Source organism: Chenopodium album, chromosome 11, assembly GCF_948465745.1.
Source record: "Chenopodium album chromosome 11, dcCheAlbu1.1, whole genome shotgun sequence".
NCBI lineage: Eukaryota > Viridiplantae > Streptophyta > Magnoliopsida > Caryophyllales > Amaranthaceae > Chenopodium > Chenopodium album.
The window spans coordinates 46,328,883-46,473,061 of NC_137844.1; the positions used below are offsets into that span (position 1 = coordinate 46,328,883).

At 36.1% G+C, this 144,179-nt stretch overlaps 9 protein-coding genes and 1 long non-coding RNA gene across 19 annotated transcripts; 3 read left to right on the forward strand and 7 right to left on the reverse strand.

Annotated features, from left to right (window-relative positions):
- Positions 1–34,094: 34,094 nt before the first annotated feature.
- Positions 34,095–38,240, forward strand: LOC145567621 (ferritin, chloroplastic-like). Its single transcript, XM_081626945.1, has 8 exons — positions 34,095–34,491; positions 36,513–36,596; positions 36,740–36,800; positions 36,928–37,015; positions 37,160–37,221; positions 37,545–37,610; positions 37,719–37,782; positions 37,929–38,240. The coding sequence occupies exons 1-8, from the start codon at positions 34,193–34,195 to the stop codon at positions 37,961–37,963; spliced, it is 759 nt and encodes a 252-aa protein (XP_081483071.1). The 5' UTR covers positions 34,095–34,192; the 3' UTR covers positions 37,964–38,240.
- Positions 38,241–42,220: 3,980 nt separating this feature from the next.
- On the reverse strand, positions 42,221–43,301 carry LOC145568969 (uncharacterized). 2 transcript variants are annotated; one of them, XM_081628344.1, is made up of 3 exons: positions 43,011–43,301; positions 42,790–42,819; positions 42,221–42,655 (listed from the first exon to the last, which is right to left on the reverse strand). In XM_081628344.1, exons 1-3 carry the CDS (start codon positions 43,123–43,125, stop codon positions 42,483–42,485), a joined length of 318 nt encoding a protein of 105 aa, XP_081484470.1. In that variant the 5' UTR covers positions 43,126–43,301; the 3' UTR covers positions 42,221–42,482. The 2 variants fall into 2 exon arrangements, with proteins under 2 accessions (XP_081484470.1, XP_081484471.1); XM_081628345.1 differs by having other exon boundaries at positions 42,790–42,816; positions 43,011–43,292.
- Positions 43,302–46,395: 3,094 nt separating this feature from the next.
- Positions 46,396–49,329, reverse strand: LOC145567622 (small ribosomal subunit protein eS4x). Its single transcript, XM_081626946.1, has 5 exons — positions 49,174–49,329; positions 48,017–48,094; positions 47,751–47,931; positions 47,255–47,352; positions 46,396–46,992 (listed from the first exon to the last, which is right to left on the reverse strand). The coding sequence occupies exons 1-5, from the start codon at positions 49,174–49,176 to the stop codon at positions 46,561–46,563; spliced, it is 792 nt and encodes a 263-aa protein (XP_081483072.1). The 5' UTR covers positions 49,177–49,329; the 3' UTR covers positions 46,396–46,560.
- Positions 49,330–53,860: 4,531 nt separating this feature from the next.
- LOC145567624 (uncharacterized) lies at positions 53,861–55,278 on the reverse strand. The gene is made up of 2 exons (XM_081626948.1): positions 54,752–55,278; positions 53,861–54,090 (listed from the first exon to the last, which is right to left on the reverse strand). Exons 1-2 carry the CDS (start codon positions 55,260–55,262, stop codon positions 54,029–54,031), a joined length of 573 nt encoding a protein of 190 aa, XP_081483074.1. The 5' UTR covers positions 55,263–55,278; the 3' UTR covers positions 53,861–54,028.
- Positions 55,279–56,199: 921 nt separating this feature from the next.
- LOC145567623 (protein TIC 56, chloroplastic-like) lies at positions 56,200–65,305 on the reverse strand. Its single transcript, XM_081626947.1, has 6 exons — positions 64,476–65,305; positions 63,035–63,232; positions 59,580–59,862; positions 59,094–59,256; positions 56,528–56,731; positions 56,200–56,419 (listed from the first exon to the last, which is right to left on the reverse strand). Exons 1-5 carry the CDS (start codon positions 65,164–65,166, stop codon positions 56,531–56,533), a joined length of 1,536 nt encoding a protein of 511 aa, XP_081483073.1. The 5' UTR covers positions 65,167–65,305; the 3' UTR covers positions 56,200–56,419; positions 56,528–56,530.
- A 14,874-nt stretch (positions 65,306–80,179) lies between these two features.
- On the forward strand, positions 80,180–84,411 carry LOC145568972 (kinetochore protein SPC24 homolog). Its single transcript, XM_081628347.1, has 5 exons — positions 80,180–80,579; positions 82,316–82,457; positions 82,543–82,644; positions 83,898–83,971; positions 84,164–84,411. The coding sequence occupies exons 1-5, from the start codon at positions 80,402–80,404 to the stop codon at positions 84,268–84,270; spliced, it is 603 nt and encodes a 200-aa protein (XP_081484473.1). The 5' UTR covers positions 80,180–80,401; the 3' UTR covers positions 84,271–84,411.
- A 189-nt stretch (positions 84,412–84,600) lies between these two features.
- LOC145568971 (gamma-interferon-responsive lysosomal thiol protein-like) lies at positions 84,601–86,506 on the reverse strand. The gene is made up of 5 exons (XM_081628346.1): positions 86,155–86,506; positions 85,863–85,928; positions 85,284–85,424; positions 85,100–85,192; positions 84,601–85,022 (listed from the first exon to the last, which is right to left on the reverse strand). The coding sequence occupies exons 1-5, from the start codon at positions 86,437–86,439 to the stop codon at positions 84,813–84,815; spliced, it is 795 nt and encodes a 264-aa protein (XP_081484472.1). The 5' UTR covers positions 86,440–86,506; the 3' UTR covers positions 84,601–84,812.
- Positions 86,507–88,711: 2,205 nt separating this feature from the next.
- On the reverse strand, positions 88,712–94,096 carry LOC145567626 (uncharacterized). 9 transcript variants are annotated; one of them, XR_014095714.1, is made up of 8 exons: positions 93,803–94,096; positions 92,029–92,138; positions 91,523–91,542; positions 91,358–91,430; positions 90,395–90,485; positions 90,245–90,290; positions 89,926–89,986; positions 88,712–89,135 (listed from the first exon to the last, which is right to left on the reverse strand). It is a non-coding gene; the product is annotated as an uncharacterized LOC145567626 (long non-coding RNA). The 9 variants fall into 9 exon arrangements; XR_014095712.1 differs by having other exon boundaries at positions 91,358–91,542; XR_014095718.1 differs by lacking the exons at positions 91,358–91,430; positions 91,523–91,542 and having other exon boundaries at positions 88,712–89,094; positions 90,395–90,473.
- Positions 94,097–95,258: 1,162 nt separating this feature from the next.
- LOC145567627 (ubiquitin-activating enzyme E1 1-like) lies at positions 95,259–105,367 on the forward strand. Its single transcript, XM_081626950.1, has 7 exons — positions 95,259–95,393; positions 96,011–96,404; positions 97,653–97,870; positions 100,555–101,349; positions 102,168–103,036; positions 103,127–103,559; positions 104,617–105,367. Exons 2-7 carry the CDS (start codon positions 96,029–96,031, stop codon positions 105,211–105,213), a joined length of 3,288 nt encoding a protein of 1,095 aa, XP_081483076.1. The 5' UTR covers positions 95,259–95,393; positions 96,011–96,028; the 3' UTR covers positions 105,214–105,367.
- Positions 105,368–110,894: 5,527 nt separating this feature from the next.
- On the reverse strand, positions 110,895–115,370 carry LOC145568973 (importin subunit beta-1-like). The gene is made up of 3 exons (XM_081628348.1): positions 115,175–115,370; positions 111,386–113,802; positions 110,895–111,292 (listed from the first exon to the last, which is right to left on the reverse strand). The coding sequence occupies exons 2-3, from the start codon at positions 113,788–113,790 to the stop codon at positions 111,094–111,096; spliced, it is 2,604 nt and encodes an 867-aa protein (XP_081484474.1). The 5' UTR covers positions 113,791–113,802; positions 115,175–115,370; the 3' UTR covers positions 110,895–111,093.
- Positions 115,371–144,179: the final 28,809 nt, after the last annotated feature.

Here is a 144,179-nt window from a genome sequence, read left to right on the forward strand (position 1 = left end):
ATTGTTGTTAGCTTAGATATGAACCTACTTATATATTGCAACCGGCCAATAAATCCTCGAATTTGCTTCTCGGTTTTGGGCGTTGACATGATTGCTTTAATCTTGGTTGGGTCTATCTCTATTCCTCTAGAGCTTATGACGTATCCCAAGAGTTTTCCCGAGGTTACTCCAAAAGTACACTTGTATGGATTCAGCCTCATGTTGTATTTTCTTAGCCTCTCGAAGAATTTTCTTAAGGCCTCTTGATGTCCTGGACGATCTCTAGATTTCACAATCATGTCGTCCATGTATACTTTGACTTCTTTGTGCATCATGTCATGGAGTAGGGCAGTTGCTGCTCGTTGGTAAGTGGCACCCGCGTTTTTCAACCCGAATGGCATTACCGTGTAACAGTAAGTACCCCAAGGTGTTATAAATGTTGTTTTCTCCATGTCTTCTTCGGCCATGAGGATCTGATTGTACCCTGCGTATCCATCCATAAATGAGAGAAGTGCGTGATTCGCTGTATTATCTACCAAAATATCGATGTGTGGTAAAGGGAAGTCGTCCTTTGGACTTGCCTTATTTAGATCTCGATAGTCGACACACATTCGAACCCTACCATCCTTTTTTGGAACTGGGACTACATTTGCAACCCATTCGGGGTATTTGGATACCCTGATAAAACCTGCAGTTATTTGCTTTTGTACTTCTTCTTTTATTTTAAGAGCTACGTCGGGTTTCATTCGACGCAACTTTTGTTTTACAGGTTTCATTCCTGGGATTAGTGGTATAGTGTGTTGAACTATTTCTCTATTAATGCCTGGCATATCTTCATATGACCATGCGAATACATCGATGAATTCTTTAAGTAGATTAATTAAATCGGTTCTTTCATCTTTGTTTAACGTGAGTCCGATTTTAACTTCTCTTTTGATGGTTGGTTCTTTTGAGATATCAACCGTTTCAGTGTCCTCAATTATTGGTGTTTTATTTTCAAGTGTTTCCATTGCTTTAATGATTTCTTTGTCATTTTCATCGTTAGTTAAGCAATACTCGTCATCTGGAGCTAAAGTGAAACACGAGGAATATGGGGAAGAAGACATATTATTAAACTCAGAAATCATTACATCGAATAAAGAAATGTCCGTTGGGACTTGATTACTAACTATCCTAGGAGTAGGTGATAAAATAGAAGAATTAGAGGGAGGTGCTACAACTAGAGACTTAGAGGACTCGATGAGGGAAGACTCAGACTCTGACTCTGACTCAGACGATTCTTCGAACATTGGCCCTTGTCCTGTAGTTATTGAGATCTTCATTCCGTTTGCAGTAGTCACTTTCACTGTCTTGCGCCATCCTCGCACTAAGTCCTCTGCTGGAGTGATGAGCTTGGAGGGATCAAAGTTCTCGCTTTGTAGGACTGTTTGAATGAGTGAAGAGTTATCCTCTATGTATCTTGGCTCATTCTTTTCTTGCCCAAAGAGAAGTCCCATGACGTTAAAGTCAAAGCATGGGGGTGCTTTTTCTTTATGTATGGGAGTTGGAATCTCGTCTAGAAAGCAACAATCCAGAAATATTTCGAACCCAGGTTGTCTTATGCCGTTTAAAACGAAGGGTTCTGGAAATTCGTAACATGGATAATCTTCTCCCTCTCTTATGAATTGTCCATTTAAGGTAAGAGGGTATTGATCCATTGGGATTGCTTTCTTTTGTGCGCGAGCATTTCTACATGCTTTGGATTTTTCCTGGGCTCGCTTTAGATCTTCGAGAGTTGGTTCGAAACCAAGTCCGAAAGTATCTAATTTAGGGAGGCCAGGTAGTCCCATCTATTTTGCTATCCCTTTCTTCTTTCCTAGGGTCATTCCAGGGAAGTGTCCTTGTTTTCTCAGGATAACATTGGTTATCATGTTTGAGTGGAGGTCGTAGCGAAGAGGGGTCCTTTCATCTTCCTCGATCAAGGAGACCTCTTCATTAAAGCTCCACAGATCTTCGTCATTCTCATCGTGCTCCACATTGATTAATGGGTTTTCTACTGTTTTGATCCTCATGGGTGAAGCGTCGATTGTAATTGGTATTCCTCCAACTATGGCTTTCACTTGTTGGTGAAGAGATGAAGGGATGGCCTTGAGGTCATGAAGCCAAGGGCGTCCCAACAGTAAGTTGAACGAAGCCTTGATATCTACCACTTGGAATGTGGTGGCATGCTCAATTACTCCTATCGTTATGTTCATGGTAATTGTGCCTAATGCTTGGCGACGTGAGTTATCGTAAGCTCTTATCCCTTGTGTTGATGGAGATAAATCTTCATCCCTTATCCCCAACATCCTTGCAGTTCTAAGTGGGCAAACGTTAATTGCCGATCCATTATCTACAAGAGTCATAGGGACGTTCATTCTCTTGCAAACTACTGTGAGATTGAGAGCTTTGTTGTGTTTGTCACCTTCCGGCGGTAGATCTTTGTCGGAAAAGGTGAACAAATTAGTAGGACTTGGGAGGTCACTTGTGAGGAAATTAGCCAACCCCTCAAGAGTAGTGTCCGATTCTATCCCTACTTTAGCTAAGGCATCCATGACTGCGATTCTATGTTCTCGGGATGTAGCTAGAAGTTTCCATACGTTCATTTCGACTTTAGTCTTTTTTAATTGTTTGAAAACATCGTTGTCTTCTATGATCGGTATGGGAACTTGCTGAGTAGTGGGAATAGGTTGTGTAGTAATGGGAGGTTGCATTCTCCCGGATCTTGTGAGGACATCTATAGGTGAATCCTCTTCATTCCAAATGTCACCTACTGGATATATTGTCGAGAGTGGAGTTTCTTCGACGTCCTTAAGGTAGACATCCTCATCATCACTATCCCAAACCCCATTAATGGTAGCATCTCGTTTTTGTGGGATTTGAACTAGCTTCTTGTTATCAATCAATCTTTTGACCAAGTCTTTGAACTTGAAACAATTTTCTATAGTATGTCCTCCCGATTGATGATATGGACAGTAGTACCTATCTGTCCTTTTTAGTGATTCAAATGGTCTCGGTTCGAGAGGTTTAATTTTACCATTCTCGGAGAGCATTTTGAACATGTTTGCATAAGAAGTTCCAATTGGAGTGTATGGCCTATTGCTTCTTTTAGGTGTGTCAATTACTTGGAGGGAGAATGATTTCTTCTCTTTAGGAAAAGGTCTACTTTTGAGAAGCTCGTTTCGTTCCTTTACCACCTCTATGGCCTCGTGTAATAATTCTCTTGCTTCCAATACAACCTGAATAAGGATACACACTTCTTGTTTTGTTTCAGGTTCTTGTCCACAAGGAAAATGATCCTCGACATCTTCAAAGATTTCCTCCTCTTCTTCAATAGCTTCGACAGGTTTGATGAGGTTTGAGGGGTCAACCTGATTTTCCTCATCGGAAATAGCCAAGGAATCTGACAGTGGTGCGCTATTGATACTTGGATTCTTGCTTGCAGGGGGCAAGGGAAGTTTGTTGTTATCAATTAAATCTTGGATTGCTTCCTTTAACTTCCAGCAATTTTCTGCGAGATGGCCCCTACCCTGGTGATATTTGCAATGTGCATTGGGGTTCCAGCTAGCCGTTCTCTTCTCGACAGGTGGGTCCCCAAACGGTCCTATGGGAGTTATAAAACCTTTTGCATGTAAGCGATCGAATGCGGTGTCATAACTCATACCAATAGGAGTAAAGTTCCTCCTAAGTGGTTTCTTTTGTCCTTGATTATTCATGGCAAGGACTTCACTCAAATTAAAGGTGCTAACATTATTTGAGTTGGTGGTTTTGGAAGAAGAAGGGTTTTCATTCTTCTTGCCTTTCCAGCCACTACTAGAGGTACTGTTAGCAGCTTTCTGTTTAGCTAGGTCGTCTTCAATATTAATACCAATGTCATAGACGGCCTTAAAGGTGTGCAAGTTATTTTGGTATTTGAGATGCTTGGAATATTTTTCTTGGAGGTTCTTGATAAACATCCTCATAGATTCTTTATCACTAGGCACCTCAACCATCTTTGCAGAAGTTTCCCTCCATTTATTAAAGAAAGAAGTAAAGCCTTCATTCTCTTTCTGCTTGAGTATTTCAAGTTCCCTATGATCAGTTTCAACTTGAATATTGCATTTATATCTATCAATGAAAGCGTTTACAATTGACTCCCAACCGGAGGTTTTCTCTTTATCAAGAGAGAAATACCATTGCTGACAAACGGTTTCTAAAGATAGAGAAAATACAGAATGAAAAGCTTTTTTGTCTATTCCCTTAATATTCATTACAGTTTCAAAAGCTCTTAAATGAAAATAAGGGTAATCCATTGCTTTGAATTTCGGGATGTCGTTGGCATTGAACTTCTGCGGAAGAAGATCCTTGTCCACCGAGACCCCTTGTGAGCTAATGCCTTGCAATCTATAGTCATTAGATAATCTGCTCAAGCTTTCCTGGATGAGCTCCATCTGTTGTTGTCTTGCAGGGTCATTGATTTGAAGAGTCAGACTCTTCAACATTTCAGCCATGTTAGCTACCTGTCCCCTGAGTTCGTTGACTTCTTCCTGACTTGCCATTGTCTTCTTAGCTTTCCTTCTTCGATTGATTGGCTTATCAAAAAGTGAGACTTGAATAAAAGTGTTGTCCTTGATTAAATGCCCTTCCTTTCTTAACCACGCGCTGTAAATTAAACCATATTTGTTTTAATGACTTGACTCAAATTGATTTTGACTTTATGGTTATAAAAAACAAAAAAAAAATAGGGTGTATATTTTTGGGAATGGGTTCAAACAAGTGGTTTAATTGGAGGATTAATATCCGACTTACCCCCCTAAAAAAATGACGGAAAACACGCATTCAAGACTCTCTAGACATGATCAAGGTGTGACATACATGTTAAGTGTGTGTTTTATAAGTGAGTGCAAGTGACATGCTTTGACTCTTGTGTATGACCATGGGACTAGGTGCCAAGACTCAATTAAGGACTTAACAAATTGATTAAACTGATTAGCAGACTGTTAAATAGACTCGTCGTGATGACTCGAGTAAAAATCTGGACTGTCGCCGGAACAACAGAACTGTCGCCACAATTTAAAGCTTGTCGCCAGACGACAGACCTGTCGCCAAGCGACAAGCAGTAAACTGCGGCGCCACAGCCCAAACTCCTGCGCCATTTCTGGAACATTAGTCTGGGACTGTTTCCAGTAATTTTACTCTAAGGGGACCTGCCTAAAGTCGTACTAAGTCAGATTAATTATTTCATTAGTCTTTAATTAGTCTAATTAATTAATTCATTCATTAATTAGACAAAGTCCTTTTTAGTCATTAATTGGTTTATTTAGACTTAAACACAAGTCAAACAAATGGTTAGCACATATAAAGTATGCACAAGCAAAGAATGCACAAATAGTCAAGTAGTCACAACATGATGCAATGAGTTTGCGACCTAACCATGGCTCTAGTTCTCTAAAGTTCGGGATATGGGTTAGTCAAAGAGGGTCCATGGTTATGAGTCCGGATGCATCGCGCGGAAGCTTTACCTTTGGAAGGGTTGGCGCGAGTGGATGGGACCCCGCAAGTTAAAAACTTGCTTCCATGGTTTGGTAGATTCACAAACTCAGATGTACCCGTCGTTGCCAGGAGCGTTCGATTGGGTAGATGGAGCGTGAACCCCTAGAGGGTTATGTCCATATGTAGAACACATATGGGTTTCAGAAAAGTGAGAAAAACTCAATCAGGAAGTAGAATCGAGCCAACAGTGCTAGAAATGGTCAAAACAAGAAGGCAAAATTCTGGCTCGGTATTGGAAGAACTTGGTGCCAGACTACAGGGACTGTCGCCGCAAAAGAACCCCTGTCGCCAAGCGACAGAAGCACTTTACAGGCGACAATCCTGTTTTCTAGGCGCTAGTTCCTACATGCCTCAGCAGGTATCTACGTTCTTAGAATTTTCCAGATTTCGCAGCGTTATTTCAATTCTAGTTGTGAAAGATATTTCTCAAATTTCCTACGTGTAAAAATCCTATGTTTTTGACTTATTTCGGATGGTCTATCCAATGAGGACCTTTTTTATGCATATGACAATAATGCTAATCAAAATTACGCACATGAAATACTTAGAACTTTTCGAGTCTCATCCGCTCATTCTAAATCATTGCCAAAATAAAATTCAGGAATTAAAATAGAAATCCTCCCCAGTTGAGTTGCCAAAAACTGTAGGGAATATTTTAAGCCATTAACCCCAAGCTTGAACCCCACTGTGATCATACACTTAAGTATGGTGGCGTCCAAAGGGAAGGAAGCTAAAGCAAAAGAGTCGCCAACAAGTTTTAGGAACTTGTAAACCGTTCACAAGGTGAAAATTACACCCCTTAACGATCCATGAGACCGTCAACTCCAAAAGGTCTTGAACCAAATAGGGTTCGGGGATGAAGGTACAAATCCAACCTAAAAGAGATTGAACCTGCCCTAAATAGGCCTCTACTTCATTCTTCTCGTATTCATGTGCGCTTTCTGACTAGCATGCAAACAATAGGTTAACCCTAAACCTGTTTATCTATGTTGGTTGAATTTAATGCACAAGCAAAACTATTATTGGCGATCACTTGAATTATAATCATATTAGCCCTAAACAAGATTATTAATTATCTTATTAAGCGTGATTACAACTACAAATTTCCTTTAAACCTGCAAGAGAGGGCGTGATCAAACAATAACAATAATATATATCAAGCAACATGATAATAATCATCATAATCATAATCATAAAAATAATAATCATGATAACGCTAAAGCATAATAATAGCAAGATCCTAGGCATGATACTAACAAGATTAATAACAAACCCTAGCATGTCACTAAACAATAAAGATCAAAGCTTTAGCCCTAACATGATACTAACATGCTATTAGGAAAGAAAATAGGAAGCATCGCAGGAATCATAATAAGCATATTTGATATTATAACCTTTTCCCTAAACATGATACTAGAAAGCAATAATAACATCTTAACATGATACTAGGAATCAAACAAATTTAAACATGCTTTCTACAAGAATAGAGCAACAAGATTACATACTTTGATACCTCGTACCTCTTTCTAATAACAAAATACACGCGTTAGTAACTTCAAGGAAAATATAAATCAAACAATCAAATTAAATAATTGAAATAGAGATTTGGGACCAAACCCTCAGAAATTATAACCTTTCACGTCTAGGGCGAAGGCAACTTCGAACTTGGCTAGGTGTTTCTAGATCTAATGAATGCGGAATTTTGTAAGAGGGAAGGTTTAGAAAAAGAGAGAGAGAAAGCTTCTAGCTTTAGAGAGAGAGAGATGATGATTGTTGATTGTTGTTGATTTTTAAAACGGAGGTTCAGGACCCTATTTATAAGAAAATAGTCCGAAAATAGGTAGAATTTGATAAGGAATAAAACTCCACGCTATCGCTGCAAAACCGACCTTGTCGCCAGGCGACAGCCTAGATTTCTACGCGCTTTCAACACGGAGTCCACATATGGATCAAAATCGATTTGTAAAGTCCGTATGAAACTGAAATCGTATTTTTCATAAAATAATATTTTATTCCAAATAAAAATTTATCAAAATATAATTATTAATTCTAATCTTATTAGGATTAAAGAGAACCTTCTAAAGAATTCTAGAAGACTATAATTAATTCTAATAAAGTTTAGAAATAATAATTAACATTGGGCCCTCCCCTAGATCATTGGGCCGCATGTAAAGATCAAACCGGGCCCAGTTTAGTGTTTTGGCCATAACTTCCTCATTATTCATCGGAATTGGGCTTATAATATATCGTTGGAAAGCTCTTTGCAAGCCCCATCCAACTACACTATTATTGGACCCTTGTCCTGGACCAAACTAAACTGGATTGGCTGTTTTCATAAAATAGAGTTGTTTTCGAAAACAGAAAGAAAGAATTTTAATAAAAACCAACCGCAACACTTGACTTTTCACACTTTCACCTTATTCGATTATCATTCGACGCAAAAGGTATTCATCACTGGGTTTGGTTTTGGGGAGACACATTTGGGTGTCTACAAACGTTCAGGTTGAAACTGACCATAGAGAACATGAAATGTTGAAGCAAAAGGAGAACGAAGGATTTACTTCTTTCTTTAACAAGTGGAGGGAAACTTCCGCTAATATGGTTGAGGTTCCTACTAAAAAGGAGTCTGTAAGGATGTTCATCAAGAACCTTCAAGAAAAATATTCTAAGCACTTGAAATATCAACACAACTTGAATACTTTCAAGGCCGTCTATAACATAGGTATTGAAATCGAAAATGACCTTGCAAAGCAAAAATCTAATAACAATAGTAACAACAGTCGCTGGAAAGGAAAGAAGAACGACAATCCTTCTTCTTCCGAAAACACCTACTTTAGTAACAATGTTAGTACTTTGACCTCAATGAAGTCTTAACCATGGATAATCAAGGACCCAAAAAGCAACTAAGGAAAGAGTTCACCCCTATTGAAATGAGCTATGATACCGCTTTCGATCGACTCCGTGCCAAGGGACTCATTACTCCCATTGGACCTATTCAAGATCCCCGCACCTAAAAAGAGGTTGCCTAATTGGAACCCAGACGCACATTGCAAGTACCATCAAGGTAGGGGTCATACAACAATACCTATTTTACAGCTACGTGGCCTGACACTTGGCGAAAAACTGGAATGCCAAATGTCGATGTCTCGTGGCCTGTGTAATACTCCGTATTTTTATATATATATAAATTAATTATTTTATTTATTCAAATGAAATTATTTATTTAAATGAATTATAAGTGTGTGTAATAAAATGTATCATGAATTGAGGCAATAAAAGTATTTTTGATTGGGTCAATCCTATTTAAAAGGGTGGACCAACTTATTGGGAATTTAGGGGCCCAATAAGTTGGCTCAAAGGGAGAATTTGTAAGGGATTAGGAATTAGTAATGGCAAATTTGTAAATATGAGTTTTAATTTTAAAAGGAGAGTATAAATACCTTAAAACGTCAAGATTTTTCCACACAAGTTCATAATTGTCAGATTTCACAAAAAAAAAAAAAGAGAAAAAAAAAAAATCAAAGGTTTTCTTTTTATTTTCTCTCTCTCCTTTTTCCTTTATTTTTCTTTATTTTTCCTCTTCTTTTTCCCCTAAAACCCACGCATCTCCTCTCTCCTTCTCCCTCTTTTTGGCACGGCCAGCCACCGGCACCACCACCACTACTGGCGTCCACCGGCAGCGGCAGCGGCGCCGGCAGCCCAGCCGGCCGGCGCCACCCTTCTCTCTCTCTCTCTCTTCTTTTTTCGGTTTGTTCACATAAAAAAAAAAAAAAAAAAAAAAACCTTCTTTAATCCTAAAATTTATTCTATTGATTTATTGTATTAAAGGCATGATTTTTATTATGTTTTGGTGTTGATTTTGGGATTTTGATGTTGCCAATTTATTGTTATAAATTTCAGATTTTATTTAATTAAAAACCCTAAATTATAAACCCTAGAAATTGAGGATTTTGTACAATTGGTTAGGGATTGAGGCTAAATTGTTGTTCTTGATTAATTCATGGTCTAATCATGTTTTTGACGTGTTTAAAGCCTTCAATTTAATGCTGGAAATTATTTAGACACACTACTTTTTAATTATTGAGTTAGGGTTTGATTACCCATAAAAAGGAAAAAGGTTTTAATGATTTATATATGATTTCCTAGTCTAAAAGTGATGTTTTATATTAAATAAGTATGCTGGAATTTTATTTAAGTCATAAAAATCAAGTGTTTTTGTAAGGATTTGAAGTACCTACTTAAAGAAAAGGTTTTATGGCTTTTATGTCATTAAAAGGGGTTAGTTAGTATGGTTTACATAGTGTTATAGTTGCTAGAAATTTGTGAGAATAGTGGATTAATTATAGTTATATATTTTTAATTGTAGGAAGTTTTGAGCTAGGGGATTTCTAACAAGTGTGGCTGAGTTTAGGCGTTATTCAAGGTACGTATGTGCACAAGAATATTTGTGTATGCGTAGTATCATGCTAGGATTGTGAATTGTGTTTGAAGTGATGAATTAGTAGCATGTTTAGTTGATTATATGCTTGGAATTGATGTTGGTTGAACATGAATAATTATGCAAGCATGTAAATATGATATTCGAAGCATGATATAAGTTGAATATATGTGAATCATGGAAGTATGTTTTATTTTTGAGTATCAAGGAAGCATGAAATTAATATGCAAGGCTTATGTATGTTTAAAAGAGTTATATTTAGAATTATTAAACATGATTCATGAATTTTACTCTCACCCATTATTTATTGGTGTTGAGTCAAAGAAGTTAGTTTATTTATTTGCTCACTCAAGTAAGTTGAGATCGAGTCAAGAAAGTTTATTAGTGCATTCTATGCACCAAGGTAGTAATCGTGCAATTTTGTGCACAAAACTAGGCAAGGAACCTTAACTAAAATAAATAGTATGTGCTCACTAATTAATCCAAGAATTAATTGGAAGTATGTGTTGATTATTATTATATTTATTCTTGATTGATTGGTTGGAGTCTTCACATGTTAAATTGGTAAATCACGTAAAGTGTAAGAGGATACGCACCAAAACTCTTGGAACGTATATACCTTGAGTATGAACATATGGGGGGAGTTATGAGGTTTTATATTTAACCATAGCTTCTACAGGGGTACAGGACGCTGTACTTTCTTTTATTACTATTATTATTTATGCGCTGGAATTCCGTCACCAAGGTGTGACATAGTAGGTGCCAATCGGGAGCTCCCTGGTTAGAAGCTCCATTTTTAATGGGCTATATTTTTAAGGAAGGAAACTTGTTCGATGCGTAATCCAAAAGATATTAATTGATAATTAGTATTGCTAGTTATGAGTCAAAGATAAGTTGACTGTGATTGTATGGCAAGCATGTTTTATTACTATTCTTGTTGATAGGATATTCATGTTAGTGTGGTGCATATGTACTCAGCTTTTGCTGATTCGTACTTTTGTGTTTGTGTTGGCTTTCCTTTGGTTGGCCCTACTATGACCCATTTATATGGTGAGTAGAGGGTTGAAATAAAGAGGAAGTGACAGATACTTGAAGCATGAAGAGCATGATGGGAATGAGTGCCGAGAGTTACTTGTTATGCTTTCCTAGTTTTATGTTTTGAATTATTTTATTATGGGCTAACCTAATGTGTTGTTTGAAGTTGGATTTTAAAAGGGTCATGTTTGGAATGGTTCCAACTTGTGATTTAATAACTTTTATTTTGTTTTGAGGTTGTGAACTCAAGTTTTATTTTTAAATGTTGGTTTTTATTTTAGACTTCCGTTGTGTGACTTTGAAAAATAGCCTTAGCCGTTATCACGGTGGCAGTAATATTTTGGTTATTTCCTTAAAATGGTTTTAATTAGAATAAAAAGAGTAATTTAAAAAAAAAAAGAAATTTCCGGGGTATTACAGCCTGGCTGCGAGACCAGCTTTATATATTAGTGATATGATATGATATTAGATAGATTATTTTACTTGAATAAGCAAAAAAATTCAAAAAAAAAAAGGAAAAGAAATTTTTGCAAAGTTTTAACTTTAAGTAAATTCAACTATATATTTGAAATCATCATAAGTTTGATAATACACTAGTTATTTTTTAATTTATTATTCACAATGTACCCCCTTGTTTGATGTTTATAATTATCAACAGGCATGTGTTGCTATAATGTTGGGATTTTTTTGACTTATAACACCACAAAATTGTCAAAAAAATTGATTATAACATCGTAAAATCCAAAACTTTTATTATAATACTACAAAAAAATTCTAAACATTGGATTTCACTAGGCAACCACGTAACGGATTCTTGATAGATGAAATTTGTTAGTAGGGCCCACCACATGCACGTCGTACACATGTCACTAATCTATTGGATTAAAAAAAATATAAAAAAAAAAAAGGAAAACCTAAGCCCTAACCCAGCCACCACCCACAGCAACGTCAGCACCATCTCACCCTTGCCTACCGCTGGCACCCTCACTCCATCCTTGACCGTCGAAATTAGGTCAGCCGACCACAAGCAACACTTAAACACCCAACCCTAATTTGGTTTGGCTTTCGGTTTCTGGGTGCAAGTTTCGGTTTAGTTTAGGGTGAGAGGGGCTTTTGGGTCTAGGTGAGGGTTGGGGTGGGTTGTTCGTGTCACCAACAAGGTGTAGGGTCACAGGTTAGGGTGGGGATTGGGCGGTCGCTGAATGGGTTTACAGGTAGGAATGGGTATGGGTGCTCTTCGGTTGTGGTTGGGGGTGGAGATCGGGCTGGTGTGCGATGGTAGGCAGGGGTGGGATGAGGAGGGTCGGGGTGTCGACGGTAGGGTTGTGGGATGGGGAGGGAGCTGCCGAGGATGGGGGTTACGGTTGCCGGTGGTGGCTGGGTTTAGGTTTTTTTTTTTTTTTTTTAAAATTTTTTATACAATAGATTAGTGACATGTGTACGTGGTGGCCCACTAACGGATTTCGTTTAAGAATCAGTTAAGTGGTGGTGAAATTCAATTTTTAGTTTTTTTGCGTGGTGTTATAATAAAAGTTTTACATTTAATTTTGTGGTAATATAATTGAATTTGTGACAAATTTGTGGTGTTATAAGTAAAAAAATCCTTGTTTATTATTATTATTATTATTATTATTATTATTATTATTATTATTATTATTATTATTATTATTATTATTATTATTATATTCTCAAAAACATACAAAGTTATACAACCTATAGAAAATTAGTGGGAAGCCGAGATACAATGTGGGCCCCCACTCCTCTAGCTATAGAAAAGCCGATCCTAGTAAAGATATGAGCTGCAGTACGCGCCCTAATGTCCTGAGTCTTCAAGAACTTCTGGATCCGCTTCAGCAATGCAACAACCTCCTTTTCTAACTCCCCAAGAGAAGAGAAAGAGAAGGGAAAGAAGCCATATCCAATTTCTCGACATCTGGATTCGTACTTGACCCGCTTCCAATTGGCCGCATCAGTCACTACCCGTCCAGGAACAAAGTCAGAAAGCCCAGACTGTGTCAATGGAGAAGACCCTGTCAAGTCAACACAGACATCGCGACCACGATCCCATGAATAAAGTAACACATCTACAGGTCTGAGAGCCCCGTCGTTCCCTCCAGATAACCCAATGTCCACCTCCTTTCTAGCTAAAATCCCTAACGATAGCAAACATCAACAAGGGTATCCCGAACAACATTATGCCGATGTTTAATGCCCACAATACCAGCATAAGACACTGCGTGATCACCGAAAATATCCCCAGCAAAAACCCTTGAACAAGCAGAGCACGACGTCGTGATAGAGAATAATGGAACACCCAACTGGTAGCACAGCGCACAGCGATAAGTCTTGGCATTCATCGTCTGACCCAACCCCGAAATAGGGAGCGCCCTAAGCCAAGCAAAGGTGTGATCTCCTTGCTGCAACTTCCATAATGCTGATTGTCGAAGAGTTAAAGAATAAGCACATTCTGCAGAAACGGTAACCTTTGTGAAATACATATCTGTCAATTTATTCATGAGTTTAGGGGCAGCGACCTCACTAAAATTACACAAAATGTCAGACTCCACTGTTCCATTAAATAGACCCAGCGCATCCTTAAAGGCTCGTCCAAGACAAGAGCCCCATCGAAAGTGCGCTGAGCCGCCTCAAAAGTACTAGGAGGACAAGTACACAATGCAAAGTAGAGTTTAGAAACTCCGGTACATGCCCTAAGTAACAACAGCTCACACTGAGGATCATCCAGCATAGCGACCTTATCCATAAGGGCAATGGTCTTGGTCACCCTTTGCATCACAAGCTCACCACTAAAACCAGAATCGGAAAGCGGGACCACCAAGCATCTTAACACCACGCAAAGGTCGAGCAATATTAGGTGGAAAGACACCCTCAAGCCTGCTTCGAGGGTCTTCTGTAGGCCAGAAAACTTCACTTTTTTCCACGTTAAGATGTAACCCAGAACGAGGCCCTTCCTCCATAATCAACTGTAAAACCTTCCCCACCACCAACGTGTCACCAATAATAGTGCCGTCATCCAAATACCAAGCCTAAAGACATACATCAAAAGTCTCTCTGAATTTACACACCATGGGTTGTAAAACCAAAGCAAAAAGTAAAGGACCAAAGGGATCACCCTACTGCACCCCTTGAGATGACCATAAGGTTTGGTCCCCATAATATAATCTGGCTGGATTAGAATAGCAGAATTCAACCCATCGCGAAATGCCTGGACAACGGCGACGTACTTCACGTAACATGACCGAACGATCAACTAGCTAGATTGAAGGCGTTTTGAAAATCCACCAACAACATAGAAAGACCAACATTAGAACCACGGTCCTCAATCAACCGATTCACTGCATGAAGAATTGCCTTACCACCTGAAGAGACCCCAACACCAAAATGAAGACCATCAAAGTAACTCCCTAAAGACTGACCAACCATAACAGCACCCACCTTTAAAACTAGACGCCGCCAAACCGTACCCACAGCAATAGGACGAATACCACCACTTATTATTATTATTATTATTATTATTATTATTATTATTATTATTATTATTATTATTATTATTATGACCAATTCATATCACTAGGTATAATTTGATAACTAAATAAAAACTTCAAAATATAAAAATATGTTATGACAGTGTAATTAAAGTCAATAACTTATTGAAGGTAGCCTCCAATGCTAGATTTTTTATCTTTTTTTGAAGGTTTTCCTTCACTTTTCTCCCTTTTCTCTCCTTCTCTTTCATCTCTTTTCTTCTGGTCTCAATTGCGAATCTTTGTAGGGGGTTCCACTATTATTTTTAGCGGTGGTAAGCCCTAAAAACTTTTTTTTTAATTGCTTTCAATAAATAGATCTCGTCTTTAAGATGGTGGTTATTTTATTAGGTTTAACATCTTTATTTGTTTGTCTGGCGATGATTAAAGATTTAGAGTTTCATAATATCCGTAAATATCTAGAAGATCATATGAGTTTTTTCACTAAAACAACTAATCATTAGTGGATTTCATGCTGAATTATTGCTAACTCATCACATATTGTATGACTTCGAATGAAGTTTTTTTTTAAGGCGATTGTTGATTCGAATCTACAATGTAATGATTCTAAGATGATTTGTATTTGTGTTGGAATTTTAGATTTTTTAGGCATTGTTTGTAAGTGTCGTTTGGCTAACATTTATGAATAAAATCCCTTTTCTTCTTGTAAAAAAAAAAAAAAAAAAGTAGAAGTAAAGTGTAATAGACTAAGAGCATGTTCTCTTTAGCTTAATTTCAGTTTAGTTCAGTTTCCAATTTCCTTATCTCATAAACAGCTCAATTTAGAAATTAGAACAGGCCCTAATAGTATCAACGATATTGACCACAAAAAAAAAAGAAAGAATTTAACAAATAAAAAGAGAGAAATGGAAATAGACCACGGAATTCATTGATCACAAATTACAAATGGCCACAGGAATCTTGGGACGTAGAAACGCGTTCACACTGTCCATAGACGAGAACTTGCATTTGAAAATGTACTTCATGATAACTATACAACATACAACGAAATTAATCATTTAATTGAAATTTTCAGCAATATACTGTATTCAAATTAAATGATAACAAATTCCCTCAAAAAAAAAAAAAAAAAAATGATAACAATAGTTGACCAACTAGGTTACTCAAATTTCATTCTTTATTATTGTTTATCATTTAATTGAAATTTTCAGCAACATGAATTATTTGTTTATTATTTTGTGTGTTTTTCGTACATGTGCCACAAAGTATACTCTTATTAAATTCACTTTAATTTATAATTTAAAATTTTTGACTTTTAATCATATATAATCAAATTATTAATTTTAATGTGTAAACATAGATTTGATATTTATAGTCAAAGACAAGTCTAGAAACTTTTTATAAGTTAATGATTAAAGTTCGGGAATATGTTTTATACTTTATCACGTCTCTCATATGAGATCACTTTGGGCTTGAAATGTGGATGCAGCATGGGCCCTCCGCATACCCTGCGCGAAATATTATATTTGAAAGTGGGGGTGGATAAAATTTGAACTCGTGATATTTGATTCACCCAATGACGAAACCTGAGTTCTCTGTATGCTTAATAGTTGACATTTGTCACGTCTTGATTCCTCCAATGACATTGCACACTTGGTATGTGATAGTTGCCATATGGCTCGTTTTGATTTGCCTAGTGACAAAATTGCCCAATATTCTTATGAATGGTACTTCTAGCTCCCAAGCTTTCTTGTATTTTGTTTTCTATTTGTTTGGTTGTCTTTTGCAGTAGAACCCATGAAAAGCTTGCGAGATTCAAAACTTTGATACGTAGTTTTCTAGGCTTACTAGATTTGATTTTGTATAATGCATAGCCAAGGGGTGTTAATAGGAAAAAAAAAAAAAAAAAAAAGAGAGCTTATAAACAATTAAACTTAACTTATAAGATTTAGAGATTATTAATCATTTAATCTACAAGAAGTACGTTTTTAAAACCCTAAATGAAGTATTTGATACAATTAAAAGCCAAAATGGATAAACGTTAGGCAAATAATTGAATTCTCACATGACAAATAAAAGTAGTAATGAAAGTTTTATTATTTTTAAGGGTTTGATAATAAATAGTTCGATTTTATATATGTATTGATGTGAGATTAATATAAGTAATATTTATGGAAATTATAATTTGATTTGAACAATCACAATGGCATATGTAATGGGGCTCAAGATGAAAAAGAGTGTTGTGAAAATGGAGTCATCTATCGAATGAGTTAGCACACTTTTGGAACAATAATCAAGAAATTTGATAATGAATAACATTTTGATAATTCTTATTCTTAAAAAAGAAGTGTTTTTTTATTATTAAAAATAATAAATTCATACATTATGAAATTCATAAAAATTGATTAGATGTCACATATATCAAGTATTAGAACGTTAATTTAATTCAACATAGAAAATGATACAACAATATATTTCTTAAAAAAAAAATAGTTAAAAAAAATGGTAATAGACTAATACTACCTCCGTTTCACATTATTTGCAACAATTTGACATAAAGTAGAGAGAAAAAGTGTCTAATCGTTGCAAATAATATGAAACGGAGGTAGTAATAAGTAAATATTTTGATAAATTAGATTAGTTGTTTTGGGAGTAGGTAGATATTTTGGAAAATAGAAATAGTTGCTTGGAAGTATGGAAAAATGTGTAATTAAAAAAAATTGTACCGGAATCCAAAAGAGTTGAAACGTACGAGTAACCAATATAATAAAGTGAAAACCCAAAATGACAAACGTAAACATCATTTAGGAACTAGGAGAGTAGTAAATTAAAATATACGGAGTAAATATTTTACTTGTTCTTAATAAAAATTTCACTAATTTTTTTTTTTAAATGTTCAATTTGCAATACACTATTTGAATTACAACATTGCATTCTCACATAAAACCAAATGAACGCCTCGAGAACGTTGAATAAGATAACTAAAAGTAAAGATATTACATTGAAATAAACATTACTTATACCGATTAATATATAATTTTAACAAGCATTCTCAAATTAATGTGATTATAGAAAACTTTTTCAATTGTTATATAATGCCCCCAAAGCTCAGCAAGATCAGCATAAAAATAATCAAAAAAATAATGCTTCTTTCATTTAATTTTTCTCAACTCATAAAAATAGGTTGAAAGGACTAAAAACATGAAGAAAAAAAGTCAAGTCCATGTCATTACAGGCTGTTATTGGCACTAAGTGGCAAAGTGGCAAAGCATCTTCTGCCAGTAGACTCGTCTTCATGCCCATATCAGTTTTTTCCCCACTCTCATTTTATTTACCACGTACCCTTTTACCATCAAAAAAGTTATCATTATCCAGTACTTATAATAGAGTTAAGTTAAAATACGATCCCTCAACTTTGCTATTAGTAGCACATTTGGTCCATCATCTTTGAAATGAGGCAAAAAGGTCCCTTAACCACCCTTGTCTCACCATTTTTGGTGGAGAAACTTCCTAGTCAGCAAAGTTTAGGGATGTTAATGTCAACTAAGCCAAAGTTCAAGGACTTCCAGCGATGAGTCAGCAAAGTTTAAGGACTATACTAATTTTTTTCAAGAAAAAGTTTAGGGAGTTGTTAGATCATAATCAATTAATTAAATTAAATAAAAACAAAAGTTTTTTTTTTTTTTTTTTTTTTTTTTGAAACAATATAAACAAAAGCTTAGGAATTCATAAAGTTAGTTTTTTTAAGGAAATTTTCACTTTTGCTACCACTAAAACATATCTAAGTCACTTTTGCTACCCATCTAAATTTTATTTTTATTTTGCAACCACTAAAAATGACATTGTTTTAATTTTACTACTAATAGACGGAATCTGTTAATTTTGCCGTTTGAGGGCCCCACAAAGTTAAGTTACCTTCCTTATCTTCCTCTCTCTCCTCGAATCTAATCCTATTCCAACCTTCTCTCTCCATTGAATACTATCAACCCCCAACTTTAACTCCATTGAAGGCTGGGTTAATTTTTTTTTTACCACGAATCTTTCTCTTTCCTCTGTCACCATCTCCAACTCTCTTTATCTCAACTTTTCTGCAATTTGAAGCTTAAACTTGTGTGCGTGGAAGGTTTTTACTGGGATAACGAAGCAGGGGAAGACAATCAGCTGCGAGGAAGCGTCATCTCCATTGTTGGAAGCTGTTGATTTGCCTGACAACGATGTATTGGAAGGTACGAAACTTTAACTATTTATAGTGGTCCAACAATGGTGGTAGTTTCGCAATCTATTTCGAGGGAGAGCCCCTAATGAATGACATTATAGCTTGCAATTCATCCAAATTTGACATTAATTACATTCTTAAACAGATTATATACCAACCCACAACATCAATTTTAAAAATACAAATCCCAACTTAAAAACCCTAATTAAAGATAAGATAAACCCTAATTCAATAGCATAAAATAATTATTATGCTAAATTACAAATGCTAACCTTAGAATCGTGTCGGAATCAAATTACTTTGTGAAATTCTACAACAAATTTCGTTTTCAATTGCAGGAATTCGATTTCAGTGGGTTAATCTTTGAGAAAGAATTGAAAGTTGGAGCAATTTGGTATAAAACCATTATTTATATAATGGGAACTGATAAAAGAGTCGTTGAAGTGGGCCCCCAAACGGCAACAGTAACAGACGTTGGCTACAGGTAGTGAAATTAAAACAATGTCATTTTTAGTGGTAGCAAAATAAAAATATAATATAGATGGGTAGAAAAAGTGACACCGATGTGTTTTGGTGGTAGAAAAAGTGAAAATTTCCTTTTTTTAACTAAATATTTATAAAGTGAGTTGGCAAGAATAAAAATTGATAATAAAATTTGATAATCATGATATATTTTACATTTTTTTATCATTCCTTTACTTCCTACCATTTTTTCGTAATCAAATTTTATACAATATATATCCCACCTAAACTCATTAACCACACATCCTCAAATCCTAACTCCTAATTAACCCCTTATATATTTCACACACCAAAATAAATTTAAATAAAAATAAATAAAACCAAAAAATATAATGTGTTTTCAAAGTGAGTGGGTAAGACAAAGCCAAACTTTGTAATATAAAACTAAATAAATTTATGAAACTAGAATAAAAATAATACCGCCCCACTTTTCTCATTAATTGACAATTTATTTTTTCATGATGTTCTAAAAGGTTTTCAATTTTTTGGGTTTTTGTGCGTCAATTTCAAGGTTTTTTTTCCTATTTGTTTTGTGTTCTAAATGATTTTCAATTTTTTTAGGTTTTATGTGAGACAATTTTAAGGGTTTTCCTTTTTTTTCTTCTTTTTTCTTGTGTTAATTTCTAGGAGAAAATAATAATTTCCTTAGATTATTAACAAAATGTATTTAACTGAAGTAAATGGCGACGACTATACATTCACGCGTAAATTATCTCACTTATATATTTTTAAAAAATAAATAATTTTTACTAAATTTAAATTGGTTTAGTTGAAATGAAATTAGTTTAATTGAACTAAATTACACTTAGGGGTTAAAACTTATAATCACTCTTGTATGGGAGCATCATGTGTCCCTTTAAGGTCCCTAAACTTTGGCTTATAATAATTACATTAGCCACCTCACCCTATTAGTCCCTAAACTTTCATTTCTAATTTAATAAATGTCAACTCATCAGCTAAAGAACCCTAAATTTTGTATTTAAAATCATTAAATTTATTACCACACAAATACCAAAGTTCAAGGACCGTATTTTAGCTTAACTCACTTATAATAATTTCCAACTTAACCAAATATTTTACTTTCCTTGGTATATACTACGTACTTCATATATATGCAATACATTACCATTTTACCTTATTTATGTAGTAATATTGACTAATTTTTTTAAGGAAAATTTGGATGTTGGTACCTCAAAAATGGGGGTAATTGAATTTTAGTACCCATCTAAAATTTTATTTTAAATTGGTACCTCCAAAACATCAAAACTGTAGACATCAGTACCTCCGTTAAGGTTCTGTCATATTTTCCGTTAGTGGGTCCCAGTTACCTAACTTCCCTCCATTTGTTCTTTCTCTCTCTTCGATCCTAATTCAATTCCCTCCCTTTTACTTTCTCTTTCTCTCTCTTTGCCCTGTTCCTCCATAATCAAACTCCTCAACCACATGCATTTACTCCATAGTTTAACTTCAACCACAATTTCTTTCTCTCTCCACTGTCAATTGTTAGGGTTTAGTTTAATTTTGGTTTTTTTCTCACTGTAATTTCTGCAATTGACTAAGGCGCGAATTTTTACTGGAAGCTCACATCAGCAACTGGGAAAGGCTAGAGCTTGGGAGTCGTCATCTCCATTGACACTTAGGAGAATCTTCTGACAACGACCCAGGTATGGTTTCTTCAACTTTTTGTACCTTTCCATTAATGGTTCAAGTGCAATTAGGTTCAATTTTTTGGGCAATTTTGGAAAACAATTTCGCAAACCCTAGAAATGTGTGTGTGGATTAATTTAAGATTAAATAATCAGTTTTATACAAATTGATTTACAGTTCATTGTGACTGTATGCGTAATTGTGGTACTGTGTGACTGTATGCTTAAGTGTGGTAAATGTGTTGTTGCATGTTCTGTTTTATTTTGTTTAAGTGATATGAACTTAATTTGGTTAGATTATGTTTTTTAAAGTGTTGGTACATGATTTAGTTGCTTAATTTGTAGATTAAACAAATGGATCAGCTTGATAACACTGTTGACATAAAGCTAAGGTTGTTTGGGGGTTTCGTGTTTAAGAACAGAAAAAGAAAGGGGAGTGAGTATCAAGTTTATGAGGCTGGTTTTGTTTACTGGAGGTTGGGTGTGCCTTTGTCTTTTATAACATTGGGTTACTTGAGATATTTATGTGCTGAAGGGTTTAGGGAAAAGGGCTGGGCAGTCCCTTACATTTATGTGTTGTGGTATAAAAAGAAGGGAGAAACATGGATGACTGGGAAAACTAAATTAGAGGATGATGAGGGTGTAAAGGGCTTTCTTGAGGCTAAACACAAAGATGGCTACTTGGAGTTATTCTGCACTGTTGTTGAACAAGACCCACTTGACCAAACAAATCCAAGTCAGAATAGTGTAAACCCAAACACAAACCAAAACCTGAGCCCACCCAAAGACATTGAGAGTCAGTCTAAAGTCAGCAAAGATGTGCCCAACCCAAACCTGAGCCCACCCCAAACTTCTCTTACTAAGAAAGTGTCAAAACCCACTGTAAAAGCAAAAAGAACAGCAGAACAAACTCCTAAAAAGGCTTCTACTGCATTAGTTGTGAGGAGGAGCCCTAGGTGGCAGCAATCCAACCCAATAGAAACTGCTTCTGTAGTGAGTGAGGTATTACTTAGGAGAAGTCCTAGGTTTTCTGATGGGAGTGATAAGGTGAAAGCTGTATTAGATAAAGGGAAAGGGAAGATTTCAGGAGAGCTTGAGTTGGGTAGAAGGACAGAAAGAAAGGAGGGGAAAGGAAAAGGCAGGTGTCAAAAGAAGCTGTTCATTGATGATGAGGATAGTGAATCTGGATCTTCAAGTGAGGATTTGAGGGACATAGATCTAGATTGGAATCCAGGAGAGGAGGAAGAAGGTGATTCTGAAGATGAGAGATTGGATCAGGGTACAGGTCACATTTTAGGAGAGGTAGAAAGGAGCTTAGCAGTTGTGCAGCCTCGTCAGAGCAGTAAGCAGAAATTGGAGCAGCTTGTGAAGGATATTGGGCAGCCTGAGGTTGAACTTCAAGAAGAAGACAGTGAGGATGATGAGCTCAGAAGTGAGCATGGGTCTGATGAAGAGGCAGATGATAGTCCATGGTTTAGAGAGGAGACAGATTTCAAAAAACCAGTTGTGTTATTGAAGGGTCAGAATTTAGCAACATTTTGGTGCTTAGGAAAGCTTTAAGAACTCATGCAGTTGAGAATAGATATGAGTTCTATTTTTTGCACAACAACAAGGTGAAGTTGACCACTTTCTGTAGGAGGAGGTGTGGGTGTGAATGGGATTCTAAGAGGATCAAGCTGCCTGTTTGTCAGTGCAGTGAGGAAGTAAGGAGGTGCAGGTTCAAGGTGATAGCTAGGCCTTTGTTCAAAAGTTGTGCCTGGAAAATTCATGATCTTAGGCTAGAACATAACTGTATGAGGAGCAACATGAATGCAAATGTGACTGCAGAATGGTTAGCTGAAAAATATGTTGAAGAGTGGAGAAGTAATCCACACTGGAAGACTAACAGCTTCAGGAATAGAGTGTTAAGTGATTTGGGTATCAAAATTGGGTACTACAAGGCCTGGCTAGCTAGGGCAAGGGCAAAATTCATGATATATGGGTCTGCATCTGAACAGTATGCCAGAGTATGGGATTATGGCAAGGCTGTTCAAAAGTATAGCCCTGGGCCTGTAGTTAATGTTGTGGTAGATCAGTTGGAGAGGCCAGAGCCACCTTTGTTCTTGAGAATGTTTGTGTGCCTGTCTCCATTGGTGAGGGGCTTTTTGAAAGGGTGTAGGCCACTAATTGGTGTGGATGGATGCCATTTGAAAGGCTCCTATCCTGGTCAGATTTTGGTGGTTGTAGGAAAGGATGGGAACAACAGTATCTACCCCTTTGCTTGGGCTACTGTTGAGGTGGAGAATAAAGAAACCTGGTGCTGGTTCTTGGAGTGCTTGAAGCAGAGTCTAGATGACTTAGCAATGGGAGGTGGATTCACATACATGTCAGATAGGCAGAAGGTTAGTTGGGAATGATAATGTTTTATTTTTTTATTTTTTTTTTTAAATTGTCTGCATTAATGTCAACTGACAACTGTATTTTTATCTTATGTGTTAAGGACTGCTTGAAGCTTTTGAGGAGGTGGTACCCTTTGCTGAGAAAAGATTTTGTGTGAGGCATATATGGACCAATTTCAAACTTCAATTCTCAGGGTCCACATTCAAAGAACTGTTTTGGAATGCTGCTAGGGCCACTACTTGGGTATGAATAGCTCTCAGCATCTATATTTTTGTCAGTTGCTTTATTATCTGATTGTGGGTGATTATTGTTGAATATTGTCTTACCTTGGTTATTGTTGACATATGTTCCTGACAATAGTTTGGAATGTTGCTTATTTTTGTTGCTTATTTTTGTCAGTGATTGTATGTTTAGCTCTGTTGTGTGGAATGCTTTGTGTGGTGTGCAATGTTGTTTATTTTTTATTTGACTGGTCAGTTTTGTGGTGTGAAAGGTTTAATCCTCACTATGCTGGCATGTTGTGTTGATTAGCAAACTGTTTATGAGTACACTGTGAATACACTATGCTGGTCAGATTTCTGCATAATAGCTACTCTCAGCAAATTGTTTATGAGTATACTGTGAATACTAGTTGATTAGCATGTGTTTGTGGATGTATATTGTAGGCTGACTTTGAAATTGCTATGGAATCCATTAAATTCCTGAGTGAGGATGCATATGAGTATCTAGCCAACATTCCTGCCCAACATTGGTCTAGGCATGCCTTTTCCACTAACTGCAAATCAAACATGCTTCTTAATAATATGTGTGAGACATTTAATGCCTGTATTAGAGAAGCTAGGGATAAACCAATCCTAACCCAAATGGAGTGGTTAAGGAGATATGCAATGAAGAGGCATAATGATAAGTGGGAGGGTGTGAAAAAAATTCAAGGAAAAGTGATGCCATATGTCAGTAAGGTGTTTGAAAAAATGGAGAGGGTGGCTAGGCATTGCATATTACAGGTGTCAAGGGATGACAACTATGAGGTCAACCTTAATGCAGATCAAGTCACTGTTGACCTTCACAACAGAACATGCACATGCTATCACTGGCAGTTAACTGGCCTCCCTTGTGTGCATGGCTTTGCATGCATACTTGACAAGAGAAGTGATCCAGAGGAGTTTGTGGATCACTATTACACAAGGGAGAGGTACATTGAGGCATATGACTTGCCTGTGCAACCTATGTGTCACGGTCCGGGAGTTTGGACCCCGAAACGTGCGGCGCGCTCTAGCCTTTTGGCGGCAAGAACGCTAGCCTTGAGCGGAAGAGGGGCTTGTGAGCACAAAGCAACACAAGCGGGCAATAGAATCTCAGGAGCACTCACGTCTATCTGGGCGACGGAGTGCGGGTGGTTGGGGCTTGTGACGGCTGATACTTCAAAGCGGGCACAAGCGGGTCCGAACCACGAGACCTTAGCGCATCAAGTTGGGTTGGAGGGGAGCTAATATGCAAGTAAGACACAATATCTATAAAGGTCTAACAACAAACAAGCATAAAAGCAAGGCAACACTTGGTAGAAGGCTTTAAGATTTCATTAATCATTCGCCCTCTAAAGAGCTTTAAATGACATACAAGGAGAATCCCTAGTGAACACTGATCTGACAGTAACACAATAATGGGACCTCAAGCTAAGAAAACATAACCTAAACTCTAGGAAAGCACTTAAATGGAATCTAATACATCAAAAGGAGTTGGATTCTAACATCCTCCCCCACTTAAGCTGTCGACGACCTCGTCGACTTACAAAGTTACAATCAAAATTAGAAAACCCTAAACTATCTCAAGTTTCGGATGCGCCGTTGGTGCGGCTGTCTTCTGGAATCTTATCTGACTCTTGAGCTGGATCTTCTTTGTTGACGAGGAGCTTGTCTCTGGAGTCGCTCGGCTCGAACATCTTGTTGAGAGCTTCATCTCTAAATTTCCTCCTGGGAGTGGAATCTGTTGAATTAAGGGGGACAGCTGCTTCCACCATCATCTGTTGGGAGCTGCTTCCTTGAGACTGTGGTGGAGAGCTTCAAGTTGTGGCTGGTGCCTCTTGGGTGACCATTTTCTTTGTAATCCCTTGCACGCGCCCTGCGTTGTTTGCTCAACCACTGCTTTTCCTCCCTCTTGGGAGGTTCTTCTTTGGTGTCTCTTTGGTGTCTCTGGGCTCGTCGCTCTTTGCTTCGAACCTTGTGACTGATTCTGGTTTTGGCGGGTATGTATCTGGGATGTTGCCAACTCCATGGGCTTCATCTCCCGCTTCTCTGGGTTTCTGGTGCGAGCTTGTTTCTTAGATGTTGCCTTCTTCTCAGGCTCCATCACTCGCATTGCCGAAAGGTATCGGACTTCTGGTTCTTCTTGAGGTGCTATCATTCTCATAGCACTCAGGCGTCGTATGGAACCCATCCTATATGTGGGCTCCTCATCGCTGCTAGTCTCTTTTGTGGCCTCCTGAACGGACATGGATGACAATCTCTTTTGGATCTTGTCAAGTTCTTCTTTATGCTCGCAATCCCACCATTTGTGTGGACCTCGACAAAGTATGCAGTTTATCGCCCTTGTGTTTGCCGAGGATGCGCTGGCCCTCGAGTTTCCTGAGTTGTGGGAGGGGGTAGATGTTTGTCTCTGGGTATCACCTCCTCCACTTCTTCTATGATATGTATTAATGGTGTTGGACGATACTCGTGAGCCGTTCTCTGTACCCTTTGGAGAGCTTGGAGACGGACTGTTAGAGCGTGTTGACGTCCCACTTGAATCCTTCTCGGATTGACAACCCTTCCCGACTGAGTAGTCCATCAATCTCTCAGCAGCACACATAGCAGCAGCGAGGGTATCAATATTCTGCCTCAAAATCTCTCGCTGCGCCCATTCCTTTAACCCGTTGACAAAGTTGAACACACGATCTTTCTCATTCATGTCTGTGATATCCAACATTATCGCCGAGTATTCCTTAACATAGTTGCGAAGAGAACCCTTCTGGCGGCACTCTTGCAACTTCATCCGTGCAACAAACGCTGTGTTGACGGGGTAGAATTGTTCTTTGAGTTCCTCTTTGAACTCCGCCCATGTATCAATCTTGATCCTTCCTGCTTCGATGTCTGCGTGCTTGGTGCGCCACCACAGCTTAGCATCTTCGGACAAATACATGATGGCAGTATCCACCTTCTGATTGTCACTCAGTTGACATATTCGGAAGTACTGCTCCATGTCGAAGAGGAAGTTATCAACTTCTTTCGCATCTCTAGCGCCACTGTAGTTGCGAGGTTTGGGCGGCTTTATCTTTGCCGCACCAACACCCAGTGCGTCTCTGCCCACAGCGCGCGTTAAGGTAGCACATTTCTCAAGTGCTTCGTCGGCTTTTCCTTGAACAAATTGCAATTGTTCGCGGAGGGCATCTCTGTCAGCCATCAATTTCACAATTTGCTCGGCTTGCTCGTGTACAATGACTTGGAGCTCGGCCCATTTGTCCGCCTTCTCCTCGAGCCAAGCGAGCCTTTCTTCTACAAATTCCATCTTCGTGTAGCCCTCCTTGGTGCCTACACGGGTTGCTTGCGACGAGATTTGAACCTGGCTCTGATACCAACTGTCACGGTCCGGGAGTTTGGACCCCGAAACGTGCGGCGCGCTCTAGCCTTTTGGCGGCAAGAACGCTAGCCTTGAGCGGAAGAGGGGCTTGTGAGCACAAAGCAACACAAGCGGGCAATAGAATCTCAGGAGCACTCACGTCTATCTGGGCGACGGAGTGCGGGTGGTTGGGGCTTGTGACGGCTGATACTTCAAAGCGGGCACAAGCGGGTCCGAACCACGAGACCTTAGCGCATCAAGTTGGGTTGGAGGGGAGCTAATATGCAAGTAAGACACAATATCTATAAAGGTCTAACAACAAACAAGCATAAAAGCAAGGCAACACTTGGTAGAAGGCTTTAAGATTTCATTAATCATTCGCCCTCTAAAGAGCTTTAAATGACATACAAGGAGAATCCCTAGTGAACACTGATCTGACAGTAACACAATAATGGGACCTCAAGCTAAGAAAACATAACCTAAACTCTAGGAAAGCACTTAAATGGAATCTAATACATCAAAAGGAGTTGGATTCTAACACTATGTCAGGTCCCAAGCACTGGGAAAAGGTGAAAATGAGGGAGCCACTACCTCCACCAGTCAGAGTCATGCCTGGCAGACCCAAGTCCAAGAAGAGGAAGAAAGAGAAGGGTGAGGGTGTCCCTGATCCTGCTGAGGGAAGTACACAAAAAAGGCAAAAGAGATGCCAAAAATGTGCTCAATATGGTCACTATGCCAAGACATGCACCAATGTGCCTGCAGATGTAGCAAAGTCTACTTCCCACCCTGACACAAAAGGCAAGGCTGTTGTGAACACACCTTGGGTAGTAGAACAAAGAAGAATCAAAGCAGCAAGGGCATTAAACAAGGTCAGTTCTTCACACTTTCTGTGTACATCAGACTCATACATATCATTTTGTTCTGTTTTTAACTTGTTGTGCTTATTTATTATGTGCAGGCTACTCCTGGTGCATCAGCAGGCCCCAATAGCATTGCTAACAAAAAATTCCCCCCAAGAGGAGGCAAAAAAGAAAGTTGCAGCAGCTGCAGCCAAAGCAGCTTCCAAGGGAGCAGCCTCAAAGGGACAAGGATCAAAGGGAGCAGCATCACAAGGAGGACCATCTCAGGCTGCAGCAGCGTTAGCCCAAGGACCAACCACAAGGTCCAGAAAGTCTGCAGGAGCTGAGCCACACTTGTGCAGCCAGGCATCAACAACAACTACAGCAAAGAAGAGTGCAGCAACAAGGACAAGCAAGAACAAAAATTTAGGGTAGAACACATGTAATTAGCATTAGGTATTTTGAACACATGTGAATGGTCTGTTATTTTGAACAAAGAATATGTATTTTGTGTGTTGAACACATGTACTTAGCATTATATCATTTTGTGCTAAGTCACCTTTTGTTGAACAAATATGTGTGTAAATTGCCTATATTGAACTTATCAAAGTCATTCACAACACCACATCATTCAATATTTTCAAAAACTGAAACAATAAGTAATGCTTGAAATAAGTAATGCTTGAAATTGATAATGACATTCATTGTAACCAAGTTCAAATTAAAACAGAAGCAACTACAATTCAACACATTACATAACCAAACTCCCCTAAATCATTCTAATAACTACACTAACTCCTAATATCATAACAACTACACTAATTGCAACTAATACAACCAAGGGCAATCTGTCAGTAGTGGCATTGCTGCTTGTCATCTTCTTCCTGTCACCAGACAAGGCCTTGCATTTTGTCTTCAATGTGTCAACTTCATTAAGCAAACACCTTCTCTGCCCAACCAAATCATCAACCTCCCTTTGCAATGAATTCATATCAGATTTCATCAGCTTTTTGTCAAGCATCAACTGATTGATCACTTCCCTTTGCCATTCAGTTTGCTCTAAGTCAACCCATTCAAAGCATTTGCATCCCCTTGTCTCAGTGTTAGGATCCCAAAATTTGCAAGCCTTGAACTTGCGCCCTGGATTGTCTCTTGTCCAAGATGTGAGTCTTGCAAGTGGCAATCCACAGTTACACTTCTTCAATTTGGAGGGGGATTAAGAATTCCAGGACATTATAACTCCTGCAAAATTTAAAAAATAAGAACAAAACAAAAAAAAAGCATTAGACACAACAACTACAACAGCAACATCTGATACCCACACCAATCATACACAAACCTTGTCAAACTGGTGGCTGAGCACCATTATAGGGATAGCCAGGGGGTGGCCAATTCCCATTTTGTTTCTGCCTAAACTCCTACATACAATCTGCCAAGAACCCAGGATCATCAGTGGTGCCCACATGAATGGTGTAGATGTCCTTATTAGGCAGCCTCCTAATCATTTTGAACACATCACCATCATCTTCTAAGTCCCTATATTTCCCTTTATAAATGTACTGGAATTTGGGAAACAAGATATCTATAGACCCTTCTACTATATCATCCATTTCACGCAAACGATCTTCCCACTATAGACATTTATCCATCAAGTTGTCCTTACCTATGTCTACTTCAATGTCAATCACTACACTCAAGTACTTAAATCTGAATACCACCCTATTCTCAGCCATTCTGCAATAAAATTGAACCAAAAATGCAACAACAACACACAATTTCAGATGAATTACTAACATGCGACGAAAAATTCAAAGAACCAACAATTCCCTAAATTATTCAACTGAAGAACCCTAATTTTTCCATATCAACAAATTATAACAACATAATTCAATTATGCACACTGCTGCCCATACAATTCACAATTTCAAAACATAACAACCACAACTATAACAAAATTCAGCTGAATTCCACTTTAAATTTAACATTTACACAAAAAAATAGTGAGACCTTACCTCTTTTTTTCGACAGCAGAAAGGCTTCAAAATTCCCTTTAAACTCCTCCTAAACCCTTCGCAATTCAACAATCAACAAGAACCCTAAGATTAATTCAAATTCTATGCATTAATTTCACTGTTGTTATTCTAAATTATAAACCCAATCAAATTGGGGAAAAAATAAGAACAGAGTCGTTCTTAAAAAGGGGCAAAATTTACCCACTAGCCGTTGAACTGGGACCCACTAACGGAAAATATGACAGAACCTTAACGGAGGTACTGATATCTACAGTTTTGATGTTTTGGAGGTACCAATTTAAAATAAAATTTTAGATGGGTACTAAAATTCAATTACCCCCATATTTGAGGTACCAAAATCCAAATTTTCCTTTTTTTAATTGATGCATGTATAAGTAATTGGTTTTGTTATATAAATGCTGTTAGATACTTAGATTAGTGTTAATGGAAATTTGCTAGGCTTTTTTAATAGCAATGATATTCAAAGTTGTGTTGTGAATTTATTAAATGCATGTATTAAGAAAATAAGGTTGCCTTTCTTTCTAAAATCCAGCGAACACATGTATATTTGGGAGAGGTTTTGCCCTAATAGTCTATCCAATATAGGCCATGTCATTTTTAACATGTTTTACTCCAAATAAGTTTGTTTCAAATACTTTTATACACAAGCCATCAAAAAAAATATACTTTTATACAAAAAAATAAATAAATAAATAAATATTGTACAAAGTTCAAATAAAAGGTTTTTAAAATAGATAAATATATAAAGAAAATTAAATATACATGTTATACTTAACACAATAGAATATAGCAATTAGGATATTATTTCTTCACCTAGATTCTTTTGAACTCATCTAAAGTATATGGAGTAATTATTTATACTCATTGGACTTGATTAAATTTAATTGAAAGTTAATGACGATCTTGATTGAAACTGATTACAAGATAGTTAAGGGCTTGTTTGGCATCGTTTTCTGTTTTCAGTTTTCTGTTTTTTTGAAAACAAACAACCAAAAACAGGAAACAAGAAAAAGGTGTTTTCACTTTTTTGTTGTCAGTTTTCAAAATTATCATGATTTAAATAAGTTTGACTAATTTTTGTTTAATTATATGACTTATATCATATGAGTTTGAAAACCAAAAAACCAAAAAACAAAAAACCACAGCAATGCCAAACGAACCCTAACTTGTTGAAGTTGATTGAGATTTAATTAAACTTCGATTTAGCGACTCGCTATACGCCAAAAGCTCCGCTTTTGCATGTAAACAACTTTTCCATATATATAGAAACTTATACTTTCTCTGTTCCTAACTACGCAACGTTTTCACCTATATGCACCTTGAGTTAATGTTGTTATATTATAGAGCATTCCCTTTGTATCAACTATCTAATCATTAAGTGCATCACTTTGACTTTTGTATTAGATCCTTATTAGCTTTGACTTGATTTGTGCTAATATATAAAAACCGAATTTTATTGTGTAAATTTTTTTTGTCCTTGTTGTAACGTATATTTTAATAACACAAACAATTGGGTGCGGACATCCGCACCCAATAGTTCGTGCGTCCATACCATTTTGTCTTCTCTTGCTCTCTCCTTCTTCTCTTCCCTTCTCTTTCTCTCTCCTCTGCTTCTTTTTTTAGATCTAAATCAAAATCATAATTCACATCAATTGCATTGAATCAAATTGCTATTGAATCAAAACTGATGATTTGCTCTGTTTGAAAGTAGATGACGGATGCGAGGTGGAGGTGGAGGCGTTCGTTGGTGCTGATGGCTTGCCACCTGGGTGCGAATCACTGGTGATGGTGGTGTTCACGGAGGTGGAGTCGTTCGCTAGTGGTGGTGGTGGCGTTCAGTGGTTTATGGGTGAGGTGGCCTGAGTTTGGTGGTTTGCGGGTGCGGTGGACTGGGTTTGGTGGTTTGTGGGTGCGGTGGCTTAGATTCAGTGGTCGAAGGGGAAGGAGAGGGAGTGAGGGGCGTGATTGAGAATATCAGCCAACATGAGAGAGAAAGAAAGAGAGGAAGAGGAGAGAGAGTGAAATAAAAATAGTTGTACTTGCATATACTTTTTACATCAGCTAATACAAGTAACATATTAGCCAATTAAGGTTTGATATTAGTCAACATTAAAGACATTAACAAAAATGTATCAACCAACAAAAGAAACCTAAGAGCCAACAAAAGATACATATCAGCTAACAAGAGGAATACATCAACCAACAAAAAGTACAAATAAGTCAATAGAAGGAACATATCAGCCAACAAATGAAACATATCAGCCAATAAATGAAGCATATCAGCCAACACAAGGATGAAATCAGCAAACAAAATAAACTGGTAAGCCAACAAAATAAACATATCAGCCAATAAAATGAAACATATAAGCCAACAACTAAAATATACATATCAACTAACTAAAGAAACATATAAGCCAAATGATGTCCGATATCAGAAGGAAAAAAAGAAACATATCAGCCAATAAAAGGAATATATTAGCCAACAAAAAAACCATATCAGCCAACAAATGAAACATATCAACCAATAAGTAAAACATATTAGCCAAGCCAGCCGCACGAAAATTTGCGTGCGGACATCCGCACGCAATAACGTCTCTTTTAATAATATCAAAATTTTATAAGTTTTTAATGCAAAATTTAAGTTATTAATGGTCAAATTTATAATATATGTGTTTGTAAAAAAATGCACTTATTTAAATGAGAATGTTTTGCGTGAGACCGGATTCACCATGAGTTTCGATATATTTGACATTAATAATCTAATACACTCTGACATTAATAATCTAATATTTTACATGAGAAATCTAACACTCCCTTCATTTGTAAATACTTGCTCCATTACTCCATGCGCAGAGAAATTGTACAAAGCAAAAGTAGTTGAGAGAATTGGTGGAAAAAATTGTACAAAGAAAAAGTATTTGAGAGAATTGGAGAAGAGAGAATATGAAATTAATAAAATATGATTTATGTTAGGGAGAGAAATGAATTAAATATTGTAAAGCTTTTCAAATAAGAAAATGAAGCAAGTATTAATAAACGGTCAGAAAAAAAAAGTGGAGCAAGTATTTAAAAATGGAGGGAGTATGACATTAATAATCCAATCATATAACTAATATATAAAGCTAAACTTTTAGCCAGATCACGATATTGCGACACTTGGCGTTACAACTTTTCGCCAAGTGTCGCGCCACGTTGGATAGATTTAAATAGACTTCATAAGATTAAAAAAGTTAGTTTACAATTCTATTTGGATAGAATTTTAGGATAAAATTGATAGTTTAGAGTTCTATTATCGATAAAATACCAATATGTACAAATTGAATTATAATTTTATTCAAAAAATTATTAGATTATAATTCTCAAAAATTATCATATAAATTTATTTTTTATATCATAATATTTTTTTGGAGCGAAGGAAGGAGTTCAAAGCGTAAAACATCCATTTCTAATATATATTAATCGGTTAAAATTACTTCACAATCTAATAGAATGGAAACCCGTCAATTAGGGTTGGGTCATGAATCATTTCGGATTGGGTCACTTCAGGTTATGAGTCAAGAAATGTTCAACCCTTGCCCAAAGTTTTGGGTTCGGGTCAATCCAACGTGTTTTGAACATTTATTTTATTTAATTCATTTTTTGTTAATTTTATTTTTTATTTTTTAATTTTTAATGTATTAAATCGAACATTTTCACCAACATTATTATTAGTCATTATCTACCTACTAGATAGCAAATCGTGAGAAAAAAACCTCAATTCCTGACTAATTTTGTATTAATGATATATTTTAAATTTTGATATATAGATTATAAATTTATCTTAAAATTCAATAAACAACCCGAGAATCGTACGGGACATTAATAATTTAATTATATATTAAATTAAAATAATGTGAAATATATAGGACTCATCGTGAATTCGACTCACCTAATTTTTTTTGTATTTAGATACCGAACGAGCATTTAAAAACTGTTTCATAAATCCATATTATCCTATTAGGTAAACTCTAGATGACGATCATATGAGTTGTTATACTTCAAAATTCCACCCCCAAATTTGAAATTTCTCCAAAAATAAGGCGGTGATTAAAAAGGCGAGTACCCAATCTTTTCCGAACGAAGCGAGTAACAAAGAAATTAAAAAAACGACAAAAGCATAAACAACGAAGAGATAAAATAGAGGACAACGTGGATTGGATATTTCCCAGATTCTCCATGTGACACGAGCTCACCACACGCCCTTTCCTGCCTTTTCATCTCAACCGTCCACTCCACCACTTCATCCAACGGCTCATATCCTTCTCCAATGCCACTCATACACTTGTCCTTCTCCTATATAATCTCCCCCCTTTTCTCACCTCTTCTTCATCCTCACCTCTTCTTCCCTTTCAATTTTTATTCTTCCCATTTTACCCTTCCGCCATTGTTATACCTTCAAATTCCTTCATTTTCAACCCAGAAATGATGTTGAGGACAGTTGCTTCAGGTGGGTCTCCTTTGTTCAGCTCATCCCCTGTTTCTAAGAAGGAAAATGGTTTCTGCCATGGATTTTCTTCGAGTTTTGTGGGGTTTGAGAGGAGAAATGGGTGTGGAAAAATCATGGCGAATGTTAAAGAAACTGAGCCTATGACTGGGATTGTTTTTCAGCCTTTTGAAGAGGTTAAGAGTGATAATTTCATGGTTCCTATTTCTCCTCAAGTTTCTCTTGCGAGACAGAAATTTGCTGATGATTGTGAAGCTGCCATTAATGAGCAGATCAAGTAATCTCTCTCTTTCTTTCTTTATCTCTCTCTTTAATTCTGTTTTTGTGTTATCGGTTTTGATATATGCAGCCGTACCTGTAACCCGTGTGGATTATAGAGAATTAATGATTGAAATTACGCATCGATTGGTGTTATTAATGTTTGTATTTATTAATGATCGAAATTATGTGTCAATTGATGCTATTAATGATTTTTTGCTTTTAAGCATCTTTGTTTTTTTACCTGAATTTGGCTTTTCTTTTCTTTATTTATTGGAAAAAGTAGTTGTGTTTTTGGTGGAGAAAAGAGTTTTATTTTAAATGATGGGTAAAAGTAAGGTGAAAAAGTTGATTAAAGGTGAAAAAGAATTGATAAATTGTACTGTAGAAGTTTTTTTGATTTTTATTTTAAGTTTATGCGCTCTGATATTTGACATAAAAAAGAGTTTTATTTTAAATGATGGGTAAAAGTAAGGTGAAAAAGTTGAATAAAGGTGAAAAATAATTGATAAATTGTACTGTAGAAGTTTTTTTAATTTTTATGTTAAGTTTATGCGCTATGATATTTGACATAAAGAAGATGCCTACCAACTGTTTGTTAAAATGGTTCAATGAAAAATGTCGTCAGATTATTAGGTTTTAGTCTCTTCATGTTCTTGATGTAATCTCTTTTGTCCGTCATAGTTGTTTCATAGCTTCATTATATGCCTTTTTACTATGGAAGCTTATTGTTAGATTATACACACTAGAGCATGATGTACAGATGTTAGTTCAAAATAAAAAAGAATGAGTATATTAAAATATCACACGTAGTTCTAAATAAAAGTACAAAGTGACAAAAGAAAAGAAATACTACCTTCTTTTTTTTTGAGTATGTGTTCCTTTAATTTTAAGTTTTGAACTATAAGTTCTTTTGGCTCTAAAATGCGCATCATGTACTCGCATATTGGATCTAACTTGCAAGTTAAAAGTGGATATACTAAGCTGCTATGCACCATATACTCACATATAGGATCTAATTACCATGTTAATAGCTCCATTCAATTCATGATTTTGACATAAATTTAACAATCAAGACGGTCTTACAAAATCATAATTATGTTTGTACAAAATCCGTCTACTATTTGCTTACTTGAGGTTTAGTTGCTTAATATGGTCCTTGTAGAATAATTGTGTAGTACTACCAGTATTTTCTTCAGTGGGGGATGCATAGCAAGTTACCTTCTATAGTTCGAAAGGGCGGGAGTCCGGGAGAAGAAGTTGTATAAAAGGTGGCTAATGTTTTCTTATGTAAGTTGTTGAAAGGGACCAAAGGGTATTGGTATAAGCATAAGTAAGCTTAGAAAAGGTCTTAATTGTAGCTAGCACAAAAAACTTGTATCAAGGTGACTTTATTGTTCTTCGATCATTTAGCTTTAATCAATCAACAAGGTAGCCCTATAATTGAATACAATGAGTAGCAAGACATTAAAAGTTAGCCCTTATATAGTAACCCTTGTAATTAAAAAAAGCCACAATAGTCTTGCCATTAGTTCTTTTTAGTATGCATCAAAGAAGCTGCCAAAAGTAAGATGTTGGGGAGATATTGGGAAGTACTGTAGTAGAGAAAAAGAAAGCCATGTAACTCTTGTGTGTCTCATCCTATACCCCATTATTTGTAAATATGCCATTATATTAATATGCACCAATAACATTAGAAAAACGTTTGTAAGTTGGTGATGAGTCCCAATTAAAAAAGATGTGGAACACTGAATATGACTCAAGCTGAGATATGTTATATACTGATATGAGCTCGCTATTGGGTGAATTAAGTTCCCTTGTGCCAAACTACCAAAGTATGTGAATTGTCAACAGATAGTCCTGGTATATGAACCTAATTTTGATGTTATCAATCACATGTTCACATCCTGTACTAAGGGAAAACAACGAAAAAATAAGAACCTTAATCTTCAAACACCATGATTTGTACTTTACATTAATCTTTGTCAAGTGATTATTATTTTGTATGATATTAACTTTATTTCCTGGTATGATTTACAGTGTGGAGTACAGTGCATCCTATGTGTACCATTCGCTGTTTGCCTATTTTGACAGGGACAATATTGCTCTAAAAGGCTTAGCCAAGTAAGTACATTAATGGTTCTTATACAACACCAGTACATTAATGGTTCTTTTACAATACCATTCAGCTGTGATTTGTAAAATATAGCTGCATTAGTTGAAGGGATGTAAATCTTTACCATATATTGTCGTGTTGGCATCTTTAGGTTTTTCCGAGAGTCAAGTGAAGAAGAAAGGGAACATGCTGAGAAGTTAATGAAGTATCAGGTGAATAGCAATGTCTTATAGTGTCACTTTGTCTGTTAGTTCTATAACTTTTGAAATGGTAGAGATCATTGTAGTCGGGTGGTTCATGATATTATCTTTATTATCTACTTTGCATTTGTTGATTCAGAACATGAGAGGAGGAAGGGTGAAGCTGTTTTCAATCCTTATGCCGCCATCAGAGTTTGAGCATGTTGAAAAAGGAGATGCACTTTATGGTAAGGCCTTTATCTATTTCCAATGTTTTGTCGAGATGGCAGAGAACATCAACGTGTTTTGTAATACACATATCTCTGTTTGTAATATTGAGCAACATCTCATTCATTCATTCAATTCTAATTTTGAAATGTATCTTGTGGCAGCAATGGAGCTGGCCTTGTCATTGGAGAAGCTTGTGAATGAGAAATTGCTGAACTTGCATGGTGTAAGTTAACCACCCCCCCCCCCCCCCCCCAGAAAAAAAAAAAAAAAAAAGGATCCCTAAATGGATTCTTGTCAATGTTGTCTTACTTAAACAACTAGGCAAAAATTTAAAAATGATGAAAGGATTACACTTCATATTGCACATAAATTTGAGGAAATATACTGAACAATTCAATCTTGCACTTTAAGCAACTAGCCATCTTTATCTTGTATATATTATATGATTATTGACCATAGATTTTAAGCTTATCATGTTTACTGTAAATTAGATTCAGCAGATTTTGTGATTCAATTTTTCTCTCTTTTTTAAATATTGACCAACAGGTGGCTGAGCGAAACAATGATGTCCAGTTACAAGAATTTGTCGAAGGCGAATTTCTGAATGAGCAGGTAAATTTGTTTTACTACATCCTGTTTCAATCATTTGAGAAAATTTTTTACCCCTTTCATTCTAAGTTTTTTTAGTGGCTCATTAACCTTGTTTTCTATCTTACTTAGGTTGAGGCAATTAAGAAGATAGCAGATTATGTCACTCAATTAAGAATGGTTGGCAAGGGACATGGTATGAATCACTCTTTTAATATTTTTACACTTGCTAATTGTCATCGTCGTTACTCTTATTCTGCAAAAGAACATGTATTTTTTTTATTTTTGCTATGGTTATGATTTTAGAGATGTAGACTCTGAAAGCAACCTATTCTTTTGCAGGAGTTTGGCACTTTGATCAAATGCTCCTTAACTAGGGAGATGATCTGCTCTGTACTGATCCGAACTTGAAGATTTCTCCTAGCTCTAGGTGTAAACTATCCCTCATCCAGGAAAAAAAATGTCGCCTTCAGCTTGGATGGGAATGGCTAGAATATAGGAAGCTTGTATAAAAGTATGTATCTCAGTCGATGTTTAAGAAGATAATTGTAGGTAGCCACTTCACATTTCGTCTGATATCTTAATAATGAGGACTGTAGCTGATGTTTGAAGTTATTTGCTAAATAATTCTCTAATATATTATCTATTGTTAAATCATTTGGTTTATTCTAATATGCCCTATGTGTTTGTTAATATTAATAATATCCTTGAATTATAACCAGTGTTAATATTATTATAAATTTTACTGTCATTTTGTTGGTAAGAACTAAAGACAGTAACAAGTGGGATGAAATGATGAATGCAGGGTGATTAAGCCTTCATAAAATCATGTATGCAAAATAATCTGACGCGTTGTCAGGAAGTTATTCGTTTACTATCGATAATGGTAGAAATCTTCAGAGCTGTGATCTGCAACTGTAATGTATCACTTTTTCGTTTTGATAAACCTGTTGTATGTGAAGATAATAATGCATCTCATCCTCTTTACTCCCTCCTAAAGCCACAGGAGGTGTTGCAATTCATTAACTTTTTCCATCTTTACCTCAGTTTGAAATTTACACTATTTTAGGATGTTCGGAAAAAAAGTACATTTTGACAGCTAATTTAGAAGGAGAGAGTATGTAGATGACTTGTCTTTATTAGCCACTTACCTTCTATATTCCATTCTATCTTTACCACAGTCTGTATTCTGGAATTTATAGTCGTCGTTTGGAATAAAACTACGAGTACATAACTTCAATTAGTGACAGCTAATTTGGACGGAGAGAGAGCTACGGTTAGGAAAATGTGTTGGGGGGTTACCAGGTTAGGGAAGGTGTGAGGCTAATACTAAATCGGAGACGTGAAATCTCTGTGATGAAATCTTCTTTAATTGATTGTAGATATTATTCAATGATCTGTGCATTCATATAAAACATTACGACCTAATAAATAGTTATGAAAGCTTGGAGTTTATTACCAATTAAGTAGTGATGGTGTGATGCTGCCAGCAATGAGCAGATACTTATCCTCTGCTAGCACTAAGCCAATGATACTTATCCTCAAATTTTGATGTTTTAAAGAGTGAATTGAGGTACTTCTACAAATGTGTAAAACCTGGTACGAGGGACAGTGGAGTAATGGTGTTATAACTAAAAAAAAAAGTAATGGTGAAATCTTATTATTTATGGGTACAGTTCAAAGTTGTGAAGTTTTGGACAGCTATTTTGACATGAACGATGGGATCTCGCCTTGTAATTAATATTCTCTTTAAAGTTAGTATATTATAGTTGTCAATCCTTCTTCCTCGGGCTGTCCTAAATTGCCGACTGTATTTATTTAAGAGCATGTAGCATTCGTTAAAACCTTTTAGCCATAGTTTATTCTGAGTACTGTCCTACTGTACTTTGTTATATCTTATATTTACTTTGCCCAAAAAATGGATAATTCAGGAACTTTGCAAGTTATTTGTGGTCTATATCTGTGTAAAGTTCTGAGAAAACTCGAAATGAGAGTTGTGGTCATATTCTAAATGTTAAATTCAATACTTTCTCATCGTTATACTGTATGTGTAAAAATTTAATCTTGCATCGATAAATCTCAGTCTTATACATACATAAATACATTGTGTTAAATTTAGAATCTGGTTCAAGTACACTTAGCAAATTATCTCATTTCTCAACAATAGATGTTATGTACAGTACAAAACTTAGAAGTTTATTAGTTAAGTAATTATTAACTTTTATCCTCTTTCTTTTTGGAGTCGATGATTTAGCCTTCAACAAAGTTAGAAAGCTAATAAAGGTGACTTTTACGAGTGAATGAGTGATTTTTACAGACAACAGAACTCTATTATGGTGGAGGTTGCTGTTAATACCAAAGGTAAATATGGAAAGTTTCTTTTCTAATACAGTATAAAGTTATGAGGCTTTGACATGAAGGGGGGGTGTCAACTAACAATTTGTTAAATGTCTCAATAAAATAGCATCAGGTTGTAAAACTCTGCTTTCATGTTTGATTTTTTGATGGTAATCCCTTTGCATTTGATAATTGCCTATTCTTTTCCTTTAGGTGGTCCTTAATTGTCTGCTGTTATAGTTTAAGAGCATGTAATATTCCATTAACTTTTTTAATTATGGTTTATTTTGACTCTTTTTGTAGTCATTTGTGATTCTTATGTTGATTTTCCAGACTAGGAGTGTGTGGTATGTATACAAAATGGATGCACACTCAGCTTAGTTTGAAGGGTAAACTCTCATATTTTGATATCAAAGTAGATCTTTCTTTATTATGTGTTAGAGAACCAACTCAATCAAAAGCTTAAGCTGATAATTGAGGTTCAGGAATATGTTTTATACTTTATCACGCCTCATCACACGAGAGCCCATTGGGTTTAAACTGTGGATGCAATATGGGCCCACCTCATACCAAACCCGTGACCTTTGTGTCACGCTGGCTCCTATAGTCCTATACCATGTTAGTGGACCATCTCAACCAAAAGCTGATGGTTGAGGCCCATGAATATGTTTCTCTATCATACTATGAATACTCCATCAATGTGCCTTCTAATCTTTTGGAGGAGAAATGTAATGTTCTCTAATCATTCATCGCAAGACAGTAAAACCCTAGACTGGGGACTGAAGAGCGGAGGGGTTGAATTGTCGAATCTGATAGTTGGCTATCGTTGTTTCGGACTTTCTGTAATCCTAAACTAGCTTTTGTTTAGTGATAAGCTGATAACCTTTGTACTGTTTCGATCATTTTTATTACTTAAATGACTTTTATTGGTTTTTATTTGCTATATATACGCCTATGCATACACCTTCAGACATGCTGTTTCCTGATAACTCCATAATTCCATTTGATGTCACTTTTTACATATTTTTAGATGTTGCAAATTGAAAGTAATTTTAGAAAGATGAAGGCATCCAGAAGCTGATAAAATCAGGTGTTTAGCAAGTTGCAAGTGGTCGTAGTCTGTGTAAAGTTCTAGAAACACTTGAAATGGGAGTTCAGATCATAGTCAAGCTGTTAAGTAAAGCGGATTTGAATAGAGAATAATACCACCTTCAAAGATTCAGCATTTTGGAAAAGGAGACGCACTCTATGCTTATGCTATATACCTTTATTCTAACTCTTTCACAAGGACTGGTGAAGAACATTTGAATTGATCATAGTGGAATCTCTACTTTCTGTAAATTTTTATCATTATTTACCACTAATTAGACCAATATGGATGGAGCATTAATTTTGCACTGTCACAAGTCACCCTGAAACAGGAAACCAGGTAGGTAAAGTGATATTTTGTGTCATTCGGACTCTTCATTTTACCTCAAGTATCCATGTTAGCTCCTCAACATTCCAACATGTTTAAGGACATATGACTGCTCATCCAAATACAAGGAATAAAGGAAATTTTCACAATATAACCAAGCCTAAAACTTGGACACATATCGGTGTTTGAGATGGTACTTAAATTTGCAGTAGGTATAAATACACCGAAATCCCAGTTACAAAAATTTCACAGAAACTGAATTCGTTAAAGAGAAGCTATGTCGGTTTTAAGAAATTTGTATTCGATCTCAAACTGCAGGGAAAGTTTTAGAAATCAAAGCACTCTTAACTTATTAAGAGAGTTATTAGATGTACTTTTTGGCTTGGCTTCTCCTGTTATCAAGGGGGGCAAAACTCTCTTTGGAATTAAGCAGCCTCACTGTTTCTGCTTTTTAGTGTTTTCTTTCTGGCTAATCAATCCTTGTTCAGTTGTTTACCTTCCTACTTAGGTTGAAGCATTACAGAAGACTTTAGATGATGTTACTAGATTAAAATGTCTCAGTAAGGACGTGGATTAAATTGGTGTCCTTAAAATCTTTTCTTGCTGTATGCCCTGCTTTTAGTCTGCGAAAGAGCACGTATTTGACTGTTTTTTTTTCCTTTCCTGATAAGTTTTTTTTTTTAGTGATATGGTCATCTGAAAGTATTGTGTGTACTAATATTACAACAGTATAATTATCTAGTTTTCCCTAGTTCTGGATTTCAGGATTCTGTTATCTAAGTAAGCTGGTCTTTAGTTTGGACGTAAATGGCTAGAATACAGGTGTTTGCATACAATATGTACTTGAAACTTATTATGCTAATGCAAATTGATTGCACATTCTTGGGCTTTATGTAGTTTTTGACAGTTAAACCTTCAAATATACTCAAAAGTTAATAACTAAATGAATTCTCTACATATAATTGTGTTTAATTTTCCCATTTCTATCAGCTTTGCAGAAATGTTCTTCAATCTATCTTGAGAAGAACTTAATGGGCATAACAAAACACAACATCGAGAGAACTAAAGACTGAAAATTAAACCTACTTATAGTACAAAACAATAAAACTGAAGTAAGCCCAATTATCTCTTTCGAAAGTTACTTAACTTGGCTTAAAACAGACTACTAAATATCTCGGTCTTTTGCAGTTTCTGTTGCTGTGTATATCCTTAGAACAGGTAGAATGAATCATCTTCCACATCGTTTCGATATCAGCATATCCTTCACATAGCTCCTTGTCTTTAGAAAGGCTCACAAGCCCTTTTCTTTTAGCAGCTGCCAAATCAATTATACCAAAGTATATTATCAAAAACTGAACAAATTTATAAGCCTGCATTAAACCATTGTGACAATAGTAACAGAACTAGCATCACTCAGAAAAAGTTGTTATACAGTTTTTTTTTATTTACCTTGTTTTGCTCCAAAAACAGCATATCCTGCTGATTTAAGCAGAAAAACATTAGAATATGGTATCTTGATGATTGAACAAGATATGAATATGATTTTACTTTTGAAATGAATCTAACGTAGTTTTGTGAACAAGAACATATTCTATATCACAATGTTTAAGATTGTTCTTGAAGAATAAACGTGTCATTAAGCAAAGAAGGGGAAGGAGGAAGCTTATTACCTTTCGCCTTATGCCAAAATCGCGAAGGAAGCTTAGTGAAGAAGGTGGTTGTAGTTGGAAAGACTATTGATGGTGGTGAGGTCTTGAAGCAGAGGAAACTCCTTAGACTCTCCATACTTTACTTAGCTACAACTAACTATGTTTTCTTTCACTCCTTTTATATATTCTCTCAAAGTCAAATGTTGTTCTTTCTATTTGTAAAATCATTCCACAAAAATTAAATAAAATCCAAATTACCTAGAAAAATACAAAAGTTGTAAGAAAGAAAGGTTTTTTCATATTAAATCAAGGCTTTTTCTTTACTAACTTTGCCCTTTACTTTTAATATAAGATTTCTTAATATATAGTCTTACATAAAAGAATATTAAGGGAATAAGCTTGAAGGTTCTAGGAGGGTTAAACCTATTTCAACCAACAAATTATGATATATACCCATAATAATTATGATTAAAGTGGGGTTTTTAATCACCTTCATTAGTGGATACAGTTGGTTGAAAATTCAACTAATGACCAAGATTACATATTAGAATAGTATTTTTGTAAGAAGTAAAGTTATTAGTGGGGTTTTGTGATACTAGTAAATACATAAAGCATTGTACTAAGATTGTGAAATGATGACAAAGCATAAAGCACACCATGAAATTTTGAGTTCACTAGAAATGTGGTTAGAGGACTGCTTTGTCATTTTAGAGTTTGAATTTCTCATATAAATTGGATTATATAATGATGATTAAGGGTACCATCAAAATTGAGTATATACTAATCCTATACAATTTCTCATATATATTGTGGCTACAAGATATAAGAATAGTGAACAAAAGTGATTTATATTGTACTCCTGGTGTGCTTTAAAAAATTGGAACTATTATATTTCTAATCTTTTAGAAATAGTTGATCATTTTTAACTAAGAACTTTAAAGATTTATTACATTGGTATCGCTAAATCTCACTATGGTACAAGACAAAGAAGATTAGCCTCAACTCCTTTCCTAGCCGCAATTTCTAAGTTGTGAGCCTTAGGGCCCTGTTTAGTTCGCCTTATCTAAACTTATCTGATTTGGTCTGATCCAATCTGATCTGAATGTCAGATTTGACCAAACTTTGACCTTAAATGTACGATAATTTATACGGAAAAAATATATCAAGTGGGGTCTTGTTAGATTCGTAATAATGTGTATTTTATTAATATGTGATTTGCAGAATTTTTTTAATTACAAAATTAAAGATATTTAGCGATAAAAAACTGCACATAAAACGATGATCTGATCTGAACTTATTTTTTCTGATCTGATCTAAACTTATTTTATCTGAAATAAGTAAAAATAAGGTGAACTAAACAAAGCCTTAGTTATGCTATCTTAGGAACATAACAACAACATAATAAAATACGTAGTACATAGGAATATGAAACGAAGTATGTAATATTATCACAAACTTGTTAATTCATTAAGATCGAGTACTACTACTTAAAGAGTTCCCAACAGTTTTGTATGTGTTTTTTTTTTTTTTCACGGTAATAAAATTTCTTAAAAATGCCTCTTATTACTATTAGTTGTTTACAAATCGCCCTTCAAAATACCTTAAAGTGACCAAAATACCTCCAACAGTCCAATAAGTTTTACCACTCCATTATATTCCTTGTAAGCTACCTACGTAGAACTTCGTATATGACAAGCCATGCAGGTAAGACCGAATTTCTCAAAGCAAAAAAAAAAAAAAAAAAAAAAAAAAAGCATATGATATGATAAGAACATTTGGTAAGGTCTAAGGTGGAATTACCTTTGGAATTTGCTTTTGCCACCTTATCTTTCTTTTACCAAAGATTCCCAGTTGCAATGTTTTCAGGTAAGGGTAGGTCCAACTTAATATTGTATTTTGGTGCCTTAATATCATCCTTAAATAAACATCTCACACTCTAATGTTTATAAATCAAGATAATTAGATTCAACTAAAATAATACTCTTTGTTTATATATACTTCATACTTGTATCCTCAACCTTTACGGGTTTTTTTGGCTTGGTATTTGCGGATTAAACACTTTAAAAGTGGGAGAAGAGGGTAAGGGATTAGATATACACCTTCAAAGTATCTCTAGTTATCTCTAGCATCAACAACCTCAATGCTGGTTCCATGTGATATTTACCCACTATTTAGTGCTCATAAACCAGGTAGTAGCAAGTGAAGAAGATAATGTTTCCTAGTCACTTCATTTCCACTAAAGCCACGGAAGTTTGTTGCACTTCTCTAACTTCTCCCTTTAAATTTTTTTAATCACCAATTTTGTGAATTAAATATATTGAGAAGCAAAGTTATGAAGTACTCCGTATGTGTATATGGTTTATGACTCATTTTAGATATCTGATAAGCGGTGACAATCAAGTCATTTGCATAAGTGCATATTAAGTCATTTTAGACGAGTTCTTCGAATTCAAACTAGTTCAGATCTATTCAATTCAAGTAATTTTCGATTTATTCTCAATTTGCTTGTTAAGATAAAATAATCAAATAAACACAGTAATTTGTTAGTCAAATCAATTCAAATCAAGTGTTTTAGGTTAGTTTCACTAAAAACACATACTCGCGTAATGATCAAAGTACTTCATGTATGAATCTCAATATAAGCAAATGTCAAAGGTTAAGTACAAACCGATACTAGATTGAGTTAATTACACCTTAATCAAGGGATACGCCTTAATCAAAACATTTGAAGCCTATAGAGTTAATCTTTGGGCATGGAGGGCAAAATCCATACATCAAACAATACTTTGTATTAAGCAACGCCGCCACCCTTGTGGCCTTGTTCACCATCTAAATTAAGTCATTCATTCATACCAGCACTACACACAAATGTGCTAATCTCAACCATCAAATGCTTAAAAGTACCACCAGATATTCCCCAGAGACAAAAATCAGGCATTCAGGCGTTGGCTTAGCTAACAAACATTTTCACTAAAATCGCCCATTGCCATTACCAATACCAATTTACCATAGTATCAGGAAAAAATTGAGTAGATTTGTGATAATTGTAAGGTATTGAAGAGATTTTGATAGCCATCTGTACTTGCGACCAACAGTAGCAACACAACAAATTTTCAGGCTTTTGAATTTTATTAAACAAGATTGGGTTGCAGGCTTTTGAATTCGTAAACAAAGTTGGTTAACTCCAAAGTTTGGTATAATATGGCTAAAACACAAATGGAACTCAACTGTCATACGTTGTCAAATAAAACTACAGATGACGGTTTTACATGAAATGAAATCAGAAAATGACAGTTAAAAATCCTTGTTCTTTGCAATGCAGCAAACTCAAATAACACACACTTCTAAACATCAAAATCCTTCTGCAAAGGAATCAAAACCTTGCAATAAACGAGAAGATTCAAGCTACAGTTACGTTCATCTCCAATAAGAACAAAGAGCATCTATCACAGCAAGTTTTAAAGCCAAAATTGTACTGACATAGGAGTAAAAAGGGGGGCATTCACCTTAGGGAAACTATGTGAAGCTGTCTAACTTCTAAGAGAAACTATCCTCAGTAGCATTACATAAATTATGCAGTAGCAGCTTCCTTTTGTAGCCTCTTCCTAGCCTCCTCGATAATTGACAACTTGATACCCTTACCCTTAGGAACAGATACCCATGGCTTGGTGCCCTTACCAATGATGAAAACGTTACCTTGTCGGGTTGCAAACTCATGGCCAGCAGCATCTTCAACGTGGATGGTCTCAAAACTTCCCTTATGCTTCTCTCTGTTCTTGAGGATTCCAACACGCCCTCTGTTTCTACCACCAGTGACCATAACAACATTTCCAACATCAAACTTGATGAAGTCAACAATCTTGTTGGCTTCCAAGTCAAGCTTGATAGTGTCATTGGCCTTGATAAGTGGGTCGGGATAACGGATGGTACGACCATCATAGGTGTTCAGATAGGGGATGCCCTTCTGGCCAAACTGAATAGATCGGACCTTGCAGAGTTTGTACTGCAAAACAAAAGGTCTTAGAATGGATGTACTCAACATAACTGGCTAAAGCCAGCCAAACTATTCTTTCTCAGGAAAATTAGTAGCGAGACAGAATAAACAATGGAACCATTGCAGAACAAAAAGGCATATAAGACATCAGGCAGTCTCTTCCAACAGTTCTAGTCCACACACACACATTGAAACTCGATATATAAGAATCAGAGATTAAACAAAAACAAATGGATAAGAACAACTAGATGAATTAAACTATGAAGTATACCTTTGCCTCTTCATCTCTGATAGAGTGCAGGCGAAATCTTCCTTTTGTGTCATAAAGCAGACGGAAATTTTCATTTGTCTTGGGAATGGAGACAACATCTGAAAATAAATACATTTCCCATTTAAAAGGTGCAAGATGAATTCAAACAATAAATCTCAGGTATTGGTTATCGTAACAAAGATTGTTCCTGTACCAATTGAACACTAACAAAATGTATAATACTTCCTCTATCCCGCATAATTTCCCCCATTATAATTATAGGCCGCCCCTAAATATATTGGCCATTCTATCACATAAATTAAATCCAACAATTTCTCTCATGAAATCCACCCAACCAAAACTTAACAAAGTAAAAAATAGCTTGGGGGCTAACAGTTCGCCAGTTGGGGACAGATGACAGCAGGGGTATGTGACTGAACTTTAGCAGAATGATGTACATGTCATGTTTAGATGACTTAAACATTAACTGCTACACAGATATTGAAAGAGAACATACCCATGAAACCAGCAGGGTAGGTCTTATCGGTCCTGACCTTGTTATCAACAAGTACATGTCGTTGCATCAAAATAGCTTGGACCTCCTGGTATGTAAGAGCATACTTTAACCTATTACGCAGAATAAGGATCAAGGGCAAGCATTCCCTTGCTTTGTGGGGACCAGATGAGGGTTTAGGAGCCTGCATGTCACATTGGAGCAAACATAAGAACAAATAACAGTGATATAGCAGCTAGTTAAGCACAGCGAACAGTCATATCACTTACAAATGCACCACCAAGTTTGTCAAGCATCCAATGCTTGGGGGCATTGAGCCTCTTCAAATGTTTCTTCAATCCTCTCGCCTGCAATTCAAATGAACAACAATAGATGAACACTCATAAATTGGGCATAGACATCCATAAGTTGATTACATAAATGATACAAAAGCAGGTTCGATAGCAAACAATCAAATTCTAAAAACCATAATCTATTCTTTGTAATTAAGACATAATATAACCATTTTGAAGAGGATAACTATAGATAATTTATTGAAAATTCATTCAGCCTAGCAGTGACATAATGACACTGGCAGAAAAAATTACTGAAAATCAATGACCAGCTAACACAGTTTTAGACATTCCCCACCCGAATCTAATCTTCCTCCACTATCAAAGGAGAAACAATTGTAAGACCAATACGTATTTAAAATTTTAATCACACTATTCATTCAGTTACATATGCAATTTCATGTGAAACATAGATTTTAAGAAAACCTACTTTAATTGATAATGTAACTTATAACATTCGACGAAACATTGAAACATGCCCCTCGGCAAAGTCATTGAAACATCATCATCATTCGACGAATACATTAAAAACAAGCGCAGACAAAACACACCCGAGAGAACATCATATATACCACATACTGTACTCACTACCCATTGATCGGAAGAACGGAAATGCTATTACCATCATCAAAAATCCAAAATTATTCCATTGATACCCTCGACTTAAAAGCAGCATAAAATGTATCTAAAATTACAGATTTTAGCCCATTTTCTAACAATATTCAGAAAATCAAAATAAAAAATCAATAGAACAAATTGATTATACAAAAGACCTTCTTTAACCAACAAAACTCATTAGCATTCTGATCAATTCACAGTTCATAAATCTTCACCATCCAATTACCCACTAAAACTGCCATATAAAACATACCCAGTTCGCATATTTCCATCAGATAGACATGGAAATTAACAGGAATTACAAATAACCCAAAAAAATTAAGAGCCCAGATGAAATGCAGCAGATCCAATAGCAACAATCAACAAAATAAAACATCGGAAAAACACCAGATTATACAATGAACAATAATCATATTATCATGTTCGATGAGCATAGAATGAATTGTATAGAATAGAGAGAGAAAGATAGGACTGACCATGGTTGAAGATTTGGAAGGAGGAGAGAGATGAGTGTGTCTCTCTTAAGCTGCGCTTCTTCAACAACAAAGATAGTGAAAAAGAGGGGAGATTAGCCAAAACCCTAATTTCTGTCTGTTATTAAAAGCTTTGCTAGGGTTTCTGTAGTTGGGCCGTTTTATAATTGAAATGTAATTCTATATTTTAGCCCAACTAACATCCCCGTGGACTTGCTCTTCGTTGTGGCTTTTATTTTTGGTTTTCATCTCCCCGTATACGAGTAACCGAATGCAGTCTAGGTTGACCCATGACTGGTCATGTCTATTCGGGTCAAAATTACCTACTAGTATTTAATATGTCAAATCGAGGTAGGGTAGATTATGGTTTGATTAACTTCAGATCATTTTATATTCAGTTCATATAAATTCAAATTTGGTTCAAAACGAGCTTGATTCAATATAGGGATCAATTCCAATTCAGATCCTTTTCGAGTTTGGCTGAATTTAGGTCGAATTGACTAAATTCAATATTCAAATAAGGTCATTTTAAAATTAGAATAATTATTAAGTTATCACCTTACTAGGTAAGTAGGTAGTACCCGTACAATGCCCGAGATGTTAGCAGTACATCTATGTTAAAAATAATCGATATTATAAAAAATAGGGAGGTGATAAAGAAAATAAATAAATAAATAAATAAAACCACAAGAATTATAATTGAAATCATTAGTGTAAAAACTTTGATGGGATAAACTTGGATATCAAACTAACCAATCAAACGGCTGCAAAAAAATAGGAGGTAATTAAGAAAAACAACAATAAGGAAATAGACGGGATTACAATTCATTTGGAGGGAAACAAAAATGATTTTTTCACCAAATATCGTTGATTTTTAACATAATTCACCATATAACATTCAGTTTATGAAAATGTACCAGCATGCCATTAATTAATGACTAACGAACGTAAACACCGTTAGTCATTAAGTCTAATAATGTCACATGGCAACATATAATTGGTTCCCTTCTAAATTATTTAATTTTAAATTAATTATTTAATTAATTATCAAAAAAAATTTTAAAAAAAAAGAAAAAAAAACCCAAGCACCACCAACGTCCCCCCGACCAGAACCCCTGCCGGCGCTCCTCCCCTTCCCCTGAACCACCATGCCCGCATCTCCCTCGAAAAATCCTCCCCTAACCACTGTACTCGCATCTCCCTCGAAAACCTCCTATCTCCCTCAAAAAACCCTCCCCTAACCACCGGCTAGTGCCCAAACCTCCTCCCCCGTGTCGGCGAACAAATTCACCCGTCCCAGTGCCATCTCCACCCCACTGAACCACCACGTAGGTCGAAACCTTAAAACCAAAATCTAGGGTTTTGAATTTTGGTGTTTTAGGGTTTCGTGGTGGTGGTTTTCGGCAACTTGGGCGGCAACGAGATGTGGGAGAGGGTTTAGGTTGCTGGCGAAGGGGTTTCGGGGTGGTGGCTGGGTTCTCAACTAAGGTGGAAAGGCATAGAGGGGTTGAATTCGCAGAAGGTGATGACTGGGGAATTCGGCTAACATGGTGTCGTGGCTGGGGTAGAGGTTGTCACCGGCGGAGGAGGGGGATGGTCGCAGGCTAGCCGGTTGGGGTTGGGGTTATCGTCAGTGGGGGCGGCGGTGGCTTGTCATGGTGGTGTTTTTATTTTATATTTTATTTTTTAAAATATTTTTTCTTAAGTTAATTAATTAAATAAATAAATATTAATAAGAACCGGTTACAAGCTGTCACATATGGCATAATTAACGTTAATGGCTAACTGAGTTAATGGAAATGGCATGTTGTGATATTTTCATAAAACTGAATGTTATATGGTGAATTTGAAAAATGTTAGTGGTATTTGGTGAATTATGTTAAATACATAGGGGTATTTGGTGAAAAAACTAGAAAAAAAATATTGGGTCACTATCAAGACATTCAAGTATCATCTCATTTACACTTACTCTGTATTAGTTTCACATTAGATTAGTTCATGTATCAGATTTATATCTTTAAGCCAAATTAAAATCAAATTATCAAGAAGTTATCATAGTTATATAAGGGAGACGATAAGTAATGAACTAATGACGTATAGTATAGCCATATGGTCGAGTTATATTTAAGTAAAGTTCTTAACAATTGATGAAAAAAACAATTACATGCATCAAAGTAATTAAGTAAAAAATAATTGAAGGTTAATGCCTAGTCTAGATTTAAAATTAAGTTTAGTTTGAAATCATGTCTGATTAAAATGAGGTCAGGTTACAATTAGGTCGAGTTAGTGTCAGGTTAGGTCAAAACAGATCAGAGTGAATCGGATATTTGACGGGACAAAACAAAAATCAAGTCAATTAACTATGTAACTTTGACTGTATTTTATTACTAATATACAAAACAAGAATTTTATATGAGATGTTGTTAAATCAATTTGTTTCTTGCAAATACTAGCCACAATACTATTTAGGCCATGTTCTTTATTCAAATAATATTTAGTTAAAATAATTTAAGTTCAATAAAATCAATTTTTAAGTTAACCAAAAATAAATCCAGTTTTGAAATCAATAAAATTGATAACTTAAAAGAATAAATATAATCGAGAATTAGTAAAAGTAAGTTTTAATCAGTAAAAATAATTTTAAATTTAAAAAAAAATTAAAAAGAATAATCCCACTTTTGGTACATCTTCTCAAAATGATCTCACCTTTGCGTATTGCAGAAATAATCCCACCTTTGTACCCCATATTCTCAAAATGGTCCTTTTTCATTTATTGACCGGTTGATTGAATTGGTAACCTGTTTTAACAGGTAATTTGACACGTGACACCTTTTAATTGGGTTTTATATAAATTTTTTAAAAAATTAAAGAATAAACAAAAAAAAACCCCTTCTTCTTCCTTCCCCTGCCGGAGCCGCCCGTCGACCGGCCGGACCTTGCCACGCCGTCGGAACAGCCAGACCAGCCGGCCAGTCGCCCTCCCTTTCCCATTTCCTTCCTCCTTGCATTCCCACTCTCTCCTCCACAGAAGAAGACAAATTAAAAATTGCAGAAATTTGAAAGAGGGAAAAAAACCCAATTTCATCATCTTCTTCATCAAAACTACTGTAATTTTCTTGCATAAATCCGTCATTTTTGGGCAATTATAAACTACCGTATGTCTTCTTTGAACTGTGTTCGATCTTCGACTTATACAGTATCGGTGGACTATCCCTGTTCTTAAGCATCGGAAATGACGGCCAAAATGGCGGTGGCGCTGCTGTAGCTGTCGCTGTTACTGCCGTTGATGGACCGCTCGAACGCCAAGAAATACTCCTGAACTTTACACTCTTTTTATCGATTTGGAGGTTAAGAGGGGATTTGGGGTGGGGATTAGACATGGCAGCCCCTTCCCCTTCCCTCCTCCTCGATTCAGGTGGGGGTTTGGGGTGGGGGTCAATTCGGTGGTGGGTGGTGATGTGATGGTGGTGGACATGGAGGAATGGGGTGAGGTGGGAGAAGATGGATTTAAAAAAAAAATTAAAAAATAAAATAAAATTTAACTTGTGAAACAGGTTGAAGGTAAAAAGACTCATTTGAGAATATGAAGTGTTAAGGTGAGATTATTTCTGAAATACGCAAAGGTGAGATTGTTTTGAGAAGATGAGACAAAGGTGGGATTATTAATTTTGATTTTTCCTAAATTTAAAAGATTATTTAAATTTAACAAATGTAAATGAAAAGAATATTATTTTAGTACATTATAGGGAATTGTTCATTAGTATGACAATAAATGATAAAATGAAATTCTCTCTCACAAATATTATTTGATTGTTCATTAGTATGGAGGCTAGTTTCAGAAAGTTTGTTTTGGAGTCTGACAATATAAAACTCTCTCATCATCTAAAGAAGGGTCTTACTCCTTCTACTGACTTTGGCCATGTGATAAAGGATATTCTTTCTCTTGTTAATTTGTGTGAGCATGCTTCTTTTTATTTTGTAAAGGGGGGGGGGGGGGGGGTAATATGGTTGCACATGCTCTAGCAAAATACAGTAGCAACTTTGAGGAGTTGAGGGTGTGGCTTGAGGAATATCCTCAAGAGATTTTTAGCATTGTAATGGCTGATTTGGAGTTTGTTTCTCCTTAATAAAATTAGTTTGTGTGGTGTCAAAAAAATAAATAAAAAGAATTTAATATTTAGAGAAGAAACGCATGGGATATATTTGAGAGAATCGTCTAAATTATTACCAATATATAAGAAAAAACATAATCATGAAGTTGCTTGTTTAATTTGTTTCAATGAGTGCTCGAAGCATATTAAAGTATTTTGACAAACATACACAATCAAAAGTCAAAACAACATAAAGAAGCAAGAAAACAAGAACATAGAGAAAAAATGCAGGGTTACCAAATTCCTAAATTCATTAAACCAATCATGAGACAATGCCTAGCAATCTAGCATATTGTAGCCTAAGGTTGGTTCTTCTCTTTTCATAAATGAGTAAGGTGTTATTATATTCAGCTTATTTTGAAATATTCAAACAAAATAAATACAGATAAGTTTCGATAAATCAAATGAATTAAAATCATAATAGATAACGAAAAAAAAAAAAATCCGAATAAAATATAGCCTAAATGAGTGGTATACTGGTCAACACAGTACAATCTAGGTTATATTAATCACATTTGCAAATTGCAATGAATTCTATTACAATGTTCCTTGGAAGTGATACATGCGTAGTTAAAGAACAATAACCCAATCTTCTTACACTTTAGAGCATTAAATAATCTAAAATCCCATAACATCAACCAATGAAGATTAGAACACTAAGCAAAACTAAATTAAGATTGCTAAGGGAAAAAACAGAGAATGTAAAACTAGTCATGAACAATGGATTGAATTAGAATGGACGCTTCATCCCCTTCTGGAGCCGCAACATCTGCATAAACATAACCAATTCCCTTTGTTAGTCCTCTCTTTCAACTTATTATGTGTCGTGGACTTGTGGTTGCCATAATACAAGTGTAACAAAATAAATTTACCAATAACTTAATTAAATTCGTCATTATATTGGGGTATTAAATGTACCATATTATTTGACTCACTTGTAAAAACTTTGAAATTAGATTCCAAAGCTTTGCAGTTCAAATGTTATGTACATGAATCTCTAGGAGGTGAGGTCTTTTTTACCTCCCCTATTATAAATTTGTAAGTACTTAGCTTGTAGAGGTTTGATTAGACTCTTAGCTAATGAACATTGCTTGACTAATACAAAAATATTCATATGCATCGAGCTAGATTCTACTTCCACTAATCTCTTATTTATAGATAAATTAACTTACCCAAGTTGCAAAGACCGTGTAAATATAGTAGTAATATAAAATTTCATTAAGTAAATTCTACTCCAAAACACTCCTTTTTGAAACTTTCTAAACTTTTTGTCTAAGATACCCTAATCTTAAAAACCATTTCCAAAACACTCCCTTTTTAAACTTTTGTCTATTTCATTCATTCATACCTTGCAAATATGGAGGAACTCAAAAGTAATGCACTACATCTTACGTATTAATCTAAAAAATAAGAGGGGTAGTAAAATATACCTTGAACAAGATTAGAGATTAGGCTTCCACCGTTACTATTAATATTATTGCCACCTTCACTCTCTTCTTCAACCTTCTTAATCACCTCATTCTCCTCATTTCTACCCTCCAATCTCTCCTCCCCACCATCATTTTTCACATCTTCACCCTCACCCTCACTTCTTTTAGGAAACAGATTTGAGATGAGATTATTAATCACACCACCACCTCCGCCTTCACCGCGACCTCCACCTTCTCCATCACCACCACCTTCACGAGCATCGCCGTTCTCATGATGATCATTATTAACCTCTATGGCATGATCTTCATCAGTAGTAGGCTTAGGAGAGGTTAATTTAGACAAAAGATTATCTAATAACCCACCACCACCACCACCTCCGCCGCCACCTTCGAGTTTCTGCCTCTTCTCCTTCTCTTGCTCGTCTTCATGGTTAGCCCCTTCATCTCTACCTCTAACTTCAACCTTAGAAGGTCTAACGAAGGTCTCATTTTCTATAGCAATATCTTCCATTTATATTTCTTCTTCAACTTTTAACACAAAATCTTCCGTAAACCGCATGCTAACTCTTTCCTTTATATACGTAAATAAAATGTATGGGGCTTAAAAGATAAGTATGTGTCCTCCAAAATATTTAAAAGAAAAGGAATAATAAAGGACACGTGTATCGAAGAAATTGTCTGATTTAGCTCGTTGAACCAAGACTGACCATTTACAACATTGCACGTGGTGCCAATTACAGCTCCTGCTTCTATCCATTTTCCCAAAATGGTCGGTTCATTTTATTTATTTCACTCTTTCCCGTTTTCAGAGAAATTAAACAATCAAAAAGAAAAGCTGGGTAATTGTGTGGGAAAGATAACCAAGATTCCATGGTACGCGGTAAAAAATAAGTTCCAATAAAGATTAGTCCCTCGATCACTGTATTACATGCTTGTATTCTTTTTTAGAGTGACCAAAATTAAGTATTTGTTTTTATTTATAGATTATACTTTTTTACAATATTATTCTATTTTTGATGATTTATCACCCTTTTTCTTTTTCTTTTTTGTACTACAACAACAATTCTCAATAATTTCTCTCTCCTAATTCCCAACCACTTTTTCTTTCTCTCTATCTCTCACTAACCCCACATGCATATTTATACTCCCAATTATTAGTTTTAACTAATCTTTAACTTTCTTAATTACCGTGCAAAATGAGAAATAGACATGTAATAAAGGGACAGAGGGAGTAATAAGTTTAGATATGAGCATAATGAGTAATCGTCAAAAATTGAAGAACGTGGCAATACCATTGTCGGGAATCTACTGTTTGTTCATCTTAAGGAAGAGTGCTTGCTTAATAACATCCTTTTATTATGGAAAACGATGGACAGAGTTGAAAAAAATGAACATGGAATCATGTATTGGCCATTGAAGAAGATGTAAGTTGTGCTGCAAACCCTGTCTAAATAATAGCAGAAATTGCAATGGACCAAATGATAAAATTAAATAGTAAAGTATGATATACAATGAGGGAAAGAGATGATTACAAAACTACGTACAGGAAGATTTGATCAACGAACCCTTTCCTACGAAAGAGACCACCGTTTCTCAGCAGCAGCTAAAGCAAGGAAATTATCATCTTCAGCCAAATTCAAAATTAAGCAAGTATTGATTTGATATGATCTGCAAAATAATGCCAGGATAAGCACAGGTTAACCACTCCTCAAAACCAAAAGGATAAATCCAATGGACAGAAAATTATAGGTCAAGAACTGCAGGGTGGGAAGATACCTGTTAAGGGTTATTGCGTTTATATTGCTCAATGTATGCTTCCGTCTCAGCTTCCTTCTCTGCTTTTCTCCTTTGCTTCCTGTTTTCTTCTCTTGCAGTAGCATCTTCCGCAACTTTCTTCATGACTTCTTCAAAACCAGGGATTGTACGATTTAGTTTTTTGTATACCTGGAAACTCAGGTCCTCGAATACCTTGAAAATCCTCTGCAAATTCACAATATCGAAATTAAATTACAGCTACAACAGAATGAACAGGAATAGCAGTCATAAAGAGGATACATCAGATAAAGTCGAAAACAGGCAACATGAAAACCGAGTCTCAAAATTCAGGGTCAAGGTAATTAAAATTGATCGCATAGCACAGAAGTAGTGAAGACTTCATAAATAACAATTTTCCTACCATTTTTAGCTTGATTTAGGTTGGATTTCAAAAGGGTAATTCAGAATTGTCACTTATCTAGTTATCTTCAAATAGATGGCAAAACAATTTCCCTATATTACAACAGAAGTTGCATTTTCAGTTCTAAGTTCCTCCCAAAAAAATGCTTTCTTTATTAGGCCTGCATATGACAGCAAGACCAGCTTATCCCCATCAATGGAAGTAAAAGCCCAACGAGAGTAGATGACTGCATGCGCTAGGGCAATGATTTTTTTGTCATCTTTTCCTTCAGGCCAAAAAAAAAAAAAAAAAAAAAAAAAAAAAAAAGAGGGAGATGAACACCACAACAGCCCAGCCAGTGGTTCCTCTTAAAAGCCTTTCTTGTATTTCATCAATTTTTTAGAGATCTGCCCATTCTCAGTTTTGGCCTATTCAAGAGTCAGCTAAGCAATTATTGTTGACGAGGTCGAGAAGCTAGTGTCGATTATAATCCACCTTGAGGACAAGGTGAAAGTATGGGCGGCGGGTAATGCAAGGAATCAATATTTAAAGGAAGGGGGTATGTTAGTCTTAGTCATAGTCTATAGTAGTAACTTGGGGAATAAGCTAGAGGTTTGTTAGGAGGGATTTCTATAAATAGGGCTCATTAGGAGGGAAGAGAATATGTTGAATATTGAGTGGTTTGTAATTGGGGGAGAGTGAGCCTCTCAAAAGCTCATACTTAGGAGAGAATCCAGCTTTCGAAAGTGGAATTATCATTCTATTTACTGTAATTCTCATCATATCAATATAATCATCATTTTCTTTTTAATTTGCTGCCATTGTTAGTGCTGTAAGCTATGTCAGTTCCTAGCACAATGCTCCACAGCTGACTCCAGGTGGAACAAAAAATAAGTACAAGTAAATTTAATCATAAGTCGTCACTATTTTGAGACGAGGAATTCTCATTGGTAGCCATGTAAAATGCACTTTCTCTTTGATAAATTGGGAAAAAAACATAAAAATAAAAAACTTAATATCAATTGTAACCCTCTATTTTTTACTATTATTATTCGTAGCATTAGTAAGGGACAAAACTTAAACTTAATTGTTTAACTGTAGTTAACATTCCTGAAGTTAATTCTTCTCTTATCTTATTTATATCCTTTCTCAGTTGCTAATCTCTCGGTCTCTCCCCACCCACCACATTCAGGTCTGCAGTTGCTATCAATGTTCCACTAGCTACTCAAGTTTTATTGTTTTTGGCAGTAGCAAATGCTCAAACAAAGACTAGTCTCTTTATCTAGCTTCTATAGCTAGATTACGACCTCTAGTAAGTGTAGACGTGTAGTCACATGGACTCTAAAGACAACATTACTACAGAAATAGTCTAATTGTGAGATAATTAAGGACATATTTCTTGCCAAGCCACACAAATCTCTTGGTGCATTTAGTGGATTTTTTACCCCTTCCAGGACAACTAGCTATTATTGTTGAGGTCTATCATTGCCTCCGATCTAGAGTTGCGACTTGTGTGCCAGTGTCCCTGCACTTATTATTCTCCAACTTATTGTTGGAAAAAGATATTAATGGAGGATAAATTGGGTTGATTATTAATGCATTTGGGAATTAATTGAAAGAAATGGAAGTTTAAAGGAAAACAATCACCATTAGAGGGACTAATAACCATGTAAAAATGTAATTAGTATCATAGGGCATATATGTAATTGTACTATTAACCATGGTAAGAAAATTAAGTTAATTTAAAGCTTTTATCCTCATTGATGCTATAAATGATAATATTCAAAACAAAGGGTTACCACATTAAGTTTTATTATTATTAACAAAGGGTTTCCTTATGACGATTCATATTAGCCGACCCCAAATCATTTTGGGACTAAGGCTTTGTTGTTGTTGTTGTTGTTGTTGTTGTATAACCAAAGAGTGCAATTTTACAGGGTTACCAATGAGAATTTCCCTTTTGGGAAAAGAGATGACTTTTCTAGACCGCCTAAAAAAGTACTCCATATATGTGACTATAAGAAGTACTCATTTACAAACTTAATGGAAACTCCACTGTAGCTGCTGAACCAATATTTTAGGGATAAAGGCTCTAACATTGTTGTTGTACGCAAAACAAGTTTGAAATAGTTTGAACTACTGTATAATATGCTCAAGAAAAGAAGACATTGCACACAAAGGACATACCTTAACATCTCTGTTCCAACGCCTTATATAGGGAGGACCAGTTGTGTAGGAGCCAAGAGGCTCACGATACCATTCTCTGCCATATGTAATTTGGTCCATGGCTTGTTCTACACTTATTACCTCCCAGGGCCGTAAACCAGGGATGGCTTTAGCCAATTGCAGCCTGCCTCACAAAAAAATTTATATCACACACCCATCAACACAGCGAACTAAAAATCAAAATTACAAAGGTAAAGATTCAAAGGAAACTTTAATTTAAGAGCTAGGTAATCCGGCTATTGTAGGAGATTATCATCACCAAGATTATAAGTTGTCAATAGCGTAGTTCAGCAGTAAGATTTCGCTTACAATCGAATACTATTTAAACTTTGGTGCCTCAAATGTAAGAGTGTTCAGACAACATTTTATTAATAAAAAATTGTTCAGACAGCATACTTGAAAAATGTTTGTCAATAACAATGAGATAAGAAATAAGGAAATAAACACCTTAGATGTTTTGGTATGTATTTGTTTGGCATGTGATCAGCTTCCAATATTGTTGTAAGCTCAGAACCACTAGCCCATAGAAAGAGAGCATGACTTGGAGTTCTTACTCCAGGCCAATAACCGTCATTAGCTTTAAGTACGGCTAGATCACGCTTCTTACTTTCCATAGCCTCCTCTTGCAGTTGCTTGTAGGTTTTCTTTTCAAACCCCTTTAATGGAACCCAAGGAGACATTCCTTTCTGAAGCTTATGGAGAAATGCTGTAGCAGCTGCTCCAAACCTGACTGAACAACGCAAAACAAGACATAAATCATTAAGTGGATACAACTAGGAACTCAAGAAGAAAAGCAGTACAACATATCAGACATCTTCTCTGTTGATATTTCATAATGGAGAAACTTTTTTCATCTTTAATTTAGATAATTTTGATGCTTAATATGAAGTATATCAGTAGTAGTGTAGCCAGTATATGTTCATGTATGACTTTGAGCCTGGAGGCTTTAATAATCTGCATCTTTTGGGCTCTGTAAATAACTTTGCACTTGGTGTCTCTGTCTATATCCATTCCTCCTACCAGTAAAAAAGTACAATGCTTTTTTCCTCTCAGCTGTATTCTTGGACATTTGAATTCTTATAAACTCTCTAAAAGTTCTCTTTGCATTTATATTCTTATATGCTTTATACAGACCCTAAATTATAATTTCTAACCACCTTTACCTTTAAACTGCCAAGAACATATCTGGGCAAACTTAATCATCTTAGGGTATAGAACAGCTTGCCAAAAAATTATATAAAGAAAAGGGAATGGTAGAGATAACCAGTGGGTTATTTTGGCCATGACCAGAGATTAGAAAGGAAAAGTTCATGGTTACACTTCAATCCTTTCCCTAGAGTGGCTCTACCAAGTTAGTCAAAAGTAAGCTACAGTTGGACCTATTCATTGAGGAAAAAAGGCAGCCTTTTAACTACAGTCTCAACTCAAGTCCTGGACCAGCCAGTTCCGGTTCAATGGGGCTTGATCAGCCCATGGCCAGCCCTAGGCAACAGAATCACCACCATATAAGCACTTTTTTGCATTCCTTCAACTGGAATTATAATTGACTTGAAGGAGCTAAGTAAACAGCCAATGTAGTTATTGTTACAGCTTCAGATGCCTATCTAGTAACTAATAGATTCATATCATCAATTAATGTGCTTTACTAGAGGAGATGAATGCTGCATAAAGGTAAGAAGGGAAACAAATTTTGAGAAAAAACTGCAAAGAAACATCAGAGATGTTGAGAATAGAGAAAGAAGAGAAGTAAGGTCAATTTATAGTATCCTCATTGAATGCTAACAAAATTGATGCTATCTGATTACCAATACATGCTGGAGCTAATTTTTTTTTTTTTTTTTTTTTTTTTTTTTTTTTTTTTTTTGTGAATTTAAGTATCAGATTCTTTGAAAAAATAGATTATAAATGAGGATTGAAGAATACACAATCCTTCCATTTCTAATCTATACAAAATTTTACACCAAATTTTCATAAACAACGAGAGCATGTTATTGCAAAAAAATGGTACAAAGCAGCTACATGTACAGAAAATTGAATCGAGCTGGAATAAACAGCGTCATCTATGATCTTGTTTTTTGCTACTTGACTGCTTTCCTCTATACTTTATGAATGAGCCAGTTTCATGTTTCGCCTCTTATTAGTTCATTATAGTGTCACTACAGGCCAGGGGAGAAAGGGAGTTTGTGGAGAACATATTTAGTCAACAGCCTGTCATGTCTGTGGCCTGTGACCACTTATAAAAGAACAAAATAACCCCTATAACATTGACCAAGTAACCCCTATAATACTGACTAAGTAAGCTCTAAAACACTAACGAAGTAACCCCTTTAACACCGACCAAGTAACACCTATAACACTAATGAAGTAACCTCTATGATGGCTGGCCACACGGTATAAGACTTTGTGTTTAGCTAATTAGCTATTAATCTATAAGACATAAATACACCTTTTTTTCTTCATATAAACCAAAGTATGCCAAACAGCTTTTTCTCTTAAGAAGTAAGCTGGTGGAATGTCAAAGCAATGTGTCAGAAAGTCTGAGGTCAAGGCAGAATTTATTTCTAAATGAGCAGTCGTAGGGTGTCAGCAATTAGCAGTTATGTTTAGTTGTTTTACAGCCAATGGTGGCATTGATTGTAATATGGAATATCCTAAACTCAAGATGAAATGATGAATATCAAGCTCTATGTACTGTAAGCGTCTATCAAAAAACAAATCCGGGATAAGCCTCCTAAGTTCAAGTCTGCTACTTCTAGTAATGATTTGAAGTAGACTAATTGAGCCGAGCCGAGCCGAGCCGAGCCGAGCTGAACTTAACTTTACTTATTAATTAGTGATTTTTAACTACGGATTAATGATTTTTGAATATTTATTATTATATAGATGTGTGTATACAAATATACATATTAAAATATTTAAGAAAAATATACTATATAATTAAAATATTTATGAAAAATATATTCATGGAACCCCAAAACATTTTAAAAATATATACTATATAATTTAAAAATAAAATTTAAAATGACTGATCAGATATGGGAGTCACTCTAGAGGAATGCCTAGGTAATGGAGCAGCTTGTTGCACAAGAAGAAGACGAAAAATTAACCGATTATGAAAACTAGTTTAAGTTGTGTAGTACTCTCATTTTGTCAATGAGTTTAAGAGTAAAAATGTGTATAAAAAAATAAAACCATTTGAACAATGAATTGTATCAACATTATTATTATTATTATTATTATTATTATTATTATTATTATTATTATTATTATTATTATTATTATTATTACTATTATTATTATTATTATTATTATTATTATTATTATTATTATTATTATTATTATTATTTCTATTATTATTATTTTTAAATATCATCATCATCATCATCATTATTATTATTATTATTATTATTATTATTATTATTATTATTATTATTATTATTATTGTCGTTGTTATAATAATTTGGCTTCATATCATTAGCAATATCATTAGACATAAACTGAACTAAACTTATTAGAGGTGAGCTGAGCTGAGCTAAACTGAAATTAATCTGATGAGAACAGGCCCTAATATTATCTTTCATGGATCCAATGTTCCAATCATTAAACAATGCCAATGTAAAATAATGTTTTGCAGCAGTAAGCCTGCAGCAGGCATACCGCACCACTGAATCCCATCAATATAGTGTGTAAGTTCATGTGTGTGAGAAACAACTAAACAAAAGTAAATAGGTGTGAAAGCTGCTGTAACAGCCATACAACACCACTGAATCCCATGAATATAGTCTGCAACTCCCCAACATTTTATGAACAAGATAGCTAACTGCATTTACTATTGAGATAATACTTAATATTTAAATGGCAAAAAAAAGATAGACAGATAGTAGAATTGACAAGTAACAAACCTTCCCAAGTAGCAATTGCTCGCTCTAAGCCATAAATCATGCCTATAGGTGCCCACTCATCCAGGTCCTCTCCCCAAATGAAAGTATTTTTATCAATTATGCCTGCACCCCATGCAGTCTTAAGTTGAATCAGCTCACATGGTCCTCGTGTACGACCCAATCGATCCTTGTAGAACCAGCCACCAGTCTTCATTATAACTATAAACATAAATATATAAATATATAATTAGCATCTTCTGAAAAAGTAATGAAAGAATAGTACATCAGATAAAGGATTATGGTTGGTCATGGAGAACATCACCAATTCTTCACACGAAAAAAAAGAAAATTATTAATTGTAACAGAGAATAAATTATAATACAATATGCCACTTTTGTACTCTGCACCTATATCCATCTTCTGTTTGTGTTTGGGCCTTTCGTCATAACGTAATATATTAATCGTTTTCTTGTGTTAAGAAAAATAATAATTAAAAATGCAAATAATATAACGTTGAGCCTTCTGATACTTTTCTTTAACTCACAACTAATACGGAGTAATTGCTAGCACTTGCTACAATATCCAGAAACTATTTTCCACTTTTCTTGATTTTATATTGTTCGTTTGCTCAGGATTTTCTTCTTTCCACAAAGATCAAACAATAACTGCAAAGAGCTTCCAGTCAGTAGCAATATTGCTTGCACAGTATGCACACCTTACAAAACTACTCTGAGCTGATGAGCAATTAGACACATCCATTTCAACTTTACCTTTCATCTGTATCAACATGTCATATATTTTCTTGCTTATGAAATATATCATAAGATCTGCTAAGTGCATACTCAAAACTCTCATTACACAAGAACAGTATCAATTAATGTATTTTTTTGCTTTTTGAAGGTTAAATTGATTCATTCCACCAGGTCTCCCAAGTTAATAGGAGACTGTAGGAAGCCCACAACATTTTAGAAGAGGCAAAGGAGAACATAATACTTCCTCACACCTTAAAGAAACTGAATTTCCCATTGTGTTCAAAAACTTCTTTTATTGACATTAATGGGGAAGGATTAGAGACCAATGAGGTCTTAGCCTAGCGGTTAAGACAAAGAGCCTTGTGGAAAGTTACTTAAATAACTCTATCAATGAAAAAAAATCAACTGAATTTCCGCTACCAAGCTCAAATTCATAATTGCGAATTCAACTCAAGACAACAAAACAAAGCCTTAAACTTCCAAATAACTTGCACTGATCGAACAAACAAAGCAACATTGAACAAGCAATAATTGCAATTCAACTCAACGCAGAAAAAAATAAGCACAATTCACACATTTAAGAGCATGTTAAGTGCCCAAATTCATAATATCAATTCAACTCAACACAGCAAAACCAAAAACACAAACTCGCCAAACAGCTTGTATTGATAAATGAACAAACAAAGCAACATTGAACAAGCAATACTCACAATCATAATACCGCTTTTCGAGCCGCTTATACCCAATAGCCTGAGCAACATCAATCGGTCTACTTGGCGGATACGGGCGCTGCCGGAAACCCCAGAGACCAAAAAAGAACTGCTTAGCAAAATCCCAAAACTTATCATCCGATTGATCTTTAGTTTTTATAGCTTTCCTAGGCATTGGCCTTCCATCTAACCCAATAACATTAGGAACTTCCTTCCAAAGCTTAGCATCCTCTCTTCTATAAGGCTTTTCATTCCTCTTAACCTCAAATTCATTATAAGCATCAGCAATTTCTTCAGCCCTAGCTAAAAATTGAACTAATGGGTTACTCCTAAATTCTTCCCACCATTTTTTATTCTCTTCAATTTCTTCTGGAGTTGGATTTTCTTTGGTTTCAAAAACTGGGTCTTCATTCAAAATGTTATCAACTTCTGGGGTGTGTCGAACATCGGGTAAATTCTCACATTCCCACCAAAATTGTTCGAGCATTTGTTGGTATTTTCCTGGTTTTGAGGGTTCTTCATTTGGTTTTGGTTTCTTTGAGTCGGAGAGTGAAAGGGAGGAAAAGAGGGGTTTAGGAGGGTTTTGGGAGATTGATAGAGAGAGAAAACTGGGGAATGAAATTGGGTGTGGAGGTTTTTCGAACCAGTGGAAGAAATGCTCACCAAATGGACCTAAGTTGATTGAAGCCATTTTTGGAGGTTTTGGTTATGGAGTTTTCTGGGTTTTTCTGGTTATGGTGTGAGTGTGAGAGAAGAGGAAGAAGAAGAGGGAGAAGATAGGCATAGGCTCGTGAGGAGGGGCTTTGAAGGTTGAAGCTACATGACCAGGTTGACCCGAATCGTTAACCCAATTCTTTAAGGATGTTCAAATTTACTCGATCAGGTTCAGCGGGTCATTTTAATTTAGGCATTGTTTGATTCAAGTTATCAATCATCAATCAATCAATTACATTATACTAAATGCGAAACTTAGAGAACACGATATTATAAAAAGTTTTCTCTCCAAAATCACTTACGTAGTACTAAAAAAAACTTATTGTAATTAAATTATGACTTTTAGTTTGTATAAAATCTAAAATAAATGTCCTTAAATATCAAATTGCCCATTATAACTATTATATGTTTAATTAATTTCTTTCACAATATTTCATACTTTTTACTACTAAGTCTATTTATAATATTTATATCCATTATTTTTGGTAAAATCAATCAATTTATACTAAATGCGAAACTTAGAGAACACTTGGCATGATATTATAAAAAGTTTTCCTTCCAAAATCACTTACTAAAAAAAAACTTATTGTAATTAAATTATGACTTTTAGTTTGTATAAAATCTAAAATAAATGTCCTTAAATATCAAATTGCCCATAACTATTATATGTTTAATTAATTTCTTTCACAATATTTCATACTTTTTACTACTAAGTCTATTTATAATATTTATATCCATTATTTTTGGTAAAATTTATTGTCATTAGAATTATTTAACAACCGTGCATTACACGGGGTTTAATCTAGTTTCGTAAAAAAAAGGAAAAAATTTATTTAGACCCTGTTCTTTTCTCCTTATTTTTACTAAAATGAAATTATTTTTATTGAGCCAAAATTATATTTGCTGAACTTAAATTATTTTTTTTGAACTTAAATTATTTTTATTGAACTGAAATTATTTTTACTGATTTTCTATGATAATTCTTCTTTAAGAAAACTGAATTTTACTTTACTGAACTAAAATTATTTTTACTTAATATAATTTTTTTTAAGGTGAAGAGAACAAGGCCTAGTCTTACAAAAATTAAAAACCTAATTGAATGTAATTTTGGCTAATTCTTTAATGAAAAAACTAATGTATAACCCGGGCGTTGCACCGGGTTGCTACTTTAATTATTCCTTATAATTATATGTATTTGATATTTATAACGTCTTTTTTTTTTTAATTAAACCTTGTAATTATCAATTATATATATTTATTTTCATTCTCGTAAGAGGTTGTGTGTTTGAATCCCTTTACCATCATCTTTTTATACAAAGCAATATTGGGTGACGTTATATGGCACAAAGACGTTTTTAGTAATGCCTTTTAATATATTAGTATAGATATGCAAATTATCTGGTTAGATCATGAGCCGATTTGTAGGACAAATGGAAATTTTGTTAAAGTAATTTGAACGGTCATTTTAATATAGGCTTTGTTTGGTACATTTGTAGTCTCATCTTACTTCTCTCTCCTCTAGTCCTCTCTAGTTCTTACTATACTCAACTACTCAAGTGGATTTCTTATGCACACCCAACCATAATTTCTCATTTCACAATTAATCCATTTTAAATTTGGATTGGATTTAAATTAAGTGTTCATTCAATCATATGTAGAAAAAAAAGGGAATTTGGATAAAAAAAGAAGACTAAATGTTTATCACTGTTGTTTCGGGGTTTTTTGTGAACTCCTCGGATACTGGTCACGTTCTCCTGGCAACGAGACGTGAACACCTGCAAAACAACGAATATTCCGTTTATCGGAATATTCGCCTCCGACGATCAAGTTAGAGATCAGAAATCGAAAAGCTAGAGAGAGAAAGTAGAGAGAAGTTGGAGCTCTTTAATGCTCTATATTTATGTTATGTCACAATCCACCCCTCCCATCATAAATGATTGGGGTATTTATAAGGGTGGGAACATGTGCCCCTCTAGGGTTTATGCCCTAGAATCTCGTGACATGATTGGCTGCACAATCAGAGGTCGCCACGTGTCATGGGGGGCGCCGTTTTACGGCTTTCAAGGGTTTCTCGGGATTTGGGCCTGAGGTCATCAGGGCCTTTTTCTCTTTCTGATGTTGTATTAGGGCATTTAGAGATGGCTGACATGTGCCACCCTGACAGGTGGACACGTGTCTCACTCTCATAGGGCCACGTGTCGCCTTTTTACTAGGCCACGTGTCACTATGAGATTGGGCCACGTACCTGGGGTATTTTTACCCTAAACAATTGCCCCTCAGAGGGGGTGGCTCGTACACTTACTGGCCGCCTCCTCTGATCTTGCATTCTGGACGTCCTGGTACTCTGGGTTAGGTTTGCCTCCCATCTGCCCTGGACGTCCATATACTCTTGATTCAAAGCTCTTTTTGCTACATGGACGTCCATATATTTTTCTCTGGACGTCCTCGTAGTCTGGAATGATCTTGGCTTCTTGCTCATTTGGACGTCCATACTTTGTACTGGACGTTCTCGTACTCTAAGAGAGGCTTAACCCCTGGGTTCATTTGGACGTCCACATACTTTGGACTGGACGTCTTCGTACTCTGGGAGGAGCTTATCTCCTAACTACCCAGAGCGTCCACATCAGTGGAGCTGGACGTTCTGATACTCTGGGGGGAGCTTATCTCCTAACTAACCAGAGCGGCCACAGCAATGGGGCTGGACGTTCTGATACTCTGGGAGGAGCTTATCTCCTAACTAACCAGAGCGGCCACAGCAATGGGGCTGGACGTTCTGATACTCTGGGGGGAGCTTATCTCCTAACTAACCAGAGCGGCCACAGCAATGGGGCTGGACGTTCTGATACTCTGGGAGGAGCTTATCTCCTAACTACCCAGAGCGACCACATATTCTTCGAGATAGATTGGGCTTCCATGATTTCAGACGTACTCTCCGGCTCTTTAATCATGGTGCGTACGTCTGAATCGTCTGAGAACTGGGCGGACGCATTGTTCTCTTAGATATTCTCAAGTTTTGGAGACTAAGTGTTGAAGGTGTAAAACTCTTGAATTTGTCACTTGACTCATTTCAACTCATTTTGACATGCCGTCAATTGTCCGTCTGATTTTCTCACAAGTTAACAGAACCCTAACGTCGTTCTGTCCCTTTCTTCGAGTAATTTCTCAAGAAATTACCGTTTGAATGTTTAGGCGGGAAAAATGATTTTACCATGTTGCCCCCATGAGTTCATTCTATAAATATGGGAAGTGAATTCTCATTTTTACACTTTACCCAATTGTGAATTCTAGAGAGAAGTCAGAGCATTCTAGTGAGAGAAAGTTATTTTTCCCTTAATCTTCAAGAGCGCCGCCGTGAGTTTGAGTTTTCCGGGCATTTTTTGAGTTTTCCGGTCAATCTTCAAGAACTTCACCACCACCTTCAAAGTTTTCAGAACGTACAAAGGTAGGCCGTCTACATTTTCTCTTTTACTTTTACTTGTTTTCTTTTTCTTTTACTTCAATTCTGGATCCATACTCGGCTTCGTCCGACTCTCCTCATGAGGCCGGCCGTTCGCCTGGGACTGAGGAGTCTAGAGTGGACGGAGAAGAGTTGTCTCCTCCTTGGAGTGAGTCCATGTCTGATGTGTACATACTCACCCCCACTTATTCTTCTCTGTCCCCTCAGGCAATGGCAAGAACAATGCGTACGCGCGGGCTTCATGCGGCCAGGAATCCAGACGGCAGTCTGGTTCACCCTAGGGTCCCTTTTGACCCTAACAACCCAAGTATCATGGAGGTGGAGACTACCTCCACCACCCAAACAACGACCGCCTCCACTAGCTCTCATCACTTGGCCGTGGAGGTCACTTCTTCCTTCGAGGAACGCCTACAAGCTGAAGGCGCCTCGTCCGCACCTGCTCCGGAACTTAGGTTCCCTCAATTTGCCAGTTCAGTCATGGATGGGGCCGAACTGGTAGCCTGCAAAGACAACCCTTCCAATCCTGGGGGGGACGCTTCTGGTTCGTCCGTCCCCTCTTCTTCTCAACCCCTGCTTCAACTGGGCGAGGCGGACAGACCCTTGACGGGAATCTCAATCAGAGAACCGTCCGTCCTGCCTATTCGCAGCGCCCCTCCTTCGGGAAACCAGGCGGACGCTGCCAAGGACCAAGGCAAGCGTCCATTAGTTGAGGAGGGCGTTCCTTCTTCCATGGGCGTACAAAGCTCAAGAGGCCGAAGCTCGGCCGAGGCAGCAGACCTGGACAGGGTGCTGTCTTCAAAGTTTGGGAGTGCTCCTTCTCACCAAATGGAAGAAGAAGAAGTTGAGAAAGAGGCCGTGGGTGAGACGACCGAAGGTGAGGCGGCGGCCGAGGAAAACGTCGCCAACATTGACAACTTCAGGGACCCGTACGCCTGTACGGTTGGGGAGACGGCCCTGAAGTTCCTAAAAAAGGATTTTGAGAAGTACAAGGAGTCCCTCCATTTGGGGGAGGGATTCGAAATACAAGTCCCCAGGAAAGCCATTGCTGTGGCTACCTGGGATGAGGAGAAGCCGCGCAAACGGGCGTTTTGCGTTTACAGGGCCGCCTTGGATGTGGGCCTTCGCTTCCCTCTTCATCCATTCGTCCGGACAATTCTGGACGAATACGACATTGGCCTCTTCCAACTGACGCCAAACAGTTGGTTGAATATTTTTGGGTACTTAGTGACGTGCATCTGCAAGGGTTTCACGCCAGACTTTGCAGTCTTATGTGAGATGCACTCACTCACTCGGCTGGAGAAGGATGTGGATGGTTGGCTCATCTTGAGTGCGACCAGGGATTACATGGTTGTGGTCGACCGTGTCAGCAAATGGAGGGACTGGAAGCACAGATTCTACCGCATCAAAACTCAAGATGCGGAGTTCAACCTCCGCATGAACAAGTGCCGTCCGGATCCCATTCAGCTCGGACGCGGGGACCATAAACCTGACAAGCCGCCCATCCATCCAAGCCACGAACACCAGCTTGAGTACTTCAAGGTCAACCGAGTCAAGCGGGGTAACAAAACTGAACGTGTCCCTAGCCATTGGGTTCCTCTTGCCAACTGGCTTAGGGACACTACCTTCATGTCTGCGTACGGCCTGTACCAGAACATGCCCCAAGGTGGACACTTAGATATATAAACTTTTTGTACGCACGTAGAGTTTTTAGAAAAATATTCTAACACTTTTGCTTTTTTTCTCTTTGCAGCGGAGGCGTACGCTATGCTGGACTCGGCCCAAAAAGGGGAAGTGGAGATGTCCGAGGTGGACTTGGCTCGATACAAAGCTCGTTTTAAGATGTACAAGCAACTCAAGGAGGTAAACACTTAGTTTATTTTTTGAATTTCTCCTTCCTCATTGTGTCCGTTCTACTATATTGGGAGGAGCCTGCTTTCTGAGTTTGCACGGACGCTTTACGTCCGTTCAGGCATGCTGGAAGGGAGCTCCTTCCCCAATTCACACGGACGCAAGCATATACTTTGCCTTGTAAAATTTTTCTAACTTTGGTTGTATTTTTGCAGTCCTCCTCTACTCCGAAGGCTAGGAGGAAGCAGCCGGCCACGCCCACTCCTGATGCGAACGCATCCAAAAGGAGGAAGACGGTTGCTTCCAAGACGTCTTCACAAACCGCGGCCAAGGCGAAGTCGCAGACTGCTACAACACAGTCTCAAGGAGAACAACCCCGGCTGACACAAAGCGGGGCCTCCAAGCCCGTGGAACCTGTTGCTGATCAGGTCCACGATGAGTCCGTCCCTTCGGACGGTGGGGATAAGTCAACCCCAGAAAAAATGACTGGCCCCTTCACGGTTGCGGGGGTCGAGATAGTCAAAAAATCTGACTGGCTAAATGCCAGTCAGTCGGCCAGCGATGCTGATGCTGGTCGTCCAGAAAACGACGGGGAGGCCTCTTTGCCGCCTCCTCCCATCAATCTCTCTCCTCCAAGCTTCTCCACTGGTTAGCCTTTCTTCTTTCTTTATTTTTGTACATCTTTATTTACTTGTACTTGTAAATTTTAGCTAACTCTTCTTGCACGGTCGTCCGCAGATATATCAGAGGAGATGCAACTGAGGATGCCCGGCCAGTCACTGACTGGTGCGGACAGGAAGGCCATGCGCGAGGCCATGGTTCGCGCGGTCCCCCAAGCGCAGCGTGACAAGCTGCGGGGGATCAATGAGGGGTTCCTCGGCCCCATGCTTAACTGTAGTGCCGAGGTACGCTTCTATTTTATCGCATTTTCCTTTCCAACACTTAGTGTATTTTCTTGTTATTTGACTAATTTTCCTTCTACTGTCCGCAGCTTTTCCTCCGCTTGAACGCCTTCCTTGACTGGAAGGATAAAGAGAACGAGCGGTTGAAGCAAGCTTGGCTCGAAATCAGGAAAGCCGAGGATGCTGTAACTGGGACGGCCGCCGTCCAAAGGGTACATTTTAAGATCCAAATAACCGCGCTGTCCGACAAAGCGGCGCGGCAAACAGAGGACCTGGTCAAACTGGGCAAGGCACTCGAACAAGAGTCCTTGGCTAGGGAGGCCTTGAGGGTTGAAAGGGACGAGGCCGTCCTGGAGAAGGAGAAGTGGAGGTTGGGCTTCGAGGCGTCTGAAGCCTTGAAGAGTGAGCTGAAGTTGGCCCAAGCCAACCTTAAGTCTGCTCTAGATGAAGCGGACGCGCTGAAGGTCGAGGTTGAGACCTTAAGGAAGTCCATTGCGGACTATGAGGAGCAACTTAAAACTCCTCGGCCACCCAGCGCGGAAGAGATCGTCCGCATTGAGCAAGATGCTGAAGACAGACTTAAGGCATACTTCTTCGATGCCTTTGACTTGATGGTGGATGAAGGTGAAGCCGCCTATTATGAGGAACGCTTCAAGAAGCGGCTTCAGTACGTCTGCCTCAGAGAAGAGGCAAAGAAGGCCGGCATGCCTCCTCCTGAGCTGGTAGTTACTTCCCCCGAGTCCGGAGAGGACGGGGATGAGGAGGAGGCGGACGACGGGGCTGCCAAGGCCGAGGACGCCAAGAATGCGGAGGAGCTGCCAAAGATAATACGCTAAGTAGAGCTCAGGTCCTCCAGCAGCCGTCTGCTCAGCTCTCAAGCTTTCCTTCTTTTTTCAGCTTACTTTGTACTTAGCTTATTCTGTACTTCTCTTTTTTTTTTTTTTTTTTTTAATTTGAAGCCGCCTGTTAGAGCGGTATTGTAAACATTATGGCCGCCTTTGTGCGGTCTTATTAATGAAAATTTTGTCCGCCTTTGCGCGGTTCTTTCACCTTTGTTTCATACTTGGCAATTTTTTGCAATTTTGCGTTTTTTGATTGAATGATTTTCGTACGTCTCAATATTATGCCTTTTCGTACGTTCCTAGGGGTATGCCCCTTTATTCGGTGTTCGCCTAGTCCATTCTCTAAGTGGTTTGATTAACTTGGTAGTTTTTATGCCTTAAAAGGGTATGACGACTAGCAAGTTAATCAAATCATAGTAATGATTGCCCTTGGACTAGGTGAAGCACCGAATCAATTTAATTGGCCGTTCGGCTATCATGGTACGAGCAGTCCGTTGAATCTATCGCTCGGACGCACCCTAGAAATCCTAAGTATTATCTCAACTTAGAGATTCCTTGCTCGGCCGGGCCAAATGCCTAGGTATGCCCTTACCCTATTTGTAAAGGACACTTGCTTTCTACACAAGTTCGGAATACCTTGCCTTAATCGTCCGCATAGAGTTGGGCGAACGCATTGTTCTCTGAATTAAATCAGTTTTTTTTTTTTTTTTTTTTTTTTTCTTTTTTTTTTTTTTTGGTGTGGCCGAATTGCTATATTGGGAGCAACCTTGCTTTCTTTTCACTTCGGCCATTTAGTAAGAATGATAAGCCGTGTTGCCATATTGGAAGCAACTTAGTAAATCATTTCATTCGGCCTTTAATCATAAATAATAACAGGCAAATAAATAGTTCAACAATGCCTGACTTTTCATTAATTTTGTCAAAGGTACATTGTTGTGGCCGTATGGCTTTAATTACAAGGCTCGGTCAGTAGACCTAGCTGTATAAACAGCTTTTTGGCTAAGTACTTAAAGAAATAAAAACTTAAACATGATATTTCTTCAAATTGTCAGTGTTCCATGTCCGTGGGATCTGACGGCCATCAATTGCCTCAAGGCGATATGTGCCGTCTCGGACTTCTTCCCTGATTCGGTACGGCCCCTCTCAGTTTGGAGTCAACTTGCCGTCCTCATTGGCACGGCCAACAGCTTCCATTTTTCTCAACACTAGATCCCCCATTTTGAGCGGCCGCTTAGACACTCGGCGGTTATATGCCCTTGTCATCCTTAAGCGATAAATTTCATGCCTAAGCGCCACATTGCCCCTAGCTTCTGGAAGGAAGTCTAGGGCAGTCTTCATGGCCTCCCAATTGGCCGATTCATCATAAAGCATTACCCGTAAAGTGGGCTCGTACATTTCAATTGGGAGTACAGCCTCAGCTCCATAGACCAAAAAGAATGGAGTCTCCCCTGTAGAACTCTTTGTTGTTGTCCGTATGGACCATAGCACATTGACCAACTCGTCTGCCCATAGGCCGCCTGCTTTTTCAAGCTTGCGCTTGATCCCATTTGAAATCAACTTGTTATAGGCCTCAACTTGACCATTGGCTTGTGGTCGGCCGACTGAGGCAAAACAATGAGTAATGCCTTGGTCTCCCAACCATTCCTTGAGTTGGCGCGTCTCAAACTGGGGTCCATTGTCGAACACCATTGACTGAGGTACCCCATACCGAGTGATTATGCTCTTCCAAATGAAAGCTGACACATCCGTCCATTTAATGCCCCGGACGGCCTCAGCTTCAACCCATTTAGTGAAGTAATCTACTGCCACTAGTACATATCGTCTCTGGCCGGATGCAGGAGTATACGGCCCCAAAATGTCCATGCCCCATTTAGCAAAAGGAAGCGGACTACTGATGGCTGATAGACTATTTGCTGGACGATGAATAAGGGTTGAAAATCTCTGGCACTTGTCACATTTTTTCACCATTTTCATGGCGTCCGAATTCAAGCTCGGCCAGTAATATCCCAAATGTGTCGCTTTTTCAGCTAAGGCCCGTCCTCCAATATGCGAGCCACAATGTCCCTGATGAAGGTCGTCCAACACTTCGTGCCCTCTTTCAGGAGTTACACACTTAAGGTAAGGCTTCACAAAGGCTCTTTTGAATAGCTCCCCATCCTTCATCTCGAACCAGGCCGCTCTCCTCTTCATTAGCCAACTCTCTTTTGGATCGTCCGGAAGTATTCCATCCCTTAAGTAGGAAATAATTACATCCATCCAAGTTGAACTTCTATCTATTATCTGAACGGGCTCGGCATCAATGCTCTTTTTCTCCTTTACTTCCCAAAACACTGATCTTGGAATATCACATGATGCCGAGGAAGCCAATTTGGAGAGGGCGTCCGCTTGATGATTCTCTGAACGAGGAACTTGTTTGAGAGAGAAATGTTCTAGGCCCTCGGCCTCATCCTTGACTAGCTGCATGTACTTCATCATGGCCGGCTCCCTGGCTTCGAAGCCACCATTGACTTGGTGAACTATTAGCCGGGAGTCCGAGCATACTTCAACTTTGGTTGCCCCGGCCGCTTTACACATCCTTAGGCCGGCCAACAATGCTTCGTACTCAGCTTCATTGTTTGACGCTTGGAACTGAAACCTCAACGCGTACTCATACTTGTCTCCCTCAGGAGATTCACATATAATACCAGCGCCACACCCGGTCGCTGTTGCACTACCATCCACAAACACTTTCCAGACTTGGTCCCCGGCCGGCTGAAGATCAGGCCGTGTCATTTCAGCCAAAAAATCCGCAAAATCTTGCCCCTTGATTTCCTTCCTTGGTTCAAACACAAGGTCAAAACCTCTGAGCTCCAAGGCCCACTTGAGCATGCGGCCACTTGCCTCTAATGTTGAGAACGGCTTCTTCAAGGGTTGGTCTGTATAGACCACAATTGAATGTGCCAAAAAATACGGCCGCAGCTTCTTTGATGCCATGTATAAGGCCAGGCCAAATTTTTCAATTGGGGGGTACTTAAGCTCAGCATTATGAAGTACATGGCTGATAAAATACACTAGGACCTGATGGTTGTCCCTTTCAGCAAGAAGGACGACACTTAGAGAGTGTTCAGAGATGGCAAGATAGATGTATAGCTTCTCATTCCTGAGCGGACTGACGAGGCGAGGCAATGTATGCAAGTGACTCTTCAACTGTACGAATGCTTCCTCGGCCTCCTCTGTCCACTCGAACATGGCTTTCTTCTTAATGGTTTGAAAAAAGTAACGGCACTTATCCCCTGACCTTGACAAAAATCTTCCAAGGGCTGCTAAACAGCCGGTCAGTCTTTGCACTTCCTTGATTGTTCTCGGAGACTTCATGTCAAGGACGACTTGAATTTTTTCAGGGTTGGCCTCAATTCCACGTTGATCAATCAAAAATCCGAGAAACTTGCCGGACTCAACACCAAATACACACTTCTTTGGATTTAACATCATCTTATGCCGCCTGAGTTCGGTGAACGTTTCTCGTAGATCCTTGAGATGGTCGGCCGGCTCTTTTGACTTGACAATCATGTCATCAATGTATGCCTCCATGTTCCGGCCAAGCTGGTCTCTAAAGACTGTATTAACAAGCCTCTGAAATGTAGCAGGGGCGTTCTTGAGGCCGAATGGCATAACTTTGTAACAATACAACCCCTGCTCGGTCACAAACGCTGTTTTCTCTTGATCTTCTTCCCACAAAGGAATTTGATGGAATCCGGAGTATGCGTCCATGAAACTCATTAGGGCGTGTCCGGCCGTAGAGTCAACCAAACGGTCAATCTTAGGCAAGGGGAAGCTATCCTTAGGACACGCCTTGTTCAAGTCCGTGTAATCCACGCACATCCTCCAAGTCCCATTCGGCTTTTTCACAAGAACTACATTGGCCACCCAATCTGGGTAAAAGCATTGCCGAATGAAACCGGCGTCCAGCAGCTTTTTTACCTCTGCTGCGGCCGCCTGATTCCTCTCTTCTCCGTGATTTCTCTTCTTCTGGCGGACAGGCTTTATCAGAGGATTCACGGCCAACTTGTGCACGGCCAGGTCAGGACTTATTCCTGGCATTTCACCAACTTCAAACGCAAACACATCTTTGAATTCTCTTAACAGCTGAACCAGCTCATCCCCAAGCAATCCCAAGGCTATAGTGCCAACACTAACTGTCCGTTCTGGGTGGTTGGAGTCAAGCACTATATCTTGGTGGCTGCCGGCCGGCTGGGGCCTCAACTCATCTGGTCGGCCGACAGTCATTAATTGCTAGTCTTCTTCTGCCCTGGCCGCCTTACGCTTCTGGCCGACCTGGTATGCTGGGAGTGAGGTTCCTTCTTCCTTAGGCTCGGACAATTTTGGGCCGCGTGCTGTTGGCTTCACGGCCAGCTGATTACATTCCTTAGCCATTTTCTGACTTCCTTGAATTGTTCCAATTTTTCCGTCCGACCTTTCAAACTTCAGCAACATCAAGTGGGGCACTATGACCGCCTTGGCTGCATTGAGAGTGGGGCGACCAAGGATGACATTGTACCCGGATAACTCTTTAACAACAAGGAAGCGGACGACCATGTCTCTCCCCTCTCCCTTCTGCCCGAAGCGGATTGGAAGGTCAATCCGTCCGACCGGATGAATGACATTCCCCCCAAATCCTACCAAGGGGTGAGTGATATCCTGGAGAGCATCTTCTGGGAAGCTTAAATTCCTTAGGGCAGACAGGCTGATGATATCGGCCGAACTGCCCGTATCAATCAATATTCGCCCCACCTTCAAATTTGCTATCTTCATGACAAAGACCATGGGATCATTGTGCAAAGCCCTGACCTCTCCACGGTCAGCCTCACTTATGATCACTTCAGGAAATGGCTCGGCCTTAACGGCGTCCGTTTGCATCACATTTGACAAATTTCGAGCATCCTGCTTGATTCCTTTCATGGTAGGGCCGCCTGAAGCAAAGCCTCCTGATATCACGGCCACAAAACCTGAATCAGTGCTATTCCCATCATCTTCCTTGTCATTTTTCTTATCACTTTGTTGCTTTTTCTCGGACGTGTTGTCTGTCCGTTTGAAGGTGAATTTGGACTTGGTCACATAGGGTTTCAGCAGACCCTTGTCGGCCAACTTATCCAACAGCCTCTTCAGATTGATACACTCGTTCGTGTCATGACCTACATCCTTGTGGTAATGACAATACTTGTTCTTGTTTCTGTACTGGGCCGAGCCTCTCAAAGGCTGAGGCTTCTCAAACTCAAACTTGTCTTTTATCTCCATCAAAATGAAGTAGCCATCCTTGTTGAACTCATATTGGGGCTCGTACGTCTTGCTTTTCTTTGACTTGGGTTGCTTGTCATCAGCCACCCAGATTTCTTTTCTTTTGTTTCCTTCTCTCTTTCGGCCGACCGAGTCTTGCTGAGAAGATTGCTTCTTCTCAGCCCCCTTGGCCGGCTGTTCTGATTTGGTGAGCGAACAAAAGTCCGCGGCCTCAATATAGGCTTCTGCTTCCCACAATACACCTGCGTATGACCGAATCTTTTTTCTTACCAAATCAAACTTAAAACCATTATGCCTTAATCCCCGGAGAAATTCTGAGTAAGCCATTTCGTCCGGAAGATTATGAATTTGGGCTTTTTCTTGGTTAAATCTTTGGACGTACGAGCGTAGTCCTTCATTCTTTCCTTGGACAATTGTGGCCAAGTTGAGACTTGTCTTTCTTGGTGGGATGTTGTATGAGAAGTTTCCCACAAACAACAAACTGAGGATGGTAAAACAATTGATGCATCCGGCTGGAAGGCTGTTAAACCAATCCTGGGCCACCCCTTTGAGAGTGGCCGGGAAGCATCTACACCATGTAGCATCATCTACACTTTGCAAGTACATCAAGTTCCTGTACGAGGTAATGTGCTCCTCTGGGTTGCCCGTACCATCATAGGCACCCACTAGTACACTCTTCACTTTTGCTGGCTGAGGGGACGCTAGTATGTCTTGCGAAAACGGAGGCGGCTTATCTCCCAAATTCAACAAACGCATTTGCCAATCGATAGGCTGAGGCTGAGCGGACGTTCCAGCCAGGTAGGGAGCTTGGCCGAACATCTGACCATACGGCCCATATTGCCCAAAGACTTGGGGAGTTGGCTGTATCAACCGATTGAGTACTTGAGGGGGCTGATATTGTGATGGCTGAACTGGAACGGGAGTGATAGTATGAGCAGCTTGACTTCTGCTGGAAACGGCCGTGTTGGTGTATTGAGAGAAAGATTGGTTGGAGGCTTCATCCGGCATGGTTGGGGTAGAGGCCGTGTCAGAATATGTGGCCCTTTCCCTTTGCCTGTGCCGAATGTAATCCCTTGCGTCCTTGAAACGCTGTGACTGCTCAGTCTCAACTCTTGTCGGCTGTCTGCCCCTCCCCCCAGCCGACTGTGTTTTCGCCAGCAGGCTAGAGAAGTTGGTCCGTGGGACTCGGGGAGACCTTCCATGCGGACGGCGGAATGGGGTGTTACCAGCATCAGTTGCGTTGGTCTTGTTGTTGGCTTTCTTGGAAGTGCCTCCTCCCCCCTTTTGCCGGGTAGCCGCCAACTCCTTGCGGAGCTTAGTCAGTTCGGCCATTAGGCAGTTGGGGTGACAGGAGGTTGTTCGGCCTCTTCAAATGAGGCAGTCAAAGGATTGCTTGAATGTATGGTAGTACGTATGTCTTCTACATATCCGTCCTCGCCTGGGCGAGGACCAGTATTAGGTGTCTGACCATCTATTGCCATAACGGATGAGTATCCCCACAGACGGCGCCAAATGTTTCGGGGTTTTTTGTGAACTCCTCGGATACTGGTCACGTTCTCCTGGCAACGAGACGTGGACACCTGCAAAACAACAAATATTCCGTTTATCGGAATATTCGCCTCCGACGATCAAGTTAGAGATCAGAAATCGAAAAGCTAGAGAGAGAAAGTAGAGAGAAGTTGGAGCTCTTTAATGCTCTATATTTATGTTATGTCACAATCCACCCCTACCATCATAAATGATTGGGGTATTTATAAGGGTGGGAACATGTGCCCCTCTAGGGTTTATGCCCTAGAATCTCGTGACATGATTGGCTGCGCAATCAGAGGTCGCCACGTGTCATGGGGGGCGCCGTTTTACGGCTTTCAAGGGTTTCTCGGGATTTGGGCCTGAGGTCATCAGGGCCTTTTTCTCTTTCTGATGTTGTATTAGGGCATTTAGAGATGGCTGACATGTGCCACCCTGACAGGTGGACACGTGTCTCACTCTCATAGGGCCACGTGTCGCCTTTTTAATGGGCCACGTGTCACTATGAGATTGGGCCACGTACCTGGGGTATTTTTGCCCTAAACAACTGTCTTCTTCAAAAAGTTGATATTTGAAAAGTTTATAATGAGGGGAATCTAATAAGATACCATATGCTAATTTATTTATATTGTATAAATCATAGAATATGATCAAAATCATTTTACTTAGATTACTTTAACGACATAAATAGTAAGTGAGTTGAAATTTCAGAAAGTGAAGGCAGTATGTCGAATGAAAATCACTAATGGCAGACTTGTGTTGGCATCAATGTACTTTTCCATTCATTTCTTTTTTTTTTAGATCTATAGTCGTACGACCCAAGTCATGTAAAACTCAAATTCAGTCAAACCTACACATTTTTTTTTCTTTTCAATTTTCAGTTAAAAGAAGAGAATTAAAAACAAAAAGAGCAATAACCAAAATGCTTGACATTAACAATTTTATTAATGATTTACTATAACCATTAGTAGTTCTTTGAAAAAAAAAAAAACATTAGTGATTCTTTATATAAGACCGCTAACATCAATAACGATTCTTTAAATAATACCGCTAATGTCGATAACGATTCTTTAAAAATAAGACCACTTAACATCATTAATTATTCTTTATTTGAACCCCCTAGCATCTCTAACGATTTGAAGTTTTGAAAAATCATACTCCGGTTGAGTACTTGAGTGTTGTTCGGAGACTCGGAGTGGACAGGGCGCCAACTTTCATTTTGAAATTACCAACCTTATCAATTCCTACTCTCTTGCTCCTTTCACAACTAAAAACCCATTTTCTTTCTTTCTGATGATTCTCTTCTCAATTGCTCAATTCCCTTGTTGATTTTTCTTCTTCAACCCCCCAAACCCTAGAAAAATGGTCGATAATTCGCCACAAATCGATATCAATCAGCTATTATCTTACTGTGACGACCTCGTTGGTGTTCTCCGAGATAAGAGAGACTTCAATTTGTTAACCCAATGCATTCAACAATCCAAATCTATTCAATCGTCTTCTGATTCTGATTTCAACACTACCCAGATCGCCATTTCAGGTTTCCCCCCTTTTTTTTTTGGTTAAATTCTCAACTTTTTTTTTTTTTTGTACAATTGTATATGGGATTGCATTATTTAGCAGACAAAAAATTGGGAATTTGTTATTTTAGAGAATTGATTTTGAAAACCAAAGATGGATTTTGGGGTGCACTAATTATGCTTGAATTAGTGGGTTGTTTAAGTTGGGGTTGTTTGAACTGATGGGGTTAGGGAAGTTACTATATATATAGTGTAATTTGGTTGGAAAATTATATGAGATGATTGCTTGAGTATGGTGTTTAACTGTTTATGGAAAGGTGTATAAACTACCAACTCAATGTAAACTTGTTACACTTTGTAGTGCTAAACTTGTGGGCGAGACCAACTAATAACACAGTGGTCGTTTGATTGCACATAAGAAATATGAGTTACGCTTTGTGGGAATTTTGATTCCCATGGAGGTCGTAACGGAAAACAATTTGGTTGACTGTAAGAAGTTGAATTTACTGTGAAAGGACTAGGTAATCGAATTCTCTCATTTTTGTAGGCAATAGAAAATCCTAGGATGAAACTTTTATTTTTGTCAACCAAATGGCTCTCTAGAAAGTGGTATCTCCTGTGTAATTTGATCTTAACCAAACAACAGCATTACAGCTTGAGGGAATGTATAGGATGGACAGGAATATGATGAGTGGTAATTATCACATAAAGCATTGTATGCAGTATTACATAAAACCAATTGCCTCAATATAGATTATGGTGTGAGTGAATTTTAAATTTTAAGGCCCAACGTCATTTCCCTCTCATTTGTGAGCAGCATTTTGCATTTCTGTCCCTATTTTGATTGTGACTAGCAAAAGACAATCGATTTTTTACTACATTGACTAATCACTGCTCGCAATACAACTGGACAAATGAGCTCGGAATTGTTACTTGCAAATTGCCTTAAGTTCGAGGGAGGTAATTTCTCTGGAATTTCAAGTAAAGAATTAGGGATAGCAGGTTTCAATATGAAAAGGATGTTCATGGTTGTACTGAAGGATGAAGTACTCTTGATCACTTGCATGGTGTCCAAAAAGGACGTAGGAGACAAGACAACATATTCAATCTTGTCCTATTAATCTTCCATCCAAGAAGGATGTAGGGTACCACACTAGCATTAATTGCCCGATTTTAGATATTATACAGTCCAGCGTTTTTTGGTAACAGGCATGCTCTTAAAAAATATATGCTTCTTTTTAAAGTCATGTTAGAGGTGAATTTCTCATTGTCTAATGTTGGTGCCTTTCAATTTCCCTATTTGAGAAATTTTTCTGTGCTCTATCTACTTTTAGGGGGCCTTTGGTTCGGATAATGGAAATGGGGTGGAAAGGGAACAAATAAGAGGGGGGGAAAAGGAATCAAATAACTATTGCCTTTTCATTTGTTTGGTTTAACCATGGAAAGTAGAAAAATAGGAATTTTGTGATTGAGGAGGATAAGGGTATTTATTACCCTAATTTTTTTAAAGTTAACAAATGAAGGGCCATGTCTTCTAACCAAACACTCGGTAATAGTATCGGTTTAATCGAATCCGTTTCCACTCCAAAAAATACACTAACCAAACGCCCCCTTAAGTGTACAAAGAAAGAAGTTTCCTTTAAGTATGGATATATGTGTATATTACAGCGGGAAGTGCCATGTATTAGTGCATACTGCCACCTTGATGAAGTTGTTACTAAGTTACTTATTCTAATCATGTTCACATTTTTAATAGATTATCAGGATAAGATCGATGATTGCAAGCACAAGATAGAAGTGGCACGATCTGAAGTGGTTTCCAATGAAGAATTAGAGCGCCTGCAGAAAGAGCTTGATAAGGAACTCAAAAGAGAGAAGCTGCTTCGAGAGGATCTTAGATAAGTATTCTGTTTTGTCAGATATATGTGATGGTCATATGTTGGTTCTCTGTTCTTCAAACTGAGTTATTTGTTGTATGAACACAGTAATTGTTGACAAGATTAATGAGCTAGATCATCAACGGCTTTCGTTAGAGGAGAAGAGTCAGAAGCTAACGAAACTTGAAGAAGAACATGAGAAAGAACAGTAAGTATTAGAGTTTTGTGACACAAGTGCGACACTGGTCACCCCAATAATTCTCCCTTTCCCAAATAAATTCATTAAATAAAATACAAGAGAATTTCTGATGTGTCACCAGCTCACCACCACGTACCATGATTAAGGATTAAAACATGTAACATGCACTTATGTGATGGCTTAGTATGACTTTTTTGGAATATTTGTTTTATTAATTGTATGCTAGTGTGCTTAACAAAGTTCTAGTTTGATTTTTATTGTAATGTATTCCCTTTTTGGAATCTTGATTATTTGGGAAAGAGAGAGTTGGGGTGTTACAACAAGTTTGCAACTGCTCTAAAAAATAACTCCGTATGAGTAATTACACCATGCTTTGAAAATGAACATTTTGTATTTGCTATGCTTGCATTTCATTTTCAAACTTTGTGGCAAAGATTATTGAAGTCACATCTGACTACTCACTACATTCACTATGGTCTACTGATGCATTTTGTTGAAAGTGAGGTTTAAACATTACACGAGAAGACACCTTTTTTCATTTAATTTTTGAAACCCTAAAGATCAACATATAGGTCATTAGAATTTTCATCATAGATAGTTTGTGTTTTATAGTTTTATTTGATCACTTTTGTCCATGCATGCTCTTTACTGCATAGTCGTGTCTTTGCGTGCTTTTCTTCTCCATTTAACTATTGAAAGTTTGAAGCTAGCAGAGAGGCTCTAGGTAATATAGGCTAAAAGTTACTGGGTCTTTCATGAGTGAAAGAGATATTAGTTCATTTATCCTTTTAATTTTATAGGATTTGAGTGATCAGCTGTCTTTCATAGTTCTGATAAGTTGCTTGTTTGAAAGTTATTTTATTGGATATTTTTGTACATAGAGAGGTACAAAACTACAAACCCATCAAGTAGTTAGTTTTCATGGTTTTAGAAATAGACTTTGCTGGTTTTCAGTGGAGCTATGTTGAGTTTGGAGACACAATTTCTAATACTGGGTAAGTGCTTTGCTTGGCTTTCTTGCATATGGTATTAATTAAAACAAAAGTTGGAACAGTAGTAGTCATACTGCTTCCAAGGAAGAGCAATTTAAATTGCAGATTATAATGTATGAACGCTAGTTCGAGAAGGTTTTGTTAATTATACATATTCTTGTTTAACATGCTATAATTTTTTTTTTGCTGTTGAATGAATAATTTTCTTTCTACGTCTTGATTGCAACTAACTTGCTCTGTTCCTAACATAATAATCATATGATATTGCAGGAGGAAACTTTCATTTTATGCATCTGTCACAAAGATTATTCCAGATCTAGCGAGTCCATCGAAAATCTCTGGGCGTATCCTTTTTTCCCCTTCTAATAACAAAATATATCTTGAATATTTTTATTGCATGCTTTCTGCATATTCCTCTCCCGGTGTTTTCTGTTCTCAACACAGTTTTCTGCTTCTACGTGTGTGCGCGCGTGCAGGCGCGTGCTATCATGTATCTTATATTTTGGCAAATTTGTTACACCTTGATCTGGTTCCAGATATCGTAGATCGTGAAAAAAAGGCAGTGGAGAAGTTTGAATTTGATCCACTGCAGGAAGATGCCTTTGACATATGCAACAAGACATGGAAGATGATAAACCTATGACTATTCATGTGACTGTGTTATATCACCTATATGTATGATTGTACCATTTTGCATTTTCAAATTATGTTTTTCTTGTAGTGGGACTAGCTTTTCTGTATATTGTTCTTGTAGTGGGACTAGCTTTACTAGTATGGATCTTATGCTGTATTTAATACGTGCCTTAAAAAGGAGATTATTGATTAAGAGTTTCTTTTCAGGCTGCGATTTCATCATTAGCAATTTGATGTCTTTGACATGGAGGTTTGTTATCAAGGATTCAAGATTGGATGTAAACTGCTATTCTGTTAATTTTCTGTTCCTAGCCGTTCTATGAGGTTTGTGCATATATAATGAAGCCAATTAATAGAACTTTTGATTGAAAATTTGCAATAGAATTCACAACCGTGCGTCTTTTCTGCACTCGTACATTAGTTGATGCTTCAAATCAGCAAGCTAACATATGGGATGTGTCACAAGCTAAGCTCAATACTAGGCCAGGCCTTAATGCCTTTTGCCTTTTGAATGATTAAAACTGTTGAAATTTAGTGCTTCATTTTGGCTTTTCAGTTGAACACTTCTCTATTCTGCTGAAGAATTTCAGTTGGCATAAATGAGGTCAAGTTCTGCTGGCCTCCTACATAGCACACCTGTTGAGATGTATCCAATGCCTTGTCACCAAACGAGCTGATCATAAACGCTGCCGAACTACAAGCTGGAGGAATTGACGTGCCTCTGTATGCTTTGCAGATGTACGCGATGAAATTTTGGTAGTCCTGCAACCACCCGCATTAGATTACACATACTTGAGAGCGAGACAGAGCATGCTAGAAAGAGAGGGAGAGAGTTACACCTCACGGAGTGGCTGATTGTTGACAAGCACCCATGGTACATACTCGTGAGGTGGGTTTAGCTGACTAGTTTCATATGCATACTGTATTTCAAGCTGCAGAATTATTCAACATGTTTAATATTAGATTTTGGACAGTTTATACCAATCAAACAGGAAGGAACTGTCAAGCAGAGTCGTAACTGACCGTTCGTCCATTTCCTTGATTGTAGCAGTCGAAGATGGGCTTGGAATCAAGTGATACTTTATCGAAGCAACTTTGCCACTCCGCTTCTCTTTGTTGATAAGCTAGACTTTCAATGCATTGGATCAAGAAGTAGTGCTTGTTCTGCCACAGATGCAAATTAAATCATGTCATTATCTTGCTAATAAATATAAATATTTCTTCCTACTCTTGACAGTTTATTCAATGAATTCTGCCTCCATCCTTTATATCATCGCAGTTCTAGTTTTGCACAACCTTAGAACCTTACTTCCGCTTGATCTCTGACCTTAACTTTACAAAATAATGACAACCAATATCTTGGCTCATGCAGTCGTCTATGGAAAAACAAACACATGCCTTTTATGTCAGTGATTTGAACACTTGGACGGTGCAAATAGTGTGCGAGTGAGAATGCACCTCCCCGTTTAAACTTAATAGTTACATAGACTAATTTGAGACGTCTTGAAATTATTGCTATAGAATTGAAATTACAAACCCTTCCATTTAATTAATTTATTTGTTTTTTATTATTTATAAGAGTTACAGTTACAGAGGTCTTACAACATCAGGATAAGCATCAATGGTACAAGCTTCAACAGCATTCAGCAAACACTCTCCTGATCCATGCTGCAAACAAAAGGATTAAGCACTTTTTAAAGCTTGAAATAAGAAATCCACAATAATGAATGTTTTTTTTTTTTTTTTTTTTTACTATGATCTATTGATTCTATACGCGCATATGCCTAAATGAGACTCGTTAAGTATTCCCCTAGGCCCTCACAAGGATCGGAAGGTATCATAACATAAATTTTCGTTACATAATACAACATAAAACATCAAAATGTACTCGTACCTGACATTGGAAATAGCCAGAAGGCTCAACAGCAGCATTACCCCAAGGAACCAACCTAAGATTGACTATAGAAATGAGGCCATTAGAGAAAATTTTTACCAAATCATGAGCAATAAAGTACGAACAGTACGGGCAAAGTGTCTCGTAATACAAAGTTAAATCAACCTTCTGATCATTAAGTTCAGAAAATTGAGCATAACATGAACAAGAGTTATACTGAAAGAAAAATATGTGAAGAAGAAGAAATAAAAGAAATGCTTGATGATGATACACATGAAAAGCCATTGAATAATTCTTATTGAGTGTAAATGAAGCTAGCTAGTTTTAAGGGTAGCTTTGAGTATGACATTAATAAAACAGGGTGTTAAGGGAAGTAAAGAAGTAAAGAGCATAGATATGAAGAAAAGAACAAAGTATAACAAAAGAAGAAAGGGTGCTTTAAATAGACATGATGTACTGATGTATGGTATCAGATTAATTACTACTCGTAGTACTTACTATCTTTATTTCATGTCAAGTTTCCTTTTTTTTATTTTATTTTAGTTAAAAGGCATTTGTAAAGGAGACTTCATTCATCAGTTTTGCAGTTTGACTGTATGAAAGTAGGGGTAGATGTAAATATTTATCCATACAAGATGTGTAAATTAGTCTTATTTTTTTCGATTCTGGAGTTGGTGTAACACATTGAAGTGTAATGAATTGATTACGTTTGAATGTCGTAGTAGGTCTTGACTACTACGCATATTGTACTCCGTAATGAAATACGAGTATAATTTTGGTCTAAAATGAAGTGTGTATCAAGTATTCGTTGGATATAATCCACAACTCCACATCCACATCTATTAGAGGGTTACTAGTTAAATTACTTCATGTAGTATATAACTTACAACATGAGGAGAAAATTAGTTGTGCTCTAGGTTACATAATTTTCAAAATTATCATCAATTTAACACTAATTTAGTTAGTGTAAAAAAATTATCTAGTAATATTGAAATAAACTATCAAAATATATTAGTTTTCTTCTATATATATATATCAAGTACATTTTTATTAAAATGAAACATGGATTATCAAAATAGATGTATGTACTACATATTTTAAATGTGTGTATTTGATCACATAGAGTATATATATATATATATAACCCCATGGAAACTTCAGATTCTTATAGCGGATGTCTAGGCCATCTTGGATTCTTTTTCGAGCTTTTAGGCAAGGCACATTTATCCAAAAGGAAATCGGGCATCAGACTATGTTGCCTCTCTCGACTATTTGACTCCGACTCATCAAGATATCAACCCTTTTTTAGATAGCAAATTTTCTTATTTTTTACTCTTAGATTAGATAGTTTAGATCACGATCTTGTGAAAAGACATACCTTTTTTTTTTTTTTGACAAAAACCGAGCAAAGAGATTTATTAATCAATCAAAGAGTTCAAATCATCAGATACAAAAATAGAGATACTCAGAGGAACCTCTTCCATCCATACTCTAAGCTCATTAAAACTAGAATTAAAAAATAATAATAATAATAAATTAAAACTCTGTGAATAAAGCTACAGTTATCCATATATTTGGTTATACTAGTTGTGGACCCGCGCGCGATGCGCGCGGTTCCCCAAGTTATCAATGTATATTCTTGACTGACTTTGTTATCGGTGTTGTTTCTCGAGTGATTTTTTTTACTTTTTATCATCCATCAAGATTTGTGGTTCGCCAAGTTATCAATGTATCTTCTCGACTGAATTTAAGTACCTTAATTATAGTTAGACAAGTTTAAGACTAATTTTTAATCACAACATATGTATGTGTTACAATTTTTTCTTGTGATTGCCACTTGCTAGTGACATTGAATTTTCATAAAAGAAACTACAATTTGCTATCAACTTATCAAGCATATTTTAAGTAAGTGGCGGAAGTCAAAATTGAATAGTGAAGGAATGATTAATATAGCCATAATTACTTGTTAATTTATGCAATATGGTCTTCGTATGATTTTGTAATTGGGAATAAGTTTGATGTATGAGGCACATTTATAGCGAGTTGATCATAATAGTAATTGAATATATTATTCTTATATTATTTGATTTGATTTAATAATAATTTATAAAAAATGAAGTAAGGCTTACATATATATATATATATATATATATATATATATATATATATATATATATATATATATATATATATATATATATATATATATTGGTGTTAGAGAGATATATATATATTGGTGTTAGAGAGCCACAAGGGCGGGGTGAGAATCGCTCTCATGGTCTCCTAAAACCGAGAGGGAAGCTCTAACCACTTGAGCTATTCCTCACTCTTCGTTGTAAATAATATGTAACGAAGGTAGTATAAAAGCCTTATTTATTCCCTCTCATTTCAATGTAATTTGTTTGATGTTTAGAAATTATTTTAGCTAACATATACAATGTAGATGAATTTTATTCTGATGTCTTTCTTCAACACTTCAAATCTTGTAGTTAATATCTGAAGTGTCTCAAGAAATTCATACCACCTACCAAGCAAAATTGTAAAAAAAAATTGTAAGTTTGTAACTATAACAAGAGCTAGTCATAACTTCATGAAATAATACTAAGAAAATTTAGCGAAGAAACTCTAAGAATAAATTTTACAGAATGTGAAGAAAAATGTAACAAAAGGTAAAGAACACATCACATGTAAGAAAAAGGTACAAGTAACTAAGTAAGCCTGCAATAAACTAAACACATCAAGCAGCCTCGAAGATTTTACAATAGATCTCTTGGGTTCAGTTCTCTGTCGCAGCATTGCTTTGTCACGCCCCTTCTGTTTCTAGCTACAGCTTTTACCAAGTCTTCTCTAGCTGAATCTGTTTATTTGCCCTAGTTACGTTCTTGTTTTTCCCCATATGTGCAATGCTCTGACGTTATTTTCATCGTCTTAGGCTAGAAGCTAACAGCAAATCAACCAGTAAGTATTCGGTATCACAAGACCTAAAGCGGTGTATAGTGAAGCGAGAAAATAGCACAAAATAAGCTATATATTTTAAACTTAAAAAAATAAAGGAAGCATAACAAAGATTTGACGTATGAATTTCCTCCCCTACATTCAGTTCAGTAAGTTTCTTGCTGCGAGATTACTAATTCACTTTCTAGTTTCCAACAAGCATATTGACAAAGATAATACCATCAAGTAGCTAAGTTCCCACAGCTGACAAGGAATGGGTAAATAACCTAAATTTGGGTATGATCTAACAAGTCTAATAAAATTCTCCATGAGAAAATGCAAGTTGCTGCATTCATGTCTCAAATTAATGAAAATCATCTATCTTAGAATCATACAAATAATTAAAAATTTAAACACAAAATGAAAATTAAGAACTGATGAGGAAAGTTTCTGGTGAACATTTATCAACAAGAAGAAATTGGAGCATATAAAATAGGCAATTAAAGAATCAACTTAAGTTCAAGACACCATCAGCATTGAAGAGAGCTACAAGGGAGGCATAACCAATAATTAGTAAAGCAAGAGGTACCAATTATGTACTTGTTTGCAAGTAAATGTTTCGACCAGTGAGGACAGACTCCACTGCTTAGGCACACCACCAAGCTTAAGGATAAATGATGAATGATGCACATAAGTTTTTTAGCCTTAAAAATATTCTTTTTCTCTCTAAACAAGAAAATAATATCATTTGCATATACATAACTTAGCAATGTGGCAGTCCTGGCAGAATAATCTTAAGACTGAGAAACAGTCACTTTATACAATATAAAAACTAACCTTCTCGGTACCGAGACATCCCGTCCTTGCAAAATCAAAAACTTCAAACTCTTCAAATATTCTGCAGATCAGATGAAGCCACAGATAGCAACATTTAGAGGAGCATTGACACAATAACTTTAGAAAGCCATGTACTACTTTCAATTACTACACAATGCAAACATTGAAGCAAGAGTTCCATCTTCAGACAGTCTTTTATCACCCGAAAAAAGGGGAAAGAAAATCAGCTTATCCCCTCAACATTGTCCTAATAGATACATGAAATGCGAAAGTAATAAACAATGACAGAGACAACTTAAGAACAATTTCTCATGCATACCTTTTGACCTCTTCCTCTGACATGTCTGTAAAGAAAAGACCGGTCTCTCCACGCAAAAAATGCAAAAACAGGAAGCAAACAAAGAAGAAATGAAACAAGATCAAAAGCTGACTAAGAAATGTAATTGACAAATAATAAGCAGATCATTACCTTTGAAATTTTATGAAGACCAGATTTAATCTCATCAGAAGCAGAACGACCTAAAGCAATCTGCATGACTTTGTTCGATCTAAGAAAGAATTTGAAATTGCGAATGGCAGAAATTGATCACTAAGTCATAACCAACACATAGAACAACCAGCAAGATGCATGACTATTAGAAGTAATATTGCTTCATATGATTCTCAATGAAATAAAATTTAGAGACCTAGCTACACGTTGTAATACAAACAATCCCACAAGTTTGCTGTCATTATGTCGTTTATGTACAAATTTTTCAAATTTATATTACTCAAAGAACCACCTAAATTACAGTGATTGACCCAAAAATGGTGTGTTATATTCTCCAATTCTGATTTAAGATGCTACTGAAGTTTAGGACAATGAAATCCCATCTCTTAATTTAAAGTATTTTCCTTAACACCCTTCTGTCTAGCCTCAATTACTATGACCTAGATAACAAATCAATAATCCTACAATTTCAGAATCTAACTTCAAAGATTAACGCATACTAATTAAAAGAAAGGGGAAAAAATGACAAAAATAAAAAAGATTATTTGACATGAAATTGGGGAATGTAGGTAACAAACAGTTTCTTCATTATCTTAAACAGCCCAGAAACTGAAAGCAAATTAGAGAACTGGTATGAGTAAATAAATCAATAACTAACTCACTAATTCAGTAAATTAACTCACTAATTCACCAAATAACCACATGGTACTTTGTAAAAAAGCCAGCAAGCCTAATCAATACTTTATCTAAAGTGACAGTGGCTACAAGCTGCTTCATGACAAATCAACCATAGCAGTCAGGTGCACCATCATATAGCTTAATATGAAACATTTGGGAAGAAGAGAATGACCACCCAATTTCAAAAACCAAATATTCAAGTCAAGTAATATAGATATATATTCATCAAACTTCACGAAAATCTCTTTTATGTCCATTAAATACCTATTCAAAACCACTAAATCGATGAGCTCCAATGGACACTAAGAACTGAGCCTCAAATGAGTCATAATTAATCCTAGGATCATTTTCAAATGTGTTAGTTTCAATTATACAAGAAATCATAGAAAAATTTCAAAAAATAGTTGAGTCGGACACTTGAACACATACCTGTGTCGGCCATGGGTACCCTAGTCCGAGTAACATAGGCAATATTAACCAATAAATATTTTTAAATTAGAAACACAATTAGAAAGACAAATAAATTACTACTGAGATGATTCCCAGGCTTGATAAATTAAAATTATGCCGAGTAATTAGGAGATTCAGTCACTAATTTGTTTGGTAAATTTTTTACAAATAATAAAATAAAATTGAGCACCCTTCTAACCTTCATTGCAAATTTGCAATGGTAATACCTGATATCTTGAGAACCCTTAAATTGACACACGAATGAAAGAACAAAGAGCCTAGTGATCGATAGTCTCTGGCAATCACTCTCATTTCATAGTCCAACATAATATTACAATGAAAAGACATAGGAAAAACACAAATTTGATTTTTTTTTTGCAAGTAGTCACTGATAATCACCATATCCCTCTAATATCAGTGTAATGTAAAACTACAATTATTTCAAGGTTTTTGAGAAAAGCTACAAAAAATGTGAGGAAAGCTACCTGATATAACGTTTTTGTGAGCTTTAATCTATTTTAAGCAGCCACTATTCCTCATTTAATATATATAGAAGTTGCATGACAAGCTCAGATGTTATGAGCTCCTATCTTTCCTGCATATTACAGACAGAGAGAATAGTTAACCAATAAGTTTAGAAAGACAAAAGAAGCGTCAAGCTGTCAAAAAAAAGGAGGGAAAAGATTTTCAATTTTCATGGTGACAACACCTTATTCAGCAGAATTCACTGAAGGAAATGCAAACATCTATCAATCCTTGTCTTAAGGGACTAACATCTCATTGTGATAGCAGAAAGATGCCAAAAAAGTAGTAAGCATACAACTAAAAGACTGAATTCACAAATACTTTAATAAATAACTTTTTAAATTCAGGAGTAACTTATATAAGTATGAACCAGAATAATTAACTGAGATTGAAGAAAGATTACAACATACGCCCTTTTCCTAAACTTTGCTTCTACCACCAACGACTTCTAGTGATTAGAAAACCATATTTTTCATAGCATATGATATAAATGCTCAGATTATAGTTATGAAAACATGAAATTTTCTTGCCGAGTAAAACTCGTGCTTAGGGCTTGACAGGATAGATTTCTCATTGTATGCATTAAGTAGCTCTTTTTTATGACTCCACTACATTCAGAGTCTCAAACTGAGATCTTCTTCATTCGCTAGACATCTCAAGATCATAAGTCTTTCTCTAATAGATGTTGTTGTCTCTGCTGAAAAGCCTTTGACTTTCTCAGTCTCATCCTCTATCAATCTTTGATTTAGGAAATAAAATGTACAGTTTATTAGTACATGCGAATTAACTACCTCAAAGCAAAGAATGACAGCAATTGAAATCAACTACTCATAACAGTCATAATCAATGTTTATCTACTCATTCTTTTTAAATTTTATCCAAATTCTAGTTGAGAAGGAAAGTAAAGCTCACTTCTAAGGAAAAAAAATCTAGAAATAAGCAGCTGCAAGCTATCATCAAAGGAAAAAGTGAATGGTTAAAGCGCCCAACTTATAATTGGCGAATTCGTAGGCCTACTCGAGAAGCTAATTCAATAGCAGCTGCTAATATACTCCGGAATAAATTATAATTGGTGAATTTGTAGGCCTACTCGAGAAGCTGATTCAATAGCAACTGACTAATATACTCCGGAATAAACTATAAAATTTTCTTCTACAGATCGGTTACAATTAATCAAAGTTCATTTAGAATCATTAGACAAAAGAACAAATATATTGTACGAGTAAAATCAACCTTCAGGACCATAGATACCAGTTGGGTGACTGCAAGAATTCAAGATCTTGCAAAACAATAATTTACTTATTCCAGAATTTAAATCGCAACATAACACTACAAAATCACAATAATTACATTAATCCAAAGCAAGAATAACATCTCAACCAAAAAATAAACAGAAAGGGAAAAAATATAAACAGAGAAATTAGAAGGAAAATAATCAATTTTTTAGACTTATAGAAAAATAAATCAAAATCAAAGGGAGATGTCCGAAAACAATCAATGAAGGAAACTAAGAATTGTAAGCAAAGATGAAATTGGTAATAATCACTTTATAAGGCCAAAATCAAATCAAATTGAGATGTCCGAAATGAAATTCATCAATGAGATGACCAAAATCAAATTCTTCAAACAGAGAAATTTGTCCGAAATCAAATTGTTACCATTGATGAACACCACAGTGATCATTTGTAAGCAAAAAATAATAATAAAAAGGCCAAAAAGAACTTGTTGTCGTACCTCCATCTTCTCGATCTCCTCCAGAGAGCCAACATGAGTGTTTGATCGACAGGAATAAATTCAGAAAATCAGTTGTTTTCCTCTAAATTCAAACACAAAAAGGCGATACAATTCAAGTTCAGATGAGAGAGTGTGAATCAAAAGGAGAGGAGATATTAGAGGATTGAATCAAAACAACATGAATCAAAAAGGGAAAAGCAAAATAAGAGGATGAGAGGAAAACTGGGAAATCCAAAACACCAGAGAACTTAATTGCAGGGCCAAAACTGGAAATTCTCTGTTCCTAAGCTACAGTACCCCGAGTACTGTTCATAAGCAACAGTAGTTTTGTTGCTCATATTTATAGAAAGGGGTAAAGATTTGTTACACAGTCACAACTTATAAATTAAGGAAAATTCACCTATATTTATCTATCTATCTATCTATTACTTGTATATGATCACAAGTTGCTATGCATAACTTACAACTTTAGAAGAAAATTAGTTGCACAGTAGTTAATCGAGGGAGCCCAGTTTATCTCATTGATAAACATGTTTCGTTTATCAAGGGGATGAAAGATAAAAAAATAAAGATTATTGTATGGGAATAATAAAAAGTAGAGAATATTATATGAAAAAATAAAAAGTAAGTAATGATTTTTTTTAGATATATGTGTATTTTGTATGGGAAAAACAAAAAGTAAGGGCCGGTTCACATTTACTTAATTTTAGTTCAGGTCAGTTCAGCTCCAATCAGTTCAGTTCAGTTCAGTTCAGCTCCAATCAGTTCAGTTCAGCTTCTAATTTCCCTCTCTCATAAAATATTCATTTCAGCTCAGTTCAGTTTAGCTCCAATCAGTTCAGTTTAGTTCTATTCAGTAAATGTGAACATGCCCTAAGTAATAATTTCAGTTCAGTTCAGTTCAGCTCCAATCAGTTCAGTTTAGTTCAGTAAATATGAACAGACCCTAAGTAATAATTATATGCTATTTTTAAAAACAGACACAATATTTTGAGACACTAAAAAAGGAATATAAGCACGAAATTATGGGACAAAGGGAGTACTTGAGATAGCTGTTTTACCCTAAAATTGCTTATTTAAAACATTAAGTAGTTACTTATGACATTAATAATTTGATAAACATCAATTTTTTTTATTTTTTATTTTTTGAAAACTGATAAACAACAATTAATTATGTTTGATTTCTAGAAGTCAATTTCATCACATAAGGTAGTCAAGGTTAGAAAACATAAATTGACCAAAACAAGCGTACCCAAGCGATCAAGCCCAATAAGATAAATCCAGTGACTGAATTGGCTCTATCGCATCGGTTCGAATCCTACAATCGACGACATTTGTCTAATTTCCGAATTTCCAAGTGTAACTTTTCCCGCACGCTGCAACCTCTCAACATGCGTACGGAGTAGTAATTTTTTTCATGTCCAGTCCAAACTCTCAAACCCTCACTCCATTACCATTACTATACTATAAATATTTTAAACACAAAAAAATATCCCTAACCCAAGCAAACAAAACCAAACCCACCCCCTCTTTCTCTCTCCTGGCTCCTTATTCTCTCTCCTCCATCTTCCACCTCCTCATCGCGCAGTCGGTACTTTCTCTCTCCTCTCACTTGCTTCTTTTTCAAGCTATTTTACGATTAATTTTCTAGCTCTACGATTTTCAAATTCTTCATTTGGTTCTTTGCTTTCCGTTGATTTTACATGTTTTTTTTAAGCTTAATCGTCAGTTTTCATGAATTTCTCATTTCATTTTTTTTTTTTGTTGATTTTTGATTTTTTTTTTTAGCTCAGTCGCCATTTTATTCTAGAATTTCTCAATCGATTTTATTATTTGTTGTTTATTTAGCTCAATCGTCATTTCATTTTAGAATTTCTCAATTGATTTTTTGTTTGTTGTTTTTTTAGCTCAATCGTCATTTTACTCTGAAGTTTATCATTAGATTTTAATTTTTGCTAGTTAGTTTTGATGTTGTTTTACTAAATCGTCATCTTATTTTAGAATTTTCATCCGATTTTATTTTTATGTTTGATTTGTTTAGCTAAATCGTCATTTTAATTCATAATTTTTCGATTGTTTTTTTTTTTTACAATTAATTTGTTGATTTTTTTTTAACGTAATCGTCAATCGATTTTTGTTGTTCGATTATAATTTCGATAAATTTTTCTGACGTCTGATTATTGTTCAAATGTCAAAAAAATGGTGCAGAGAAGTTGAAAGCACTATATGCTTCCAGTTAAGAGAGCGGTGGCAGGAGAGGCTGACGACGAAGTTGTGGAGGTCACCGCCTTCAACGTTGCTCTCAAGAAGCCTTGTTTGATCTCTACCGCTACTGTTGCTTCTTCTTCTAATTCATCTTCTGTTGATTTAACGGCGTCTGCTAACGGTCACAGTAAAGGATCGGAGAACGGTGAATCTGAGCGTTCCAATATGGGTTTCGGCGACGGAAATGAAAAAGGTAGTTATAACAACAACAATCCAAATGACATCGACGAGGACTTGCACAGTCGTCAGCTCGCCGTCTATGGCCGTGAGACGATGCGTCGCCTTTTCGCCTCTAATATCCTAGTTTCTGGTTTGCAAGGCCTCGGTGCTGAAATTGGTATACTCATTGTTTCTCTTTCTCTTCTGCTCTATCTACTCTAATATATATTTTTTTTATTTAATTCATTTTATGACGTTTTGTATTTCTTCGTTTTGTATTTCTTCATATATTGTTATTTATATTATGTTAGACATACGATGATTTTAAGTTATTATTCCTTGATTCATTTTAATGATGGATAATCGTAATGTTTGAAAAGGGAAAAGGAAGGGTGTTTCACTGTTTCTAACTTTTATATGATAATACTGTTCAAAGATAAATTGTAAAGATAAGTAGAATTTAAAATAATGGCAAAGGAAAGATCACTGATCATTGTGAATGTAGTTGCCTTATTTACCAGTGTTTCAAAGTGACCAGAACTTTGGCTTATCTCATTTTGAATTAAGCATTTGGAGGTTGTTGGTTTTTATGTGATTTAAATCTACAAGTGGTTTAAGAAGTTTTGGATTGGTACTTTCGTAGTAAATGAATAGGCAAATTTTAGCAATGGCTTGAAATGTCTGTATGTGTGTTTAGAGTTCAACTAAATTGCGTTAGCGGAGTAATTTTATCTGATGCTGATATAATGATATGGTGTTTGCAATATGTGTTTCTGAGTAGCTAAAAACACAAACTGCATGGTTTTATTAGATTTGCACTTAAGTGATTGAATATTTGAAGTAGTGAAAAACAGTAGTGTTTTGTATTTTGTCTATAGTTGATGGAGTTGAGTGAGAGATACATATGTTCTCAAGGGGAGGTAATTTGAATTCATTAGTAAATGATCCCTTTATTACTAATTGAATTATTTTTGTTTTTTATTTCCTACGGAATTAATAATATGATTTATAAACCGTGCATCGCATGAGCCCTATGCTAGTTGTTTCTTTAAGGCCATACTTCCTCAGTTCCACAAATATTACAGCAATTACCATTTTAAAAAGTTTCACAAATATTGCAACATTTTTCTATTTGCACATGTTTTCTCTCTCCACATCACATAAGTCTTTATCTTTATTCCTCTCTATCTCTGTCCTCTTCTTAAAATCCGTGTTCCATCCCCATGTTGCAATATTTGGGGAACAGAGGAAGTATTAGTTACCCAGTTTTTTTTTTTTTTTTTTTTTGATAGAATACTAGTGTTGGTGCATGAATTATTCTTGCATGTATTATTGTCTAAAAGCTGAGCATCATTCATCATTTGTGATACAATATGTCTATATGCTATAAAATTGCGTAATAATGCTGTGAACATGGGTCTTGCAGCTAAGAATCTTATCCTTGCTGGTGTTAAGTCTGTGACATTGCATGATGGAGGAGTTGTGGAGTTGTGGGATCTGTCCAGCAATTTTATATTTTCAGAGGAAGATGTGGGAAAGAATCGTGCCCTTGTTTCTGTTCAGAAGTTGCAAGAACTGAATAATGCTGTGGTTGTTTCTACTTTAACCAATGAAATAACAAAGGAAAAGCTTTCTGAATTTCAGGTAAATAGCTGACAGATTGAAATCGCCTATTTATATTTATATCCATACAGCCTGACATTTAATTGCTGCATTATTAGTGTTGGGGTCTGCCCATTCTTCAAGTATATAGATGATTAGAACTTTAGATTTTGCATGCACCTTGTTTGTGTGCTATTTGCAGTACATTACTGTTTGGCTTGCAAATACTTTTAAAGCCCTTTCATCATTAATGAAGGTCTGATTGAGTTGATTAGCATTGTTTGTAAGCACTCTGTACAATTCAATGCTTATTTAATTTTGTTAGTTCTTGATTATATTACTCCTGACAAGTACTACAAAAAAAAAAAAAAAAAAAAAAAAGGTACTGTAGTACAGTATGACTAATAAGAATCTTAAGATTAAGGAGTGTGATATTGGTAAACCTCATTATGGATTTTCATTCAGGAAATTTAATTTTGGACCGCTCCAACTTTTGACATATCTGATTTACTTGAGAAAAGGCGTAGCTGTATAAATCTCTTGTTGGAAAACATTGGTTAGGCAATTGATAATTTTGATGTAACATCAGAGAGGGTGGGTGTAGCTACCCTAGTTTTGGTATTGATAAAGACTCCAATTGTGTGTTGATGTATCATTGAAGTGTTTTTGTTGGCAAGCAGATTTTCTTCCTTGCCAAACATGAAATTATTTTGGCATGAGCCATTGAGCCTTGAGAGATGAGAATGTTATTTGTGGAACAGTAGGTAAATATGGTCATGACAGTAAAGCAATTGGGTTTTACACTATAGAGGATGGAAAGCCATTTCCTAACGAATTATGATTTGCCAGAGCCACTTATTTGTCCACGACCTGAAAGTACATCAGAATATCTGTGGGGGAAGGGTATTGTTAAGTTCTTTACAGTTCTAGCAGAGTTTTTTTTTTTTTTTTTTTTTTTCTTTCTCCTTCCTTGGGGCGCTAAGTGCACCATATTTGAAATTTCATTGGTAGTATAGGCATTTGTTGCAAGTTTATCAGTACTATTAATTTCCAATTAAAAGTTTTTCAAATTCTGTTTCTTCCAAAGTGTTTTTGTTGATCTATCGTAATTGCTATTTTTATTTTATAACAGTCTAACAGGTGTTACAAACTTACAACTCTGATGACAAAGTTCAATAAGTTGGCTTTCATTAAAATAAAAAGCAACATTTTGTAGATAGATTTTCTGTCTGTCCATCATGGCTCCTTCATCCTGGCTAGATGGCAGGGAATTATCAGGATTAAACTTACAGTGCAACACCCACATGAAGTTGAAATCCTTGAAAATATAAACAATCTTAACTGTCAGTCTGCAAATTGATATGGCTATGTGATTCAAATAGCGCTCTAAAGCAATTTATTTCATCGAATATATGGATTGCCTATCTTCATGAATGCCCTTAAATCTTACACATAAGGTTGCCTTGTAAATTGTAATTTCTCTTATATTATTCATCCTTTTTGTCGCTCTTAGTTATTTTACTTTTCTGAAATGATTTACAAGCATAAATATGCCTCTCATTACACAAATGGGTTATCCCAAACATACCTTACATAATTCTTTACCAATGCTATGTGTATCTATTAATAATTCTTCAATGTATTATTTAAAGCAAATGCAAGTTTTGGTTTTGGCCTTTTGGCTCTAATGTTATACTTAGGGTAGATGAGCTTGACATTGGGGCTAATTGTACCTTTGTTTCTGTTGTATGACTTGAACATTTGGTTTTCTGCTGCAGTTGATGTTACTGATGAGGTTGATGGTGATTTTGAAAATTTTGTCAGTTGCTTGTAGTTGTTGGACCGTCCCTTCTCTGATGTATACCCATTAGCTTTTCCTTGTTAAGCCTTGCTTCTACTAGCGCTACATTGCCTTCCTTCAAATATGGTTTTTGCATAGACAGATAAAAAATATAACTGATTTGATGTTTTGTGACAGATTGAATATTGATTAGTGCTTTCAAGTTTTTCTGTTTAATATTTTAGTTTTGAAAACACAGCCAAAAGTTATTATAGAAACTGGTTTTGGGTAGGAAAAACCAAGCAATGCTGGTGCAGAGTTGCTTAAATCAGTGCACTAGTGCAGCACACAATTTTGTGCAAAAACAAAATTATCATCCTAGCAGTACTATATCTATGCAAAAGGATTACTAATACTGACTGACTGACTGTATGTAGACTGATATGAATTAGTGTTGTATTGCAGAAAATGTATGGAAATCTAGTTAGTCTACTAGAAATTTTACTAATAGCTGCAAAAGAATTATTGACCGAGTGAGATATGTAGACTGAGGAATTAGTGTGTGTTGCAGATGATGTATGGAAATCTAGTTTTTTTTATTAGAAATTTTACAAATAGCTGTAAAAGAATTACTGACTGATTGACCTTACGTAAATTGAGATGAATTTGTGAGAGTTGCAGATGAAGTCAACATCATCGATGTTGAGGGGCTGGTTTCTTATAATTGATTTATTATTGAAAGTTTGTAGATGGCATTTACTTCTTTCCCTCCATAATTCTGGTGCTTGAATAGTTTGCAATACCAGAAATGCTCTTTTGTTGTGAATACAGGTTGTCCTGTTAGCTTCTTTATGGATGCTTTATTAAGTGTTTAGCTCCTGTTATGCGTAATTATCATATCCGATTCCTTTGTATTATATCTTATTCCTCTGTGTATATATTGCAGGCTGTTGTGTTTACAAATATCAGTCTAGATAAAGCAGTTGAATTTGATGAGTATTGCCACAACCATCAGCCTCCTATTGCTTTCATCAAGTCAGAAGTATGTGGCCTCTTTGGCAGTGTCTTCTGTGACTTTGGACCTGAGTTTACTGTAGTTGATGTGGATGGAAATGATCCACACACCGGCATTATCGCATCTATCAGTAATGACAATCCTGCTCTGATTTCATGTGTGGACGATGAGAGGCTTGAATTTCAGGATGGGGATCTGGTTACGTTCTCAGAAGTCTATGGGATGACAGAATTAAATGATGGAAAGCCTAGGAAAATCAAGAGTGCTAGGCCCTACTCATTCACTCTTGATGAAGATACCACAGGTTTTAGCCCATATGAGAAAGGCGGTATTGTGACGCAGGTGAAGCAGCCAAAGGTGTTGAATTTCAAACCACTCCGTGAAGCTCTTAAGGATCCCGGCGATTTCCTACTCAGCGATTTCTCAAAGTTTGATCGCCCACCGCTGCTTCATCTGGCGTTTCAAGGATTAGATAAGTTCATATCAGCATTTGGTCGGTTTCCTGTCGCTGGATCCGAGAAGGATGCTCACAAGCTTATATCTTTTGTTAAAGAAATTAATGATAGTTTAACTGATGGTAAGCTTGATGATATCAATGAAGACTTGCTTAGGCAGTTCGCTTTCGGTTCAAAGGCTGTTTTGAATCCTATGGCTGCAATGTTTGGCGGCATTGTTGGGCAAGAAGTTATAAAAGCATGCTCTGGGAAGTTCCATCCACTCTTCCAGGTTTGTTTCTTCATTTCACCTGAATTGCTTCTCATGAACAAATATGAGATCATGTATGTATCTACTGTGACTAAATGGGACCGTATCCAAAAAATTTCGAAGTTTTTGTTCTACTCTATGCTTTGTTCTTTGCATAACAATTTTATTACAATTTTCCGTTTTGCTTTCTTTATTTCTGTGCCCTCATCTCCACCCTCTCTCCCTGTGGCATGTTTTTCTGTTTCAGTGTTACTTTACCTAAATTTCCTACATATCGCATAATAATGATCAAATCGACCTTTCCATTTTAAAATGGAATCAGTCAGATGCATCTTTAAAGCTTGGAAGTTTTTGTACAAGTAAGCCCTCCAAATTTGCTATTGTGAAACAAGAAAAATCACGTTGAGTTGCATATGTTAGTGTTGATGTTTAAATTATAGGCACCCCCATCCTACCCTCCGATCACACTTTAAATAAGTAAAATAGTTGGTTTTAATCTTTCTGCCACTTGGCCATGCATCTCTTCCTCAACAATTTCCCTCCTCCCCCCCCCCCCCCCCCCCCCCCCCTTTTCAAAAAAAAAAAAAAAAAAAGTTAAAATTAAATCAAATCTCCCAAAATTGCTAGACTGGTTGGGTCTAACCTTTCTGCCACCTTGCCATGCATCTCTCTCTCTCAACAAACTCCAAATTTTCCGACTGTTTCCAATGTATTGTTTTCTCTCTTCTTGGAAATCGCTGAATAGTTGTACCCATATCAATATTTTCCAGCCTACATTTTCCAGCATACCTTTCATTTGGATATTAATGCATTTATGTTTGCATTGTGCTTGTTTGCAGTTTTTCTACTTTGACTCTGTAGAATCTCTTCCCACTGAACCACTGGATCCAAGGGATCTGAAGCCCTTGAACAGTCGATATGATGCCCAAATTTCTGTTTTTGGAGCCAAGCTCCAGAAAAAGCTTGAGGATGTAAAAGTGTTTGTTGTTGGCTCTGGTGCTCTGGGTTGCGAGTTCCTGAAAAATCTGGCTTTAATGGGGGTGTCTTGTGGAAGCCAAGGGAAACTAACAATTACAGATGATGATGTTATAGAAAAGAGTAACCTCAGCAGACAATTTCTTTTCCGTGATTGGAACATTGGGCAGTCAAAATCCACAGTTGCTGCAACAGCAGCTGCTGCTATGAATCCACATCTTCGTATCGAAGCACTTCAAAATCGTGCAAGCCCTGAGACAGAGAATGTCTTCGATGACAATTTTTGGGAAAATCTGAATGTGGTTATCAATGCTCTGGACAATGTCAATGCTAGGCTTTATGTTGATCAAAGGTGTGTGTATTTCCAGAAACCACTTCTCGAGTCAGGGACCCTTGGTGCCAGGTGCAATACACAGATGGTTATACCTCATCTGACAGAAAACTATGGTGCTTCTCGTGACCCACCTGAGAGACAGGCACCTATGTGTACTGTCCATTCTTTCCCCCACAACATTGACCATTGCTTGACTTGGGCACGCTCCGAGTTTGAAGGATTGCTTGAGAAGACACCTGCTGAAGTAAATGCCTTCCTGAATAACCCCGGTGAATATGCATCTGCCATGAGGAAATCTGGTGACGCTCAGGCTAGGGAGACCCTAGAACGTGTGATTGAATGCCTTGACAAAGAGAAATGTGAAGACTTCCAGGACTGCATTACCTGGGCACGTTTGAGGTACTAGGGCTTGGCTCATTAGTGCTCTTTTACATTGTTGATATGTTGTCTCTCTAATGAATTAACATTCATCTATTCTATGTGTTATAGGTTTGAAGACTACTTCTCGGACCGCGTGAAGCAGTTGACATTTACATTCCCTGAAGATGCTGTAACCAGTACAGGTGCCCCATTCTGGTCTGCTCCCAAACGTTTTCCACACCCTTTGCAGTTCTCCGTGGAGGATGCAGGCCACCTCAACTTTGTGGTGGCGGCATCTGTATTGCGTGCAGAGACTTTTGGTATCCCAATACCTGACTGGATCAAATCTCCCCAAAAACTAGCAGATGCTGTCAGTAAAGTGATTGTTCCTGATTTTGAGCCAAAGAAGGATGCGAAGATTGTTACGGATGAGAAAGCTACAAGCCTTTCTAATGCTTCAATAGATGATGCTGAGGTGATTGAACAATTGGTCGCTAGGTTAGAGAACTGCAGGGGCCAGCTCTCTTCTAGCTTCAGGATGAACCCAGTGCAGTTTGAGAAGGTAAGCATCATTTATTACTACTGGCCATAGACATGCATAATATTTCTATTCATACCTGTATAATTGTTTCTAGATGTTGAATACATTACCATATTGTTGTCTTCAATTCACCAAAGTAGATCTAATAAGAAATGAGAATCAATTTGGCCCATTAGATATTTAGATATTCATAATTACATGATCAAGATGTTCATTAATGTCAGTTTCTTGATTTTGCAGCAACTTTGTTTTATGAGCTTTTTTATCCTCTACTATTAAATCAAATGAAGAACTCCTTTTATATCAATTTACAGCAATAAGATTTAAGAAGTTTGTTCTCAATGTTTTCTTTTCATTAATTACTAATAAATTTGAGATACAGAAGTTCATCATTGGAGTTTGATTTTGTATTAATACAATTTACTTCTATTATCAATTGTTTTACTTGAGACAGTACTTTTATGGTCTATTGGTTTACTTTAGACAGAGGTAGTTGCTTCTTGATTCTCAATATAAAGGGTTAGAATTAAATTGCATAATGAATTTGTGGGGCTTAATTTTCCTTTCACTTTTAAAATACAAGTAGTTAGTCTTTCTCTCTTTATTTTATTTTTTTACTTTGCTATTATTATTATTAATTTTTTTAAACAAAGAAACTAAGTTTATCACCTTAATTTGTTTTTGGCATTGAATTCATTCTGACATTAATGTTAGTCTATTTGACTATTTTTTCCCCCTGTTCTTGCTGTAAACTTTGTTTTCTTTTTGGGCTTAAGGTACATGTTAATTGAGTAAAAATGTAGTGCAAGTGTTCATCTCTAATAATCACCAGTAGTGAATATCTGTTTGTACGAAGTTCTTAGAAGCTTCAAGATTACAGTGAGATAATATGCCAATGATGGAAAATTTGTTTATCGTCCCACACCAATTTTTGTCAATGCTTTAGAAGTTATATCAACCTTCTATATTAGGTCCAGACTCTTAAGTCTTGTACTATGCATTTTCTGAGCTTACCAATTCCCTGTATAAATATACTTTAGTTATGTATGTACTGAAAAAGCTTACAATACATTGGCAGGATGATGATACCAATTATCACATGGATATGATTGCTGGACTTGCTAACATGAGGGCAAGAAACTATGGTATTCCTGAGGTTGACAAGCTCAAGGCAAAGTTCATTGCTGGTAGGATTATCCCTGCTATTGCAACTTCCACGGCCATGGCTACAGGTCTTGTTTGTCTGGAGCTCTACAAAGCCTTGGATGGAGGTCACAAAGTGGAGGACTACCGCAATACTTTTGCCAACCTCGCACTCCCTCTATTCTCAATGGCTGAACCGGTCCCACCGAAAGTGATCAAGCACCAGGACATGAGCTGGACAGTCTGGGACCGTTGGATTCTGAGGGATAATCCAACATTGAGACAGCTCCTTGACTGGCTTCAGAACAAGGGGCTTAGTGCTTACAGTGTATCCTATGGCAGTTGCTTGCTGTACAATAGTATGTTCCCGAGGCATAAAGATAGAATGGACAAGAAGATGGTTGATCTTGCCAGGGAGGTTGCCAAGGCTGAGCTACCTTTGAACCGTAAGCATTTTGATGTGGTGGTTGCTTGTGAAGATGAAGAAGACAACGATGTTGATATTCCCCAGGTCTCGATATATTTCGAGTAGTTCTCATTTTTTTTTTTTTTTTTTTTTCATGGCTGGTATGGGAAGTAGGATGCGGAACTTTTAACAGTACACTAGTATATCTGCAGTGCTGAGAGGTTCTTGGTGATGAACAAAAAAAATGGTGCTGGAAATTATGATCTCTAGTCTTTAGACATTTTTTATGGTTTGATTTGCCTAATCTTTTTATTTTAACCTTGCTGACAAGTTGAGTATCTTGTTGATCTCCGGAAGGCATTTACCCTTCTGTCTCGACTTTTATGATAGGTATTGAAAGAATCATCCAGGTTGTGATAATGTTGAAGATGGAATAGCAGAATTCAGCCCTTTGATGTCATAGACATAATGGCCTTCTTTGGCTTTAGCAAGGATATGGTCGATGGTCTTCTTGCGTGGCCTTTTTCTTTTGATACCAATTGAAAGATTTAAGGTTAGGAATTAGGATAGATCAAGAGCACTTGAAAGAATAATATTAAATTATAAACTGAAAGATTAGTACGCCTAATTAGGCTGAATAAATTAGCAGAATTTTGGAAGAATGCTGCTGTAATTAGAGGTGTCAAACCCGTTCCGAAAAATATCCGATTTAGATTTGAGCTCGTGTGAACATAACAATTTAGTATGTAAGGTGTGAGGATGGTTTACTATAGTAATTTTTTTTTTTTTTAGTAAAGAAGAAAGACTCTACTGAACCGACACCTCTCACAGATTAAGTCAACCTAGCTCTACAGGTCAAAGCTTAAAAGTAGAGGACTAGAGGGGGGAGGAAAAGAAATCCCATTACTCCCAACCAAATGTAGTTGGTGGGACTTGAACTTATGACTTTAAAGTCACAAGGTGAGTTACCCACCAACTCCACCTCACACAGGTTAAGCCAGTTTAGCTCCGCAGGTCAAAGCTTGAAAGGGGCATTGTAAGTTTGTGACGATCAAGAAATTGCAACATTAATATGAGCAATCGAGGAAAGATGGAGATGAAATAGAAACATATTTGATTCCAGATGGGAGAAAAGCAAAACGAAATATTGATGAAAGAGAAACTGAAAGAATGATTTTTGTTTTTGCTTTTTCTTAAAAAAAAAAAAATCATCACTTTTTAAAAAAAAACTAAAAAGTCAACCTAAATTCCAAATCAACGATTTATATAAATTAAAATAAATGAAAGGATGAAATTTAATTTAATACAATAACTATAATTTTATTGTAACTCTCCATTAATTTTAATAACACTTTTCACAATACATACTACAGTACACATATTTTATTTTACATTGAACCTTTTAAGACAAATGTGACGCCCACAGATTAAATATCTCCTATAAATCCAATATTCGACTGACTAAAGATTACCAATTTACAAGGTTTTCTTAATACAAACACTATGGTAGACTACAAAATACAACAATTATTTACCAAAAGTTGTCTAAAGTATTGACTTGATTACTCTAAGCCAATCTAATGCCAGCGTTCAAGCTAATCAAGCCTAATAAAAACAAAACAACCACACTGTATATTTGCACAGCCGCACAGATAATGAAAACTAATTGTTTTAAAACAAAAAAAGAAAACCTAATGCAACATGCTCCGTAATTATTAAAAAAAAAAAAAAAAAACATATTCATATTTGTTTTTCCCTTCATCACATCATCATAAATAGTGAACTTTCGTTTACACTTTTTATAGTCCAAAATCATTAGCTATCATCAGAATTTAGAAAAAATTTGACGGAAATAATCCCAACTTTGCTAATTTTGCCCCTCTCAGCTCTCTCTTGTTCCTCCATCAGCCTAACCAGTAGTCCAGCAATTATCAATATTGGTACTTCACACGTAGAAAAGTTTAAAACAAATTAGTAGTTACACAAGAAATAAACCTTCCATCACGGTAACAGTTTCACCACTTATAAAAACACTTTGTGATTCATGTAGGCCTTGGGATCAGATTTTCCTAGTTTTTTTGCTCCAATAGGGCGCCAAAGCACAATGTATACTTCCACATGTATAATCCTGATCAAAATTTGTTGACTTTTAATATAGTATTTTATAAGCTATCTATACATTATTCACACTTTTTAATTAAATTCGTATTCTCTTCACCCTTAAAAAAATATTTAAAGGCTAAATAGCTTTAATTAGGACTAATTGAGTCCAATCTAGTGTAAGAATAAGGATATCAACTATCAAATTCAATCAAATCTCACAAGTCCAAATTCAAATAATAAAGAAAATGCACTCTTATAAATATTAAAGAAAGAAACCCATTTTTGGTTTTCTAAATAAATATCTACAACACATATTAGAAGTTTACATTTAGTGAGTAATGAATGGTAAGGACAAAAAAATTTTTACAAGGGAAAAAATAGTAAAGGAAGAGCAATGGTAAAGTAAATTAAAGCCTTTACCTCCATAAATCCAACCCTAGGAGCAAATAGACGTGAAATAAAATCTAAACCAGAATCTCCAACTAGAATATTCGGCATATAGGTTTTATTTTTTACCTTTACCTCATAAAATAACCATCTAAATTGACTAAATTACCCTTCATAAAGGTTAAAAGTGGTAAAAAGTGGTAAATAGACGTGAAATAAAATCTAAACCAGAATCTCCAACTAGAATATTCGGCATATAGGTTTTACTTTTTACCTTTACCTCATAAAATAACCATCTAAATTGACTAAATTACCCTTCATAAAGGTTAAAAGTGGTAAAAAGTGAGACCTAAATGTCGAAGATTCTAGCCAAAATTGTTAGAGTGGTAGTGCTACTTAAACTTTTTACAATTTTGTGGCAGTTCTTTTAAAAAAAAAAAAATTAATAGGTAATTATTTTCAAAACACAGGCTTTAATTGATAGTTGTTGACAAAATTTTCTAATTCTGAATTACATCAATATGCTCATTGTACGAATAATTCACAATGATTTGACTTTATCACTATTTGAAACAAAATTTATTTGCTTTCTTTTCCTTTTAAAATCTTCTTTTCTCTCATGTCAATACAAAGAAGCTATTCCCTCCGTTTTTAAATACTTGTTTTACATTTTTTTTCGGCCGTTTTTAAATACTTACTCTATTTTCTTATTTGGAAAGCTTTTATAATATTTAATTAATTTCTCTCACCTAGTAGACCCACCATGATCAATTTTATTAATTTCATATTCTCTCTCTTCTAATTCTCTCCACTACCTTTGCTTTTTACAATTTTTTATTCTTCCACCTATCCTACTACCTCCATATATTATTACTTTCTCCAATTTCTTCTAAAATTCCGCGCACGGAGAAATGGAGCAAGTATTTAAAAACGGATAGAGTATAAATTTTCTAGTAAAATTAAATTTCATGTATCATAGTAGTTGCAATAATTTGACTTATACACTATTTAGCATGTAAATTAACATGTGCCATTCAAATTATTGCGATTATTTTTAAATGGGTGGAGTTTCAAAGATAAAAAGTTATACCTCTGAAGTAGGACCAAACCATCTCAAATTAAATCTAGGTCTCTTTAATGATACTTCCAGATCAGTCATCTTTGTCAAGTAACAGGTCAACCAATTAAACTCTTGGGCCATTGTTTGCAAGCATTCTTGATCCTTCTCTCTATCCAACAAGAACACCACCGCTGGATTTCCCTAGAGGAGAGCTTGTAAATGCATCTATCTGTAAATGCGGTAACAAGCTACATGTTCAAATCATCAGTAGAATTTGTTACATACATCCGGATGTACCGTACACTCAATTAAATCAAGGTTAATTTTTGCTCTTCATTTGATAATTAAATGAAAAACAAACATCAAAATGAGTACAAAATACCTAGGTATACCGTACATTCGTGTGTATATAACAATCTCTCAATCATTAGGACGGTACATTATTTTATAATAAGGGTTATGTTTAAGCAATAAATATATATATAGTTACATATTTTTCGAAATGGTATGACAAGATCATAAAAGCTTACTACATCTATTAACTTATTAAAATTGATGACAACAAATGCACAAGAAAGGCACAAGAAACTGTACCACGAAGTATTTGAAGGGTGCTTCTGATCCAGCCATTTGCCTTGTGCAATGAGATTATAAACTTAATGCAATGCAATTTAAGTAAAAGATATAATTTGCATTTATTCCAACTCACGAAGCTGAAGATATATACGTGCTTTCCAATTCTCTAACCTGATATTGGAGCCTTGGAAGTTTAACATTAAAAATAATACAAAGTAGTAACTATCTGTTTTTGAATTAAAGCATTGACTAATATCATTAGTCATAAAAAAATAAAGCAAGTACTTCTTTTTTATTAGTTCGGTCACATGGTATTTTCTTAGCAATAATAGAGTTAATTACTCCATAATTTTTAGCTAGAGAGTTATACGAAGTAGGTACTACGTAGTATAGTAGGTAACAAGAGAACTCCAATGCTAGTAGTATGTAACATATGCATAAAATCTAATGCTAAATAAGAATTACTAGAAACATTAATAAGTGAATTAGATAAGCCAATTAAAAACATCCTAACAAAACAAATCACCACAATGCTATATAGTATAAGATTGATTACTGTATGTACCAGTAGATTGATATCAGTATCACAATACTTAAGCATACAATGCACCAAATAAAGAACCGCTCAACATAGAATTGCCAGCAACTAGCACCATAATTAGTGCTTGAAATCTTCAGTAACACAAGCATGGCATTGTAAGTGAAGCCGTAGTACAAAGCAAAGCTCCGGTAAGTGACATGAGGTATCCGAAAAATGGAAGTCATTCTTACTATAACCTTAAAACACTTGTTCTTATGATAATCACTTGAAAACCAACCCTCTGTTGAAATCACGACAGGCTTCAATATCAATGCATATTTAGCTAGAGGATTGATCAAAGTTGTGTAGATTGAGATTTGTGAACTCACTTTGTTCGTTGGAGGGTTCAAAGTTATCTGCGACTCAACACTTGTCCTGAACATTAAGTACCCAAACAATAAGGTCCAAAGATATCTTCTTCAGGATTTGTCATTACCGCCATCTCCTCTCTCTCCCTCATATCTTTAATCTCTCCCTATCCTCTCATCCCCTTGAATTCTCTAACCACGTATTGTCACTGGTATATTGACACCACAGTCAGCCACTGTTAACTGAAAGATTTACAAGTACTAAAACAAAGTCCTAAACCACTAATGGTGTCCAAAATAGAAGCCAGCTATATATTTTAATATAATAATAAATAATAATAATTAAAAAAACATAGGCATTACGGAGGAGGATTAGGGCGAGACTTTACCCGCCCCGCTAACATCCCTCATCGTATTAGAGTCACTCCTGCGTAGCAAAAACTATGACACAGATAACAACAAACATTATGGGGATGAACATTCAGAGATACTGTAAAAACCATACGTTTCTAGGGGCAAAGTCCTTCAGCACAAAGCATTCCAATGACAGCAGAGGTTCATAGCACAAGTTTAAAAACAATTAACCACATGATTAATGCACTAAAAATAAATTGATGGAGAAATTATGAAGCAAACATAATAGACTCAAACCACCAAAGTAGTGGATGCATTGAATTAATCTAAGTTTCACAAGGCCAATAGGAGGCCACCCCTTTTAATTCAGTGACCTTATATATAGATAAGGATCAACCCTCCCTCCCCCCCCCCCCCCCCTACCCAACCCCTAACCCGACCCAGATCTTGACACCAAAACAACTTAGGTGACTGAAACCTTGCGAAGACCAAAATTTACGTCAGACACGACGTGAATACTGGACCTCAGACTCTTAAACCCTGACATAACCCATACCTGATACCCCCCACACAAGGCTTAGAACCGAGGCAATGACGCATGCTGACAATTTTCCTGCAGCGATGTAAAATACTGCTTCTCATGAAACCATAACCTGACCAATCATCCCCTGAGTCCATAATGCGGTATCCTTAAGCTGCTCATCACCAGATTCGAGACACTCGTGGATGAAATCAACGCAAAATGAGCAGTCCTTCAAGAATATCTTTGCATTTTGACCAAGTGCATCTGCAAGATCTCCCAAGACTGCAATTGCTGCTTTTGTCACGCTCTCATCTCTGCACCACAACCAGAACATAATTAAGATTAGACAAGAACAAAATATGAAAGAAAGTGATATGACACCACGAATGGGTAGGGTTCAGACATACCTATTTTTGTCTCTAAAGACAAATTCTAGGAACTGCAGAAGATGTTTTGCATGCGGAACAAGGAGCTCAGGCTTAGCATCCTTCAAACCCTGCAGTATCCCAGAGTAAGCCTCAAAGATGCTGCGCCGGAGAAGGTTGCCGTATTCCATAATCTCATCATCATCTGTGTCCATCTGAGCACACACCTCAGATGCACTCTGTAGCATGGGTATAGCATAGCCAAGGTACTTCTCAAACTGTGCTCCAATTGAAAGAGCTATATCACCAAAGCAAGAGAATATTGGTGGTTTGACAGAACGATGAAGGTCACCACTGGAGAGATCCTTAAGAAGGAGGGCCATAATTCCATCACAATAAGGTAATATCTTATCATCCAGGGCACGGCAAATATCACCAACTACACCAACTGTAATGCTACAGACCTGGTACTCTTCAAAATTCTGTAAACCCATCTCCAAATACTTATAGAACTCTGGCATGTACTTCCCAAAGCCTGGTCCAGTTGCATAAGCTAATGCACCAATTGCAAGCATAGCCTCTTCATGCACTGTAGAACTGCGACAAGCAAATATTCTAAGGAACAAGATCATGATCTGATCGGCAAATCTTAGTATGATCTGTTTTGTCTCATCAAAATTAAGTTTTTGGATGATGACCTGTAGGACAGCACAGAGTAGGGCTTGCAGATCCCCTTGCTTTTCTTTATCAATTGGAAGCTCAAAAGACAGTGATAATTTGTTCATTATAACATGAAGCAACTGTTCAATAATTTGAGCTGTTTCTGGCACATTAGCACACCTAACCACCTCATTTAATGTTTCATACGCAGCAGACCGTAGTTTAGAGTCATTGCTGTCTGTTCTATCAGCAGCTGCGATGAGAGAAGCTATAATCTGTGGGAGATAAGGTGTGAGGGTAGATGAGCTTGCTCCATCCTCCTCAAAACCTTGTGCAAGGTAATAGATAGCACCACAAATCTTCTCTGCCACATGTGGGGTATCCTTGATGCCCTCCAGTAGAACACCCAGAATAGGTTGGAGGTTGGCAGCATTAATGACTGAAAATCCAGAAGCTGGGCAATGTAGCAGCTCAAATATGCGGCTCAATGTCCAAGCAGTTGTGTCCTTTACATGATCGTTTTGGTCATTCATTGCCTTAAGCAGGAATTCCAGACCCGCATGAACTAGTGGCGAGAGCTTCTCAATGCTAGGGCCCTCAAGGATTGAGCCAAATGCATATGTAGCTGCTTCACGGGCACGCCATTCTGGGCTAGATATGTTACTCTCGACAAAAGGCATCACAAGCGGCACGACAGCATCACCAACTGTCCGCGCCACAAGACCCAAACATGTCCCACCAGCCATAGACAGATTCCAAGTGCTGTCATCCTGGTCTTGATCCTCCTCTTGCTTCAATAAAGTTTCCAGTAACATTGGTACCAAAAACTGTAAAGCTTTCTCAATGAAGCGAGAATGAGAGGGATCAGACTGGTCACTCTGCCCTTCATAAGATTCTTGAATATCGATTTCTTCATCACATATGGAGCTCCAAAATTCAATTGCTTGAAGAGCAACAATCTCCTCATCCCCTTTTACTGCTTTTGATGTAAGCTCAAAGAGAGTCTGCATGTAGGGTTCAAGCACTACGTAGTACATTGATGCAATTGCCACAAGACATTCGTAAGCAGCCTGCCTAATCTCTACCTCCTGAGATGTTGCAGTTTCACAAACCACCTTCATGATGTAACTCCGTTCCATCTCATTCTTAAAGTTAGTTTCAGCAAAAGCAAGAGCATTATATAGTGCCTTTGTTGCTGCAAGGCGAATTTCTGCACTATGTTGAGCAAAGTTCATTCCCTGAACAACAGCTGTCAGAATAGCATTTACTTCACTTTGCTCCAGCTGTTCATGGGATGTCTCCTCACAAACATATCCAAGGGTCTCTAGTGTTGCTTGCTTTAATGAAGCTGGAGCATCTGGTTGAGTCATGTTATTAAGCAAAGATCCAATCAGATCAGGCCACTCCTTCCTTGGAATTTCAATGGAAGCAATTTTGGCAATTACTTGAGATGAAGTGTGCCATGCTTCCTGTGTCACAGACATTAATGTCCTCAAAAGTGACTCCTTGATTTGCAACTTCACAGAAGCATCAATAGCCACCCACTGTTGCACAAGATGATCCTTCCGAGAAGCATCCTTAGCGTCTAATGAATTTTTCAGCACTATACCAGCCAACCTACGAGATTCCATTGGCTTTCCATCATTTGAAAGCTCAGCTGACAATGCGTGCAGAAAACCAGAAGGGTTCTGTTCCTGGAACTGCCTGAGGCTAGCTTCGGCCTCTGTGCGGGTTTTAGTATCAGGTGATTGTGCTGCCAGCAGATATGAAGTAATATCCATAGACATTTTCTCTTAACACTGCATGTAAGAGGACAATATTGTTATGCCAAGAACACAGCTTATTTATGCTAAGGTAATAATAAGTTCTGATAAGCATATTAAAAAATCGACAGCTAAAGGAGCAGAACACCAAATTAAAAAATAAATAAATGACAAAAAAAAAAAAGAAAATTACACCATAAAAATTTAAACCTCCAACATCATAAAATATTTATCAAGAACAAACTGAGACAACAGACATTTGAACGAGTCCTAATCTGAAAAAAAAAAGGAAAAAGCTCCTTATGACCCTAAAATACTACTCCCTCCGTCACATAATAAATATCACACTGTATTTTTTTCACTATTTACATACTAATTTTGATCATAGTTATTTAGCATCGTATTAAAAACAAATTTTTTTTCTTGGAATATGTTGTTAAATAGGATTTAATTTAAAGTTTCATAATATCAACTTTTTAATATTTTTACTAATAATTAACTGTATATATCTTGGGTTGTTGCTTTGGCATGTATGTCAAGTTTGATGTTGTAAATTATTTTGGTACAGAAAGAGTGTTTTTTTTCACCTTGATATCTAATGTTTTCCTTCCTAAGTCTTTAATTAGTTGACATGCCCAATGTATGGTTTTTTCGCTACCATCAATTCAACAATAAAACATATCTTTATTTCATTTCTCATCTAAAATCATTGGGATGACAAAGCAATTAAAATTGTTTGAACTGGAACCATAAAAACCATTACACATTGCTGAACAAACATTCACACTAGCTAAACGCCTAAAAAACCAGCAGAAAAGCCAGTAATAGTATCAGTATCAAACATATATTCTTCAAAATTTTCCTCCAACATAGGAATATAAAAGAAATCCAGGACTACTTGCCAACATAATCAACTAAAAGTAACATCAAACCCTGCACTCGACATTGAACGCTGTAACAACTAATGTCCAAATTTCAAAATTTGCAGCAAAACCAAATGCTAATCAAATATATCATTGCAATTTCAAAATCAATTAAAATCACTGACCTTTATAATTTCAAAACTATCATTTAGAAGCAATTTCTTTTAATCAACTATAAAAACAAAAAGGCACAAAATTCAATCCACAACATCAAAACACACCTAAACATAACAAAATCCCTAAAAACCCGCTGAAATCAACAAAATCAAATGAAACAGTGAAATCCACTCCTAAAATTAAAAAATTCAAAAACCCTAAAAAACACCAAAAATCCAAACAATCAACCAAACACAAAGCAGATCTATCACAAATTACATCCAAAATCAAATTCCACAACCCAAAAAAAAAAAAAAAAAAAAAAAAAAAAAAAAAAAAAAAAAAAAAAAAAAAAATCATAACGGAAGAGAGAAAAGAGAGTAAGTTACCTCAACACAACACAAAGTGTTCCTGTATAAAATGACGAGAAATTAGGGTTGATAACAACAACACCTCAAAAAACCAAAAACATAAACCCTGAAAACCCTAATAGAGTGATATTATGAAGATTTTCAGAGGAGAGAAAGAATGGAAGAAGGTGAAGGAGGAGAGAGAAAGTGAAGGGGCAGAGAAGAGAGAGAAAGAGGAGGAGGAAGACGATGAAAATGTATAAAGAGGAGAGAGAAAAAGAGGGTATTTCGAATGTGTCGAAGAAGCGGGAGGAGGTGGTTGTTTGTGGTTTTGTGGGAACAACGAGAGGTATTGCTGCCCGTTCTGCCCGTTTTACCCCAATAAACCCTAGAATTTCAAATTTAGCACGGGTCAAATTCTTTTTTTTTTTTTTCCATACGTGTGTGAGTAGGGCTATTTTAGGTATTTGCGTCCAATTTTTAGGGGTTTTGATGAGATGATGTTCAAATCTTTTGACTTTAAAAATTGTTTTTGAATTATCTATGAGGATCAATAACGATATTTTTTTCTAAATACGTGGAGTAATAGATAGGATTATAAAAATTATTTGATGAAATAAACATATTTATTATATCGATATAGTTCTTCCGTTTCTTTATAGTTACAACACACATTTTATCATAACATTTAAGAAAAGTGGAGCTCACATGTTATAATACACTTAAAATGGGATTTAAGGTTGTTAAAAGTACTAAATTAACCCCGTGCGATGCACGCTTTTAAAATAAGAATTGAATTATAAACTTTTAACACGTATTGAAAGAAAATAAATTCCTCATTTTTCCTAACTAATTTTTTTAAATTAAATATGAATATACAATTCCCGAAAGTGCATAATTTTCATATTTCAATTAAATTATATTATTAACAATTGTTAACAACTCGTAAATAACTAAATAGCATAATATGTGTAGAAAATCCAAAATTTAAAAATGCAAATGGAATATATTTTCAAAGCTATGATAAATAGGGTAGCTTAAAAGAGAAAAAAAATATATGACATCATCCTTGCATTTTGGAGGGAAAAAATTAAATAAAAAGTGACATGTATGCAATGATGATATCAGTTGTTGTTATTTTAGTATATATATAGAAGATATAGATAATTAAGTGGGTCATGTGTTTTAATTAAAGGCAAGTAATAGTACAATTTTCACCATAAAAACCTTCTTTGTATGGTGTGTTGCAACTATTGTGCCATTTCCATTTTAGAAAAGTGTTGCAACTATAAAGAAATGGAGAAAGTATATTTTATGATTTTTTTTTTAAAAAAAAGGTCGAATCATTCACGTGGTTAAAACAAAATAATTTTGATCACATATTCAGATTGTACAAAATTCAATTTAGTGTAATTCAATTTAGTGTAATTTTTTTAAGTATCAACTTTTTATATTTTTTATTTATATAATCCAATAAATGGTTAAAAATGCACATTGAAGACCACACAAATGTAAATTGAGTATATAATTTCTACAAAAGTATATTACGAGTATTAAAGAAAATAAGATTAAAGAATGGCCTCAAAATTCAATTATTCAATATAATCTACTTTACATATCGCTAAAATCATTAAAGTTATCAAAATTTCTAGCTAAATCCACCCGAAATGGAAAACGACTACAATTATCAATCTTACTCTATATACAAATATTTGAAATCAATGAAAATTGGAAACAAATCAGTATTATTATAATTATTAATTTGGATAGGTTGTGCAGATTACATGTACAAACTAATATGATACTGTGTAATTGATTTAAGATTACAAGTAGGGTCTAACTCTTTCAAAAATATTGTGATTGGGATTTGAATTTTTTTCACTTAGTATTTGGGGTCTAGGGTGGATTTTCAGGTAAGTTAACTCCCCTTTAACTCACCGTTAATCATAGGTAAAAACTTAGACCCCTAAAGCAAAAAGTTAGACCCCTAATGCATTTAATTTTAGGCCCTAAAACATTAAGTGTTTCAAAACTAATAAATTTATCGATTAACAATGCTAAAAATAAGTACTCTGATTTTAATTATAAAAAAATAAACTGATAAAATAGTACATCTTCAAGCAGCATTTATTTTCTTCACATAAACGGTTTTTAAATAAAACTACTTTTTGGGCCCGGTGATGCCCCGGATTATTACAAGGAACATATCAATAATATATGTTGTAATTTATGATTTAATTTTCTTCTAATTAAAATTGTTGTTCATAATGTTATATGTTATATATTAATATTTTGTATTCATATTTTATATTCAAAAGATCACATAAAAAATCACATAACTTGGTGGTAAGACAATTAGATCTACAATTAGAGGTTTTGAGTTCAAATCTTGTGGTGAACTATTTTTTTTTATTATTATTATAAGTGCATGACAGGTAATGAAAACAATAACTAGATATATCAGTAAGTTTATAAAATAAAATTCATATTTTATTAAATTCGTTTCAAATTAATCTAATTCTAGAAATCATAGTAAATTTTATAAGCGTTTTTTTTTTCCTGAAAAAACAATTGTTTTCTTGAAAGAATTACCTTAGAAAAAAAATCTGTTTTTATTTTTTTTGACAAGAAAGAAAATCTGATTTTATTTTAATAGATAAAATCTATTTTTTTTTATTGCATCAACCTTAGTTTTTTTGTTGTTTAGAGAGCCACAAGGGCGGGGTCAGAATCGATCCCAAGATCTTCTAGAATCATAGTAAGTTTTAGTAATTTATTACAAAATTACTATCAGAATTTATAATACCAAAATGTAGATATTAATATTTGAGTTTTTTTAAAAAAAATATTTTAATTTTATTTGTCATCGATACAATGAATTTTAGTAAAAAAAAATCGTTGTATTAAAATCATAATTTATTAATAATTTTTATTAAAAAAGAATTAATATTCGATTGGTTGTTAAAAAAGAGAAAATAATTTTTTTAATTGGTTAACTACAAGCATCTAAATTTTTTAACTAAGGGTCTAACTTTTTTTAACATAAAGTCTAACTTTTTTTTATATGAATTAATAATAAATTTGGCCGAAAAATATAACTTAGACCTCAAACACTAAGTAAAAAAAAGTTAGACCCCAAACACAATCATCAATCAATCAGTCATCAACAACTATATACTAAAAGACACGTCAGCATGAAACGTGTCATCTAGTGGTGTAAATGAGCTGAGCTGAACCGAGTACTACTTTGTTCATATTCAAGTTCATTTAACTTAGGCGAGTCCGAGCACGATCCTAAGCTTTCAAATAAGCTCAATAATATGTTCAAGTTCGGCTCATTTAGATTATTATATGTTCGCAAACGGTTCGTGAACGACTCGTTTATTAAACGAGTTGATAAACGAGCGTTTCATAAACGAGCTTAGTAATAAACGAGCTTCTCTAATAAATGAGGTTTATACTTTTTATATTTGAAAATCTTTAAATTAGCATAATAATTAAATCCTATTTATAATAAACCTTAGAATTAAATCTTAATTATTAAAAAACTTCATAATTAAATTAACAATTGTGAATAAATAAATAATTTATGAATATAAATAAACGAGTAGCTCACAAACATAGATAAACGAGTTGTTCATGAAATTATATGGACGAGCATATCTATGTTCATGTTCAAGCTCATTTATTAAACGAGGTTCAAAATTTGTTCAGGCTCGGCTCATTTATCAAATAAGCGAATATGAACGAGCTTCAACCGAGCTTGAACCCGAGTAGTTTATTGATTGGCTTGGTTCATTTAAACCCCTAGTGTCATCTCTTGATGTGTCCTTAGTTTTTTTATTTTTATATAAAAAAAAATCATAGAATAAAATCTTATACGAAAATAATTTCTTATATATGTTAATAACAAAGATAATTACTTTAAATATAAAAGATTTATCTGATTCACCTTTTTTAACACAAACATTTAGGACTATAATAAAAAATATTAATATGATTTGCAACATATTATGATTTACTACCCGAGAGTATTTATTTATTGATTTTTCCTAAAGTTATTTATTTATTGATTAGAATTCACAATAGAGTAGTGCATATACTTCTACTATCCTTGAATAATAATAACCCCGCTCTTTCCCTTCTCAAAGTGAAAATGAGTTATTAATTTATTTTATTTTATTTATAGAAACATTACCACCTTAATATATAAAAATTAGTTAGAATATATTTCATAATATTAATATAAATGCAAAAAAAAAAAAAAAAATCTCATGAAGATCAATATTATTAGTTATTGCCCTCATTCAAACATATTAAACTATATATACTTATATATTTGAATACAATATCTCCATATCAAAATTTTAATTACTTAATAGACGATTTTATTATTGAGTATTTTAGAATATCAAATTATCAAATTACACTTATTATATATAGCCACATATCTTTCATATTTTAATCAAAGATTGCCCATAGTATTTTTATTTTTTATTTTTATTTTTTATTGTTGTAAAATAACCAATTATTCAAAAAAAAAAAGAAATATATTGAAAAGTTGATATTAATTTATAAAAATTGTCGTGTATGACACGGGACGTAACCTAGTATTCATCAAAAAGTTAGACCCCATTTATTATCTTAACTCCTGTATAATTACAGACTAGTAAGATATTATGTACTCTATAATAAAGTAATTTTTATTGATTTTTATAAGTCATGCAGAGTACATGTACGCACTAATATGATATTGTTGTATAATGTATAGACTAGTATAATGTATAGACTAGTATGATACTGTGTACATATTAGTATGAAACTATGTAATTATTACAATTGATTGGTATAAGTTGTGCAAAGCACATAAACTAGTATGTGTTTATGGATTTGGATAAGCTGTGCACAATACATAGGGATGGCAATGGGTCCAAGACCCAGTTAATTAGATCCGCCTCATATTTTAGGGTCTGAGTTCTTAAATTTCAGACCTAATGGATCTGGGTTGGATTTGGGTCTAAGTGCAACGGGTCGGGTCTGAAAAATAAAGACCCAGATCCGAACCATAAACCCAAAAATATAATTTTTTTTAAATAAACTAAGATATCACTTAATTTTCGCTAATCCAACTTCGTTTATCTTATATGCGCTTAATAAAACATATTTGACACATTAGAACTTGTTTAAGTTGTAGACACATTACAACTTATTTAAGTTGTAAATTAAACTTGTATAGTTGTTTTTATCATCAAATATGTGAACTTATTATTTTAATTAGAAAAAACAAGGTATAAGGGTGCATTCTATTGATCATATTCATATGATATTTAAATATCCAAACTTACCCCAATTATTACAAGTGACCTTAGCTTTATGCCCTATGCTTGTTTGCATGATATTTTATTGTAACTACTTGCATAAATGGCTAAATGTGATAAATGATAGGAATGGTGTCCTTCGAACAAGTATATTATTCCGATAGAGGGTTCAGAATTATTAGAAAGCTAATTATTCAGTGAGGTCAAATGATCGGAATGCCTAGGTGGAGGCCGCTTCTGATCAGTAATATTAATGAGTAATTAATATTACAGCTTAATCTTGACTAAACCCTTCGGGTCATACCCAAGCAACTAACAATCCGACACGACGAATTAATTCGGAAGGAATTAATGAGTCGCTCGAGTAATTAATATTTAGACGTTGGAAATCGAGCTTAGAGCGTCGAAACCGAGCGTCATAAGTCGAGTCAAATTAATTAAAGACGAGACGGTAAACTTACTAATTAATCAACAATTTACCTAAAATACCCCTAGCATCGAAATGCCCCGACAAACCGAGTGCTAGGGGCAAAATGTGCTTAGAGCACATACCTAACATGCACCAAGCCACGCACATGGCATCAGCAGCCCGCATGTGCGTACGTGGTCTACTGCGCTTGTGTACGGGGCAGGTGTGCTAGTGCCTAGTTGCTGGCGCACCAAGCACAATGCAGCCAGCTAGCACCGTAGCTTGATGGGCTGCGTGTGCTAGCATTGGCATAGCAGCAGGCCTCGGCCAGTAGATCGCACTCGTATGCGTGGCTTGCTGGGCCGAGACAGCAGCAGCGCACCCATGCAGCCACGCCAAGGGCAACAGCCCACACCCAAGCTGCCTTGGTGCCCAAGTGTGGGTGCCACATGGCAGCGGGTGATTGGGGGTGTTTGGGTGTAGGTGGCCGGTTATGGGGAGTGCTTGGGGATCAAGTTTGGTCTCTCCCCCACCCCCCCTCCTTGTGGTCCTTACCTAACCCCTCCTCTAAATGTGCCACTTGTTGATTAATTAGTTGTTGGCTATTTAATTTTATTTTTGATTTAAAAATAAAAGGAAAATATTGATTTTACCAACTCTCCCACATTGATGGGAGAGAGGATTTCACTCATGAGTTTCCCTATAAATACCCAACTTGGGGTATGGGAAAACTCACTTGATAAGACTTAGAAAAGGCAATTGAGAAAACCTTTAAACTCTTAATTACTCGAGTAGTTTGGTCGGGCTTGGCTAACCTCCAAGCAATAGACCTAGTCGGGGTCGTGTTGCGGGTGGATACCGTAGGAGGTTTTTGCCCGTTGCGAGACTTAAGCTTTCTCAAGTAAGAGCTTAGGGTACGAGCGAAGCACGCTTCAAAGGTATTTTCATCTTTCCTTAATTCTTGTTAATTATGTCTTTTGATTATATTAATTGTGAGTGTGATCTTGGCTCGGGTTTTATTTTCCGCGATGAGTCGGACTCATCAAAACCCAACAGCGGTATCGGAGCCTTGCTCATTTATTTTTATAATCATAATTTTCAAGGTATTTTTATGGCTTTATTTTTCTGGTTTTATGTTGCTAATTAGATTAGTAGCTCGGTTTTATTAATTTTAATCTCGTTTTAAAGCTGATTATGGCCCCAAACTTAGATTTTCGCCCAAAAATAGTGAATTTTGGGTGGAAAAGGCGTTCTGAAAATGTTTTCAGTTTTAAGCCAAAATCTGACCAAAAATTCCTTTTTCGAGGGATTTTTCGTTTTGACGAAAAATTTTAAGTCTTTCTAACCTTGAATCTTAATGGCATATTTATGGTGATTATGTGTATGGTTCTTTCCTTAATATTTCTGCAATTTTGAACCTCTTTAAGCATGGTTACTTGGTAGTAATTAGTGCTTGAAAGATTGGTTAAAATTTTCACGTAATTGCAAATCCATTGCATTAAGTGTGAAAAATTTATTCTTTGAGGCTTCTAAGTACTAAAGATTCAATCTTTAATATTTTTTAGTGATTGAAACTTTGAGTTACTAAATTCCATGAATTTTTGGTTGAACTTTTGATTTAATTATGCATTAAGTTGATTGGAATCATAAAGTTTGAATCTTGTGATAGAAATTTCATTTATCTTCATATTGGAAGATATAATTTTTCAAGGATTCACAAGTTAAAGTTGAAATCTTTATTTGAATATTTGTGTTCATAATTCCAACTCCCCTTTATTTTGTCAAAATTTCATGATTAATTTAAATTAATTAACTTAATAGTGAGTAATTGCCCTTATTTATTTTATTGCACCAAGTTGAACCAATTTTATTAAAGAATGGTTCTTGGAAATAATTTTGGTTATGTGCACCTTGATGATTTTAATTTAAGTTGGACTTGTAATAAATTTTCATTTTTTGCTCATTGAATTAATTCTAAAAATTAATGTGGAATTAATTATTTAGTCACGCATAATTTGGGTTAAAATCCCGAGGCTATGACATGAAGATCGAGGCAAAAACCTCCTTGGCTAGCCAGGCTGCATAGCAGCCCGCATGTAGCTGCCAAGGGGCTTGCCTTGCGTGTGTGTGCCGCATTGCGTGGCTGCTACTCGCTGCTAGTAGCATGGTGCACCAGCCAGCAAGCAAGCAGCAACATCAAGTTGTGCGCGCCATGCGTGTTGCTGTACGCACATGGCTGGGCGTGGCATGGCTGGTGCGAGCATGAGCCTTGTGGTGCGGGGTATGCTATCAGTATATGCATCTTGGTGCGTTGCGAAGGGGCAAGCAGCCTCGTACGTGCTGCCTTGCATCTTGCAACCCATAGCAAACGCTACTAGGCTTGGCCTAGCTAGTGTTACGTGGTGTGGTGCGGGAACATGCACCAAGCCGCATTGCCCAAGGAGTGTAGGCACCCTTGGCTAGAAAAGGTGCGCACTAGCTAGTCTAGGTACAAACCATTTGCGTGCGGTTGGCTTCGTGTTTGCTTATTTTGCCGTTTTAATTATTTTAATTAATTATTTTGGTTTTAATTATTTTAATTAATTTTTTGAGGCTAGGCCTCGGTTTTGAGCGACATTGGCAAAATTTTATTTTGGCAAAATTTTGGGTTTACCGGCTTTATAATTGGATTAACTAAGATGGATGCGGAATTTAGTGGGAGCTTCAATTTTAATTGCGCTAAATTACATAATCGGTTAAACAACTTTGACTAGTTTTAATTAGGCATGTTAATCGGATTAACGGCCTAAATTAGTTACTAGTTTACGCGTGTTTGTGCATTATTACTTGTTTATCGTTGTAAAATGCATGGGCCATTCACAAATAGTGAATGGATGAATGGAATGTATATTCTCCCGCAGGTTTTATAAAAATGGCAACTAGTGGGGCCCGATTAGGATAGAAAATACGGACTGCGTTCCGTGATGTATTTTTGTAAATCTAAATACGGTCTGCGAACCGTTGAGTATTTTTGTACCTTAATATTTAGATTAGTCCTAATCATAGATACTAGTATTTGCATAATTTTGGTCATGTCTTGAAGACAGAGGTTCTTGGAAGACGAAGCCATGAAGTTGCAAAAGACGTCTCTTGAAGACTTGAAGACTCAAGGGGTCATGCTAGTTGCCAAATGCATCATTATTTATGTTTTCGATGTATATTATGATTATATATATGAATTATATGTTAGATGCATGTTTAGGATTTCGAATGTTGCGATGATTAATTAAGTTCACTTAAATCAACCAACATAGAAACCCTAGGTCCCTAAAATATTGAGTAAAATTGTCATTCCAAAACAACGCTTATCGACCTATTAAGAGTAGTGATGGGCTACGCCAAAGCGAGGCATCACTATTACTCCCTAGGATATGTAAGGCATACCGGGTATGCAAGTTGGTTTTGGTTATACTCAACGATATGAGTGATGGAGTCCTAATATGTCGTGGCAAAGTGGATAAGTTGTTGAGAGAGTATTAGATGCGACGATTTATCCAACCAAGAGTGGCTTGGAGAAATTAGCAAAGAGTTGCTTACCTTAGAAGATTGAGTGTTAAGTCAAGCCAAAGCATGCTTAATCACTCATTGTTTCTTTAGATCTTGGAATCGACTTATTCTCACCAAATGGGGACAATCTTAATGTGTGAATAAGACGTTTAAATAAGTTTGATTAAAATGCATGATTTCAATCTTATTTAAGTATTATGAATGGCTTTTCATTTCAAATTCTTTCAATTGTAGAATCATGTCTTCAACTCAAGACAACAACCTAATGTGCCCGGAACTTCCCGAAAAGTTACCATTTTGCTTGAATTTGGTGAACTTTAAGGAGTGGGAAGAAGAACTCCGAAAGACCCTCAGAAATTGCTACCTAGAGCACATTCTTGACGTACCCATCCCGAGTTTCTACTCAAAAGGGGTTATGAGCGATGAGGCTCATGAGGAGTGGAGTTGTGATTGCAAGAGAGTCCCACGACTTATGGCAAACTCCATCCCGGAACAATGGAAGGGGAAGTTATACAACTATTTTCCGGACATGCTCCTTAAAGCTCTAGAGGATATAGTCAATTTAAGGGTCACCAAGAGCATCAATGGCAACTATGATGGTCTCCTGGAGGAAGTGACTAGGTCACTCTCCAACATGAAGATCAAGCCACCGCAAGAGGGGTGCCTAGCCAAGGAGAGGCAAGAGGTATGGGCACAAGTCTACGATGCTAGACTAAGACCAGGAATGTCACTTCGAGCCCATGTGCTTCAAATGACAAGGCAATTCACTCACTTGGCGCTCATTGGAAAGCCAGTAGAGGATGAACAAGCTGCTCTCATGCTAGTAAGCTCTTTCCACTCAGGCTATATCGCATTGAAGATGCGGCTAACTGCCAATCGTGACAAACTCACCTTGGTGGAGGTTGTCAATGAACTTCAAATGGCCGACCCTTGCAGAAGTGATAGACTCAAGGTTTCTCTAAAGGCAAAGAAGAAGGAGTTCAAGAACAAGGCAAGAATGCGATGCTTCTACTGTAGTAGGCAGGGCCACTACAAGAGAGAATGCAGCATGTACCTAGAAGATGAGGCTAAGGGAAGAAAAATCTCCACCTTAGGTATCTTCTTTATAAACTACACTTGAATACAAGCAATTCATAAGGTATTAGATACCATTAATGACTCACTATATGATCCTATTTCAGGAACCAAGTGAGAAGGGCTTACCAAGTGGATGTGAATGTACAAGTGAAAGAAAAATTTAATCTTTCCGGAAGGCTTGTAATCACGTAGCTTGTCTTGACATAGAACTTGTTTAAGTTTCTTTTGTTATCAACCATACATTGATCTTTTGACGTTGGACGTCATGGTTTTGTTTTGATCACGAGACTATTATTTTAAAAGTCTTGAAGTTTATGGTATGACATGTTTATCTAAAATATGTGCTTTCTTTAGACAAACAAGTTTATAATATGAATAATACCGCCAAGAAAGCTAAGACCATGGATTCAAATCAAACGTACTTGTGGCATTGTCGTCTTGGCCACATTAACATCAAACGCATCAATAAACTTGTACAGGAAGGTGTTCTTGACTCATTCGATTTGCAATCGTTTGAAAATTGCGAAGGATGTTTATCAGGCAAGATGATTAAGCAGCCATTCTCCAAGTTGGGAGAAAGGGCAGGAGACTTGTTGGGCCTAATACACACCGATGTATGTGGACCAATGAGCTCCACCACAAGAAACGGACATTGATATTTTATCACCTTCACAGACGACTATAGTAGATATGGCTATGTCTACCTTATGTCGCATAAATCTGAATCGTTTGAAAAGTTCAAAGAATTTCAGAGTGAAGTTGAAAATCAGCTTGGCAAGAAAATCAAAACCCTTCGATCAGATCGAGGTGGTGAATACTTGAGCCAAGAATTCAATGACCATCTGAAAGAAAAAGGTATACTTTCAGAATTGACACCTCCAAGAACTCCACAATGGAACGGAGTATCCGAAAGGAGAAATCGGACCTTGTTGGACATGGTACGATCAACAATGGGTCTTAGCGATCTTCCTATCTCTTTCTCGGGACACACACTTCTAATTGCGGCACTAACACTAAACCGTGCTCCATCAAAAGAAAAGACTCCATACGAGTTATAGACGAAGAAACCTCCTAGGTTGTCTTTTCTAAAGTTATAGGGATACGAAGCATATGTCAAGAAATTGATTTCTGACAAACTTCATCCCAAATCTGACAAGGTTTACTTTGTGGACTACCCAAAAGAAACCAAAGGGTATTATTTCTACAATAAATCCGAGAACAAAGCGTTTGTTGCTCGCGATGGTGTCTTTTTGGAGAAGGAGCACCTTTCCAAAATGACAAGTGGGAGGAAAATCGAACTCGATGAAGTTCGAGAGGACGAGCAACAAAATCAAATTGACAGTCAAAGTGCTCAAACAGCATCTTTGACGCTGGTCAAAATGTGCAAAGTCAAACCGACAATGCAAATGCTCAGTCCGTTACCCTGCGTAGGTCGCAGAGGGCGAGATCTCAACCTGATAGGTATCTTGGTATCAGGACATCCTGGTGATGGATGAAGACGAACCGACAACCTACAAGCAAGCGATGACGAGCACCGACTCTACTAAGTGGCAAGAGGCTATGAGATCTGAAATGGATTCCATGTTTGAAAATCAAGTCTGGGACTTGGTTGACTTACCCGAGGGTTACACACCTATCGGATGTAAGTGGATTTTCAAATTAAAAACCGACAAAGATGGAAATGTATTCATTTACAAAGCTAGATTGGTAGCAAAAGGTTACAGGCAAATTCATGGTATTAATTACGATGAAACCTTTTCTCCGGTCGCAATGCTTAAATCTGTTCGGATCCTCTTAGTGATTGCTTCATATTACAACTATGAAATATGGCAGATGGACGTCAAAACCGCCTTCCTCAATGGGATTTTGGATATGTGTTCTGTCTAAATGGAGGAGATGATTTCAAATCACAATCTGGATATGTGTTCTGTCTAAATGGAGGAGCGTTTAGTTGGAAGAGTGCCAAGTAGAGCACAACTACAGATTCTACAACTGAAGCCGGATACTTGGCAGCTGCTGAAGCGGCTAAGGAGGCTGTTTGGATTCGTAAGTTCGTTGGTGAACTTGATGTTGTACCCTCTATCAAGGGTCCAACATCCCTCTATTGTGACAACAATGGAGCTATTGCTCAGGCCAGAGAGCCAAGGGAACATCAGAAGGTCAAACATGTCAAGCGGCGATTTCACATGATTAGAGAATGGGAATCCAGAGGGTGAAATCAGAATTTGCAAAGTTGGAATGGATGACAATGTAGCCAATCCACTTACTAAACCTTTGCCTCAAGTGAAGCACCAAGCACGTTGAGGCAATGGGAATCAGGCACGTTGGAGATTGGCTTTGATTTCCCTGTTTAGTGTTTTAATTAATTTTGAACATTTTAATGTAAGACACTAATGAAGAACCATTCAGGTTTTGAAGTAATTTAAATTTCATACAATTTTATCACTTCGTTTTCTATTTAATTGTGGTTTAAGATTAAATAATGAGTCCATTCGATTATGAGAATATTCAAAATAGGGTATCAAGACCAGTCTTGATAAGGAAACACCTATTAAGTGAACATTGAATATTATAATCGAAAATTATCCCTAATCGAGGTCATTTAAACGATAGACGATTAATGACCACTTGAGATTAGCGTGTAGTTTGATTTATAGCACCGTTTCTTGTGCTACAAGGACATGATTGTCATAAATCATTTGCATAGGTATTGGTTTAGAACCATACTGGATCGACCTATGAGAATACTTTAACAGATTTAAAAATCGTCATAAGTATACTTCTCATTATGGCTATCGGAACCTCTTTCCTCGACCATTAGTATTGTGAGTTCTCTTGTTTAAGTACTAGTCCGTTTTGATGTTAGTCAAAAGTTTGCCGTAAAAGGAGATTATAACGGCAACACTCGAGCGGCTAGGTCCTCTCAATAAGAGAAGCTACCTTACAAGACTGGGAATGTCCCCCTACTAATAATAGGGAAGATGTCTTTTTTGTTTACAAGGCCTCTCAAAGAGCGAGACTGTGAAAATGTATGGCCGTGCTCGGATGGATTTTAGAAATCATATGTTTGTTGACAGTCGGACTCGGAAACACTTCTGGACATAATAAAATGACGAATAAATCTTACCTTATATTTCATGAAGAGACATTAAGCGACATAGGAAAAAGGCTATACACTAAAAGCGCAGTTGTCCGGAAGGACAAGTGGGAGATTGATAGGAATGGTGTCCTTCGAACAAGTGTATTATTCAGATAGAGGATTCAGAATTATTCGAAAGCTAATTATTCAGTGAGGTTAAGTGATCAGAATGCCTAAGTGGAGGCTGCTTTCGATCAGTAATATTAATGAGTAATTAATATTACAGCTTAATCTTGACTGAACCCTTCGGGTCACACCTAAGCAACTAATGATCCGATACGACAAATTAATTCGGAAGGAATTAATGAGTCGCTCGAGTAATTAATATTTAGACGTCGGAAATCGAGCTTGGAGCGTCGAAACCGAGCGTCGTAAGTCGAGTCGAATTAATTAAAGACGAGACGGTAAAATCACTAATTAATCAACAATTTACCTAAAATACCCCTAACATCGGAATGCCCCGAGCAAACCGAGTGCTAGGGGCAAAATGTGCTTAGAGCACATACCTTGCATGCACCAAGCCACGCACATTGCAGCAGCAGCCCGCATGTGCGTGCGTGGCCTGCTGCGCTTGTGTGCGGGGCAAGTGTGCTAGTGCTTAGCTGCTGGCGCGCCAAGCACAACGCAGCCAGCTAGCAGCGTAGCTTGCTGGGATGCGTGTGCTAGCATTGGCACAGCAGCAGGCCTCGGCCAGCAGCCCGCACTTGTGTGCGTGGCTTGCTGGGCCGAGGCAGCAGCAGGGCACCCATGCAGCCATGCAAAGGGCAGCAGCTCACACCCAAGCTGCCTGGTGCCCAAGTGTGGGTGCCACGTGGCAGCGGGTGATTAGGGGTGTTTGGTTGTAGGTGGCCGGTTATGGGGAGTGCTTAGGGATCAAGTTTGGTCTCCTCCCCCCCCCCCCTCCTTGTGGTCCTTACCTAACCCCTCCTCTAAATGTGCCACTTGTTGATTAATTAGTTGTTGGCTATTTAATTTTATTTTTGATTTAAAAATAAAAGGAAAATATTGATTTTACCAACTCTCCCACATTGATGGGAGAGAGGATTTCACTAATGAGTTTCCCTATAAATACCCAACTTGGGGTATGGAAAAACTCACTTGAGTAAGAGTTAAAAAAGGCATCTCCATTGAGAAAACCTTTAAACTCATAATTACTCGAGTAGTTTGGTCGGGCTTGGCTAACCTCCAAGCAATAGACCTAGTCGAGGTTGTGTTACGGGTGGATACTATAGAAGGTTTTCGCCCGTTGCGAGACTTGAGCTTTCTCAAGTAAGAGCTCGAGGTACGAGCGAAGCACGCTTCAAAGGTATTTTTGTCTTTCCTTAATTCTTGTTAATTATGTCTTTTGATTATATTAATTGTGAGTGTGATCTTGGCTCGGGTTTTATTTTTCGCGATGAGTCGAACTCATTAAAACTCAACAATAAATGTGTCGAAAGTTGTGCAATGTTCGAAACTTTAGTAGAGGTACTTTGATTTTGCAAAGGAACGGTAGAAAAATATCGAGTTCTAAAAATACTGCAAATGTCTAAAGTACTTATTAGGATGGTAATAAACATAAATGTGTTAGAGTTGACATGTTGTGTAGCTGTAAAATGTTTGAAACTTTTGTAGAACTATTTTGATTTAACAAAGGAATGGTAAAAAAATATCGAGTTTTAGAAATACAAATGTCAAATTTTAAGTACTTATTGGGAAGAATTGAACAAATTACACAAGACATCACACAATTAAACCTCTTTTTTTTATTAACAAATAATTAATCAATTTAGGGGATTCAAGAGACCATTTTAAGGCTTTTTGAAATAAAATAGGACAAATATGTACAATAACATTTTTAGTGAATGTGTGTACACTAATTATAAGAGTTTTGTTAAACTTTTTATAAGGTAAGGAAGGGATAAATAGTGTTTAAATTGCAAACAACAAAAACAAAAGGAAATGGAGAAAGTAAGAGATGACATCAAATATATATTAAACTAGCATAGTGCCCATGCGATGCACGGTTTACAAATCAACATATTAATTTATAATTTTACTTTATGATTAATAATGGACTCACTAATATTAACAAATTAAACATTCATCATCGTATATACACACAAATAAAGACTCACAATAATGATTAATGGATAAATTAGGAAATGACAATGTAAATACTACGTTCCCGTATATACAAACATTCATCATTGTAGCAATATTTTACATTCCCGTAAAAAATATAATAAAATTTTAAGTTACTCTCATTTCTAATTTATTTTTTATTTTTCCAAATTGTGGGTTTCAATCTAGTGGAAGAGTCAAACTACTAATAAACATCATAATAAAGTATTTTTTCCTATGAATAAAGGCTTTATGTAGGTTTTACTTACAACAAAAAATTTTAGTTTGAAACTAACTCTATTTTTTTATTAGCTGCAACTAAGAAATTTTTTATATCCACAAATAATACCCCCTTGTTACAACTTGCAAGTAAAAGAAGTGGGGGTAATATTAAAACACAAATATGTTGAACATTCCCGTCAAATTTAAAATAAAATTTTACGTTATTCTCATTTTTAATTTACTTTCAATTTTTCCTAATTGTAGGCTTTAGTCTAGTGGAAGAGTCAAATTAATTATAAACAACTTAATAAAACATTTTTTTTTCTATGATAAAGGTTTTATATAGGTTTTACTGTACACAAAAATTTAAGTTTGACTTTTAAAAACTCATACTAACTCTGTTTTTTATTAGTTGCAACTAAGAAATATTTTTATATCCCATAAATAATACCTCTTTGTTGCAAGTAATAAGAAGCAGGGATAATATCTTTTAAAAAATAAGTTGAACATTAGTATGTTCATATAAATTTTAGAATAGGTTCACTCAAGTACAACCCTAGTACATGGTACTCATCATGTCTATTTTTTTTCAAAAAATATTATTTTTAGACTCCGGATAATACCTGTTACGCATTAGTCCAGAAACAACCCTAAAATAAATTAAAAAGACGAATATAATGAAATAGAGTAATTATCAATTAAAAAGGTAAAAGTGAAAAAGGTAAAAGATTGTAGAACGTGAATAAATGTAGTATAATTTAGAAAAAGTTTACATATAATGGCAAAGTTGATGACAAATATTATTGTTCCAAAATTAAATATATATACTATGAAAAAAGATACTCTGTATTATGGTTATAATAAAATTATATACTCCGTATATAGGTTATATTTGAATCAATCATTTCAAAAAAATTGTTAACATATTAGCATAAATAAATCTATATTATAATTACAAAGTCAATTAATGAGGTTTTTCTAAAACCTCAATCCTCAACTCTCATGAGTTTAGGTTTTTTTTTTATTTTTTTTTTATTTTTTACCCATTAAGTAACTTCTATCATTTTTAAAAAAGAAACTTCCATATGAAGTATTATTTTTTCTTTCTAAATATACATGTTACATGTATACCGTGCGCTAGCACGAATACACTCTAGTTCATTAAATATAAGTTGCCGTAAATTAACTTATTTTCAAATAGTTTAGATTAAAGGTTTCTTTAATTTTTTTTTTTTACCATTATAAGACAAGCAAATCATAGAGTAACATGTGTCAGCCTTACATTGATTTGCTTGTCTTTTAGTATAATATATTGATGATTGATTGATGATTAAACACAATTTTTTTTTTTGAAACCATTAAACACAACTTTTTATATACAAACAATCATAGGCGGATCCAAGGAGGGCTTACCCAGGCCTTGACCCACCCAATGCCCAGATTTTGATATTATATAAATTAAATTTCTTGTTCAAATGTTTAAGTTTTAGTAGTGGGTTTAGTTGGTTAGTTACTTCTTGCGTAGATTTGGAAAGTCAAGGGTGGGGTTCAATCTCCCTTGTTTGCACATTTTTTTTCCCTTTTTCGTATGGGCTTCTTAAACTCATATCCCTTTATGCCTTTATTAATTGAAATGCTTTATAACTTCGGCCCGATTTATAAAAAAAATTTGGATCCGCCCTGACAAACAATTAATCACTTTAAAGGATTCGAGAAACCATTTTAAGGCTTTTAAAATCAAATGGGGGCAAATATGTAAAACAATATTTCTAGGATATAAACGTCAAATGCACTATTTAATTATTTATAAGAGTTTGGTTAAACTTTTTATAGTATAAGGTAGGGGTAGGGATAAATTTAAAAGTCCTTTTTAAACCTTAATATAATTGAACTTTATTTTCCTTGAAAACCCTTAATTGAACTTTCCTAAAAATAATAATAAAAAAATATATATTTTTTGCACTTACTTTTTCCGAAATAAGGTGAATTAAACTTAATACAGTATTACATTACCTAGGACTTATATTAGTTGTAAAATGAAATTTGATAGCTCTTGCTAGGCCTATTCAATTCGGCCTATTTTCACTTAAAAGAAAAGGGTTTTTTTTTAAAAAAAAGTTTAAATAAGGGATGCCCAAATTCAAAGATCAAATTACTATTAAAATAAGATCTAATAAGTTCATAATAATTTCATATAAATTCGAATAAGATGAGATTATTTAGATAAGTAACAATTATAGGTGAATATATAAAAAAACTCTTTATATTTATTACTACTACCTCTATTTTTAAAAGATTATCCCATTTGATAACTAAACTGTTTTTAGGAAAATTTGTCCAAAAAAATCTTTTAAAAGCCCCATTTTGCGAAAATAAACCTTTTAAAAGTTTTATTGTAAAAGAAAATCCGATGTTAAATTTTTCTTGTGAAAGACAACCTGTTACCCCTAATTGACTTAATTAATCTCTAATTTCTTCTAATTATCCTTAACTCTCATTAACTATTTAATAATTAAATTAATTTATAAATTAAAAACCAAAAAAAAAAAAAAAAAAAAAAACCCAAAACCACCACTCCTACCCTCACCCCACCACCACCAGCTAACCACCCATCCCTTTCCTCCTCCCTTGGCAGCAGCCCCTCCCCATCTAGAACCCCCCACCCTCGCGACCCACCTCCACCGCCGAGTCGAATCCCTTCCCTTTCCTCTTTAGCCTCCTAAACTCTAACCTGAAAAGCCCCACTGTCGTTTTTGGCGCTACGAAGAGTACGAACTTTGCTCTGCGACTATGAGATGATGATGATGAATCTTTCGAACTTCCCTGCTGCATTCTCCCTCTTCTATAGTTCTACGTCAAGAACTTAAACAATTGGGCGAAAATGGGGAAGAACTTCCCTGTCGCATTCTCTCTCTTCTATCAGCTCTATACCAAGAACTTGCACAATTGGACGAAAATGGCGAAGAACAATCAGATTGAATTTCCAATCTTGAACTACCTTTTTAGGAATAATGGGAATAAGAATAAGAATAAGAATATAAGTGGTCGATTACATTTATGAATTAAAAAGGCAATGTACTGAGCAATTGGAGAATTTGTCCCAAAACACTGCTTCAATTGATGAAGTTAAGAAGGATTTGTCGGCGTTTCGCCATTGATCGAGAGTTCCACCGCCAGGTTTCGAGCATCAGCAGAAGCAAATGATATTTCAAGGAGTGTGGGAGGGTGTAAATGGGAAAGGGAGGGGCAAGCCCCAATTTATAACCTTGATAAACAAATTATGTTTATTAAATGATATTTTCGTAAATAAGTTGCATTGAAAAATGTGTTTCTTGATATACATATACATACATATGTATATATTTATTTATTTTTTCTGTTTGTGAGCCATTATGACAAGTTGGATAAATTTTTAGCCTTTAACTCACCGTTTGCTACTATTCCTCATATTCTTCATGTTCATCTTCTTCCTCTTGTTCATATTTTTTCTTTCTACCCACCTTAATCTTCTTCCTCCAATCTCTGCCCATTTTCACCTCCTCTTTCAAGTGCGTTAGACACTATTTTCGCTAGCTTTGAGGCGAAATTACACAAAAATCCTAATAACAAAAGGAGAAATTAATGGCATGGTTAACCCTAAAGGGTAGCCGAGTTTTCCGTTTTCCATTAAATTTGACTTTGTACCACCATTTTCGGTGGCGTCTCCAGTGAATTAATCGAAAATTAAACCCAAATAACAAAGTGAAAATAACGAGCATGATTAACTTTAGAGAGTAGGTAAGCTTTTCTTCCTTCATAAATATCACTTGTTCGAGTCATAGTAAAAAGGGGTATGTTCCATTATTGAAATTGAAGGTTGAAGGAGGAGAGAAAAAACAACAAAGGGTTGAAGGAGGAGAGAGAAAATCATAAAATACCAAAAAGTTGAAGGATGAGAGAGAAAACAACAATTAACCAAAGTTAGATATACACCCTTTGATAAACAATATCAAGGTTATAAACTTGTATTTTCTCCTATTTATGCATGCGAATTAATACACGTGTCATTTTTATTCCTTTTGTTTTTACTGGCGTAGCTTTTTGGCTTTTTTTTCGTTTTTTTATCCTTTTCTTCCTTATCTTTTAAATTGTTTGAGATAACTCTTATTATAAATAGTGTTTGGACAATTAGGGCCTGTTCACATTTACTGAACTGAACTGAACTAAACCAAACTGATTGGATGAACTAAATAGAGCTAAAATGAATAATTTATAAGAGAAGGAAATTAGGAGCTAAACTCAACTAAAATGAACTGATTAGAGCTGAACTGAACTGAATTGAACTAAACTAAACTGATTGGAGCTGAACTGAACTGAACTGAACTAAATAGAGCTAAAATGAATATTTATTGAGAGAAGGAAATTAGGAGCTGAACTAAACTGAACTGAAATGAACTGATTAGAGCTGAACTGAACTGAAATTAAGGTGAAGTGAACAGGCCCTTATACCTTATAAAATGTTTAACTACTTATTTGTCTTCGTATTTTTATTTACATATTTTCCCTCATTTATGTTACTAACAACTAAAGTTGTGACATAAAACTAAACTAAAAGTGATTCCTGGATATGGCTAGCTATGTGCGAGCATCGCGCACATTAGGTACCCTAGCATATATAAATTTTTTTTGGGTGTTATTTTCTAAAGTATAAGATGATATTTTTTATATTATGATGAATGTTCTTTTATCATTTCGTGGATCTATATTCTTTTTTTTTTAATTGGAATGGAATATGATCTTTGATCTGATCAATATGTGTTTTTGAGTCTGAACTATATATGTTCTTTACATTACAAACAATGTTCTTTTATTAAGGTATGCAAAGCAAAAGTGTTCTTAGGGTTCAATAATAAAAATTATAATCTTTTTACTTAAATAATATGTTTTTCTATGTTAATGTTTGTTTGCTTAATTTAACCCTTATATTAATTTTGGTATTATATTTGTTTTTATCATAGTGGTATTTTGTTTAATCTCTTATATTCTTCAAGTTTCTTTTTTTTTTTTTTGTTGAGCATGTATGTGTTTTAGGGTCTATGTTCTTTGAATTTATCTCTTATGTTCTTTGAATTTGACCCTTAATTTTTAATATAATTTATTAAATTTATATTTTTTGTATATTAATTATCATCTAATTGTGTGTATATAATTTTTGAAATCAGGATCATGAAGGTTGATATGATGATGACAATATTCTTTTTGGGACCTCCTCTATTTTTTTTTTTTTTTTGCAAGAGAAGGGCAAGCCCTAGAAATAAAGAAACAAAAACAAAATAAACAAAGAAAAACAAAAACAAAATAAACAAAGAAAAACAAAATAACAAAAAAAAAAAACAGAAAACAAAACACCTAAACTATGTTTAAGCTTTTCCACGAGGAAATAGCCTAGCCATAGCCCTCCCACTTAAATCCTCCAATAAAACGGCCCGAAGATCCCTAGAAAATCGCCTCAAAAATCACCATCTTTTGTGGAGAGTTGACGCCAAAATTAGCTAACCAATCAACTGCTCGGTTAGCCTCTTTATAGTAGTGACTAATAGTCACTTCCCAACCTTGCCTCAAAATTATAGCTTTGCATTTATGAACAATATGAATAAAAGAGGAGTTAGATGGGAAAGGCTCAACTAACAAGTGAATAATTGTTTCCGAATCAATGGACAATTATTGGCCACGCCTATGTCCACCATTCTAAGCCACCACAAGTCCTCGAAACACACCTAACAGCTCTGCCTTGGTGTTGGAGCACACATCACAATTTGTGGAAAAGACTTCTTAAAGAACATTCGTAATGTTAATAAAGAACATCATAATAATATAATATAATGAACATTTTTTTTTTACCTAGCATGATCTAAAGCTAAATTTTATTGAAGTTAAAAGTATACGGACGCGACCCCCAACCCACGGGGGGAGCACTAAAGTGGGTCAACCTTTTTTTGGTTTCGGCCAAGGCTATTGCATCCTTTGCCTTAATGAAAGTGACCGGCCTGAAAAGGAGCCCCCTTATCTTTCTTGACTATAAAGCAATGTGGTGTCAGACTTCTGAAATGTCATCATTGGACCAGCTATTTCATCTTTCATTTCTGGTCAGCTTTCTCGTCTTTTAAGCAAATAAAAGGAATCTCGTAAGATAATATATGAGTATGGATTCTTTCGATTTCTATAGGCCTAGTTGGAACAAAGGCAGGACCATGGGCATTCCTCTACGATCGATAGACCGACCATTGAATAACATAGAAAAAGAAGATACATTTCAGTAGTCCACCCCCTCTTTTTGCCGCCAGGCGAAGGGTAGATGGAAGAAGGTCTCTGAAAGCCCTATTTCCGGCTTCGAAAAGATATTACAATTACAATTAAATAACATGGACCTTTAAAATAGTTTATCAAAAGATCTAATAAACATATGGACTATATCATTATATGATATAATAAAGGGACATAAAGAAAGAACATAATGTAAATAATTAATTTTTGTACAACATTAAATCATATAATCTCTTATTTTTTTGACAAAAAAAATCATTAAATCATATAAAGAACATTTCAAGAAATAAGATGACCATAAGATAAATATTATAACTAAACATAACAAATTTAAAATAAATGACGAAAAATATTATTGATTTTAAGAGTTTTTTTTTTAAAAAGGAAATAATTAAAATAAAATAATTTGAAAATTGAAATTTTGAAAATGAAACTTAAATTTTGAATTTGAAAATGAGAACTTAGAATATTTTTTGGAAGAAATAGTTTTAAAAAGAGAAAATATGAAAACGTGAATATAATAATGATAATAATAATAATAATAATAATAATAATAATAATAATAATAATAATAATAAGTTCAAAAAAGATTCTCCCTTGAAAGAAAGGGTGCTCTCTCTCGAGAAAAAGGGCAAACCCTATCTCTTTGATAGCTTTCTACCGTTCACCGGCAATCTCCTCCTCATCAGCGTTCCACTTTTCTGGTAAACTGATGGTGGGCGATATTGTACAGACGTGTTCGCAACTGAGTATTCATGACGATGATAGATCAGCCATTGACCTTGGGGCTTTAAACCCTAATGAAACAGAAGAGAATTAGTCCTTGATGCTTGTTGGGAAACTTCTGACTGCAAGATCCTATAATGTTGATGCGTTCAAGAAGACGATTACAAATGTTTGGGCGCCGATTCATGGAGTTGCAATTAGGGTTCTTAGCCCCAATTTATATGCCTTTTAATTTTTCCATTGGAAGGATATAGAGAAAGTATTAAAAGGAAGACCATGGTGTTTTGATAACATGTTAGTTGTGTTGAAGGAAATAGATGGTAATGAACAGCCAGATGAGGTTGTGCTCATAAAATTGCCTTTGTGGGTTCGAATTAAAAATCTACCATTTAACTGTCGCTCTGATGCTCACGTTAAAATCTTAGTCAAAGGGATGGGAGAAATTCTTGAAGTTGAAGAAGACACTCTAGGTATTGGGCGATATCGTAGAGTTAAAATCATGCTTGATGTCACATTACCACTGCGCAAGAACTAGAAAATTAAAGACCAAAAAGGAAGAAAATTGTATGTGTCCTTTGCTTATGAAAGGTTACCTGTTTTGCTTGTGGTATCATGGGCCACTTAGAGAAATTATGTCACTTGGTAGCAGAGGAAGAATGACAGGAAAAGCTTGGTTGGGGAACAGAGTTAAAAGATACACCTAGAAAAGTTGTCTCAAAGGAGTTAGAGGAAGTTGAAGTTTTGAAGGCCTCCAAAAAACTGACCTTGTGACAAAGAAAGAGGAGAAGTCATGTGATAACCCCTCACAAGAACACGATGGAGTGATCTCTGAAACTACTATGCAACTGGCCCAGAGTCACCTAATCCTTAGCAATTCGGATGTTTCTAACTATGGACAACAAAAGGAAGGGGACCTTGCAGGATCAACTGAAGAGCTACCAACATCACTTTCTTCGCCCAATATATGTACTTTTCAAATTGGCAAAGCTAATAAAGAGGAGAACAAGAAAGGGAGGTGGAAATTTTGTTCTTCAGGTCAAGGTGAAAAGAAGGCTGGTGCTACAAATGACAAATCTGAGTGCACCGTGGGATCTCCAACACTCAAACGTGCCTATGAAGGGGAAGATGGTAGTGAAAAGCGCCTTAAAATCTCTGAGGTCTCACCTTTAAACTTATTTAATGTAAGAGAGAAAGTTCAGTACGCACTTCAATGGAGAATTTATAGGTCGCTTCAATAGAGCAGAGAGGTTGAGGAGGAAGGAGAAAGAAAAGAAAGGGGCGTTTAAAGAGAAAGAAGATGAAAATAACTTTAGGCATATTAATTTGAGGATAAAAGTGTAAATAAAATTTTGCAGGAAGAACTGCTGGGGATTGAGCAACTCATCGTCAGTTCGACATCTCCAAAAATGGAGTAATAAGCATTCCCCTTACATGTTATTTGTGTCGGAAACGATTATAAAAAAGAACATTGTTGAGAATCTCAAGGACCGGCTTGGCTATTCGAATGCTTTTGGGGTGGCAAGTAGAAGGTAGACGGGTGGTCTTTATCTTTACTAGAGAGAAGATGTGGCTTTTAACATCGTCTTTTATTTGCAGAAGCACATTTGCGGTAATGTGATGAGTTCGGAGGTAGTTTGGCGTTTTATCGGCATTTATGGGTGGCCAAAAGAAGAAGACAAAAGCAAACTTGGGCCTTGATTCAACACTTGTGTGAGGATACCTCCCTTCCAATTCTTGTTGGGGGGGGGTTTAATGAAATCTTGAACTATGGTGAGATAGAAGGGGGAGCGGGAAGAGAGAGAAGAGAAGTTATCAATTTTCGTGAAATGGTGGATGATTGTAGACTTCAGGACTTGGGGTATGAGGGGTGTTGGTATAGTTGGGAAAGGAGTGTGTCTGTTGACACCCGTGTTAGGGAACGCTTGGATAGGTTTCTTGCCACCTATCCGTGGAAAAACTTATTCCCTGATCATGTTGTGGAGCATCTCTTGCATTACAAATCGGACCATACAACAATCCTTCTTAGGCAAAGAGATGATGTGGGAAAGAAGAAGAAAAAAAGGAAGGAGTTTAATTCGAAACCGGGCTTTTGGTTGATACGTGAGAGCAGGTAGTCAAGGCTGCATGTGATGCCTCTGATAGGGAGTCCATTGTAGCTCGTATTGCAGCAGTTGCAAGGGGCCTTAAATTATGGAGTAGCATGATATTTCACAACCTTGAGGAGAAAATTGCAGATGTTGAGAAAGCCCTTCAAGTGGCGCAATGCAGTGGGATATCAAATGAAAGTGTACGAGACTTGAGAAGGAGATAGTGTACGAGACTTGAGAAGGAGCTTGATGAGCTCAACAATAAATTGGAGGCATATTGGCACATTAGGAGTAGAGTGGCGGAGGTTAAAGATGGTGAAGGATTTATGTCTGCGTCGTGTGCAATTACTAGATATATAAATGGATCAAATTATGGAGATAATTAAGTTCGTACATTTGGGTCATCGTTATATAATAACTAGAGGTACTAACGATTTTTGGGCTAGTAAAATAGGCCAAAGCCCACTTGGACGGATCCTATAAGGTCATACAAAGGGCTTAGATCGAGCACGAGAGGATGAGGCCCATTATGGGCCTCATCCCCTAGTATGGTCGGCTACATGGAGTAGTATGGAGGCTATTGGGCTTCGTGACTTAGTCTAATTATAATAAGATTATAAATAGACTAAGTGCCTAGAGTTTTCAGTAATGCAATTGTGTGATCAGTTTGATCAAACCCTAATAAGAAAACACGAGACCAAACCCCTCTCATACTCCTCTCTCTCACGGCTCTCTCCTCCTCCCTTGAACCGGTTGTGGTGGTTCGTGGTGGTCGGTTAGTCCAATAAAGGTGGTGATCGCGGTTTTCCCTTTCACTCGACCAATCTAGTATTGGTGGACGGCTCGTTCGAAGCTCGTGGACTAAGTAGAGGAGCAACGCTTGGGGCTCTATTCTCTACTTGATTTGTCAATCAATTGCTACGTGGAATTCACGCTTCAAAGGTATATTTATGTGTCTTGTGTGTTATGCATGCGATCTTGGGATTAGGTGCTTGATTGAATATGATTCATGATTTTCCACTTAATAGTACCTATAAACTCCTACAGTGGTATCAGTTAGCCTCTTGCATGAACGCACTTGATCATATTAATACGATTAATTTGAAGTCCATGTTAATTTTATAATCAATTAAGAGGGAGAAATTAATTTAATTATGGTTCAATTATTATTTTTAATGTGATTAAACTTTTGAAATTGATTGAATATGATTTAATTATGCTCAAATAGCCATTAAGAGGACCAAAATTTAGCCCTAAAGTATTCGAAATTTTCGAACCCCCTAACCCTAATTTTCGAATTTTTCGAAAATCCTAGCCCTAAAATATGATTTTTGTGCTTAATTTTGATTTAATTCGATTTGTTTTATGATTCATAATTTTAATCGGATTGATTTTACATAAAAAAATTTTGTGTATAATCATCGATTTAATTTTAAGAGTTAGAATTAAATTGGGATTAATTTTATGATAAATCCTAATTTTAAAATTGAATGATGATTTAATTTAATTTTAATAAAAGTTATTTTGATTAAATTAAAAACCAAAAAAATAAAAAAATAATTTAGGTGGCCGGCAACCGCGGCTGGGTGGCGTAGCCACAGCGGTTGGCAACCAGATGGTGGTCCAAGAGGGAGGGGAAGGGGAGGGCAGGAGGTCCGGTGGCCGTGGGCAGCAGTGTGCAAGCGTTGCACAGTTGCTGCCACGGCTGCAGTGCTGTTGTTGCTGTTGCTTTTGCGGCGGTGGCTGTCGTAAGGCGGCCACGCAAGGTGGCCTGCAGCCCAGCAGGAGCTGCTGCCACGCTGCTGCCCTTGCGGCAGTGGCTTCTGTAATAGGCAGCCAGCCACCATGGCTAGCTTCGGCTAGCCAACCACGATGACCGGCGGTGGTGGCTCGGTTTTCAAAAAAAAAAATTAATTATTTTATTTTAATTATTTCAAGATAAATATGATTTATTTTGGGATGAAATAAAATATTTTGAAAATATAATCTTTATTTTGGATAAAAATATTTTGTTTAGGATAAAATCAAATCTTACAAAAGTTGTTAAATTTGATATTATCCATATTTAAAGTTGTTAAATTGGTAATTATCCATAATTAAGTGGTTAATTTTGGATAAGATTGATTTGGATATTCAGAGCATATTCCAAAAGGATAATAATTGATTTAAATAATATGATTATCCCATAATAAATTAGGATATAATTGATTTTAAAATTATTTGATTAGCTAATAATTAGGATAGATACTCCTAAGTTTGGTAGGATAATCATGGAAGATTAAATATGATTTATCTTTTTAGATTAAAATAAGATTTGATTCTATCTCATGCCTAAATTAAAATATATGATATTTTATAATTGGTCATGAATAATATACGATATTATCTAATTATGATTTAAAATATAAGATATTTTAGGAAATGCGTTGCCTTAATTATGAACATTCGATGTTGTAGTTTAGACAAGCATGTTGAGTGATTTATTATATGACACTTTTATAATATATGATATTATGTTGCCATAATAGACTAGTATGGCCCATAGATTCTAAAAACGATCTGCGCATCGTGATATATTTATGTAATCTAAATACGGTCTGCGTACTGTTAAGTGTTTTTGTAACTTTTATTTAAAGTAAATAGATTAGTTATTGTAGACACCCAAAAGTGTCTCCCCAAAACCAAACCCAGTGATGAATACCTTTCACGTCATTTGATTATCGAACGAGGTGAAAGTGTGGAAAGTCTAGTGATGAGGATGTTTTTATTAACATATTTCTCTTTCTGTTTTCAAAAATATTTCTTTTCTTACTCTATTTATATAAAAATAGTCAGTCCAATTTGGTTTGGTCCATGATAAGGGTCCAATAATAATGTAGTTGGATTGGGCTTGAAAAGAACTTTCCAATGATATATTATAAGCCCGATTCCGATGGATGAATTATGAGGAAGTTATGGATTAAATTAAGTTAGGCCCAATGATCTAGAGGAGGGCCTATTAATTATTATTCCTAAAGTAATTAGGATTGATTTTGATCTTCTAGGAATATTTAGAAGGTTCTCTTTAATTCTAATAAGATTAGGATTGATAATTATATTTTTAGTAAAAAAGATGTTTTATTTTGAATAAAATATATTAAATCTGATTTAAAAAATGTTTGGACGCATAATTATTTGTAACCGGTTTTAAAGGTAAATACGCGTGTAAAAGCGCGTTGACTTTTAAACCAGCGCGAGACGACAGCGTTGTCGCCAGGCGTTGACTTTCGTCGCCTGGCGCTGGTCTTCGTCGTCTGGCGACGAGCTTGTCGTCTGGCGCTAATTCCTGTCGTTGGTGATAGGAGGTATTTTATTCCGAATATGATTTTCTTTGATCCCGTGCTATTTTTTCTATAAATAGGGGTCGTATCTCCTTATTTTCAATCATCAACAATATTCACAACAATCATCATCTCTCTCTAAAAGCTAGAAGCTTTCTTTTTCTCTCTCTATTATTTTTCAAAACCTTCCCTTTTACAAAATTCCACATACATTAGTTCTATACACACCTAGCCAAGTTCGAAGTTGTCTTCGCCCTAGACGTGAAAGGTTTGATATTTCTGAGGGTTTGGTCCCAAATCTCTATTTCAATAATTTAATTTAATTGTTTTGTTTATTATTTTCCTTGAAGTTATTGACGTGTGTATTTTGTTATTAGAAAGAGATACGAGGCATCCAAGTAAGTAATTTAATTGTTGATCTTTTGATATAGAAATCATGCTTTGATTATTTTGTTAATTCCTAGTATCATGTTAGGATGTTTTTATGATTCTTAGTATCATGTTTAGGGTTAACTAATATTTCTGATATTATTATGATGCTTCCTATTTCTTTCCTAATATCATGTTAGTGTCATGTTAGGGATAATTGATCTTTAATGTTTAGTGAATGCTAGGGTTTGTTATTAATCTTGTTAGTATCATGCCTAGGGTCTTGCTATTATTATTATGCTTTGAGATTGAATATTATTATTGATGATGATTGTGATTATTATGTTGCTTGATATATATTGTTGTTATTGCTTGATCACGCTCTCTCGTGCAGGATTAAAGGGGAATTCGTACTTGTAATCACG

Excerpts from the sequence above, each read along its gene's own strand:
- LOC145567621 (XM_081626945.1), top strand. The coding sequence starts at position 34,193 with ATGATGTTGAGGACAGTTGCTTCAGGTGGGTCTCCTTTGTTCAGCTCA. Across the intron at positions 36,801-36,927 it reads AGAAGTTAATGAAGTATCAG|AACATGAGAGGAGGAAGGGT; the intron begins GTGAATAGCAAT and ends TTGTTGATTCAG. Across the intron at positions 37,016-37,159 it reads AAAAGGAGATGCACTTTATG|CAATGGAGCTGGCCTTGTCA; the intron begins GTAAGGCCTTTA and ends ATCTTGTGGCAG.
- LOC145568969 (XM_081628344.1), bottom strand. The coding sequence starts at position 43,125 with ATGGAGAGTCTAAGGAGTTTCCTCTGCTTCAAGACCTCACCACCATCA. Across the intron at positions 42,820-43,010 it reads ATTTTGGCATAAGGCGAAAG|CAGGATATGCTGTTTTTGGA; the intron begins GTAATAAGCTTC and ends TGCTTAAATCAG. Across the intron at positions 42,656-42,789 it reads TGTTTTTGGAGCAAAACAAG|CTGCTAAAAGAAAAGGGCTT; the intron begins GTAAATAAAAAA and ends TTGATTTGGCAG.
- LOC145567622 (XM_081626946.1), bottom strand. Across the intron at positions 47,932-48,016 it reads ACAAACTTGGTGGTGCATTT|GCTCCTAAACCCTCATCTGG; the intron begins GTAAGTGATATG and ends TGTGACATGCAG. Across the intron at positions 47,353-47,750 it reads CTACCCTGCTGGTTTCATGG|ATGTTGTCTCCATTCCCAAG; the intron begins GTATGTTCTCTT and ends ATTTATTTTCAG.
- LOC145567624 (XM_081626948.1), bottom strand. The coding sequence starts at position 55,262 with ATGGAAGATATTGCTATAGAAAATGAGACCTTCGTTAGACCTTCTAAG. Across the intron at positions 54,091-54,751 it reads AATCTCTAATCTTGTTCAAG|ATGTTGCGGCTCCAGAAGGG; the intron begins GTATATTTTACT and ends ATGTTTATGCAG.
- LOC145567623 (XM_081626947.1), bottom strand. The coding sequence starts at position 65,166 with ATGGCTTCAATCAACTTAGGTCCATTTGGTGAGCATTTCTTCCACTGG. Across the intron at positions 59,863-63,034 it reads AGCAATTGCTACTTGGGAAG|TCAGGTTTGGAGCAGCTGCT; the intron begins GTTTGTTACTTG and ends TGCGTTGTTCAG. Across the intron at positions 59,257-59,579 it reads TACATACCAAAACATCTAAG|GCTGCAATTGGCTAAAGCCA; the intron begins GTGTTTATTTCC and ends TTTGTGAGGCAG.
- LOC145568972 (XM_081628347.1), top strand. The coding sequence starts at position 80,402 with ATGGTCGATAATTCGCCACAAATCGATATCAATCAGCTATTATCTTAC. Across the intron at positions 82,645-83,897 it reads GAAGAACATGAGAAAGAACA|GAGGAAACTTTCATTTTATG; the intron begins GTAAGTATTAGA and ends ATGATATTGCAG. Across the intron at positions 83,972-84,163 it reads TCCATCGAAAATCTCTGGGC|ATATCGTAGATCGTGAAAAA; the intron begins GTATCCTTTTTT and ends ATCTGGTTCCAG.
- LOC145568971 (XM_081628346.1), bottom strand. The coding sequence starts at position 86,439 with ATGGCTTTTCATGTGTATCATCATCAAGCATTTCTTTTATTTCTTCTT. Across the intron at positions 85,929-86,154 it reads CTGGCTATTTCCAATGTCAG|CATGGATCAGGAGAGTGTTT; the intron begins GTACGAGTACAT and ends TTTTGTTTGCAG. Across the intron at positions 85,425-85,862 it reads TTGATGCTTATCCTGATGTT|AACAAGCACTACTTCTTGAT; the intron begins GTAAGACCTCTG and ends CATCTGTGGCAG.
- LOC145567627 (XM_081626950.1), top strand. The coding sequence starts at position 96,029 with ATGCTTCCAGTTAAGAGAGCGGTGGCAGGAGAGGCTGACGACGAAGTT. Across the intron at positions 96,405-97,652 it reads AGGCCTCGGTGCTGAAATTG|CTAAGAATCTTATCCTTGCT; the intron begins GTATACTCATTG and ends TGGGTCTTGCAG. Across the intron at positions 103,037-103,126 it reads ATTACCTGGGCACGTTTGAG|GTTTGAAGACTACTTCTCGG; the intron begins GTACTAGGGCTT and ends TATGTGTTATAG.
- LOC145568973 (XM_081628348.1), bottom strand. The coding sequence starts at position 113,790 with ATGTCTATGGATATTACTTCATATCTGCTGGCAGCACAATCACCTGAT. Across the intron at positions 111,293-111,385 it reads GTCTTTAGAGACAAAAATAG|AGATGAGAGCGTGACAAAAG; the intron begins GTATGTCTGAAC and ends GTTGTGGTGCAG.